We start from the raw sequence: 144179 nt of genomic DNA on the forward strand, positions 1-144179 counted from the left end.
TTGGGGATTCGCATCTCAGGGGGAAGCTGAAGTCTGACAGCCACAGGATTGATAATCTCCAAGATGGGAAATGGACCCACAAACTTCGGACCCAACTTGGGAGATGGCACCTTCAGACGAATGTTTCGGGAAGAAAGCCAAACTTTATCACCAACCTTGAAGAGAGGAGAGGACCTACGTCTCCGATCCACGAAGGTCTTGTGCACAAGAGCACTCTTCTCCAAATTAGACTTGGTTGCAGCCCAAATAGCGGACATATGGGCCGCATGGCCATCAGCGGCTGGGACATCAGTCAAAACAAAGTCTTGCGGAAAGGCTTGAGGATGTTGGCCATACACAGACATGAATGGAGATCTTCCAGTGGATGAATGACAGGCGTTGTTATGAGCAAAGTCCGCCCACGGGAGAAGGTCAGACCAATCATCTTGGCAGAGGGAGACATGATTTCTCAGGAATTGTTCTAAGGCTTCATTCACTCGCTCCGCTGCCCCATTCGTTTGGGGATGATAGGCAGAGGAGAATTGGAGAGCAATACCCAAGACCTTGCATAAGGAACGCCAAAACTTCGCCATGAACTGGGAACCTCTGTCAGAGACAATCTCTGCCGGGAAGCCATGCAGGCGGAAAATGAATTGAATAAACAACTGTGACAACTCCACTGCAGATGGAAGCTTCCGTAAAGGGATGAAGTGGGCCATCTTGCTAAAACGATCTATGACGACCCAGATCACGGTGTTCCCACTGGAGGGAGGAAGTTCGACTATGAAGTCCATTGCCAAATGCGTCCAAGGACGAGAGGGGACAGGCAAAGGCTGTAGTAACCCGCTACGGCGAGAATGGCTAGGCTTGGAAGTGGCACAAACGGTACAAGCAGCAACAAAGTCTTTGACATCTTTACGAATAGTCGGCCACCAGACTAGACACCGTAAAAGTTCTAGAGTCTTAGCAGGACCAGGGTGTCCCGCTTGCTTGGAGCTATGAGTCTGTTGCAGGATAGGCAGACGAAGTTCAGGAGGTACGAATGCCATTCCGATGGGAGTATCAGGAGGAGCAGAAGATTGACCAGCCAGAATTTGATCAGCAAATTGAGGGTATAAAGAAGCAATGATCTTGACAGGAGGAATAATTGGCTCTTGTCTTTCAGGAGTACGATCCACCGGAGTGAAACTTCGAGACAGAGCATCGGCTTTCCGATTCTTGGAGCCAGGGCGATAAGTCAAGACAAAGTTAAATCGAGAGAAGAAGAGAGCCCACCTTGCTTGTCTGGGATTCAGCCTCTTGAGAGATTGAATGAACTCAAGATTCTTATGATCTGTGTAGATCGTGACTGGGATCAAGGAACCTTCAAGGAGGTGACGCCACTCTTCTAAGGCAAGCTTGACAGCCAGGAGTTCTCGATTTCCTACATCATAATTATGTTCGGCAGGAGAGAACTTCTTAGAGAAATATGCACATGGGTGCAACTTTCCATCAGAGGGATGTCTTTGGGACAAGATAGCTCCAGCTCCAACTTCAGAAGCATCCACCTCGATGAAGAAAGGTAACTCCGGATCAGGATGGCGGAGAACCAAAGCGGAAGTGAAGGCATCCTTCAGGGATTGAAAGGCTTCAATAGCAGACGGGGGCCACAAGCTGGGTTTACCCCCTTTTCGGATGAGGGCCAGGATAGGAGCAATGCGAGAAGAGAACCCCTTAATGAATTGCCGGTAGTAATTGGCAAAACCAATGAATCTCTGGATTGCCTTAGTGCTCAGCGGTAGGGGCCACTCTTGGATTGCAGACACTTTCACAGGATCCATCTCGAAACCCTCTGGGGAGATGATATAGCCCAGAAAAGGAATCTTGGACACTTCAAACACACATTTCTCCAGTTTGGCAAAGAGAGAGTTCTTCCTCAAACGAGAGAGTACTTCCTTCACCTGGGAGCGATGGCTTGCAAGGTCCTTGGAGAAAATCAGGATGTCATCTAGGTACACGACCACAAATTTTCCCAAGAGATCCCGGAAAATGTCGTTCACGAATTCTTGAAAGACAGCGGGGGCATTGCAGAGACCAAAGGGCATTACGAGGTACTCATAGTGCCCATCACGAGTGTTGAATGCTGTCTTCCATTCGTCACCTTCACGGATGCGGATGAGGTTATACGCCCCACGGAGATCCAACTTAGTGAAGATTTAGCCCCCTTCAGTTGGTCAAAAAGTTCTGTGATCAGAGGCAAGGGATACCGGTTCTTAACGGTGATTTTATTAAGACCCCGGTAGTCAATACAAGGACGTAGGCCTCCATCCTTCTTCTCCACGAAGAAGAATCCAGCCCCTGCAGGAGAAGTAGAAGGGCGAATAAACCCCCGCTGGAGATTTTCTTGGATATATTCCTTCATGGCAGCGGTCTCTGCTGGGGAGAGAGGATAAGTGCCACCTCTAGGAGGCATGGTTCCGGGCAGGAGATCAACTGGACAATCGTAGTGACGATGAGGAGGGAGAAATTCTGCAGACTTTTTACAGAAGACATCAGAGAATTCCTTGTAGAAGGAGGGAAGCGTCTTCAAATCTGACGTAGAAATATTCACCCTCTGGATGGGTTCAGCAGGAAGGCAATGCTGTTGGCAGTATGGACTCCAACGGAAAACCTGCCCGAGGACCAATCAATGATAGGGTTATGCAGGCGTAACCAGGGAAGCCCCAAGATGACTGGAACAGAAGGACAGGAAATAATCAGGAACGATAACTTTTCTTTGTGTAAAGTCCCAACCTGCACAGGCAATTCCCCAGTCGTCATAGAGATAAACTCGAATTCAAGGGGTCGGTCATCAATGGCGGTTACTCGAAGTGGAGGAGTCAATGGAAACAGGGGAACATTCATATGCTTGGCAAAGAGAGCGTCCATGAAATTTCCGGCAGCTCCAGAGTCAATAAAAGCTGAGCCAACAATGGTCTTAGTGGACAGACGGATCTGTAAAGGCAGAAGAAACCTGTGAGAGTTCTCTTGTGACTTGGGAGTAACGCCCCCTACATGAGTCTTTCCAAGGTTACCTTGAAGAGAGGAACTCTGAGGCTTCACAGGACAGGAGTTGGCAAAGTGAGATTGACCCCCACAGTAGAGACAAAGTCCAGCCGTATGTCTCCGGAGTTTCTCCTGTTCAGAGAGACGAGCTCTTCCGACTTGCATAGGTTCCTCCGGAGGAATAACAGAAGGCTGCTGGGGGGTAGGAGGTAATAGAGGTCTTTGAAAGCGAGGAGCCAACATGGGTTGAAATTTCTTGACTCGGTCCCTATCAGCTTGATGTTCTCTCTGACGGGTGTCCACCTTGACAGACAAAGCAATGAGGTCTTCAACCTGCGTGGGTAATTCACGAGAGACCAGGTCATCTTTGAGGCGGATAGAGAGACCATTGTAGAAGGCAGCATGATAGGCATCATTTTTCCAACAAGTCTCTGCAGCGAGAGTACGGAATTCAATGGCATATTCTGCAACACTGCGATTTCCTTGGCGGATCTGGAACAGACGAGAAGCAGCGGTCGCCACCCGACCGGGAGCATCGAAAACAGTCCGGAATTCTTGAAGGAAGGCTTTGGAATCATCAATTAAAGGAGACTCCTTCTCCCAGTGCGGAGATGCCCATTCGAGCGCTTTCCCTGCCAGACGAGTGATCACGAAACCAACCTTTGCTCGCTCAGAGTTAAATTCTGCAGGTTGCAGGGCGAACCGAATCTGGCACTGATTCACAAAACCACGACAGGCTTGAGGGTCGCCACTGTAGAGAGGCGGTGCAGGAATAAGTGGAGGACTGTGTAGCCATGTCGGCAGCAACTAGCGTGGGCGTTGGAGTAGTCGGCGTCAGCATAGATACATTTTCCAAAATCGCCTCCAGCGTGCGTCCAATATAATTTTGCCGAGCTTCGTACGCCTCCATGCGAGTATGCAGACCTCGAAAGGCCCTGCCGAAATCTGGCTGAGCTTCCTCAGTGGGATCCATGGCCCAAGAATAATGTCAGGGAGCCGGGAGCTCCCTCCAGGGAGGTAGTCTGGATCAAGGAGGAAGCCCTCTTCAGGGAGCAAGGTCGCGGTATCCAAAGGGTTAAGCAGAATCAAGGTCAAAGTCCAGGCAAGAGTTCAATGGCAGGCAGATCAGGATCAAATAACAAGAGTCCAGGCAGGGGGTCAAAACCAAGGCAGGAGCAGGAATCAGGATACAGGAAACACAAACAGGAACCCAGGATTAATGGCAGCAAATCCTATTCTTGGGCGCCGTCACAGTGTTTTGGGCGCCCTTTTATGATGAGATCCCGGCACCAGAGATGACATCATCATACAGCGACGCTGCAGCCATGTGTTCAGCATGGGCGCCGCCATCTTGGATCTTCACTGTGACCGCCGGGAATGTAAACAGCGCCGTCGGATACTTCTGGGTCGGGTACGTCTGGCAGTCCTGACAGTATCGAGGTAACTAGATTCCTCTGATGTCAAGGTGGGGAAATCAATAGAGTTCAGAAAGGCACTAAGCTGTTCCCCATCATAGGAGACTTTAGACCTATACAGGGTTTCATAATAAGAGGCAAAACAGGCCAGGACATCTCGGGGGTCAGTAACCAGGGCACCACCTGCATCCCTGATCCTGGGGATAAGCGTTTGAGTGGTTCTGGTGTTAGCCAATCTGGCCAGGAGTTTCCCAGCCTTGACTCCCTGGTCAAACACCCTTTGGGAAGTATATAGCAACCGTTTCCTGGTTATTTTGGTCTGCTCCAGCTCAAGATTCCTCTGGGCTTGGGTTAATCTAGATTGATTCGGGACAGACTGGACATTCTTATAGTCCTCCTCTGCCTCCTCTAGGGCAACCTGTGCTGCTTTAACATCCAATTTACTCTGCTTTCTGGCCGCTGAGATTTCACTAATTAACACCCCCCTAGCTACCACTTTGGATGCCTCCCAAAGAATTTCAGGGGATGCTGAATCCTTGTTAAGAGCCCAATAATTGAGGATTTCTGCTTGTGCCCGTTCCCTAACTACGGGGTGACTGAGCCACAGAGGACTTAGTCTCCAGGTAGAGTGACCACTATCTGGAGTAGAGAGCAGTGTCACCATAAGTGGGGCATGGTCTGAAAACGCCCTTGGTAAGTACTCAGCAGAAGCGACTAGTTGGGCAAAGTCCACAGACGCCAAGGCCATATCCAGACGTGAAAGGGACCCGTAGCTAGCAGAGTAGCAGGAATATTTCCGTTCTAACGGATGTTTCCAACGCCACAGCTCCAGTAGTGCTAATGATTCAACAGTTACATAAACCGGCACTGGAGCCGGATGTGGTACCCAGTCTATCTAGCGAAGGATCCAAAGTGGTATTAAAGTCGCCAAAGATACACAGCGGCGCTGCCGGTAATGCGGCAAGGATATTATAGATATGTTCCAGTAGAGTAAGCGAGAAGGGGGGTGGACAATATAGATTCACTAGAGTCAAGGACCTATTGTCTAGTCTGCAGTGCAACACAATGTACCTCCCATAAAAATCTGAGCGAATGCCTAGGAATTCAAAGAGTACCCCCTTCCAAACTAGTAGCGAGACACCCCTGGAATGGCTTGAGAAAGGTGAGTGGTAAGCATGTGCTACCCATTGCTTTTTAAGCGAGAGCAATTTCTGACCAGTGAGGTGCGTCTCTTGCAGCATCAAGATATCTGGCCGATACTTTTTAATGTAATCAAAGAGGAGAGCTCTCTTAAATTTACTGTTCAGACCCCTGACATTCCAGGAGACTATAGTTCTATTCTGCATTTAGGGTCGGGGCAACATACCAGAAGCATAAAACCAGAGCATAGCAATAAGATACTAGAACATACATCAAATCCTGAATCAGCAATTCTAACATTATCATACATGTGTCTTACAGCAAATAAAAGAAAAAGAAAGTAAAAAAGAAAAGACCAGAAAAAAGAAGAGAGTGTAAAGTAACAATACCCAGGAAAACCCATTCCCACCCCTGCCCAGCCTCAAAAACTTAGGAGGGCCTTGACCCCGAACCTTAGGAACTTCCTCGGGGGAGGAGAGGCAGCAGGAAACGCCTGCTGGTGTAGTCACAATCCAAGCAGTCCGTACCATAATGGAATGGCCTTGTGTAGAAAAAACCACAACATGGAAACTCGAACATCCATAGTGTTCCCGACCCGCATGGGGCACACCAAACTAGCCCCCACCTGCTTCCACAGTTGGACAGAGCGGGCATCCCACGTAGCATAGGAAGGTCATAGTTCCCAGATGAGCGGGTGGAGCAGGGTTAGTGGTAGTTGAGTAAGCAGGGGGACCATCAACAGGAGCACAACTAAATAGCGAAGTAAGTAGGGCTCAAAATCACAACATAACCAAGGGCCATGCTCAGGGGCAGATGCCCAGCAATTTGTAAAGTTCCATCACCTTCCGAGACATAGAGACACATAGGGTAGCAGGAAGATCCGCTGAACAAACCGGTATCCCACAAACCGGCAATCTAATGGAGAATGATGTAGGGATCCAGCCGAGTGTGATATGGACCCATATCAGCCAAATATGGCAACTAAGCAAAGCCCAGCTGCAGATAAGAACATGGACAAGAAGGACAAGACAGACAGGACAAGAAGGTGCAAAGCTGCGCCCAATAAAATAAAATGGCGGACCTCTTGGAACAACAGCCACAGTTAAACAAGTTATGGGACAACTCAAGCAGGGCCCAACGCAGGTTAACACTCACCAAGCAGAAAGAGCAGTTCCAGGCCCGCTACTCACGGGGGGCGTTGTGAGGGGGATCTCGTTGTCGTCGCCCATCGAGCCATTTATCTGCTTCTCCCGGAGTGTTGAAAAAGTGAGAAGATACGCCATCTATCACTCGAAGCTTGGCAGGGAACAGTATTGAGTAGGTATAGCCGAGGGAGCGTAGTCGCCGTTTCACCCCGACAAATGATGCACGCTGCTTTTGCACAATGGTGGAGTAGTCCGGGAACAGGGAGACCGGCGATCCGTTATATACAAGAGGACCTGAAAAGAAAGATGAGTTGAAAAAAAAGCAGTAATAATTATACATGTGTAGCTTTACAGAGCATTTGTTTTTAGATGGGGTCAGTGACCCCCATTTCAAAGCTGGGACAAATCAGAAGAAGAAGGAAAATATTTTAAAAATTATAAAAAATAAATAATGAAGACTAATTGAAAAGTAACTTAGAACTGGCAATTCTATAAAATACAAAAAGTAAACTTATAAGTGAACCACCCCTTTAACTGATCTTTGCATTCAGATCAGGGTATATTAATGCTAGGCCAATGAAAACTGAGAACAAGATCATTCTCGTTGGTAGTCCTAGTTATCTTTCAGCACCTTTGTTTTCAAACTCCACCTGAAATGTTCAGATGAACTGATACCAACTGGAGCAGCCCACCTTTCTGAAGAGGAGAAGTACATAAGTTACCTCTTGCCTGTGCTTATACAGCGCTGCAATATAAGTTGGCGCTATATTATGTTAATAATAATAAATTCATGTTATTAATAATAATAATAATAATATTGTGGCAGTAAGGGAACTGAACCTATACACCTAGGGGCCGATTCACTAAGGGTCGAATATCGAGGGTTAATTAACCCTCGATATTCGACTGGGAATTAAAATCCTTCGACTTCGAATATCGAAGTCGAAGGATTTTAGCGCAAATAGTGCGATCAAACGATCGAAGGATTATTCCGTCGATCGAACGATAAAATCCTTTGATTCAAAGGATTTTAATCCAACGATCGAAGGAATATCCTTCGATCAAAAAAAGTTAGCCAAGCCTATGGGGACCTTCCCCATAGGCTAACATTGAGTTCGGTAGCTTTTAGATGGCGAACTAGGGGGTTAAAGTTTTTTCTTAAAGAGACAGTACTTCGACTATCGAATGGTCGAACGATTTTTAGTTCGAATCCTTCGATTCGAAGTCGTAGTCGAAGGTCGTAGTAGCCCATTCGATGGTCGAAGTAGCCCAAAAAATACTTCGAAATTCGAAGTTTTTTTACTTCAAATCCTTCACTCGAAGTTAGTGAATTGGCCCCTTTGTGTGGGAGTTTATTTCAGGTTAAAGCCATTCCGAATTCTCAGAGCATACTTATTGTTATTACAACTGGCAAGAAAATGTAGAATCCAAGCTTTGATTGATTTTTGGGCTGCTGGAAATTTAATGGTTGTGTTTGTGCTCTCTTTTCTGGCTTAATAATTTTATCTCTGATAAAATATCCTGTTCAGGGCCACCATCAGAGGGAACAGGGCAGTGGCAAAAACATTACCACCCAATTTCCTTTTTATTATTTTGATTCAGCCTTGGAGTCAGTTATATTTTTCAACCCCTCAATAGCAAACTGCAGTCACTGTGTAAGATTAGTATAACATTCACAAAACCATAATTGCAATTGGCAATAAGCAACAGTTAAAATGTAACAAGTCCAAATGCTGTATAAGAAGCTACTCTATTGAGAGTTGTTTCAATATCCTCACGTAGAGAGTAAAGGCAGTGAGCTGATCTGTAAATAAAATCCAGACTCACCCCCCCCCTTGTTTATCTCACTGTGTTGAGCTGAGCAGGTTTGATGATGGTTGCAAGAAGGGGTTGATGACCTATTCCTTAGATTGTTTAGCAGAGCACCAGCAACTACACCCAAATGTATAGCAGTTAATACTTGCAGAGATGTGCCAGCTTTTATGAATAAATGACTTCCATAAAATCTGCAGCCCTGTTATAGGAGAGAACAGTTTTACCATCTGTACGGAACGCATTTTAGGACATCCTGCAGTAAAATACTTGTCCTTCATGCAATATCCTATGCCTTTGCAATGGCGCATCGGTCGATTTTACCGTCACTCATCGTCCAAATCTGCAATCACACCTCCGTCCTCCTTCTCAGCCATCAGTAATACGAACGCCACCCTCAGCCCTCCATCCTCAGTCCCCTGCCTTCTGCCCTTAGTCCTCTTCCTTTTAGTCCTCCTCCTTCTGCCCTCTTCCCTCCACCCTCCCTGCTCAGTCCTCCACTCTCTTTCCTCAGCACTCCCCGTCAAATATCTCTTTTCAGCCGACAGTCTTATCCATAAGTTTCTAAAGTGGTGAGCGAGGACGGAAGGAAGAGGACTAAAGGAAGAGGACTGAGAGCGGAAGGTAGAGGAATGAGGGCGGAAGGCAGATGACTGAGGGAGGAGGATGGTGGGATGAGGGCGGAAGACTGAGGGCAGAGGATGGAGGGCTGAGGGCGGAAGACTGAGGGCGGAGTTCGTATGACTGACAGCTGAGAAGGGAGGGTAGGTGTGACTGCAGGTGTGACTGCAGAGTTGGACGATGAGTGACGGTAAAAGCAACCGATGCGCCATTCCGAAGGCATAGGACATCGCATGAAGGACAGCTATTTTGCTGCAGGATGTCCTAAAATGTGTTCCGTACATCTGCTGTACCAAAAGCTACCTAAACATTTCTTAAGTATCTTACTCCATAAATGTTGTACCGTTACAACCAGGGCCCCTAATGGAAGATGTGCTCATTCTTACCATCAGGCCTATTTGTAGCATGCTCGGTGAGTCAGATGCATGGTGACTTGAGCAGGCCCTACTTGTGGAGGACAGGCCCAGGTGCCGTCACACCTGCTGCTCCCCCATTAGTTATACTACTGGAACAGGGGATACTCCATTAAGGGTCCCTGTGGCAGAGGGAGCCCCAGGCTTGCAAAGGGGATTAGGATTATGGGAATGGGTGGAGTTTGTGTGTATTAAGGGCATACTGCGTTGTGGTTGGGTTGAATCGGAGGAACTGCCAAGTGTGCAAAGGGCCCCATAATAATTGTTGGCAGGGCCTACCACCAATGTGTCCCAGGTGACAGCGGTCTGATAATTGGGGCCTTCTGTTGGAGGGTCCTGCTAGTTTAGTAGTATGGGGCCTACCCTACTCTTATTACCCATGTTATTGGAGGACTTGAAGCTAGGAAAATTTCACTGTAGCTGCTCCAGTTACTTAATTTGGAGACCCAATAATAGTTCAATAGCTTGTCCACTGAGATTACATTTTGGGGATCTACAAGTTACTTTACCTGCCTACATTTGCCTCAGCTTCCAGTTCTCTTTCTCATTTCTGAAATGGCTTTTTTCCTTTCTATATAGAATCTTTTTTTATTTATAAGTAACAAGCCATATGGCTGTGTTAATGAGCGTCTGTGTGGCACCCTCCCTCCTCAAGGCATAACTTATGCTCTGTGGCAAAGTGAATTCCAGGCAGTGAAACAGTACATATAAGAAAATTTGTCCAGAGGCCTGGTTCATTAATCTAATTCTCCTGCAGGCTTCTATGTCTTTGGGAAAGGACAATTCTCTAAATGCTGCTATTATTAGGTCCTTAATATGATCACAGCAGATTAAAGATACTCCCTGCCCCTCTTCTCAGAATGTTTGCTTAGAAGGGTCCACAGATTTTATCAAACTGGATTTGATAGTGGTTTACAATATTTTTATATGTGAGGGAGGGCAAAGGGAAATGGTATTTAACCCTTTAGATACCATATCCACACTAGCACACTAATTAAAGTTGACAGCTCTGCAGACGTTTTTTTGAACATTTTATACTCTCTCACTTTAGAGGCATTTTCTGGGGGCACCTATAGTTTACCTAGGGAAACTATACATGTTTTTTCAGGACAACCTGCCTCTTCTGAAATAAGGGTTAAAAAAAAGACTGCTATTTTTCATGATATTGGGTTTTATACCTGAAAAATATGTAATTTTATGCATGCAACTCCAAATGATCTGGAAAGCCCTAGTCTCTTGAATGTGCCAATACCAAATATGTGTTAGGGAGACTTCTGACTTCAATGGATAAAAAACTCCCATTAGTATATTACAGAATTTTTAAAGCACTGCAGTAAAAAACAGCATATGTTGAATTCCTAAGCCAAACAATCCAAACATTTTTGGAATGTACACATTGTGCCGAACAGAAAACCGTATATTTTCATAAATTACACATTCTGTTTAATCTAAAATGGTTAAATATGTGTTTTACTGCAAGGTACCAAACTGCAAAGCTATGCTAAACACAGCATTTTACCCCATTATATGCCCCACATTTCATAACATACCAACATAAAACAACCTAAATTTAAACAACGCGGGTCTACTGAGCAGTTTGATGCCGATTTGCATTGCTTTACCAAACTGTGTGGCATGCAGAGGCACCAAAATTTAAATATAGCGCGCACAATTTCCACAGCCAAAAACAAATAACCAAGAACAATGCAGAATAAAATTACTACAATCCTTATAAAACCTCTCAGATTAATGCAATTTTCTTTCACCGAATATACAACCGAAAAAGTAGTGCTGTACAATAGATGGGTGTAAAATACAGACAACATACAACCTGATACAGGAGGTAAAGAAGGCCCTGCTCAATAGAGGTTACAATCTAAAAATAGAAACTACACTGACCATAATGCTTTTGGGACTGTGTAATTCTCCAGCATCTTTTTAAGATTATCAATTATGTCTTTAAATGGGACATATCAACCTAAGAAATAATTAGAATTTTTTTCTATTGGGTTTGTCATGCACAAAAAGCTTTACTTACACTGTGCAATCTTGTGAACACATATTAAGGCAAGCTTTGTATTTTCCCAGAATCTTGTTTATGCACCAGAATGAGGGACCTGATGCACATTTCCATGCACTAGTTTTACAATTAGATGGTTAGGAGGGAGGGGGAATGTGAGGAGTGCAGTGACATCTAAGAAGTACAGAATGGAAAGTGAAAGTAATTGCCTGCCCCACCTCTATACGTAGGGCATAGAGGTGGGGCAGGCAATATATGATTGACGGCTGAGATTTTTAAATACCTTTATAACAGGTATGGATGTTTAAGTCTGACTGACAAGTCCACTTTAAGGACTATCTAGACCTTCCTCTATTAATATATCTGGATGATCCTCTTCTTCTCTTTCACCCTTTCTCTTCATCACCCCAATGTCATTCAAGATTTTATTACAGTCTATGTGCTAAATTTGAAAAAAAATGTTTTCAGTTAGAAAAGATTCTTCCTCTTTGGCTATGTATTCTCTTGAGATGCAATTGAAATGCATCCCTTGAAGGGTGATAATATCTGTGATTGGCATCCTCCGAATACTGTAAAAGCTGATAAACACTTGAGGCTTTCGATAAAGAATTTTACAAAATGTTCTCTTATCAGGAGTATGCAACCAAGCAGGAGATGCCAGCCGATGAAATATGTGGTAGGGCCACAATATGGGGTTTACCTTGATGTGGTATGGCAACTTGGCAACGTTACGATTCTAAACTTAAAGCTAAAAATCCTGTTTTTGAAAACATATGCGCTTGCACAGACTAACTTGCTAATAAACTATGGTGCCAGGGCATGTGCATTGACCAATCCCCTGTTTTTTTGTTTTCTGCAGCAAAATTGGCCTAGTTGCACTTATTTTCACATTACTATTACATCAATTAGCCTTGGAGGGCTTTGTGACAATGCACTTGACTGTTGACTCTCAGGTAAGTTTCACAGTAGACTGGTGTAAACATCTTCAGCCTCTTCCAGTGGGTCTTTTTCCAGATGGGTCACTTGAGATACATATTTAGAATATACTGAGGGTTTGATAAGCCCTCTTAACAAACAACTCAACACTTTTTAAGAAGATTACAACCATTTGTTTTTAGCCAGATATACATTGTGTGGACACCTGAGTGTGAATCAGTAGTAAACACAGTATTAAATCAGATGCTCAGCTGTGTATACACCACCGTCTTCATGTCAGATTCTTACCAGTCTGATTCTAATAAGGCATTTCAGGTGTGAAACCACTCAAAAGCTGTCCAGCCTGTTGACCAGAGGATCCAGGTAGTTCTGTAGAACAGATATTACACTTGATCTTAGCCAAAAGGAACTGTCTGTTACTTCGCTCATTGCGGGGATCTTGAATTTCGATTTTCTGTCTGAAATCCTCTTTGTGTAGTCATAGGCAGATCTCATTCATTCCTGTTGCTACACGCAAAGGATGGGGCTTTGTCAGCAAAAACACCATGCGTACCATTAGCCTTGGGCTCAATATATCTATTCAGTGGGATTTAACTGTTCCACTACTCCAGCTCAATACACCATAAGCAACAGAGATTTCTTACCCACTTGAACTTTATTACACAGCCAATGATTTTATGAGAAAAAAATAGAAAAGTAAAAAATCTCTCAGTGAATAATTAAAGCACTTGGAATATTATGTTCACTGATCTAAGAGATGGGAAGAATATGACAGGCACATTTAAAAACTTATAAATGACTCAGCATGATACAAGATACTGCAAGAAGATCATAAGTTGTGCTGAAGTGTAGTAGCTCGAGGGCAATGTTTGCTGATGCATATTCTTAAATGCTACCGGCTAAAGAGATGTGAAAAGAGAAAAGGGTGGGAACACTCTGTAGAAATGGGGAGGAACCAATAGTTTGAAAATAAATAAAAAGCATGGCAGTAAAAGTTTATTAAAAGTGTTATCAGTCAACAATTTAGGCATACCATAAATTCATGGTGCTGTGCTCATATCTTTGTTTAAGGCCAATGCCAGACGTGGCTGTTTTTTGGACTGCATTTTCGGTCTTCTCCCATTTGCCTTTCTTGGATTGAATGCTGCCTAAGACTGGCAGTGCTCGATTCAAAGGCAATAGTGTAGGTCTCTGTGCTATGAAAAGGTGTAAAGGTTGGATGCTTGCCACGATTACTATTTCATTTAATTCCAATATATTATTTCGTTGCTACAATTTTCATGTTTTGTATATAGTGTGGACCTCACCATCTTTAATAAATAATAGGCTCAACAATGGGCTCTTGACACTGAAGAGAGGACAACATTCCAAACATATTGTTCGTTAATGTGTTGTGCCTAAGAACAGAAGACTGGACACAATAGTCTAATTGGATGTTTATAGCAACAATTTGTAAAGAAAAAACCTTTGGAGCCCATTTGTCTTTTTTTTGTTCTTAACACTGAGCTCTCTATGACCTACCCAGTGCACTGGAAAATACTGCTACTGCATGTGTTCACACAGAGCAGAATTTGTTCATACTACTGTTTTTCTAGCATTATATATTGACTAATGTAAAATCATAACACAGACTGCGAATTTGAAAAAGTAACAACCAGAAGAATAAAGTTATAAATGCTATATATTATGTACTGAACGCACTACACAGTCAGGCAGGTAGCCTGAGTCCTCCATCAGACTGCCAGATGGTGAAGTGTGATTCATTACTCCAGAGAACGTGTTTCCACTGCTCAAGTTTAGTGTTGGTGTGCTTTACACCATTACAGCCTGTTCTTGGCATTGCACATGGACGTGACCTTAGGTTTGAACAGCTGCTTAGCCATATAGAACCAGTTCATGGAGCCCACTACTAAACGTTATCGTACTGATGTTGCTTTCTGGGGTAGTTTGGACTTTTTTTACAACTTTGTTAAATTAAAATGGAATTTCAGTTTCGTATGCTGCAGGGCTTACATTCAAGTGCTTCAGGGCTAATTAGTAATTGGGTTGGATGTGCATTGCATGCCTGTATAGAATTTACAGATATCAGTAAAATGCATGAAAAATTATACCTGATGCTTTTAAATTGATGATCAGATAAGTTATTTAGACTAAATGTTAGGTTTCATTGATGTATCCCCCTTGTGCTTTCTTGATCCTTAAAGGAGAACTAAACAATAAAATAGAATATGGCTATAGGATTCTATTCTCTCTATAGTAGTAATGATTCAGGCCTTAAAAGTTTTCACAGGAGCTTGCTGTTAGGTCCCCCGGGAGACTGGCACGCATTCCTACCTTCAGGAGCGCCGGTCCCCGAGTGCCGCTGGCCTCAAGTAAGGTTAGACGCGCATGTGCAATGGCAGCATTGACGCGCATGCGCAATGGAGTGCGTCATGACGTCCAAGGATACGGTGATGTCATGCATGGATTTTTGGCTTGTATTGAGTGCCCAAGCTGGCTCTCAGTTTCCTGACTGCAGCTAAAGTATGTGTGTCTTCAGAGGTACAGATCTTCAGTCCTAAAAGGCAGTGCTAGCCTTGGGTAGTTACAGAACCCCAAAATATAATGTGCAGCATTTCTACTCTACTTTTTTGTTAAGCTTTAGTTCTCCTGATCAACTGACAGTATGCTAGCAGGAGATTGAGGATGTTTTTGCCTTAGCAGAAAAGAAGCACAGCTATTAGGACATTATTTTTAACTAATACTGGGCTAGAGAACCCCATGCCTAAACAGTAACCCCAAATGAAAAGTGCCAGAGTCATTAAAAGAAAGAAAAACTTGTCCTCACTGTCATTTAACCCTAGTCAACAAGCCCTTCTGTCAGTCGTTTTCATATTTTAATGTCCTAACAGCGATTGATAACAATCCTATCGGGGTTGGAAACATGGCCTGTTGGGAGGCACCATGACCTTACATTGATGTGAATAAGATGTAATATTATAGAGCAAACACAAGACAACAATGCAAATGCCCTTAGTTTAATTATAACCTGTACAGATACACAGTTTATAAGCATAGGCAGGATTTTGTACATGGCAAAATTATTCAAAAACATTTTCTGAGGTTAGTGTGGATTTAAAGTTTAATATTGTTATTCTCTTTCTTGCAGCCTAGCTTTCATCTCTGGTGTCACTCTATCCTCGCTTGACTCCTATGATCATTTCTGTCTCATCCCTCCTCTTGCATGTTTATGCCATTTGCATTTCTCATACCCGATTCCCTAGTCAGAATCCTCCAGTTTCTTATAATTGGTATACATGAAAATTGGCAGATGAGGAATGTTCTGTGCACAAAATAAGCTAATTCCCTTTAATTAAACTCTGCTTAAATGAAAATACACGGAAGATAATATATATTTATACATGTAGTGTATTTTTACCTGGAAATCGATGGATTAGAAATAAAGGTATGGGATATATTATCCGGAAACACATTATCCAGAAACCTCCAAATTATGGAAAGGCCATCTCCCATAGACTCCATGTTATCCAATTAATCCAAAATTTTTAAAAAAGATTTCCTTTTTCTAATAAAACAGTACCTTGTACTTGGTCCAAATTACAATGTAATTCCTCATTGGAAGCAAAACCAGCTTATTGTGTTTATTTATTGTTTACATAATTTTCTAGTAGACTTAAGGTATGAAGATCCAAATTACAGAAAGATCTGTTATCAGGAAAACCCCAGGTCCTAGCATACTGGATAACAGGTCCCATGCCTGTATTAGGAAGTACCTATTAGAGATCATTTACCATTAGGAAGGCAAGGTTTACAAAAAACCCACCATGTTTTTCAACTTTGCACCCTGCCTTCCAGACTCGTTGAGTTGTTGCAGGTCCCTACAATTTATCTTGGAGCACAGAGACCTGGTACTGCACCCAATGAATTTGGCAGCACTGTATTCATGATGGGGGAGGGGCAGCAAACTAATTGTCCTTTAACACACGTCATTCAAGAGTCCTGGTGGCCGCAGGTCACCAGTAAGGACAGGGCTGCCTTGCCCCTGCCGACACTTCACTCTACATCTTGTGCTGGATACTTGCCTGTGCCTTACATTGGAAGTGAATAAGCCCTAAGGGACAGTAATAAATGAGTCACCTTGTCTCTCTAGAAGAGCTACTAAAGCGTTTCATAGTATGTAGTAGGCAGAGATTACGCATAAGATAATATCATTTACCCAGACACACACTAGATCTGTAAGGATTACTGCCTCTGAAGTTGTCCACCTTAGCTAGAAAGTTCTATGATTGTAGTCAGCCATCCTGCTGGTATCTGTGCCACCGCACATGATCAGGATTGCTGAAGATGTTTACTATGTATATTACTTCCCAATCGGTACAATCATTGCCAAAATATGGAGACCATTTTGTGAGAGGGTTCCTGAAGTTCTTACTTCGAAGTGAAAGTATGAGATCTTTTCAATCACTGTAGAAGAGGAAGCCAGTGCGACTGATTTTAATTTTGGATGTTGGCCATTTGCTAGACTACTTGAAAAGAAACAGAGAGCTGCTATGTGTATAAGATCAGCCCTGGATAGCATTCTTAAGAAAAAGGGATATGTTTAGCAGGGATGAATTTACAGGCTTCACGGGTTATAGACAAGTGTAAAAGCTGAGCAGGTTCAGATACGTTTTATTGGAATAAGATAAAAGCAAGGGCTTCCTTCAAAGGTGGCATGTTTGCATTGAAGATGAGTTCTTCGTGGTCTGTAAACCACATGGACTGCAAAATCTTTTTATCTTGGTCCAGTAAATGCAAATGAAATACTGCCATGTATTGGAAAGAATATGGTCATTTGAGTGGACAACTGTGAAAGCAATGTTAACAGTATAATAATAAATGTCTTTAGTCTGCATACAAACCTGTTATATGCTTCCTGTTTAACTGTAGGACCTAGTTGGATGGTATCCAACTTTGAAATATATAACATACCGTTACATAATAGTGGACAGATAACCAGTTTCATTGTGATGGAAAGACTACCTGGTTGATCCAACATGGCACTTATCTGGATAACTGTAACTTGGTAGCACCTTTGTGGTCTGTTTTTTTTTTTTTATAGAAACCCAAAATATAAGACGGCTCATTCAAAGCCTTAGCAAAAATATACACCTCAATGCATCTTGCTACTATTGCTTTAATCATAGCAGGTCATATGAGCTTTGTGTGTCTTTTCAACTTACAAGCTAGTCATCAGACATCCTTTTTAGCCTAAATAATGCCTCCATTGTTTTAATAGGTTATGGAGTGAGTTTATTTCACTATATTGGTTAAAGGTTATATTCAATTTTGATAATATCCGGCAATATCTTCCCTACATCAGTGCTGACTTATACCATTGCTGCCATTCATTTTTGAATTGAGAAGTGTTACTGTTACCATGTGAAATCCCCCCATCTTAAAAACAAATGCTCTGTAAGGCTGCTAATCTATTGTTATTGCTACTTTTTATTACACCATCTTCTATTTGTGCCCTCTCCTATTCATATTCCAGTCTCTTATTCAAATCAATGTAATTTGTACCCTGGCAATCAGATTGCTGTAACTGCAAACTGGAAAGCTGCTGAATAAAAAGCTGAATTATTCAAAAGCCACAAATAGGGGGCGTGGCGTTATGCGTGGCTGAGCAGACGTGTTGGCGGATAGCTCCCGGTCTGCACTTTGATTTCTAGCTTTTAGCAGCCATCCAACCGTGCACATGATGGGCAAAAGCACCAAGAAACAACCACCGACTACCCCAGCTAACATTTCACAAGGCCAGGGCGATCTGGCGAGATTTTTAGACAAGAAGTCTAAGAAGGCGAGTACGTCGGACGATTCCAAGATGGCGGACGCCATGCAGCGTAGCCCCAGCCCGGCAGGCTCCACGGCTTCGGGCTACAGCACGGCCTCCTTGCCGCAGGACCTCCGCTCGCTCTTTGCGAACTTGCCGACTAAGGCGGATCTCAATGCGGTGGCACAAACGATTCAGGAGGCGCATAAGGCTGATATTGCGGACCTCCGAAAAGATTTGCAGGCCATTGGTGACTCTCAGGCCCAACTTGAGGGGCGGCTGGAGAAGGCCGAAACCGCCTGCAACACAGTTATAGACCGGGTTAATGATCACCACAGATACTTATACCTCATTAAGAAGCACATGGAAGATCTTGATAACAGAGGTAGGAGAAATAATCTGCGAATACGGGGAATACCAGAATCGGTCCCACAAGCTGAACTGCGCACCACGGTATGTGCCATATTTAATACTATATTGGGGAAAGCCATTACGGAGCCCCTTGAATTGGACAGAGTCCATAGGACGCTGGGCCCCCAACGCGTGAGAGCTGAGCAACCGAGGGACACTGTCTGCTGTGTACACCACTTTCTTGTCAAAGAGGACATTGTCCGCAAAGTGCGCAACCAGCAAACTATCCGTTATGATACTTATGATGTCGCTATATTTCCAGATTTGGCATGGCTGACGTTACAACAACGGCGTGCGCTGAAACCTCTCACCACGGCACTTCGTGAGAAGGAAATAGCTTACCGCTGGAGCTTTCCCTTTGCCTTAATCGCATCCAAAAACAATAGACAGTTTTCTCTGAAGGAACCGGCTGAACTCGAATCTTTTTGCAAAGCTTTGGATTTGCCTGACCTTAAGCTCCCTGACTGGTCCGATCTGGCTTACAATGGGGATCTCTTGGATCAGCTACGTACAGATCACTGGGTCCCGGCTCATCAGAGGCCCTCTTGTGGCCCTAGAAGCCAAACAGCCACCCCTCGATCGACCTCTGAGTGAAGACCCACTTTTGGGCTGCAGATGCTGCAGTGATGGACGGTAAACGTATTGGTGGACGTTAAGTTTTCCGGATGGCATTTGCTTTATTCGGATCATTTCTCAGGATATATTGGACGACGCTGCTAGTTAGACTTTCCATTGAGATGCTACAAGATTTGCTGCGCCTGACCATTCAGTTTCGTTGCTACACTTGACAATTCTTTGTTTCTATTTTTCTTGTTGGCCCTAGGGGTCTGTTAAGTTATGTTCCCTTCTCTCCATTTCCCTCTCCCCCCCCCCTTTTTTTTTTTTTCTCTCCCCTGGTGTGTAGGTGTGACGCAGGCTACGGGACTGAACTCACAAGTGCTCGAGGCGGCTGACCCGGCAGGCTCCAATTATTACTCATAAGCTTGGCACTGTTGTTTGGACTTTTCTTATTGTTTTGGATTATGCTGGTTATATTATGTATGGCATGTCTGGGCTATTTTCAGATTTTTTACGGTGTTTGCTCCTAGTCTCCCAGTTTTGCGTATATCCTGTGCATGTTAGCATTTTCCTGCCTTTGACGATGTGGGGGGCCTCCTTCGGGGGTTGATTTTATTTTGGTTCTCCCTCATTTATGATCGCCCCTTCCCCCCCCCCTTTTTTTTTTTTTTTCTCCCACATACTTAACGGCCTATTTTATTTTACTGGCTGCTACATGTTCCGCTCTGTTATTTTGTGTGTAGACCGGGAGCCTGTCTTCCGTTGAGGCTACTCATTACCCTCACCCCCTATCTGAGGGGACCCGGTGGGATACGACCGTGGGGTTACGACCTCCCGGGAATTGGTTCTTGTTCTTTGACATTGTATTTGATTATGTCTTACTCTTTCTTATTCTATCTCTGCTTTTCTATCTCTTCTAGCACCTGTATTGTTGATCTCGAACCTTGCTTGGGTCGCCTGCTGGACGGAAGAGGCCGGCTCTCATCTCCACTACATCGTTATGGCTAAGGTGAAGGTAGGTACTTTAAATGTTAAAGGTTTAAATATCCCTTTCAAGCGACATAGGCTGAATCAGGAAATGAAACGTTTGGGTGTTCAAATTATGCTTATACAGGAGACGCATTTTAAACTAGGTAGTATCCCGAAATTATGATTCAAAGGGTTCTCCACGATCCATACTAGCAAGCCGTTCCACTCTAAACGGCGGGGTACGGCGGTGCTCATTGCAGATACCCTGGGCTTCTCCACTATCGATGTGAGAACCGACTCCTTGGGGCGATATAACTTGGTCAAGGGGACTATAAACAATTCCATGTTCACTATTGCCTCGGTGTATTTACCGCCGACTGAGCAGTTGGGTGCGCTAAAGGATTTTTTACAAGATCTTGGTGACTTTGGTGATGGGACTTATATAGTGGGGGGTGACCTTAATACGGCTATTGACCCGAGACTGGATACCTCTTCCGGTTCCTCGAACCTTTCTCGTAAGACTCTTACTGCCATCAAGGATCTTTTGCGCACCAATATTTTAATTGACGCGTGGAGATTGTTGAATCCAGCCACTAGAGACTATTCCTTCTTTTCGCACCCACATAATGTATACAGTAGATTGGACTATATTTTTGTTAAACATAGTGATATTGGGTTGCTGGAGACGGCCAACATTGATGTGATCACCTGGTCAGATCATGCACCGGTCACATGCATACTTAGTGTTCCCTCTCTCACCAGATCGCAGCCGACTTGGAGACTTAATGATTCCATCATTAGAGACCCGGTTTTCAAACTAGAATTAGTCACTCTTTTAAAAAATTTTTTTGCAGAAAATAAAACTGCGGAGATGGACCCATGGATGATTTGGCTTGCACATAAATGTGTCTTGAGAGGGGAACTTATTAAATTGGGAGCCAGAAAGAAAAGAGAAAAAATGGGTGCCATGAATAAATTGTTAGCTAAACTCCATAGTTTAGAGAGACAACATAAACAAACTGGGAGACCCTCTTATTTGGCGGAACTAACGCAGACTAGACAACAATTACGGGATATATATACCTCTTACACTGAAAAAGCGATCGATTACAATAGAAAGTTATTTTTTGAGCACGGGAACAAATGTGGGAGATTGTTAGCGTCAGCCTTGCGGCAACGACAGACGCGTAATCATATTTTGGCGCTTAAAGATAACAAGGGGCTTACAACGCATCGAACCTCTGAGATAGCCGAAATTTTCCGAGGGTACTACTCTAAATTATACCAACTTCCTACCTCTGACTTACAGCATTCTCAAACCACTCACAAATTGGATAGTATACGGGCATACCTAGCGGAGGCTGGTTTAAATAAAATCACGGATGATCATGTCCAGGCTTTGGACTTACCTCTTACTTTGGGAGAATTGCTGCGGGTTATCAAGGATGCAAAAACGGGAAAGGCGCCGGGCCCCGACGGGTTCACGGTTGCATATTATAAAGAGTTTGGTTCTCTCTTAATGCCACATTTGCTAGATGCGGTGAACTCAATCTCGTCCGAGAAACCCATACCCAGAGAAGCTTTAGAAGCTCATATTGCCCTTATACATAAGAATGGTAAGGACCCCCAGGACCCGGGGAGTTACCGCCCAATTTCCCTTCTCAATGTGGATCTGAAATTATACTCTAAAGTTCTAGCTCAACGCCTCCAGAAATTGCTTCCGTCCCTCATTAATGAGGAACAAGTAGGCTTTGTTCAGGGTCGTGAAGCTAGAGATAATACTAATAAATTATTTTCCCTTATGCATTTTAGTCAGAAACAAGAGATTCCGTTTATGATTCTCTCTACAGACGCCGAAAAAGCGTTTGATCGTGTGGATTGGTCCTTTCTGACTGAATCCTTACAGTCGGTTGGGATAGGTCCTCGAATGCGGTCATGGATTATGACACTATACACATCCCCATACGCTAGACTCAAAGTTAATGGCACCCTTTCCGACCCCTTTTTAATTCGTAATGGGACCCGTCAGGGATGCCCTCTTTCGCCCCTTTTGTTTGCTTTGTCGATTGAGGGATTCTTGAATCATATCAGGGCGAACCCCAATATCTCAGGGATAGTAGTGAAGGACACCACCCATAAAATTGCTGCGTATGCAGATGATCTTTTATTCTTTCTCCGCAATCCCCGTATATCTTTACCCAATTTATTGAGAGAATTTGACCGGTTTACTAAACTTAGCAATTTTAAAATAAACTTGACCAAATCAGAGGCGTTAAACATCTCTTTGCCCAAACAAGAATACTACGATCTTATGTCTAATTTCCCCTTTAAATACACCCAAACACATATTACTTACCTGGGGTTAGCCATATTCTCTTCTATTGCTCATACTGTGAAAACGAACTATGAGACTTTGTTAGAAAAGGTGAGAATGGATTTGAAAGCATGGGACAAGCCCCCTTTGTCCTGGTTTGGTAGGATAAATGTGACTAAAATGAACATATTGCCGAGATTTCTATACTTGTTTCAGACCATCCCTTACCCACCCCCAAAACACATTCTAAGGATATTGAAAAGCCTGATTATCAGCTATATCTGGAATCATAAAAATCCCAGGATAGCTGCCTCTAAATTATCGGCTCTAAAGCGGAACGGAGGCGTTGGACTTCCAGATTGGGATGCTTATTTGAGGGCTGCACAAATTAATAGGTGTTTTGATTGGGCTTTCCATCACACTGGTAAACTTTGGGTGGGTATAGAACAAGAATCTTCACTGACTCCACTGATGGCTCTACCTTGGTTGACGTCGACTGAGAGACGCATACTTGACAAAACTGACTATAAGCTACTTTATACCCTTCGAGTTTGGGATAGATTAGTCATGACAGGAAAGTGGACACGTACACCCTCTAGATACACGCCTATCTTCGGCAACCCTACTTTCCCCCCGGGATTGAATCCGCGCCCATACGTTGGATGGACCTTGAGGAGACATATGGGGATTCAATCTTTTCTTTTCGGCAATACAGTCCCACAATGGGAGGTTCTGTTTCCGGATGTCCCCCCGACTCCTCTGGATGTGTTCCGGCTGGAGCAGGTGAGACATTTTATATTTTCCAGACGCTTGCATTTACTGACTACTGAACCTCCTACGCAAGTAGAACTTCTTTGGGAATCTAAAGAGGCTCCTACTAGAACGATCTCCTATCTGTATCAATGCATTCTAAATATCACAGAAACACCGAAGGGTATCTTTAAGCATAAATGGGAGGCTGAATTGGGGGTTCGCCTGGAGGAGAGGGATTGGGATAAGATTGTCTGTTTAGCGCACTCAACTTCGACTTGCTGTAAAATTCAGGAACTCAATTATAAATTGTTGAGTCAATGGTATAGGACTCCGGCTAAATTGGCCAAGATATATCGCACACTCTCTCCTTCATGTTGGAGATGCGTTGGAGGAGATGGGACTCTGTCTCACATCTTCTGGGGATGCCCGGGTTTGACGAATTATTGGTCTCAGATTAGAGAGGTCGTTAAGGAACTCACAGATGTGGATGTTCCTAATGAACCCTTGGGGATACTTCTCCACCACACCTCCACTCCAATTAAGGCTTATCGCAAATCTCTGGTACCAATCTTGTTGGATATGGCTAAACTTCTTGTTCCCATGAACTGGAAACAACAAGCTCCCCCCAGGATACGGGATTGGTTACGGAAGATTTCTGAGATTGAAAGGTTCGAAGGGTATAAGGCATCCTCCACACAAGATATTGAGAAATACACTCAGAAATGGTTTTATTGGGTACAGTTTAAACATTCAGCTAAATACGAGCTGCTGCTGCAGACTTAGGTTGCCTTGACTTTGATGTTATATTGGTAAAGGGGATGTGTTTCCTGATTTGGCCTGACGCTCCCTGGGTAGTGATAGCCCTGGATCTTTTATCCAGCCTGCTTTTTGAACATTAGCATACACACTGTAGGCCCTGCGTGTGGATGTTGTCCGGTGGGAGCTGGCCTCTTCCGTTTGGTGGATCCTTATCTACTTCTCCTTATAACTAGGTAGGTGCATCGTTGCTTTTGCTTACTTTATGTAGACATGACAGTTTATGTGAATGATAACATGCTAGTATCTAATTTCTAGATTCGAAGACTCCTATCTAGTTATGCCGCGCCCTGTGCGAGAGACATTCAGATTCGCTAGAAGATTCCTTTTCTTTCTATCTTTCCCCCTTTTTCTTTTCTTTTTTCTCTTCCTTTTCCTGCCCTTCTTCTCTCCCCTATACGACAATTGTTTCATGTTGATATCAGCGGTTCTTATTATACTCAGGGACGTCAGGTCGCTCCCTCGATATCATTGTGATTCTATGTGATGTTTGACTAAATGGATGCCTTCTCCTGTTTTTTTTTTTTTTTCTGTGGCTTCCCTGTGTGTATTACCCCCCTTTTCTTCTTTCTGTACCCTATTGAAAATTTTCAATAAATCAGAATTTAAAAAAAAAAAAAGCCACAAATAATAAAAAAGAATGAAAACCAAATTGCAAATTATCTCAGAATATCACCCTCTACGTGATACTAAGAGTTAACTCAAAACTGAACAGCCCCTTGAAGAATCAGAGTTACAGTGTGCTCTTACATATATTCTAAGCCTGCATGTACTAGAAAGGCCTGTACCAAATGTAAGAGGAGATCATTGTACCTTATGCCTTGCCTGAATAGTCAGGGTATACTATACTGAGCATTTATAGATAAGCAGACATGAAAATGTAATCACAATTAGGAGAGCATTTATGTAGTTAAAGGGATAGTGACACTTCTCGGGTCTTATCAGAATTGTGTTCTTCACCAAAATGTGTTTATATGTCCTTTAGACCAGCTTCCTTAATCCAACTCTTTCCTTTTAAATTGGACATAGGTCTCTTCTGCTTTGAAAGCATGCCAGAGTCGTATATATTCTTATGATCCCATGGGGCTTGTCAATGAGGGTTTGCAAGGTGGAATTTATAAGCTTGACTGACAAGAAGAATTTGCAGCTTATAGTGACACCCCCACATGATCACGCAGGGTCAGAATCAGGCCCGGACTGGCAATCTGTGGGTTCTGGCAAATGCCAGAGGGGCTGCTATAAGGTGCCATAGAAATTCAGTATTTAGTGGGCTGGTGGGGGCTGTTTGGGCCTCTATGTGGGCTGATTGGGCCTCTGTGTACCTGAAATGCCAGGGCCTATTTTAATTCTCAGTCCGGACCTGGTCAGAATTCACCACTTGCTTATCACACCACTGCTGCTTCCCTACCGCATTACAAAACTCCTCTTCTTTACTGCTCTGTACTGCTTTTTTTTATTTATGCTTGTCCCTTGCCTATCTGCTTACCATTCCTTCACAAACGAAAAGATCTGTGCTACCACTGCTTGCAAGATTAAACTTTCAACCCCTAGAGAAGATTGTTAATACAGGAAAAGCAAGCAGATAGGCAGGAAAGGGACAGGTATAAATAATCAAATGAGAGGAAATTAGTTAAAAACACTATTAAAAATACAAAAACACAACAGTACAGGAGAGGAGTTTTCCTATGTGAGAAGTCCTATCTGTCATAACCATCTCAAATCAAAATCAGCTACAGATTATAGTTAAAAAAAGTCAGATGACTGTTAAAGGGCATAGTCATATTTTTCCCTTACCGAAGCCAAAGTGGGCGTGAGATGAGAAATGCACAAAGAAAAAATAAAGAATAAAGCAGTAGTACTTGCCCCCTGTAGGAAGTAACTACCCCCTCCATATGAGGAAATAGAGTGCTTTTTGTACAACAATGTCGTTTTTAGTTTTTTTTACTAATTCTGTGGTTTTAGTCAGTGATTTTCTGATTAATAGTTATTATTGTTAGTAAAGACAAAGATTTCACTATCGTTTAAAATGAGAAAATAACAAGCAAGCTAGTATGGCAGTCTCATGTAGAGATCTCTACATGTGCTGAAGACGTGTTCTGTGCACACACTGCGTTATGCTACTTTATATTTACAAGATTGCATAAAAACCAAAGGTTGGGATGCACTCAAACATGGCACTCAGCACCTGCATAATCAAAAGTCATGTACACCATATTGCTTAACTTTCTTCTCAGTTTGTACATAATTGGTCCCATTCTTCCCTGCTGCCGGTACCCATGGGGATTTGGAGAAACAATGAACACAGAAAAAAAACTTGACCGATCTTTTTTCTGCATTCAGCATTCATCACTGTCCATGTGGGCACAGACCTGTAGGGATGAATGGCATGAATTGATACATATCCCAGGATACTGGGAATTTTCTCACTTTATTAGCACTTCTGCTGGCGATCCCTATTGTTTTTTTATCTTTATGTGCATTCATCTTTATTATGTAAGTAAAGGTAATTATTTCATGTTTCTTTTTTTTATTTCTTTTTTTGAATTTATTTATTTTGTTATTTTATTTTTTATTTCTTGTTTCTTTTTATACAGATTTGCAACAAATATTGTTCTTCCCATTATTTTTTCCTCTTCAATACTCTTTTACAAAAACAATTCTGTTTATGATGAGGTTAATGTGCAATGCTTGCTGTACATAAAAAATTCCTTCCTGGCGAGCCACTTGAATAGACTCCACAATTGATTGTCAGAATTATATGGGATAGCAACACTAGTCTTTTATTTTCCATGCGGCTGAAAGGTAGACAAGAAGGTGGGTTATTGAACTTAAGGCTCTGAAAATTCCACTGTGACAGCAGAATACAAGAAAAAAAGCAATAATACTGAAGCAACAAGAAAACTGAAGGGCAACTAAAAAACTCTTTGAATGAATGATTTATTTTCACCCATTATTGCTGACCTTGGATGGGCCAGTGGAAACTCTAATAGGCTGTGTTCCTTATATAGTTACAAGTTTGAGGTGGTTTTAAATACACCTTCTTAACAATTTGATATTTGGCCATATAACAGGAAGCATCTAAAAGAAGAAAATCTGAAGCGATATCTATTTGTGTGCTGAGCACTGTGTTAGTGTACATATAATAACTTTCCAGTACAGTGAATCGATAGATTAATTAAAGAGATATGAAACTCTTAAGCCTGGATTTATTCTTCTGCAAACCAAAGCTTCATCCAACTGGATAAAGGTCTTGAGGTCAAAATCCTCCGTATGCGCCATATATTGAACAATATATAAGCTTGTAATATTTGACTTCCTACCTGTCATAGGATATTCACCTTTTGCCAATTTTTACACTTTTCCAAATACAATAGTGTAGAGAAAACTGATCATTTTAATACTATTAATAAAGTAGCCGCTCTCCCTTAGGCACCTAAGGACTTACCCCTCTGAAGAAGGGGGTCACCAACCCGTGCTCCACCATGTAAACACAAAGATCAGCAGCGGTAGAATGTTTTAGTGAGGAGAGCCTGGTCTCTAACTCACTGCCCAGCAATTAATCAGATCAACACTATAAAGATAAATATGTGCAACCTGGGCATCTATAGTAGTGTTGAAAGCCATAGCTATTCCCTCTAAAGCTTGGGATAAGCACAATCTTTACATTTTCATTTAAGGGGAATGATCAATTTTTGTCAAAGTTTAGTTGCAAAGTCCACATTGGTAGCACATTGTTGATTTTTTTTGTCTGCTCTTCTTTCTGTATTAATTAAGAAGAGCATCTTCCTCCTATATACTTTTGACACACTTGGCTGCCCTTGCTGGTAACCCACACTAGTCCTGCACGTTCCCTTACATTTGGATGTGTTGAAGTCCTTGCAGGAGTATGTGCTCATGCATTCCCTCTGACCTTGTCTATACCTTGTAACCCCTGATCTCTAAAAGCTAATAGGTCTCCAGTTAGAACCACGACAAGAAGTTCCAGGGTCTGAAAAGGGGATTGATAAAGACTGGAATTAGTTGGGCATACTGAGGAGTCAGAACTAACTCCTGGTTCCTAACTGGTATGTAACATACGTGAGAACACATTCTAGAAGTGGAGAAGTTATAGACAGAAGGCCATACCAAGCTTGGGTTTCTTCAGTGCCTCCTGTGTTTTCGTTACCTCACATTATAGTAGCTTATATAAAGAAAAACAATTATTATTTATTATTATTGTATTTATTAAGCACCAACATATTCTGCAGCACTGTACAATAAACGAGAGAGAATACAAACAGATTACATATAGAAATACGACCAATAACTTGCTTCCTCAGTAGTATGCGCAGCAGTACCAGCTGGACAAACCTGCCTCAACGCGCACCATGCAAATGGCTGACATCACTAACCAACGTACACGCGCCTAGTCCGACCCACTAAATAACGCTCTAGTTGCTCGGCTACCCAACGGTCCATTCTTCACCAATCAAAGCGAGGCAGCCTGCCGCCTTTGGCCAATCAGCGCTCCGAGTGGGATAAAGTTGTGTATTGCGGGAAGTGGAGGCTTGCCTTGCTCCCAACTGAGAGTTGCTCGAGACCCGGGCCTGCTCACTCCCCTGCCAGGTGCGTGAATGGGCTCATCCTACATCTGTATTGCATGTTCATAAGTGTGGCCCTTTGTGTTACTAGAACTAAGTTTTACACTTTGGGTCCCCAGAAGCAATGCTAGTTAGCAAAGCTGCATCCAATTGGCTTTGTGTATTTAGTTTCTCTTGGAGCTGCAGATCCCACTGTTACAGGCTCATGTGGGGTCCATAGAGATCTATACCATGACACCCTGAGCAGGCTGCACCCCCTAGATCACTCCCAAGCTTTAGCACTAACCCCCAGTCATTCCAGTATGTCATTTCCCATGTGTTTTTTATCTGGGTCACAGGAACTGATGGCTCTCTAACTGCTGCTGAACTATAATTCCCAGCATTCTGTTTCAATATGCGACTAAGAAACTGGTGGCTTGTGGGACTTTGGATTTAGACCATTAGTTTCATGGTGATTGTTGGCACCCATGATCCTCTCACCTCAGCTGGGCATTATAAATGTGATTGCATCAGTGGCTTTTTTTTTTCAGAACAATGAGATTTATAGGAAGAGGATTAGAAGAAGAGCTAAAATAGATGCATAGCTATCTCTATATTCAAAGTGGGCATGGTCTAACTTCTGCAGTAAAAGCTCATAAGTTTGCTCATAGCCTTTACAGAGAGATATGTGAAATTGACACTTTGTCATCCTTCTTTAGTTCTGGGTTATTTGTATGTGAAAATGACACATAACCATCCTTCTATAATTCAAGGGTATTTATATGTGAAATTGCTACTGTGCCATCCTTCTATGAATTCTGGGGATATTATACATGAAATTCTCCCACTATTTTGTGCAGAGGGGGCCCTGGCATCCGAAGTTACGCCACTGCTTACAACCTAAAAGTAGAAAGGGGTACGAGATAAATGGTGTGGGTATTGGCAAGCTCTGTAATCAGCAAGGTGAGAAATGTGGCACTCAGCTTGGCATTTAGCAGTATATAGTGTACAGTGAAGCTGTGATAGAGGCCAGATGAGAATAAACTTCTCAAAAGAAATGTTAAACATATTTACTATACCTCCTTGCTATTCTGTTACCTTTTTCATATAAAAAAATACTAAAATAGAATTGTACAATCAAGCATCCAATGACTCCACCCTAGGCTTTTATGGATGTTTAAATGGATGTTTAAGTAACATTATTTTCTTTTTTTAAAGTTCTTTTCTTTTTTTACTGCCTGTGGTCTCTCAATTTCTGATGTGTGCTGCTGATCAAAACATTCAGGCATGCAAAGTTCCTACCCTGTAGGCTAATAGCACGTGGCTGGCAAAAACCCTGATTCAGATATATACTGCTCAATGTGTGTGCATTGGCAGGAAGGGAATCCCTGAGGTTGATTTGTGCCAGGAAGTGCAAACTGGAGCATTGTCTGATTAAATTCATGTGCAAAGTGAAATATGGGGCTGGTATGTATTCTTAGCATTTGCAATTGAAGTTTAGTCTGTGAATTTAAAGCAGATTATATAACTTGCTAAAGGCCACATGATATTGACAAAGAATTAAGACACAAATGAGGAGAGAAAATAAAATGCAGGGTGCCATGCTGCTTAGTCTTTTGTGTTGCTTTAATATTCTTGGAGAAGTACTTTAATAGCTTTTCTGGCTAACTGTTAAGTGTTATATAGTCAATGGTTCAATCAATATTGTGTTATTCAATATCATTTTCTTAATTGTATTGTCTCCAGGGGTGGATAAGTGCATTCCAGATGACGTATAATAATACAGTATGTTAACACCAGCAGAGTAGGAAGTGGCCTGTGGACTTTTGTGCAGTGGAAAACAAAATATAAACTCTAAAAGTGGCTATCATTTTTTAATTTCAACTACATTTTTTCCAGGACTTCACTACTATATACAATATTAGACAATGGTGAAACAAGACTGCACTAGTCCACCTACTGAATTTTTTATGGAGGGGCCCGGTGTGCGTCATCTTACCTGCTCTGTTAGTTACGTCCCCCACCCCCTATAACAGCTTACCCCGGTGGTCTAGTGGGAGGTGGTCTGCAGGGACGCCTGCAGCCTCCTCGGCGGGGACGCCCGCCACGCTGCCGCTCCTATAAGCCTTAGGGGTCCGTTTACTAAAGTGCGGTAAAAATATTCGCACAAAATATAGACTAATTTGTCGCCAAATATGTTTTCACCAGTTTACTAACCTGCGGTAAATATAAATTTGCGAATTTTCTTGCGCAAAAATATGTTTTCGCCAGTTATCGCATTTGCTGAAAAGAACGCTACGTACACATTAACGCATGGTTTACTAAACAGCGAAATGTGCAAAAGACAAAATTTACGCAAGAATATTCGCAAAATTTTACCGCCATCTATGTAGTGGTGTAAAAGTATTTTTTCGCCAGAAAATTCTCAAGGGGCAGGAAATATCCCATAGTACTTTTTTTTTTACCCATCATTCTTTGCTGACAGGAGAGAGATCTGTAGCTATTGCTGACATGATGTTTTGGCTTCTGCTTCTATCTGTTGCAACAGCAGCAGTTTCAGCTCAGAGTTGTATTATTGGCTGCGGCATCACAGTCCACAGATTGGTTGGCCTCTACGCTTTTGTGGTTTCATTGTGATTGGCTACATTAAACTGTGCATTTCTATAAAGCAAAGAGATTGACTGGTATGATTTCTTGTTCATATGCTTCTATAAGTGTTTATATCATGCAGACATGTTTGATTGGTGTTACTCTGGTAATGTTGTTGGATGGTATAATCATCAGTCAATAAAGTTTATGAGTTTTGAAGATGCATTTCTGGCCATAAATGTCACAGTAAAAATTGCCATAATAACCGCCATAAAACAAGACTATTTTATAGCATAAATATTCGCAAAAACTTAATTTGTCGCCAGAAAATTCGCAACTCACTAAAATTACCGCTAACGTAAGCTGGTTCCTTAACGTAGTTACCGCAAGTGATCGCAATGACTTCTGAGCGCTTCACTGTTTAGTAAACTTGTCGCTGCGAATATTCTGGCGTAAAAATATTCTCAACGATAACATGCGGAAACTTAAAGTCAGATTTACCGCACTTTAGTAAATGGACCCCTTAGTTTCTTAGAGTGCGTGTCGCGCACAACTTCCTTATTTATTGGTGCATAAAATAAGTCATACGCCAGCACGCAGTGGCGCTAAGTTTAAAAGTAGTTAAAGCCACAGAGTGTATTTCTCCTTGCCCGTTATAGGTTCAAACTTTGAGAATTCCTGGTGCTTCTGTGCTGTTATCTTGTCTGATATCTGATTCCTGTTGTGACCCCTGCCTGTTTTTGACTATTCTGACTTCTGTATCCTGACCCCTGCCTGGTAACCGACTCTGCTGTATCCGTATCCCTTCTGATTGATCTACTGGTTTGACCCTTGCCTGCCTGACTCCGCTTGTACTCTGCCTGCCCCGAACCGGCCTGATTTGACTACGCTTTCTGTCTACGCCCTGTACTGTGACTTTATGCAAAAGACTTTGCCTTACGGTCGTGCCCCTTTGCTCGTTCAGAGCCCTTCGCTTGGCACCTCTCTTCATAAGACCTGGCAGCATACTATTAGCCGAGGGCTCCTCCGAGGTGAAAAGTGGCTGTTAAACAGGGTATTTAGCATTGGTTCTGAATTTAGGGTGCCGACCGTGACACCCCCACAGCATGCTCCCAAAGGCAATTTAAGGTGGGGAGAGGGGATTTTAATACTATAGAGGAAGCTTCATTTGTCTGTTACGCCACTGATATTAGATACTTTTTACAGATAAAATACTTTTGATGACAGTGTTCCTTTAAGGGTTGGGGTTTTTTTTCAATAAAATTTATACTTCTATAAAGATATACTTAAAAAAAAAGATTTCTGATGCAAAAGCTGGCTATTAATAAGTGTTTATTTACTGAATATTCAAGGCATATTTGACAAACTACATTTAGGGTGATGGCACACATGGAGATTAGTCTCCCACCATAAATCTGAGCTGCTGCGGGTGACTAATCTCCTGAAAATTTACCCCCTCGGTTTGGACTTCTTAAAGGGATTCTGTCATGTTGGTTCTAAATTACACTGTTTAAACTACATATAATTCACGCTACAATATAAAATTTAATTTCTGTTCCAACACAACAAGTGTATTTTTTTTTAGTTGTAATATTAGAGTGTAGGCAGCCATCTCAGGTCATTTTGCCTGGTCATGTGCTTTTAGAAAGAGCCAGCACATTAAGATGAAACTGCTTTCTGCAGGCTGTTGTTTCACCTACTCATTGTAACTGAATATGTCTCAGTGGGACCTGGATTTTTACTATTGAGTGTTGTTTTAGATCTACCAGGCAGCCGTTATCATGTGTTAGGGAGCTACTACCTTGTTATCTTGTGTTAGGGAGCTGCTACCTGGTTATCTTCCCACTGTTCTGCTGATCGGCTGCTGGGGGGGGGAGGGGAGGGGGTGATATCACTCCAACTTGCAGTACAGCAGTTGGAGTGGCTGAAGTTTATTAGAGCACAAGTCACATGACTGGGGGGAGCTGGGAAACTGAAAATATGTCTAGCTCCATGTCAGATTTAAAAATTAAATATAAAGCTTTGTCTGTCTGTTACGCCACTGATATTAGATACTTTTTACAGATAAAATACTTTTGATGACAGTGTTCCTTTAAGGGTTGGGGGTTTTTTCCAATAAAATTTATACTTCTAAAAAGAAAAACTTAAAAAAAAAAGTTGTCAGATTTAAAAATTAAATATAAAAAAAAATTGTTTGCTCTTTTGAGAAACGTATTTCAGTGCAGATATCTGCTGGAGCAGCACTATCAACTAATGCATTTTGGGAAAAAAACATGTTTTCCCATGACAGTATGCCTTTCAGTAGCTACATGTTTCCTCATGAAGCAACTCATACGTTTCACCAGCAGTAATTATACATTATTGCCAGTGGATACAAGGGACATTTTGTCACCCACAAAAGCTCAGATTTAAAACATCCCATGTACCAGAGCCCTAATCTTATGAGTAAAAATGGCTCAGCACCAGACATTCATAGTAATAAAAGAGTCCATCTGTTTTCTTAGGGCTTTAGCACATGGGCAGATTCGGGGAGAATCTGCCTTAAACCTGCCTTCTGCCTGCTAAAATGAAAAATCGTCTGCGGCAATGCACTCGTCGGGCTTCGATTTCCGAAGTCGCCCAAAGTTTCCTTGTGAGGCACCTATATACACATTTTATCAACATGAGCAAAAGAAATAGAGCATATGCTAAAAAAAATCATAAAAAATGCATCTTTCTTGTTATCTGTCCATTAATTAGCTGAGTAAAGGTGGCAATACACGATAAGATCCGCTTGTTTGGCAAGGTCGCCAAATGAGCAGATCTTAACCTGATAAGCCCACCAAAGGCAGAGCGTTATTGGGTTAATTACAACTAAGGAAATGGGCGAAGGATGAGGACCACATCAATTAGACGAAGTGGTCCTCGATCGCCAAAAAAATCAAACCTGCACAAACGATATCTTGACGATTTTTGGCCTGATATCGATCAGGGAGACCCATCGAAGAGCCCCCTACAAGTCTAAAGGACTGATCTTGGCAGCTTTAATCTGCCCGTCTATGACAAGCCTTAGTTTAAAGGAAAACTATAGCCCCAAAACAATGTAGGTCTCAATATAAATAAATATCATAAAACAGCTCATATGTAAACTCCTGATTTATGTAAATAAACCATTTTCATAATAATATACCTTTTTAGTAGTATGTGCCATTGGGTTATTATAAATAGAAAATGCCCATTTTAAAAAATAAGGGCACCCACCTGGGATCGTATGTTTCACAGTGCACACAAATAAACCATACTTGTTAGGTCACATGATCCAATTAACAGACAGAGTTCTGTCTTTTGCTTCCACACTTCTTCCTGTTACAGTAATGGTGGCCATAGATGTTGAGATTTTTAAAAGATCAGATCCTGATCGTGAGACCACGATCTTCTCAGAACGATTGTACTATCGTACGAATTTACCATCAACTAAAAAGACCAATTTGCCAGGAAAACAAAGGGGAGCTGCCTGCTTGGCCCTGCAAACATAGATAGATTGCACTGGGGCCGACAAAGATTTTTTGACCTGGCCGATCAATTTCCTGATAGATGTCGGCCAAAAAATCGTAAGATGTACGATCGTTCGAATACCACTAACCGCACGATAATTTCGAAGAATTGGTCGGACTTCCCTAAAATCGGTTGTTCGGCAAGAAGAATCGTCGCGTCTATGGGGAGCTTTAGAGTTGTAGTATTTCTGGTCAGGTGATCTCTGAGGCAGCACACAGACCATCACAAAATGGTGGTTCAAGGCAAGAGATGTAAAAGGGCAATATTTACTTAAATATATATTCCAATTTGATAAGATTATTTAATATGCCACTTAATTTGATATAAACTATCTGTTGCTGAAGTATTCATTTTGGGGGTATAGTTTTCCTTTAACTCAGGGATCCCCAACCTTTTTTACCTGTGAGCAATCAAATGTAAAACCAGTTGGGGAGCAACGGAAGCATGAAGAAAGTCCAGGAGGGATGCTAAAAAAGGGCCCATGTGGACTAACAGCCTACAGGAGGCGCTGTTTGGCAGTACACCTGGTTTTATGCAATTAAAACTTGCCTCCAAGCTAGGAATTAAAATAAGCACCTGCTTTGATCCCACTGGGAGCAACATCCAAAAGGTTGATGAGCACTGGTTGGGGACCACTGGTTTAAGAGATCTTGAGCTCTGAATAAACTACCCCCTTCCTCTACACATTCTTGGCTTTTGGCTTACAGATAAGCCAAGCCATTATGCAGGTTGTTTATAGGTCCACTGGTATAATATCTAATTATCATTTTGCAAGAACCAAAAATTGAGTAGCTCCAGATTCCCTGTTTGCCATGTTTAGTTCAAGAAATTACAAAAACCATAGGATTTTATTTCCCCCTTGTCTTTAACCACTTTCTAATTCATGATGACAAACTTTTTAAATCTTCTAAAGCCTTTCAGAGGTGTCAAAATGACCCTTCAATTAGCAACTGGGTCTTGGTTATGTGACCACTCACATGCCTGGACTGGGATTCCAAACAGGCCCTGGCATTTAAAGTACACAGAGGCCCAAACAGCCCCCCTCTTAATAAATAGTGACTGTCTATGGCAACTTATAGCAGCCACTCTGGCAATTGCCAGAATCCACAGTCCAGGCAGGTCCAACTACCAGAAATGCAATTGTACAGGCAAAGATGCAGCAAAAAATACCCCAAAATTTGTTCTTAAATACCTTAATATTATACTAGAACTGGTATTTCTTGTATTAAGCACAATATTGCAGGACAGGAGCATGTGTTGGGTGTCCCATTAAAGGGATGTAAGTAAGCAGCACCAAGTAATTACACCATCATATTAAAGGGGTTGACAGATTTTGTTTTAATCATCTCACAGCGTTGCAGCTTTGGGGTATAAATAAATTAATATAAAAGTAAAAAAATCTAAATATGCTAAAAGGAAAATGCAAATAAAGATAGTTTTAATATCTCAGCAAAAGTCAGTAATTAAACATGACCCTGATGGTCTTCAAGATAACACTTTAAAATATGACAGATTTATTTACATTTTACATATAACACAAAGTTATAGATATTTGCGGAATAGGGAAAGTATCTCAACATCTGATAATATAAGGAGCAATAAGAGTAGCTAAAGCAATGTTTTTTTCTTAGGATTCATCAGGGGCTTTACTGATATAACTTTATATTTAAAACTCTAGTAGTGCATGCAGCACAGTACATTTTGTAAAGGTAATTCTAAAGGTTGAAAACAAATACATAATACATTACAGTATCATATACAGTCCAAGAACTAGCACACATTTCTATCTGACTGGAATTCGTAGGCAACACTCTAAATCATCCTCGCCAGGTCACCTAAATGTCTCACATTTGTCGACAGCTTGTTAATGTATATTTCTGGTGGAGTGAAGTAATTTGCTGTGAACTGAAGATTGGCAGAGAGAAGCGAGAGAGACTGAAAGGAGGACAAGCTGCACAGTGACCTCTGTAAAGATACAAGCTTCTAACAATGAGTCATGCTTCTCTAGTTCCCCAGCTACAGTGTCAGTCTCAGTCAGGTACTGAGAGAAGATGTCACTTTGGCCTGACTGCTTGGCGTCTTTTTACTGCAGGGCAAAATATTATTAAGGATTCTGATATCAAACCATTTGAAGGGTTCCGACATATAAAGTGTTCCTAGAAAGACCAAGTGTCTATATGTAAAATTAAATGACCGTTAGATTCTGCGGAAAGTCTTACAATGCAAAGTTTCCAATCACATAATTTACGACATATGACCTCTTTACAGTTTCCAGAAACTGAATGGTAGGCGTTTTCCCTGAATTTCCTGAACTGGACAAGTTTCATGGAGTTCATGGTGAATAAGATCATTAAAATTTCACTAGCCCAAGGGGTAATGTCAATCATGCAAGTCAGCATGAGTTTAAGTGTGAGTCTGAGATTATGAGATGTTATTCCTGATGAGCCAGTTGATTCCTTAGAGACGTCTAGTGGGTTTTTTTAGCAAGTTAGGTGTCAACCTAGAAGAGTGGGAAATATGATGGACAATAAGTGTACCAGATCTTGGCAAGTGCAAGCCAGATCCTAGTGTCCATGTTCAAACCTAAATCAATATAAAGTAATATATATAGTAAACTGACTTAAAATATTAAAATGCATGTACACATTTATGATGAAAGTCTATATTATTCATATTAACAGCATTAATCATTCTCCAAAGTTTTGTGAGCCACAGCCAAATGTAAGAAGTATTGAGGAGCCCAAAGATAACCAATACAAGAGTAACAGAAACAAATGTGCTAGGATATTTATTTATTTAGGAGAGCCAGAAGATGGCTTACTTAACCTATATACCATGTATTTCTGTCTTTCTTTCCTTATAATAAAATTGATATAATCCATTGTTTTTACCTGCAAGGCCAAGTGGGGCAAGGGGCAAGTGCTGTAGCCCTAAAATATGCAAAACTATTCCACAAAGGGATTGTTGCAGTTTGCAGCAGATTAATAATTCCGGAGGTGTTGCAGTTGGGATCAGGGGAGCAACGTACTAGTAATAGTTATAACTTCATCTGAATGACATGTGAGCTAGGGAATATCCAGTTATGCCCACCTACAACCCTCTTTGGATGCAACACTTCTTTTATTCTTGGCATGCAAAGAGCAGAACTTAAAGGGGTGGTTCACCTTTAAGTAAAACTTTTTGTATGTTATAGAATGGCTAATTCAAAGCAACTTTTCAAATGACCTTCATTTTTCCTTTTTTATAGTTTTTGAAGGATTTGCCTTCTCTGACACTTTCCAGCTTTCAAATGGGGGTCATTGGCCCCATCTAAACAAACAAATGCTCTGCAAGGCTGCAAATGTGTTATTATTGCCAATTGTATTGCTTGTCTTTCTATTCAAACCCTCTATTCATTTATATATATACAGTATATTCATATATATTCATATTCCAGTCTCCCATTCAAATCAATGTATGGTTGCTAGGGTAATTAGGACCCTAGCAACCAGATTGCTGAAACTGCACACTGCACAGCTGCTGAAAAAAAAGCTAAATAACCTAAAAACCACAAATAATTAAAAATGAAAAACAATTGCAAGTTCTCTCGGAATTTTACTTTCTACATTATACTAAAGCTAAATTTAAAGGTTAACAACCCCTTTAAAGGAGAAGGAAAGGCAACAATCCGAGGGGATTTCAAAAGTTAGGCATCCCCAAATGATTGTATTTACTTACCTAATACCTTGGACCGTAGTTCCTATCAGCAGAAAACTGACCCAGCCCAGGGTTCTTCCAGTGAGCCCCTCGGAGTGATCCTCTTCCTGCTTCTTCTTTCTTCACAAAGGTGTGCATGTGCAGTTCAAAGAAAAGCCAGACTTTTACAAAAAAACCAACTCTGCACGTGTTGGCCTGGGGATCTTGAAGAAAGAAGAAATGGAAGAAGAGGATTGCACCATGGTGCTCACCGAGAAGAACCCTGGGTCGGGGCAGTTTTCTGCTAACAGGAACACCAGCAGTGGGTATTAGGTATGTTATTACAATCACTTTGGGATGCTTAACCTTTAGCACCCCCAAGTGATTGTGACTTTCCTTCTACTTTAAGGACTTAAGAAATTGGGCCTGTGCATATTTTATTTTTTTGTGGTTTGTAACTTATTTCACTTTGTGTTCTGACTCTCTAACTACAGCCAGGCAGTTGTTAGATACATTTGTGTGTTCTTATATTACACTGTTAATTATAAAGTGCACAATTTAATATTATAAAGACAATGCTATATATTATGTTTAGGTTTATATTATATCCTTTTATATAAAATACACAACTATTAATTGAGGCTTATGGTATAATTTAAAAATCACAGAAATATATGTTATGCATTAGTACTTGACTGGGTCACATAGCTTCTTTTCTGTGACTCAAGAAATTTGAATTCCTTTATCCTTATGCTATGTAATAACTGTAATTTGCAAATGCTAACTGCATTGTACTTGCACTGCTATAGTGCTCAGACATGCAGCAATTATCAGGTTAATGAACTCTGTGCAGTTATTAGCAATATTAATGCGCACCGTGGAACAAGACTTGCAGGGTTAATTGTGCATCAAACTGAGGGGTTTAGGGCAAAATAAATAACAGTAAATATTAGCCAATAATCCAACAATAAAATTCAATTCATTTATTGCCCTTTACAATCAATGATAATTTTAAGTGACATGAAAAACTGGCCGGCCAGACACTAAATAATAAGAATTAGATTCTAGAAGGGAACAGAACAATTTATATACAAATCAAATTCATATATGAATAAAATCAGCCGAGAAAATCTAAAAATCTTAAAAATCATCATAAAGTCAGCAATAGCTGCTCCCAATCAATCAAAGTCGTTCAGTTTGAAAGTTCCAGATACCTCAAATGGGTCAATATAAACTCTCTAGTCCACTATGGGGACTGTACCCTCAGGAGCACATATAAATGCAGAACACAGATAACTTTTTTTGCTTGTCCAATTTCATGTGTGTTCAGTGTTTACATACTGTCCCCATAGTTTTGGGACAATCAATCCTGCAAAAAATTCAGACAAGTATGTGTAAGAGCCCATAGTCTTAAACACATGGGCCAGATGCAGAATTCATGACCACCAGTTTCATAATCCAACACACTCTATCCACCCAAATTCCCAGACTTAACATCTGGGACCACTGTAAGTATAGGTATTGGACCTGTTATCCAGCTCATGACCTGGGGTTTTCTGGATGGCGGATCTTTCTATAATTTGGGTCTTCATATTAAGTCTCCATAGCTTGAGTTTAGAGGGCTGGAAATCCAAAGAGGCATGATTAACATTACATTTGCAAGTTGCCTAGAGGCTGCATGGAGTCCAGATACCATATAGTTCAATAGGAAAGAGCTCTTTGCTATGGAATTTAGATTAGACAAGGACATTTGGTACCAGGAGCAATGGGAGTAAAATTAAAGCTCCTCCTTCATTTAAGAGCCTGCAGCTGTCCACGGTTGGTGCTTGCAACTGGTGGGACGGCAGGTCTCTGAGTAAAGAATCCTACAGTCATTCACATAATTATTGTTATTATTATTGAAGGTATGGGATCTGTTATCTGCCTAAACATTTAATAAACCCAATAGGATTGCTTTGGCACTAATATGGATTCATGCATCTATGTTACCCTCAAATACAATGTATTGTTTATTTGTTTAAAATGAAGTATATGGTAGATGGTCTTCCTATAATTCAGATCTTTCTGTATATTTAGCGTTGGGATGTCATATCTGTACAATGTGGTTTAAAAGTACCAGCATGTTCTTTAGTTCTGTACAATAGATTGGAGGGTACAAGTCAAATACAGGCATGGGATCTGCTATCCAGAATGCTGGGCCTAGGACAGCTCCCAAGTGCTCCAGTTCAGGCGCGCATGCACGCTCATAGGGAAGGGTGTGTGTGGGCGGGCACTAGGACCACGCGACCGGGCGAAAAGACTGTTAGGCCTTGGGGCGCCCGCCCACAAAATCAGGCGCTGTATGTAAAAAGCAACTTTGTTAATGTGTGGTGTAAAATAAATGGTATACAGGTACAGGACCTGTTATCCAGAATGCTCGGGACCTGGGGTTTTCCAGATAAGGGATCTTTCTGTAATTTGGATCTTCATACTTAGTCTACTAGAAAATCATTAAACATTAAATAAACCCAATAGTTATGTTTTGCCTCTCATAAGGATGTATAATATCTTAGTTTATATCAAGTACAAGGTACTGTTTTATTATTATTATTATATTATTATTATTACAGAGAAAAAGGAAAAAAAATTGGGTTAATTGGATAAAATGGAGTCTATGCGAGACGAAATTTCCATCATTTAGAACTTTCTGGATAACCGGTTTCCGAATAATGGATCCCTTAACTGTATATAGAAATAAAGCATGTGAATTAGAATCCTAACATTGTGATCACACAGATAATCCACTGCACAGGGTTAATCTCAGTATTTAAAGGTATGTATTAACACCTCACATCAAAAATTATTTTATACTACCATAGACCTGATTTTAACCATTAAAACAAGCTGGACAAATTTGGGCAGAAAGATTTCCTACTATGAAAGGTGTGAAAAAAAAGAGGAAGCAACCCAACTCTGGTTTGTACAACTTTTTTAAAGACACCATTTTACACAGCACAGAACTGCAATAAAGTAGTGCTGTGTCATGTATTGCAAAGCCATTTTCACACCTTAATAAATCCCTGTAGAGTCAGCTCAGATAACCTAAATGGGTTGGAATCTGCCGTAAGCTAAAATCCTAAATTGTCATATATCATTGCAAAGGCATTACTAGCTGCAAAGTCTTCTTGACATCCCGTTGTATTTAATAGATGTCAAAGGAACAGTAGCTGCATATTATTCCAGTACTAGCCTCCTCTCCAATAAGCACCATCTTTCTTCCACTGGAATGAGAGAATATCAGTGGATAGAAGTGGCTGTCTTTGCAATTCCAACACTGCATACACTTTATGGTAATGACAGTGCTTTACTTTCTATCATAAGCAGTGCCTTTGAAACTTTGGCATACATACACTTTGTATTAAAAAAGTATGGGGCCCTTGCATGCAATTGCCCAGCACATTTAGAGCCGTGCCTCATTTTGTTGCATTTGGACACATAATGCAACAAAAATTCCCAGGAACATTTCTCTTATTCACAAAGTCATAAATATTCTGGTTACAAAACATTGGGCCTCCACATGCATTGGCTCTGCATATATCAGAATTCGACCCTGCGTTATTTTAGGTTGCCAAAATCATTAATTTGGACATGGAATGCAACAAAGCTCTTCCGGGATCAAATTCACATTCAGGATAATAACAACTCAGATTGCATTATTCCATAGTATAGAAAAAACACTGCAGAAAAAATGAGCACCTAGATTGTGCCATACCATGGCAAAGGACAAATCATGCTCCTTGGGGAAATCAAAGGTGCTGCCATCTGTTTACTACAAAGTCACATATCTGTCATCTGAAGAGTTCCAAGCTCAGTCGTATACCACTGATGCTTACAAGCAACCTACATATCCCACCAATGACATTGTAACAATTCAATAGCATTGAATAAATTCTAACCAGTGTAAATGTTTTGCAAGGCAGCGTGTGATTTTTTAAAAAAAAATATTCTACTGTGTTAAATATGTATTTATTTCCCAGGCAATTCTGGGTACATCAGCCAGTAGAGTAATATAAAATATGAGTGAACAGCTACAAAGTCATAGTAATCTGTGGTGCGGACCTCGGTTTTACTGTTCATTTTAACTCTTTACAGATTAGAAACTGGGCTGATGTACTCCATATGGTATTTTTATTTTCCGAATCCATTCTAAGGCTGGGTTGTCAAGAGCTCAGGGAACTGTGTTTTGTTTTATACGTCCAGCAATTAATTAGAGGACTCTAGAGCCAACACTGCTGTGTTGCGGGAGCAGTGAAATGAATGAATAAATGTACAGTCAACAACATAGTTCTCTTGGGGCAGTCAGCACAGCAGAGTCTGAGCTTTAAAATAGGAGCATTGCTTTGACACATCACTGTAATTAACACAATATAATGCACGTTTGTTGTACTTGCAGATAGTATAAATATTCTGCTCTACTGTACGTTGTGCAGTATATTTTGAGCTCTCCCCCACTGTGTATTTGACACACAATTTTAAAGTTTTATGTGCAGTTACTGGCTGATTTGATAAGCGTAAATTAAACTAAGATCCAATGAGATGCCTCAAGCCAATGTTAGTTACAGTACAATTTTTGTGCTCATGCTGGATTCTCTTGAGCCATTTTGCTAGCACACTCTCTGCCTATGTCATTGAGAATTCACCCAGCGATGTAGTAGACTGTTTGATGTGCTAAATCAAGACGGATGTAGGAACTCACTTGAGAGTACAGAGGCAGTCTCAGCACAGAATACAGTGAAAAATGAAGCAGTATCACACAGAACGGAAAGGATCAAAACAGAAGCAGGAAAACAGATGCAGGGGAGCCAGCACGAGAACAAATGTATTGATCACGTATAATAGGAGCAGTGATAGCAGATTTCTCTTATTGTGCTGGATTCTGCTGCAAGAGTTATCGACGCAGAATCTTTTGAACCAGAATAGAATACATTTTTTTTGTATTGTACTGTTATATACAGATATGAATTCTATTGACCCTGTTATACAGTACTTCAGATCAGAGAAGATGTTTATATAGTTAATAAAGTAACCCCTCTTGTAAAATATAAGGATATTATAAGTTACCGAGGAGTTTCATGACCATATGTAAACACGAGGCCGAAGGCATAATAGTGTTTTTATACAGGTCATGGAACTCCGAGGTAACTTCTAATATCTTCATATTTTGCAACTGGGGGTACTTAATTTATTATAATACACAAGTTTCAGTGAGTCATGTGACAGAGATGACATCAGAACTCACCGTTTATAACTGATGACATCACTAGACACCACTTATAAGGATATTATTTACAAGATATTCATGGCTTTTATTTATTATAATGAGGTTGTACACCAATCAGGTTATTCTTTTGATTAAGTCAAATACATTTGAACTTTAAACAAAGTGAACAGATGGTGGTGCAACACCCTCACAATAATTTTAGATGACTACAAGATATATATGAAGGGAAGTTAATAGCCATTATCAGCTTGTTAACTAATAAGCATACACTGTGCAGTTCTAAACATATTTTGAAATTTTACACGGTCCATGTTTCCATCTTAAGGGCAAGAAATACAGTTGATATTTCCTCTTTACTTTATAATCTTTGCCCTTTTTATATAAAGGATTTAAAATGACCATACATGAATAAATTTTATTGGCCAGTTTCAGCCATACCATTGAAACATCTGAGCACCTTATTGAGCAGTTCTGATTTGTGGTTCAGTCATTTATGCCACTGCTTGGTTGATAAATGCAACTAATGAAACATGATGAACCATAGTTCTATCTCAATTGCATTCAGATCAGCAAAAATGAACACTATATGCAATCCCTCCAAGGGGAGGGCTCACCAGTCTGCAATACAGTCTGCACATGTGCCAATTAATTCGAATATTTTAATATTTATTTATATAAGCCATCCTAAGCCCTCATGTGCCTGTATAGAAAATGCAGTCCTGTCTACAGGATTAAACACAGAGGGGTATATTTATCAAAGAGTAAAGTTAGAGATGGTGACAGTCATCTAGAGTGAAATTCCACCACTCTCCATTCATTTCTATGGGATTTTTAAAAGAGTATCAATGGGAATGAGTTTGGCGGAATTTCACTCTAGAGGACTGTGGTATCTCTAACTTCACTCTTTGATAAATATGCCCCAAAGTGGCCCATTTATGTCTTACAGTCCTGTTTTGTATAAATATTGAGAATAGCATATTAGGGCCTGAGCCCAATTTATTACAAGCACATGATATTACATTTATGGTTCAACTTGTGCAATTCGCAATTGCAATAAGAATTTTAAAAAATTTGGGATGTCTTAATTAGATTGGTGCATGAGTCTTTAGGTGCAAGTGTGCTGCACATTGACACATAGAGCGGTGGGACCCATTGCACTAGTGCAACCAGGTGGTGGAGGTCCTCTTCTTCTGCTTCAATAGGCGGACTGAGCATGATTCATCCAAACAGATTGGTGGGACATATTGGTGCCTCCAGTAAAAGCAAGCAAGTGCAAGTGGCAAGCAAGTACCTTTAATAAATGGCGTTGTCATTTTAAAAAATTGCAAATGGTGCACAACCACAACTGGATGCACTTAATAAATGAGCCATATTGCTTTATGCTCTGCCTAAAAAGCTTTACTTTACATGGTCATTCATAAGAGTGAAAGCTGCTTTACTGAACTTTGTTAGCACTACAGGTATGGGACCTGTTATCCAGAATGTAAAATTTAATTGCAGTTGAAAGCAATATTACTTTATACTTTTCTGTTCCTTGATTCTGACTCTTGAAATGAGTTCTCAGTTCTCCTCCGGCATTCACACTATTGGTTCTGACTCCTGAAACAATGAAACTCCTGAAATAAAACAGCCAGCCAAGTACAGCTTTCAATAGCAAGTACATTTAAAAGCATGAGCAGCCAATCATTTTCCTCTCTCAGGAATTGATAAGAAAGGGAGATAAAGCAGGGGTGACCATCCTCTACTGCTGCAGCTGTACACTCCCAGTAGTTCAGCATCAGCACAAAATTCCAGTTTACAGTAGTGATGTAGAATTTCTCGACCCGCACCGACCCTAACCCGCCCACTCCCTTCCCGCACCCGACCCGGGCCCGCTGCTCCCCTTTATTTATAGACAAGCACCCACCAGCCCCGCAGTGACATCACAAAAGGGGTGGGGCAGGCGGAAGTCTATAAATTCCGGCGCCGGAAGCCGGCAGTATTAGGCCGCACCTGCCCGTGACCCGCGCATTTTGTCCAGGGGTCGGCCCGAACCGCCTGACCCGCGGGCACTAGTTTACAGATCCTTGATCTAAGGGAAATCTAATGTATAACTGGTCAGTGTCATTTAGGCTGTATGTTGAAGAACAGACAATACTGTCACTGGCTACTTAGTTTCACATGGAAATGTATAGTTTGGTTGCAGATATCACACCCCCTTGATGCATTTAGCCCCATTCTTTTTTTCAGACTCATTCTGCCCAAAGGAGTGCACTCTGCCTATACCAGGCACTTATCAATTTAGTGCTGCTGATTTATGGCTGAGGTAAAGAACTTGGTTATTTATAGGCATCCGGGGGCTGCACAATGCAATCCCAAGAGAAACAGTTGAAGTATGTGGTATGGAGTCTGGCGCTCTGCCCATTATCAGATTTCTAATTTACACAGCAGTATGAAGCATGCCATTGATTTTGCTGTAAAATGACATTATAAATTATTACCGGACTGTCGATTAAGGACAGAAAGTGAAATTTAACTATGTAAAATAAAATTACTATGCATAGCAAATTAGTTATAAGTCACTCAAGAAGAGTGAAAGATAAAACTATACTGTAGTGTAAAAATAGGGTAAAATCCTATTTAGTCTGTGTTAGTTTATATGACAAAAGATTTTGCAAAGAGGCGGTCAATGGAGAATTGCTATGCAATTTGATTGATGAACAGCAAATTCCAAGAGCTTTACACTGGCAATTGCCAATTTTAAGCCTGTATTAACCCATAAAGCATTTTGCAGAAGATTTCAGAAATGTTTTCACATATGTTTCATCAGTGACACTTTTTTCAAAATTTCAAAACTTTTTAAAAGAAAAGCTAAAATCTACAAAAATGTATTTGTTTCAGTAGATTACAGCCCTTTGTTTGCATAATGTCCTTCTGACACAAAAACATATTCCATTAGGGTATTTTTGGTAAATGTGTTGAACACATGAAAAAATATGTGATTTCTTACAGAATTCCCTGCCTGGAAAGGTACAACAGATCTGGCCTCTGCGTGAAATGCAGCATGTAGGCTTCTCCGCAGCTGCTGAATTAATCAAATGCTTCTTTTAGCTTTGGAGAAGGACTGGTTTGGCCAAGGTCACCACTGCACGGTCAGCTGGAACACAGAGGAGGAGGCCCAGAGCAGTGCTGCTGCCAAACACACGCAGCACCTGGTAGCCTGTGCCTGAGTCTCCCATTCCTCTGAAAGTAAAACAAAATTTAAAGAAAAACAATGATTTGTCTTTTAAAACAAGTAGGCAGGTATTTTTAGTCCACATTCCTGACTAACAATGCAACTGCTGATGCCAATTCTGAAATTAATGTAGCAGTTTATCAGAACAAACAAAATTCTTAAATACGATGTACCAGATGTAGCACCTCACAACTTCCCTCTAAGGCAAAATGGACAAAATGCCTCTTCGGCTCTCAGAATATTATTAACATTAGCTGCTCATGTTGTAGAGGCTTATTACTGTAGTGTTGTAGCATACTGTGAGCATATCATTCTTATCTGGTTAAATACAAGGTTCTAAGAGCAGTATATCCTCAGGCAGAAAGTCACACTAGGCTTATGGCAACAGGCGGCATTTTGACTGGCACTGTGCTCAGACAGAAAACAGCAGCAATCAAAATGCCCAAAATTGCTTGTTATCACTTGCAATAGCAGAGATTGTCAAATGCTCTACTTATGCCACGTGCTTTTGCTGATAAGCAGCCATTGTTAAATAATGATTGCGTTGGCATTTTTAAGTGGTTGACACATAGTAGCTGTGGCAGTTAAAACTTCCTCTGTGCCATGGGTCTAAATTGCATACTGTTCCCTAAGACATCAATGGTATTTTACAAGTGCAGAGAAGTCCATTTACACACGGCACCACTATACTGTATCGATGGTACATAGAGACCTGTACAATTATGAAAAGCCATCACTGTAGTGCATATTGGCACACTGATTTTCTGGATACAGAGACCGAACTAGGGGTAGACAGAAGATGTATGTGCCTAGGCCACAATGGTCAGGGGGGGGGCTGGACACTTTCCCTGTTTGCCTGCCTACCCCAATTCCAGGCCCTGGGTAAGAGGGAAGGAAGGTCCAGTCCTGCTCATCACTCTGCCTGCCCCGCACCCTGATTAATTACCGTGCTAGTGTGTGCTGGGGGGGGGCATGATCCATGGTTGCTCTGTCTAGGACGCCCTTAAAGATTAGCCCAGCTCTGTCTAAATGACCTGGAACATTTACTTACACCAACTCATAACAAGCAAATATTGATTTCTATAAAAAGTCATGGAGGTCACTTACTGAGTCATTTTAATGCAATTAAGGTACTTGTGTCCATACATGCCTGCAGTGCATCCATTCTGTTTCTTCTGATGAATGTGGCACAACTGTGCTTGTAGACATTTGGGGAACCTGAAGCTATCACCACCATGGACCTGGGGGTAGCACCAGGGTTCCAACAACAGGTTGTATCAATAACAGCACCAGATTGGCACCCAATGAATCAAATGCAAACACCATTCTGAACGCACACTCAGAATCTATGTAAACGGCAAGCAGACAAAGGGCTGTAATCTATTGAAGTGAATACATTTTTATTGTATTGTATTTGTAGAATTAAAACATCATTGCATTGCTAACAACCTACTAGTAGACACACAGAAAGATTATTCCCAAGCAGCTATAATTTGCTGTATGCAATGTTGCTTCTGAGCTGTAACACTTATTAAATTCATCCTAGTGATTGATGAGTGAGTGCCTGACACTTGTGGGCTTTACACTATAGGGAGTTTTTGTCATATTTAGGAGAACATTACTCATTGTTTAATTGCTGTTGTAAGCCATGACATAAAAGAAGCAAAGAAGGAAAAAGGGGAGCATAAAGAAAACATCATCTATTAAGTGCTAGATACAAATGCAGATGCACTATGGGCTGCAAAATCACAGAACCATACACAAAACACTTGGCACTAACCTTTTCACTGCATTGTGGGCTTTGCACAGTATTGAACCCAGTGTAAGGCACACAGAACAAGCATTGACAGGCATACCTTAACACCTGCCATAAGCAGACAGTAACTGCAGTGCATCCACGTCCATGGAAATGTCCATATTCTACCATTATATTCAGAGCTGCTTACAGCAAAGACAGTGGTGCATACAAAGAAACAGCATTTTGCACACATATGGTCCTACAGCAAATCCTGAGGGGAAAGGTGATCATATTTACTGAAAAATGAAAAAAATAGCTTTTGTCTTCACAGTTTGAATATGATTGTGAACAGCAGGTATTTTATGGTTTGCAACTTTTCTGCTAGTTTGGCTATAAAGTTCATGTTCCACAATCAATGCATGTTCCTATTCACCCAATGCTTTGTTCAGGTATGGGATCTGTTATCCAGAATGCTTGGGACCTGGGGTTTTCCAGATAAGTGATTTTTCTGTAAATTTGGATCTAACCTAAAGTCTATTAGAAAATAAACTCAGTAGGCTGGTTTTGCTTCCAATTGGGATTAATTATATCTAAGTTTGGCTCAAGTACAATGTATTGTTTTATTATTACAGAAAAAAAGAAATCATTTTTAAAAAATTGGATTATTTGGACAAAATGAAGTCTATTGGAGACAGCCTTCCTGTAATTCGAAGCGTTCTGGATAATGGGTTTCCAGATAACGAATCCTCTATACTTGTATGATTTCCAGTTATGCATTGTACCAAAGTTGAAGCAGCAGATCATACCAACATAATTATGTCATACAAAGAAATCAATGAAAATGCTGGCCAAGCTGGGGGCCCTATGGGTCACATCCCTACAATGTTCATTAAGTTGGACATCACTGTTTTAGACCATTCACTAGAGTTAATATGCTTATAAGCAGAACAACAGCTTATGATTTCATATTATGCATGCAAGAAGAACATCAAGGACAATTTTAAGATGCTTTCAAAATACCAAATGTGCAGTGCTGCCATATACACCCTAATGTTTAATGGTGTACAGCAGCAATGCTGGTGCAGAACTATTAGCACTTGTAAACTACCACCACAGGGTTTGGTATTGCAATGCATTTTATGAAACATAACATAACTAATTTTCTAGGGGGCTCTTTTTACTCTTTTCTATCCTCTCTATTTCTGTACAGAAACCTTTTGTTATTGTTTACCCCTGTAAATCAGACATTCTTGTTATTACTATCATTTCAGCCACATTTATCTCTGAGAACACATGGTTAATGATGCAATAACTTAACATTTCCAAATTACATTAAGAGACTGCACCTTAGTGATCAAAATGTGTAGTCCTAACAATCTCATAATTGTTTTGGAGGCAAGTAACCTAATCTATAATATGAAAATAAATGACCATTGCCAATAAGGCAAAATCTTTGATAAACAACAATCAAGATGTTCTGCTATATCGATTGGTTGAGATTTATCCATGAGCAGCTTGTTTGAATTGTAAATAAGAACCAAAAGAAAAAGAAAGGCTTTTATGATGATTTGCTCTCTGGTCTAATGTTTTCAAAATATGTTAGCATCATGTGTTAAACTACTCACAGAAAGGTGGTCATAACAAGATGCCAACCAATAATATATTAAAAAATAAGTTTTTAACAGGAAGATAATGTTTATAATGGGAATGTACAGAAACAATGGAGTTACTTTGCAGGCCTGGTTGTGATGGTACATCTTCTTCAAATATATAAGAACTTGTGCGTTTTAAAAGTCAGTTTGAGTGTAAGTTTAGTTTCCCTGGAAAGTAGCAAGATACCTTAAGGGTTACTGACATAAAAATGATTTTTGAACTCAAGCACAAGAATAAAGAGAAAAACTGAGTGCATTTTAAACACAATTCACAAAGGTACCTGTACTTGCATCTTTTTATGGTCCTCTGTACTTGTCCTGTGCAAAATACATGGTGCACATACACAATAGAGAAATATATCTTAACAGTGATGTACTGGGGGCCCAGGACAACTGGAGCTGCACATCGGTTGCAAGTCAGCTCCCCCAGGCCTCCGACACCCCCCCCAGCCACAACCTACCTCTGCCCCCTTCACCTCGCCAATGCGTACCTACTTCTTTCTTCAGGTGGATGGGACGGTCAAGGAGTCACTCGAGCAGTGGGGCCATCTGTTTTCTTTCTAGCGTCCCACCGGTCCAGTTTGACCCTGTGCCTTAAAAACGGCACACATTTTTTAATTAAAGTATATTGGAGATATGTTTCTTTTTCATTAAAGAAAGTAAAAATGTGATTTTATTTTTTGCCTTTACATGCCCTTTAAGAGCATGGGAATTACCGGTAGCAATTTAAATGCCAAACGAGTAGTTCTATGTTCCTGGAAGTGATGAAAACACTCTGAGGTGTCAGGGTGCCATGTCAGTGACCCAGTGTCTTCACTTGGACTTTGGACACACGGATAAAATCAAAAATAAAACTAAACATCTCTAAGAAAATAAAAATTCTATATTCAACATATAGTAAAACTTGATATACAATATTTTTTTATTCCCTAATGCCTTCTCTTAGAATGCAAAAAATATAGACCAGAATCTGCAGTAATGGAAACTTAAAGGGTTTTTTCACCTTTAAATTAACTTTTGGTATGGTATAGCGTGTGATATTTTGAGACAATTCTCAATTGGTTTTCATTTTTTATTATTTGTGGTCTTTGAGTAATTTCGATTTTTATGCAGCAGCTCTCCAGTTTGCAATGTCAGCTATCTGGTGGCTAGGATCCAATTTTTCCTAGCATTGACTTGAATAAGAGACTGGAATATGAATAGGAGAGGCCTGAATAGAAAGATGAGTAATAAAAAGCAGCAATAACAATACATTTGTAGCCTTACAGAGCATTTGTTTTTATATGGGCTCAGTGACCCCCTTTTGAAAGCTGGAAAGAGTCAGAAGAACAAATAATTCAAAAACTATAAAAAAAATAAATAATGAAGGCCAATTGAAATGTTACTTAGAATTAGCCATTCTATAACATACTAAAAGTTAACTGAAAGGTGAGTCACCCCTTTACGTGGTAAAAAAAACACGCTGGGGGGCGTGGCTATGTAGGGCGAGCGGGAAGACGTGTTCGGCTAGAGCTCCGTGTGGAAACCATCCTGATTGCTTACCCTGACACATCCTAGAGCCGCATCTTACCCTCCAGACCCTGGGGGATACTATCAAGACAGTCATATGAGTGCCCGCAGCCGCAACCGCCGCTCAAGGTCCCTCCATACTGCCCCTAAACAACACCGCCGGGGTGAGGGCAACGCCATCTTGTCGAGACCCGCGGCCTGCACCAGCACAGACACGTGCACAGGTATGTCTGATCCCGCCGGCACAGACCTGGACCGGCCGGCCGATATCTCGCCTGAATCCGGCATGCTGCTGGGGGCCATTAAAGAATCCCAGACAGCGATATCGGCCAAGATGGATGATCTGCGTATTGAGATCCAAACGGAGATCGCTCTGTTCCGGGCCGACATGGCCAAAATTCGCAGCCGGGTGACGGAGACTGAACATCGCATCAGTGAGGCTGAGGACACCCTGGGCCAACAACAGCCGGCCATCGCGGAGCTGCAGCGTCAAGTCAAGCTGCTATCGCAGAGAGCAGAGGACGCTGAAAATAGAACGCGTCGCAACAACGTGCGCATCATAGGCCTGCCAGAAGGCACCGAAGGCCTAAGCCCGGTTGACTTTATTGAACAACTGCTTAAAGACCTCCTGGCACCGATTGCCCTGTCTACGGCCTACACGGTGGAACGGGCCCATAGGATCCCGACGAGGCAAGTTCCAGGGGCTCCGCCCAGGCCTTTCATCCTTCGCCTACTGAATTACCGCGACAGGGACGCCATCCTGTTGGCAGCGCGGAAGAAAGGGGAAGTTAAATACCTCAACGCAACTTTACAATTTTATCCTGACTTCTCTGCAGAAGTCCAACGGCAACGCCGCACGTTCCAGGATGTCAAGAAGCGGCTCCGTGACAAAGGCATCAAATACGGTATGTTGTACCCTAGCAGGCTCCGGGTTGTTGATGGCCAGCAGGTCCGATTCTTCACGGACCCTGAGGAAGCGGGGCTGTGGCTTGACAAGCGCTAAGACAGTCACCATGATGTGGCACGGCAAAGTCCCTAGATGCAGGCATCACAAGGCAATCCGGGCGCCAACGACACTTCTTTCCAGAAGGGTAAAATTGCTTATTTGGCTCTAGCCGTTCACTGTTACTAAGTTACGAACTAACTTTCCAGATAGTTACGGGGTGCCTCCCGCTTAGGCAGTTAGTTTAGGGCAGGGGTGTCCAAACTTTTAGCTTGCCGGGCCACATTGGAAAAAGAAAAATTGTCTGGGGCCACACGTGAAATACACTTTTAATTGTAAAAGTAAAGGAAATACACAGAAAAGAACTACAATGCCAGTTGGATAACCAGATAGAGCTATACACTGGAATATGGGACACCTGGATAATAAATAGACGTATTATTATATTATTATTACTAACTGGGCAATGGGCAGAGACCCCCCTCCTCCTATTTCCTCGGGAACCAAGAGTTTCAAGCTGGGCCACATTCATATGCATCCTGGGCCGCATGTGGCCCTCGGGCCGCAGTTTGGACACCCCTGGTTTAGGGTATCGGGACTCTTCGTGTTCCAGAAGGGTCAGGGTGGGGGGATTCTTGGAAGCAGCCAAGGAGACTGGGACTCACAGGACACGGGATAATCTCGACTGTTTCGATACGTGTCCCTGTAATATTTTATGTACTTTGAAATGTCTATCACTACATGTTTCTTCTTCTACTCTTTTTCCCTTCTTTTTCAACTCTTTTCTTTCTACCCACTCTTGAGGGGGGGACCGGACTCCGGGCAGGGGAATGGGACTGAGCGGCTCTAACCATATATTCACCACACACATGGCGGACCTAAAGATCATTAGCTGGAACGTTAGGGGGTTAGGTGACAAATTGAAACGTACCCTTGTTTTTGATTTTGTCAAGAGGTATAAACCTGATGTACTCCTCTTGCAGGAGACCCATTTAACTGGACAGAAAATTTTGGCACTGAAACGGGCATGGGTAGGCAGAACTTTTCAATCCACATACTCGTCCTACTCAAGGGGGGTGGCTATCCTAGTCCACAAAAAACTGAACTTCCAGGTAATGCAAGTCAAACAGGACCCCAACGGACGCTATGTCATAGTGCAAGCACAGATTAATGGGCTCCTCCTTACGTTAGCCTCCATCTATCTTCCCCCTGCAGCCGATGACCAGCTACTGACACAAATCACTACTTCCTTAGCGAGCTTCACCCCTGCTCCAACTCTGCTCTTTGGGGACTTCAATGCGGTGCTGCAACCGGCCACTGATACACTGACGGGTACTCACTATAGCAAGCTTCCCTTAGGCACCTGGGCCTGCACTAACAGCCTCACGGAGCTTTGGAGGTGGAAACACCCCCTAAAAAGAGAGTTTTCATGTTACTCGGCCTCTCATAAAACCCACTCCCGCATTGATTTGGTCTTTGCCCTCCCTGAGTCTTTGCCCCTCATACAAGAGATAGAATACCTGCCGAGAGGCATATCGGACCATGCCCCGCTTACGCTAACACTTAGATTGCACCCTGATCCGCCCGATAGGATATGGAGGCTTCCCCCTCACTGGGTGGGACACACAACAGTGGAAGCCATAGTACACCCCGCAGTCTCTCACTACTGGCAAATAAACCCTGACACAGCAGATCTTTTCACGGTATGGGTTGCCTTCAAGGCTACAACACGGGGAGCCTATATTTCAGGGATCAGCAAGGCCAAACAATCTCTTGCTCAAAAGATTGACTCACTAGAGGCGGAGACCGCCGAAAAACAGCAGGCCTACCTTGGGGACCCCACTGATGAGATGAGGAATGAGTGGCTCCAGGCAGCCCGTCTACTTGCATTAGCCTTCATAGAACGTGCTCAGGCACACATACTTAGACAGCAATACACGATTTTTGAGTCTGGGGACAAGGCGGGGAAACTCCTAGCAATGCTAGCCAGGGAAGACAGACCCACGGCCACGATCCCCCTTATCAGAGATGCCACTGACACCCTGGTCACGCACCCCCGCCGTGTCTTAGATGCCTTCAAACAGTTTTACCAAGACTTATATTCTGCCAAATCAGTGCAAACTGAGGCGGACATTCTCACATATTTGGGAGCCGCTCAGCTGCCATACCTCTCTGACAACAGCCAGATACTCTTGGAAGCGCCCATAACAATTGAGGAGGTGGAAGAGGCGGTGAAAGCTTCCCCCACAGGCAAGGCCCCGGGCCCAGACGGGCTCCCAGCCGAGTTCTACAAACACCACTTACAATTGCTGGGACCCCACCTAACTGATTTACTGAACGAAATAGCCAGCAGGGGTACCACGCCTCTGTCGATGTCGCAGGCCTTCATATCCTTAATACCCAAAAAAAGGGAAAGACGCACTTCAGTGCTCCGCTTATCGCCCGATTTCCCTTATAAATTTTGACGCCAAATTGCTAGCTAAGATCCTGGCAAACAGGCTCAAGCCTTTTATGAAAGATCTAGTACACTCTGATCAGACTGGGTTCATACCCACTAGAGCTACTGATGTGAACATCAGGAGGCTCTTTACTCACCTCCAACTGCAACATGATAACGTGGGTACTCGGGCGATAGCGGCTCTGGACGCGGAGAAGGCCTTCAACTCGGTCGAATGGCCCTTCCTTTGGCAGACCTTAAAGCGTTTTGGCTTTGGTCCCCGGTACCTCTGCTGGCTTCAGGCACTGTATAACTCTCCCACGGCCCAAATTAGAGCGAACAATATGCTATCCCCCACCTTTGCACTACAGAGGGGCACCAGGCAAGGCTGCCCGCTTTCACCCTTCCTGTTTTGCCTAGCTATGGAACCATTGGCCGAGATAATCAGAAATAAGCCGGACATTGGCGGCTTGATTAGGGGTAACCTAGTAGAAAAAATTGCCCTTTACGCAGACGACCTCCTTCTCTTCCTAGACAACCCCAACCGCTCCTTGACCAACCTCCTTAGTGTTATTGACGAGAACGGTATGTTCTCGGGCTTGAAAGTGAACTGGGGAAAATCCACCCTATTCGCGATAGATGTTGAGGCAAAAAATCACCTACCCCCTGACTCCCCACTCCAATGGGTGGACAAATTCACATATCTTGGGATTCAGGTTACACGAGATGTCACCCAGTATAGGAAACTTAATATTGACCCTATCATCACTGACATGAAAACTAAATTCTCACTTTGGGCTTCGCTTCCTCTCTCGCTGTATGGCAGACTCAACCTGGTTAAAATGAAATTTCTCCCTAAATTCTTGTATGTCTTCAGAAATACGCCGATCTGCTTGCCTAAATATTTTTTTTCTCATGTGGACTCACAACTCCGCTCTTTCATTTGGGGCAATAAAAGCCCGAGGATAAGCTTCTCTACTTTACAACGCTCAACCCAGGCAGGTGGCCTGGCAGTGCCCAACCTATACCACTATTACTTGGCGGCAATTCTGGTGACAAGTAGATGGTGGTTTGAGTCAGACTGCTCGAACTCGGCAGTGACACTGGAAGCTGCCGTTTTGGGGTCGAGGGAGGCCCTGCGGCTCTTGGTATACAGGGGAAGGGAGGCACACCCAATGGTAACTAGGTCCATGATCACCACTATCACAGCCTGGAAGGTAACACAATCTATTTTCACCCCCAAGGGTCTGACTGTGTACTCCCCTCATGCTCCACTGTGGCGCAATATGAATTTCCCTCTTATGCTAGACATCCCCGACTATCATATTTGGGCCACAGCCGGCCTGAGATTTGTGAAGGATTTGTTCCCTCAGGACCAATTCCTCAATAGAGACCAATTACAAACCTCGTTTCCAGTTCGCCAGGCGGCATATTTCTGGAGCTGCCTACTCCACCATGCAGCAAAAAAGCAATTCGTTGGTCCTCTGACACTTATCCAAGCTTCCGAATTGGAAACCAAACTACAACTGCAGGATGTACCCAAACCTCTCTCCACTATCTACCAAACCATTCAATCATGGCAAGATAGACAGCAGCTCCGCACTTATGTCAAATGGCTTCTAGACATAGTGGACTTAGACCCCGATAAGTGGTCGGAAATTCTCCGGTTACTGACTCAACCCTTGATTGCCAGCAGAGACAAGCTGATCCAGGTGAAATTCCTACATCGCTCCTACTTAACTCCTGAGCGCCTCCACCACATTACTCCCACCAGAGACGCCAATTGTACTCGAGGGTGCGGCCACCCGGGGACTTGGATACATATGATATGGGCTTGCCCCAAACTAGTGACCTACTGGACACAATTAACCGCCTTTATATCTAAAATAATGGTCCTCGAGATACCTCTGGACCCAGCACTGGCGCTGTTGGGTTTGACTAAGGGATTTGTTGACAAGGGTTCTGACAGAACATTGCTTCAATTGTTAATGTACTATGCACGTAAACAGATAATTTTGAAATGGAACAGGCCTGATCCTCCAACACTTGCAACCTGGAAAGAATTAGTTAACAAGGCACTGCCATGCTACAAAGCTGCCTACTTTGCTAGAGGCTGTATGGACAAGTTCATAGACATCTGGATGATCTGGGTGCTCAACCCTGCAACTAACAGCCCACATGTTTTTTAAGGTCTAGACTGTAGGCATTGTGTTATTGTGTATGATCACTCTGTATGTTCGACCCCCCCCTCCGCTCTCCTCTACCTTACTTTCCTTTTCTTCTACCTTTCCTTTCCTTTTTTTTCTTTTCTTGTGATATGTATCTCTTTGTGTGGATACGCTGTTGTTAAACTCAATAAAAAGAAGTTTAAAAAAAAAAAAAACACGCTACATAACAATACACTTCGAGGCACATTTATTAACGTTGGAGACAAACATCACTGGTGATGTTGCACATAGCAACCAATAGAATTTGAACAGTCATCTACAAGTATGTGATTGGTTGCTATGGGCAACATCATCAGTAATGTTTTCTCCAATGTTAATAATTATGCCTCTACATGTAATCAAAGAAATACTATGTTCCAAGATATTCCTAAACAATTTATATTACTTAACTGTGCTTATTGATCAGACTAAGCATAAAAGTGCTTTCTGTGACTTAATCCTAAAGCAATTACTTGTATTTCTTAATTACTGAAAGCTTTAAAAAAGACTTTTTCTTCTCTTCGCCCATGGGGAGGCAGATATTATCAAACCGCTAAATTGATTGTTGGGATAAAGACATACTTGTGTTCAAGTGGCAAGCATATCTCTAAGACAGGAGTTATGGTCTAAGCAATCAAAATGCATTTCTTAGTGATCTATTAAATGATAGTGTAAAATAAATGAACTGCAACATTATCCAATAAATATCCCATATCTTTTACAAAACTATTAAAAAGGGTAAATATTAAAATAACTTTCACTGATCTTCAAATCAAATAACTGCATGACTATGCCCATCTCTCCATATCCAGAATAAAAAAAATCAATGGCTGAATAATATTTCTTACCTTCTTCTTACAAAGCAAATGATGTATCCAACGCTAATGAACTATTTTGTCATGGCAGGAATATATTATATGTGCATTAATTATTAATTGTACAACCTTGAATTACATCCTAAGATCTGCCAATGGCAACTGCAAAAATGTACAAAAGTGACATTTGGTTTTGTCTTTGAGTTAAGGGACACCTGGATATTCAGGCCGCAGGCACAGTGCTTTTGTGCAGGGCACAGAACTCCGCAGTGACTGTGAATATGCTGGTCAATTCAAGTACAATGTACATTATCCTTATACCATCCCTACTGCTTATGAAACACTGATCATCAATGAGTGAGAATGATGATTCAAGGTAATGAATGATGAATCTTTCAGTGCATCCATATCTCTAAATACCCCATAATTCACTAAGAGAAAAGGTTACCAGATCATTTGAAATATCAGGAACACTTGTAATAAGTGCACACTGCTGGTCTGTAGTGATTGCAAACAGATTGCATTTAAATTAAATTAACACGATTAGTGAATATTCTAAATATCCCTAATTTTCCATGATCTGATAACCTTACTGTGAGGCTCACATTAGGACAGGAGTGGTTACCAGAACTTACAGTAAGCTTTTTTGCTGCCCTTACATAAGAATTCTTATGTTCTATTCTTTAATTACTGGTATGGGACCTGTTATGCAGAATGCTTGGGGGGGCTTTCCGGATAACGGATCTTACCAAAATTTGGATCACCATACCTTAAGTATACTAAAAAATCATTTAAACATAACATAAAACCAATAGGCTTGTTTTGCCTCCAGTAAATTTACTTACCTCCAAAATTGCGCCATCAACGTCTTCGCTGACATTGCAACACTGCGCCAGGTGTAGATTCGCCAGTACAATGCTAATTCACTAAAATACGAAGTTTCGTCCAGGGCCACGAATGCTGGCGAAGTTGCACTGGCGTTACTGTGGCAAGCAAAGCGAAGTTGCGCTAGCATTGCCTAATTTGCATACGGCAGGAAGTTAAAGTTGAATGGACGTATATGTTGCAGCCAATACATTACACTACAGAAGCCCAGGGAACCTTAATAAAATAAACTAGAGTTGTTATATTGCCCTAAACATGTGCCCAGTGTATAGTTTATGTGCCATATGTTAGGAAATGTAGGGGGGGAAGCCGGGTACCCCAAAAAAAATTACGATCTTTTGCAGCCTATCACCCAGTCGCCAGCGTTTTTGGGACTAAAAAATTTTTTTGACCAAGTCCTATCTACTCTATTGCACTTCACCTGGTCCGAGGTAGCGAAGGCAAGTCTGGCGCAAGAGGTAACGTTCAGTCAAATCGCGTTAGGGTGCAATCTCCTTCACTAGCAAAGTTACATTAGTAAATCGGTGAAGTTCCAAAATTACTTCACGCTGGCGAATTTTCGCCAGCGTTTCTCACTTCGCCCTTTAGTAAATTTGCCCCATTATATCTTAGCTTGGCTCAAGTACAAGAAATTGTTTTTAAAAATTAGAATTATTTGGATAAAATGGAGTCTATGGGAGACAGCCTTTCTGCAATTCATAACAGATCCCATACTTGTACAAAAAATGTATTCATTTATGGGATTCCTTATTCAGAAGCCCATTATCCAGAAAAATCAGTTATGGGAAGGTTATCTCATATAGAGTTCATTTTAAGCAAATACGCCAAATTTTTTTAATGCTTTAATTTTCTCTGTAATAATAAAACAGTAAATTTTTATGCCAAAATGATGGCAAGTGGATGGAGGAGTAGGAGTCTACAGTGCCTGTCTGGATATCACTGGTAAGTAAAGCTCTCCACATGATTAAACTATCTAACAAAGCCCAAGACTGTCCAGGGAAATTTGATAAAATTTGGGCCCATTGACTAAACACCAACCCGGACGCCCTTTATGAAAAAGTAGGAGGAAGGCAGTGCCCATGGTAATACTACATTCCATCAGTATATATATTTTATTGTTTTATTTTTTTTGTAAAAGGCCAACAGTTGAATCATTCCTTTACTAGAAATATACAAGGTTATAATACACAACAAGAAAATGTAATGTAGTAATCATTTAGGGTGACAAAATTGCAATAGAATACAGTTTTAAACAATTCGCATGATGCCAACTGCCAACTGAGGAAATGAGCTCTTTATTAATGGATTTTTTTTCTATATTTCTCTTTTTTTTTTTTTTTTTGCTTTATTTGTGGCACATGCATGAGATGGAAATGCACAGATACTCTCAAAGAGAAGTAAATTCAATACTCTGTAGGTAACTGTAAAGTGTATTGTTATAAATTGCCCTTATACAATATAATAAATTGAAAATCCCTTTGTAGGAGAGGAGTCTCATTTGATTACAGTTATTTCCTCATACAAACAAAACAAACAATTCTAGTTTCAGTAGCAAGTAATTGTTAATATACATTTCCTAAACACATGAGGACAACTGTTCAGTATTCTTGAGACTCGATTTCTGACAAAATTACTGTTTGCAGAACATGCATTTAGTACGATTTACATGTTTGTGTATTTATATATTTAGATCACTGGGAACCTGATATACAGTAAGTTGGTTTCTAATAGTGTAAAATTGTCCTAGACCATTTTTGGGGTTTTGATGGAATGAACTGAGTTTTAATATTTTTACTCATTGTATTTTTAACTGCTGAACTGATTGCAAATGTAAGATGACACAAGAAGCACATGGGCCATCTATATATGTAAATGTATGAGTTATATATCTGTATTTGTTTTACATGTGTATACATAGTAACATAACATAGTAACATAGTAAGTAAGGTTGAAAAAAGACACATGTCCATCAAGTTCAACCTTTTTTTTTTTTATTAACTACCTATCTGCCAGTTGATCCAGAGGAAGGCAAAAAACCCATCTGAAGCCTCTCCAATTTGCCTTAGAGGGGGAAAAATTCCTTCCTGACTCCAAAATGGCAATCGGACTAGTCCCTGGATCAACTTGGACCATGAGCTATTTCCCATAACCCTGTATTCCCTTACTTGCTAAAAAGCTATCCAACCCCTTCTTAAAGCTATCTAATGTATCAGCCTGTACAATTGATTCAGGGAGAGAATTCCACATCTTCACAGCTCTCACTGTAAAAAACCCCTTCCGAATATTTAGGCGGAACCTCTTTTCTTTCTGGGTGACCTCGTGTCAGCTGGAAAGACCTACTGGTAAATAAAGCATTAGAGAGATTATTATATGATCCCCTTATATATTTATACATAGTCATCATATCACCCCTTAAGCGCCTCTTCTCCAGCGTGAACATCCCCAATTTGGCCAGTCTTTCCTCATAGCTAAGATTTTCAATACCTTTTACCAGCTTAGTTGCCCTTCTCTGTACCCTCTCTAATACAATAGTGTCCTGTTTGAGTGATGGAGACCAAAACTGTACGGCATATTCTAGATGGGGCCTTACAAGTGCTCTATACAGTGGAAGAATGACCCCCTCCTCCCTTGACTCTATGCCCCTTTTAATACAGCTCAAGACCTTATTTGCCCTTGATGCTGCTGACTGGCATTGTTTGCTACAGCCAAGTTTATCATCTACAAGGACTCCAAGGTCCTTTTCCAAAATGATTTGCATTAAGGGTATAAGTGGCTTGGATATTTTTACATACCAGGTTCATGACTTTACATTTATCAACATTGAATCTCATTTGCCACTTAGCTGCCCAGATTGTCAGTTTGTCAAGATCATGTTGCAAGGATGCCACATCCTGGATGGAATTAATTGGGCTGGATAATTTTGTGTCATCTGCAAACACTGATACATTACTTACAACACCCTCCCCTAAGTCATTAATGAACAGTATATTTTTGTTTTTTGCACCAGACATTAAAAGATATAACATTATGGTCACTATTACCCAGGGGTTCAATGACATGCATATTTGTTATAAGTTCTGGGTCATTTGAGATCACTAAATCAAGAATAGCATTTTTTCTGGTAGGCTCCTCAACAACCTGTGCTAAAAAATTGTCGTGCAATAAGTTTATAAACTTGTTCCCATTAACTGATCTGGCAGTACCTTTGCTCCAGTCAATATCTGGGTAATTAAAATCCCCCATTATCATTACTTTACCTAAACTAGCAGCCTTTTCTATTTGCATTAGGAGCTTTGTCTCTTCCTCCTCACTTACATATACTGGTATTGGACCTGTTATCCAGAATGCTTGGGACCTGGGGTTTTCCAGATAGATCTTTCATTAATTTGGATCTTCATACCTTTAGTCTTCAAGATAATCATGTCAACATTGAATAAACCCAATAGGCTGTGTTTGCTTCCAATAAGGATTAATTCCAGTCATATGAAAAATTATGGGAGCCCCTCTCAGCCTGCATAATTATTTACTCCACTTTCAACAAAAAAGATAACAGATGTATGTATTTAGTTTCCCAGGAACATCTGAGTACTGAGGTGTTTTCTGAACAAAGATTTTTAGTGAAGCAGTATTCAGTTGAATGAAATTAAATCAGATGTGAAAAATTGGCTGTGCAAAAATTTGGGTACCCTTGTAATTTTGCTAATTTGAATCCATATGAATGATCAATACTGATTACTGGCAACACCAAATTGGTTGGATTAGCTTGTTTAGCCTTGAACTTCATGCAGGCGGGTGTGTCCAATCATGAGAAAAGGTATTTAAGGTGGCCAATTGCAAGTTGTGCTTCTGTTTGACTCTCCTCTGAAGAGTTATAGCATGGGATCCTCAAAGCAACTCTCAAAAGATCTGAAAACAAAGATTGTTCAGTATCATGGTTTAGGGGAAAGCTACAAAAAGCTATCTCAGATGTTCAAACTGTCAGTTTCAACTGTAAGGAATGTAATCAGGAAATGGAAGGCCACAGACCAAGAAAAATACATAAGCAGCATATGCGAAGGATTGTGAGAATGGTTACAGACAATAAAAAGATCACCTCCAAAGACCTGCAAGAACATCTTGCTGCAGATGGTGTATCTGTACACTGTTTTACAATTCAGCGCAATTTGCACAAAGAACATCTGTATGGCAGGGTGATGAGAAAGAAGCCCTTTCTGCACACATGCCATAAACAGTGTCACTTGTTGTATGCAAAAGCTTATTTAGACAAGCCACAGTCATTTTGGAACCAAGTGCTTTGGACTGATGAGATAAAAATTGAGCTACTTGGTCATAGCAAAAAGCGGTTTGCATGGCGGAAGAAAAACACTGCATTCCATGAAAAACACCTGCTACTTACTGTCAAATTTGGTGGAGGTTCCATCATGATGTGGGTCTGTGTCTAATTCAGGGACTGGGGCCCTTGTTAAAGTCGAGGGTCGGAAGAATTCAACCCAATGTCCACAAATTCTTCAAGATAATGTTCAAGCATCAGTGACAAAGTTGAAGTTGAAGACAATGACCCAAAACACACTTCGAAATATACAAAGGCATTTATGCAGAGGGAGAAGTACAATATTCTGGAATGGCCGTCAAAGTCCCCTGACTTGAATAGCATGGAATATCTATAGGATAATTTGAAGCAGGCTGTCCATGCTCGGCAGCCATCAAATTTAACCCGAACTGGAGAGATTTTGTATGGACGAATGGTCAAAAGTACCACCATCCAGAATCCAGACAGTCATCAAAGGCTATAGGAGGCATCTAGCAGCAAAAGGAGGCTCAAGTAAGTATTGTGTTGGGGTGGCCAAATGTATGCACCTGTCTAATTTTGTTATTATGCATATTGCATACAGTATTTCCTGTTAATCCAATAAACTTTATGTCACAGCTGAAATACTACTGTTTCCATAAGGCATGTGATATACTAAAAGGAAGTTGCTACTTTGAAAGCTCAGCCAATGATAAAAAAAAACCCCCAAAGAGACCAACCCATCTAAGATTTTCCCCCTCTTCTGCCAACCACCAAAATGGTAAAGACAATAATAAAATTCAAGATAAAACATTTTGTAGGTCCATCAACCAAATATGTATTGTTATATTATGTATGCATAATATTATATGTATACATTGTAAAATAGCAAAAGTGCCTGCACAAAATAGTGGCTCACCTCTCAGAAACATCTGTCAGGTCCACGGCCATCCTCGGGGGAATATAGGTGGTACTACATCTAGGGGATCCATAGCAAAAGGGGGCCCTAAAATGGGAAAAGCATGATTCACACAATGCTGTGGGAAATAGGGTGTAGCTGGGATGGATAGGGGAGTGCCCTCTTTTACTTGGTGGCAGGGCTCACCAACTAGGAGGCTCCCGTAACCTATGGGCTAATATTTATGGAATTAGGGACCCCTGGGGAACCCTGGTATCTTGATTCTATGGGCCCCATGATTATTGATGCCCTTTGTCAGGTCAGTAATTATTTACGAGGTTGAGAAACAATGAGAAACAATGGATACTTAATGCTTTATTTTATCGAGTACATGGTTATGCTTAGTTTTCATCCAGTTCACATTGAATTAATCGGCTGTATCAAATTAATATCTGGAGCGTAATATTTAAGTCTTTAGGTGAATATTTTATTTTGCCCAAAAGTCACCAACCTAACAGAAAAAAAACTCCCATTGCACTAATGAGGATTTTTGTCTGATGTTGAGTGAACTGATGGATTGAAATTTGTACAAGAGACTTTAAAATTGATCTGAAAGCCTTCTGCATGGATACTCGGAGAGCTTTTTGGAGAAGATTGTAACGTAATACAGTATAGATCTCGAGTAGAAAAGTTAAAATACAGTATTTTGCTGCTAACTTTCAATGTGTAAGAATGCCGAAAAAGCTTTCAACTCTGGTCAATTATGAACTGACTTACTTCTGTTAATCCTCAGAATAGTCAAGTGTCCAGACATTTTTCCTTTCCAATGTAGGAAACAGGTAATTATGATGCAATTTTTCACACCAGGGGAGCATCTTTCATTTGGAAAATATTCCATTAAGAGAAATGCTTCACAGATATGGCTTATAGATCTTTAAGAACAGAAAAAGGGAGTAAAAATGTAATGGCTCTACATTTTGTAGAGGAAATTAATTAATAATAATTACACTATACTTAAGTATCTTTTGGTCGTCTTCTGGCTTTTCTAGGACCGTTTTATGCAAAATATTTTATTGACTGACAATTGAAATGTGACGTGAAATTGTATTATGGATTTTTGGCATGTATCTGTCAGCCTGAAGCTGGATCAAAAATGTTTTGCCATTACATATCTTATTTCATACAAAGTCTATTGAAAAATACTCCTACAAAATAATTTGCTGCTGAACACAAAGCAAAAATTGATCTCTATATTTCAACTCAGTTGTATGTACTTTTAAGACCGAGTACAAAACTTAAAGGGGAACTATCGCAAAAATGAAAATTTGATATAAGCTTCAACATACTGAAATAATAAACTTTCTAAATACAATCAATTAAATATTCTGTACCGTTTCCAAAATAATCATGTTTATCTTCACTATCCCTCTCAGCATCTATTTCTCTTCATTCTGTCTTCATGCAGCAGTTGGGTGTCAGATATTCATTGACAGTTAGATCCAATATATCTTAGGGGGGCTCCTTTTGCCTACAAGTTGTGCTAGAGCTCACTCTATATAAATTACATAATGTCTCTCTACATCAGGGATCCCCAACCTTTTGAACCCTTGAGCAACATTCAGAAGTAAAAGTAGTTCGGGAGCAAGGCATGCATGAAAATGTTCCTGGGCTGCCAAATAAGTGCTGTTATTGGTCATTTAGTAGCCCCTATGTAAATTGTCAACCTACATTGAGGCTCTGGCAGGACATCTGTTTTTATACAACCAAAACTTTCCTCCAAGCCTTAAATTTCAAAATAAGCACCTGCTTTGAGGCCACTGGGAGCAACATCGAAGGAGTTGGAGAGCAACATGTTGCTCACGAGCTACTGGTTGGGGATCACTGCTCTACATGCAGGATTTGTGCAAAAGGCAGTTATTTTGTTAGATTCTGTTTGTATAGGAATCAGTTATTTGAGTGAGCTCTAATGCATCTGCTTGGATAGGAGACCGCCTATAAGATATATTGGATCTTACTATCAGCGACATCTGACACCCAACTGCTGCATGAAGACAGAATGAAGCAGATGCTGAGAGAGGGATAGTGAAGATAAACTTGATTATTTCAGAAATGCTGCAGAATTTTTAATTGTTTGTATTTGGAAAGTTTCTTATTTCAGTATGATGAAGCTTACATTTTCACGTTATTTCCCCTTTAAGTATTATTTCCTTTCTTTTGTATGGTTTTCAACAAATACACTCTATGCCATATAGGACAGCATAAGCCTACCAGAAAAATTAAGATTTGTTATGGTTACAGCTGACTTACATAGCAACTGGAACACAAACTATAGGCATCCAAAATACCAAAAAGACAAATAATTCAGTTACAGATTATTTCCTGTAATTTATTATTAAAACATTTCTGCAGATTATACATCATTCCCTGCCCCAGTAAAACTTACAGTCTAAGGTTCCTATCACACACAGTAGGGCTAATTTTATCAGGAGCCAGTTAAAGGGGTTGTTTACCTTTGAGTTAATATTTAGTATGATATCGAGATTGATATTTGGAGACAAAATTTTTTTTACTTGTTTTTTTTTACTTATTTAGCTTTATATTCTGTAACACTCCAGTTTGGAATGTAAGCTACGGTACAAATTACCCTAGCAACCATGCAGTGATTTGAATGAGAGACTGGAATTTGAATAGGAGAGGGTCTGAAAAGACAGATGAGTAATAAAAAGTAGCAATAATAGTACATTTGTAGCCATAAGAGCATTTGTTCTATAGATGGGTTCAGTAAAAGCCGGAAAGTCAGAAGAAGAAGGCAAATAATTAAATAACTATAAAAAAATAAATACCGTATATACTCGAGTATAACTTGATCCGAGTATAAGCCGAGGTACCTAATTTTACCTACGAAAACTGGGAAAACTTATTGACTCTAGTATAAGCCTAGACACAACTACAGCCTTGTCTCCCAGCAGCGCACATTCCGCCAAAGAGACCCCCCCAGCGATCAACCGGACTTCTTTGCAAAGTTGATGGTGACAGAGAATTGCCAAACGGATTACTGTGTGCATTGTCCCACTGTCCCACTACCATGTGCAGAGGGTGCTGTTTGATATTGCCATCACTGTTAATCTTTCGTATAACCAACAGAGGGTGCTGTGTGATATTGCAGTCACTGTTAATCTTTCATATAACCAACAGATGGCGCTGTGTGATATTGCAGTCACTGTTATTCTTTCATATAACCAACAGAGGGCGCACTGTTATTCTTTGACATAACCAACAGAGGGTTCTGTGTAATATTGCAGTCACTGTTATTCTTTGATATAACCAACAGATGGTGCTGTGTGATATTGCAGTCACTGTTATTCTTTCATATAATCAACAGAGGGCGCACTGTTATTCTTTGATATAACCAACAGATGGCGCTGTGTGATATTGCAGTCACTGTTATTCTTTCATATAACCAACAGAGGGCGCCTCATATAACCAACAGAGGGCGCACTGTTATTCTTTCATATAACCAACAGATGGGATATTGCAGTCTCTCCCCAAGTGAACTGTTGGTATAGGAATGATTAAAAGTGACTGCAATCTCAGCTACTCGGTTCGGGTACCGCTGACCCGAGTATAAGCCGAGGTAGACTTTTTCAGCACATTTTGGATGCTGAAAAACTCGGCTTATACTTGGGTATATACGGTAATGAAGACCAAATAAAAAGTTGCTTATAATGGGCCATTCTGTTACATACCTAAAGTTAACTTACAGGTGAATCACTCCATTTAACCTGCCTCTATGCTTTTGGAGTGTGCAAGGAAAGCAAAGAGAACATAAAAATTAATTTGCAGATCATACCCTGGCTAGAATTTAACTTAGAACCCCAATGCTGCAAGGTGCTAACCACTGACCCACTTTACTACCCCAATTAGCATCAATATTAAAATTGCAACTGTGGCCAACATGGAGAACCCATTGTAGTGTACCAGTAGTGCAAAAGCAGAACCCATACTGTTGTGTCAGCAAAACAGGAGAAGATCCCATTCTGGTGGGATAACAATACAAAGACTACCAACATTGAGGGGCACATTTACTTAACTCGAGTGAAGGATTAGAATAAAAAAAACTTAGCATTTCAATGTATTTTTTTGGCTACTTCGACCATCGAATTTGCTACTTCGACCTTCGACTATGACTTCGAATCGAACGATTCTAACTAAAAATCGTTCGACTATTCGAACATTCGATAATCGAAGTACTGTCTCTTTAAAAAAAACTTGGACCACCTACTTTGCCACCTAAAACCTACCGAGCACCAAGGTCCCCATAGGCTTTCTAAGTAATTTGGGATCGAAGGAAAATCGTTCGATCTATGGATTAAAATCCGTTGAATAGTTCGATTCGATTGCGCTAAATCCTTCGACTTCGATATTCGAATTCGAAGAATTTAACTTCGAGGGTCGTATATCGAGGGTTAATTAACCCTTGACTACTAGAAGTAAAAATCACACTCAGTATTACATGTACATGTACAATCATTAAGGGGGTTTATTAAGGATTGTGTTGTGTTTTCCTCAGAGAAGGAAAGTTTTGGGACTGATAGAAAGGCTATTTCAGTGCCCTGCCCCAAGGAAGATCCTTCACTCCGCTGAGTGTTGTTAAGTGATTCGGGGCCTTGTGGGGATTTGACTGTCACCATTTATACCGCCCTTGCTGTTCCCACTCCAACTCCAGTCATAGGCCATGATGTCGATTGGAGTAAGTTTTCTTTTAACCGATTGGGACCAATAGCACCCATAGCCCCAACTATTCGTGACCCTCGAATATTGGAGGATGATGAGGATCTGCTGGAGAAGTTGATTGCCTCCAGTGTGACTAGCACTGATGAATCTATACTGGAAGTTCCTGCACAGATTCGGTGCCAAAGCAAAAGGTCTGTGGTGAGTGAGCCAGCCAAGCCTGTATGCCCCAAAGTGATGGTGCCTCAAACTCCTAGTGAACCAGGAGAAAGCACTTGTGTTGCGGAACTATACCACTATGAGTGGGGGAAAGATATCCCTGGAGAGGGAGAAGAATTTGTTTGCGGCTATTCCTAAGCCTAAAGAAGATAATCCCTTAGGACCAGTTCCAGAATGGGAAGAGTACGAGGAGAATACCCCCACAGCTGAACCTGAGTGGGATCCTTCTACCGAAGTGCCTCGCAGCTTTATTGCCCCTCCCATCATAGGCCCCGAGGAGGAAAAAGATTTCTGGGTGCTGCCAGGATGGGCAGATCCCAATGTTTTCACATCTGTGTCCCGAGTACAGAGAGTGATAAATTTCCATGTGCACAGAACTTGGGGTTACTTTATGCCCTATGCTCCTCTGTGGGTATACGAAAAGGTGGCTGCATCTTACGAGAACTGGCTGATCGATGAGATCTTATGAAAGGAAAAGATGCACCACAGTTGCCTCACAAACCCAGACAAGGTGTGGCGTTGAAAAAGAGTGGTGGTATGGTGACACCATTCTCAAAAATGCTGTAAAAAGTTGTGGCAAGTATAATCCCACCAAGTATTTCCATTTAGAGGTTTATTTGGGAGATGGACAATGGGAGGACAAACCTCATCCCAAATACTACATCCCCTATGAAGATACCAAGGCCAGGTTTCTTCACATGATCTGAGTCTACTGGTGGGTGGTGGTTTCTTGTTTGAAGGACATTGAGTTCCCACTGATGATACTCCATTGGGAGTTTGTTTACAGCTGTTTTTGAGCTACCTGTTTTCATCTCCCTCCAAAGTGACTGAACTTTCTACAGGGAAGGATTTTTCTTCTTTTACTCTACTTGGAGTTAGGTCCAAGGACTGTTTTTGTTAACACCTGTTGGTAGGTTCCTCCAATTTTTCCCTTTACCCACCTAAGTGCATTTAAAAAGTACTGTGGGTTCGACTATTTGATGGACTAGAATACTGATGTGTTTGAAATGCAGAATGTCTAACTTGTACCTTTCTTTGAAGGTGTTTACTGATAAAGTTTACCTGCCCAGGAATGAAACTGTTGCTATTGATATGTTTCCTTTCAGCTATGCCATTGTACCTGGGTTACTCAGGAGAGTTTCCCCGAAGAGGTTATAAGGTAATGGTATAGAAATGCAATACATATAGCTAAGTGCAATGTATTTTGGTATCTGAAAAGGTTTCTTGCATGATGTGCCTTAACTGCTATATTTTCAGTATTGACTCTTGAAAGGTTCCTTGCCGGGACAGAAGGAATTCACCAAGGGGAGAATGTAGGGATGTGAAAATCTTAGACACCCTTACACATTACAGACAGGCACATCCCTAGTTATATGGACGCCTAAAAGGTCCTTATGGGGACCTTGTGCTTATGTAACCCCTGTAGTTCTCACAGTGTACACCAGATGGCACTGTGCCAGAGTATAAAAGGTTTAGGAACCATGAGGTCTGGGTCCATTGCTTTAGCCCAACCAAGCAGGCTGGAAGGGAATGGGTAGTGTCGACCCTAGGCGCCTTGGCCCTAGTAATTAGACAGCTATACTCAATTATAGATCACTCTAGGAGTGATAGAGAGGCTAAATAGTTGAGCAGTTCAAGGCTCCGCCGAGGAGATTAGAGGGATTAAGATCCCAGGGTATTACTGACCCGGAGTAAGGACTAAAGTGTTGAGATTAGGGATGATAGGAATTCCCCTAGTCTGCCACTGGAAGATATCCTGAAAACTGGGCAATACCCCTCACACACTGCCAACTTACTCTCTGCTGTGTATTCCCTAGCCTGTAGGGATTCAGCCTATACGTGCTGTGAGTATATGCTTCCTTTATGCTGCTGTGTTATTCTATGCTCCATTGTGGATCAATGTGCTGAATGATCTATATGCTATTGTTTAATAAATACAGTTCTATGTTGAACCGTTAAAGAACTACTGGCGCCCATCATTGAGCTATTGCATATAGTTACAGTTACACTACACCCTACCTCCACCTCGCTGCGAGGGCTTGCCCCTGAGAAAGCGAGCTCATCTGTGGTATCAGCCCACAAAGGAAAGTAGCTATAACTGCTAAATACAAAGCAGTTTACTATAGCGCTACACAATCAACTAAATATTCTGTACCGTTTCTGAAATAATCATGTTTATCTTCACCAGGGCCGGAACTAGGGGTAGGCAGAGTAGGCACGTACCTGCTCTGTCGCCTACCCCGTGTCCGGTCCCGTATCTCCCAGACTGAATAGTGTAACTTTAACGAAAATGCACCACGCATGCGCGCTGGAGCGTAATTTCGCGCATGCGCAGTTTCGCGCACACCAAGTCGGCGCCGTGCCCGCCAGGTTGCCTAGGGCGCCTTGCCTGGTTGGCCCGGCTCTGATCTTCACTATCCCTCTCAGCATCTATTTCTCTTCATTCTGTCTTCATGCAGCAGTTGGGAGTCAGATATTCATTGACAGTTAGATCCAATATATCTTAGGGGGGCTCCTTTTGCCTACAAGTTGTACTAGAGCTCACTCTATATAAATTACATAACGTCTCTCTACATGAAGGATTTTTGCAAAAGGCAGTTATTTTGTTAGATTCTGTTTGTATTGGAATCAGTTATTTGAGTGAGCTCTAATACATCTGCTTGGAAAGGAAGCCCCCTATAAGAGTGTTAAGGGCCTACATTAAGATTTGTTATTGCTACAGCTGACTTACATAGCAACTGGAACACGAACTATAGGCATCAAAAATACCAAAAAGACAAATAATTCATTTACAGGTTATTTCCTGTAATTTATTATTAAAACATTTCTGCAGATTATACATCATTCCCTGCCCCAGTAAAACTTACAGTCTAAGGTCCCTATCACACACAGTAGGGCTAGTTTTATCAGGAGCCAGTTAAAGGGGTTGTTTACTTTGAGTTAATGTTTAGTATGATATCGAGATTGATTTTTGGAGACAATTTTCATTTTTTTTACTTGTTTTTTTAGTTATTTAGCTTTATATTCTGTAACCCTCCAGTTTGGAATGTAAACTACGGTACAAATTACCCTAGCAACCCTGCAGTGATTTGAATGAGAGACTGGAATTTGATTAGGAGAGGGTCTGAAAAGACAGATGAGTAATAAAAAGTAGCAATAATAGTACATTTGTAGCCATAAGAGCATTTGTTCTTTAGATGGGGTCAGTGACCCCCATTTAAAAGCTGGAAAGTCAGAAGAAGAAGGTAAATAATTAAATAACTATAAAAAAATAAATAATGAAAACCAAATTAAAAGTTGCTTATAATGGGCCATTCTGTTACATACCTAAAGTTAACTTACAGGTGAATCACTCCATTTAACCTGCCTCTGTGCTTTTGGTGTGTGCAAGGAAAGCAAAGAGAACATAAAAATTAATTTGCATATCATACCCTGGCTGGAATTTAACTTAGAACCACAATGCTGCAAGGTGCTAACCACTGACCCACTGTACTACCCCAATTAACATCAATATTAAAATTGCAACAGTCCGTGGCCAACATGGAGAACCCATTGTAGTGTACCAGTAGTGCAAAAGCAGAACCCATACTGTTGTGACAGCAAAACAAGAGAAGATCTCATTCTGGTGAGATAACAATACAAAGGCAGTGACTACCAACATTGAGGGGCACATTTACTTGAGTGAACGATTAGAATAAAAAATACTTCGAATTTCGTAGTATTTTTTTGGCTACTTCGACCATCGAATTGGCTACTTCGACCTTCGACTACGACTTCGACTTCGAATGATTCTAACTAAAAATCGTTCCACTATTCGAACTTTCGATAATCGAAGTTCTGTCTCTTTAAAAAAAACTTCGACCACCTACTTTGCCACCTAAAACCTACCGAGCACCAAGGTCTACATAGGCTTTCTAAGTAATTTGGGATCGAAGGAAAATCGTTCGATCGATGGATTAAAATCCTTTGAATCGTTCGTTTCGAAGGATTTAATCATTTGAAAACGATTTTCCTTCGATCGTTCGATCAAACGAATTGCGCTAAATCCTTCGACTTTGATATTCGAAGTCGAAGGATTTAACTTCGAGGGTCGTATATCGAGGGTAAATAAACCCTTGATATTCGACCAATAGTAAATGTGTGTCTAATTGTACAGTGACAACTAGAAGTAAAAATCACACTCAGTATTACATGTCCATGTACAATCATTAAGGGGGTTTATTTATTAAGGATTGTGTTGTGTTTTCCATGAAAATTCGAGTTTTCGACTTTTTTTCTAACCCCACAAAACTCTTTATCTCCAGGTAGATGTAAATTTGTGGTTAAGCTGTCAAGTATAGTGAACTGTCAAAACTCGATAATGCGTTAATATGGCAGTGGTTAATTGGTTAAATCATAGTTTCAAAGAAACAAATTACTTAGATATGATAGATAAAGCGAATAGATTGGTCTATGCTCATTTACAAATAAACCCTAAGAATTAGGCGGTATTCCTGTGATCCCCAACTAATGGCTCTTGAGCAATATGTTGCTCTCTGACCCCTTGGATGTTGCTCCTAGTGGCCTCAAAGCAGGTGATATTTTTCAATTCCAGGCTTGGAGCCAAGTTTTAGTTGCAAACAGGAAATCTTCCTGTACCCACTGGTAGTACCATATTGGTAGACCTTTTAAGGCACTGAATGGTTTCCCTCAATGTCACACATTGGCTACTGTACAGAAATGTCTGTCTAAGCCTGACCAACACACACGGATCATCTTTAAACATCATGTATTGACATACAATAAAAACAGTTAAAGAAAACCCCACACAGACATGGGGAAACATAAGAATTCCAGATATTGCCTGGGTCAGAATGAAACCAAGATCCCTGCTATGCAAGGCAACAATGCCAACCACCATGCCACCCACAGCACTTGTGGTCATTTATAAACACCTTTACACAATAGTTCAATAGTATTTGAATTGGTAATGAAATTGTTGGGCCAAGAAGACAATCATACTATAGTTATGAAGCACTGCACTCTATAAGGTTAGTCAGATGTATGTGACCAAATTATATCCTGGCACAATTTCCTTTAAATAAACAGAAAACAATCTTGTAACCATCAGCATGCTTACATTATGTAAGATAATTAGCAATGTATTGTTTGAATATAAAAAAAACCCTCTTGTAAAAGCACTTTGTCAGTGTTGAAAGAGTCCATCAGCCTTTTCTGTTACCAAGTAAATAGCAGCAGCAGAGGAATTACCCAGGCAGAATGATTGTCATGTCCCATTGTAACATCTAACAAGGTAGCTCTTAGCCAGGCAGAGGCAATACAGAGGAATTAAAGAGGCTTTGTGATTGTCATGTCTTCTAATAAATATAATAATAATCAGTGGGATACGGAATATAAAAGCTTTTTTTTGCTAAATAATATGTTATTTATTATATTAACTGGTATTATTACTTTATGCTTGTTGCCAATTTACCAGTGCCATGAGATAGTAAGTTGTTCTGTGTTGATGCACTGCAAATGTCAGAGATCTTCATATTAGTTTAAGTGTGCAATGTTGGTTGGCCCAGTAATACACCTAATTTACCTAATAAAATTCAATCAACTTCTGCCATGTTTTCTACAGTGAAACCGTTTGCTCTGTGAATATTTGTTTCAGGCTTGTCTGCCCATCATTATCTGTTTCCTTCTCACTGTGATTTTCAACCTACCTCTGAATCTAATGACATCTACGATTAATTTACTTTAATAAATTATTTAATTAATTTACTTATTTTACTTTAGCATGTGCTACCATCTAGGAAATGACAGTCAGGACTCATGTCAGGCCGGTACAAATTTGCTCCTTGATAGCCTTACCAGGCATAAACATCATCAGTTTTAATTTCTGCAACTGTACTGCTGGTGGGCTGATGAAAGTAAGTGTAAATAGTACCTGCTTTACTAGTCTTGCAAAGGCATCTGCACTTCAATACATAATCATATATACAGTATACATAAAATATATTATTTATGCTGGTAAACATCTAATGCAACAATATGAGCAAACATCTAGAAAGCAATATGACTATGAAGATTTTCATTCAGGTCATGGTATATCTGATATAAGTACAACTGGACTTGCTGAGTAATCATTGAAGATGTTTCACTACTCATCCGAGTAGCTTCTCCAGTACAGACTGGTGTGGGAAGTCCTTGGCATATAAACTCTTCCACTAATCCAATCACCATGGCACATTGTAACTATTCAGAAAGGTGACATCTGAAATTCACAGAGGTGTTGATTCTGTGTAGTTACTGTGATAGGCTTACCAAATGTGTCATACAACTCCTAGAAACTGATGCCCCACTAAGGCCCATTGCCAGCACCATAAATTCAGTGACATACATTTCTTGGCTAACATCGTAGACCTGTTGGTAGGCAATACAGTGCATCATATCCATAATGCCAATGAGTTTATAACCAAGATTCTAGAGGCATAAGAAACAATTGTATCATATGATGTCACTTCATTGTTCACATGTATACCTACGACAGAGGCAATTGAGATTGTAAGAAATTGACTGCAACAAGATACCCTCGGAAGCAAAACGAAGCTCAGTTATAACTAAATATGTTTGTTGCTAGATTTGTGCTTTAACACCTCATACTTCAAATACAAGGACCTTTTTTATAGACAGAAACATGGCTGTTCAATGGGTTCTCCAGTCTTGTACATGGAGGAAGTGGAAAGGAGGGCCTTACTTACATTCCAGGGAACTACACTGGTTCAGATATGTGGATGACACTTGGGTTAAAATTAGATCCAATGAAGTGGCGGCCTTTACAGAACACATTAACTCAGTGGACAATAACATAAAGTTCACAAGGGAAGATGTCCACGGGAACAAACTTGCCTTTTTGGACTGTTCGATATGCATCCCAGAGGGGGGTAACTTGAAGACGGAAGTATACAGGAAACCCACTCATATGGATCAATATCTGTTGTTCGATTCCCAACATCTGCGGGAACACAAACTGGGTGTCATTAGAGCTCTGCACCACAGGGTGGAATGTGTGGCAACTGATACAGGGTCCAAGGACAAGGAGCATAAACATCTCAGAGGAGCTTTGAAAGCATGTGGCTACCCAGACTGGGCCTTTGTCAAAACAGCAGCAACCAAGCCCAACAGGAACACCAAAAAAAATAACCATCCAGAGACACATAGTAGGCAAACATAGTCATCCCATATGTAGCTGGAGTGTCTGAGAAACTCAGGAGGATTTTCAACAAACACCACATCCCTGTGTTTTTCAAACCTAGCAACACACTGAGACAAAAACTGGTCCACTGATCTATACATTGGGGAGACAAAATAACTGCTCACCAAGCAAATAGCTCAGCAAGCTACAGGTTAAGTCTACAGGCGAAGTCTACAGGTTAAGACTCGGCTGTCTTTCTACACCTAAAAGACAAGGGACACTCCTTTGACGATAGCAATGTCCAAATCTTGAATAAAGAAGACAGCTGGTTTGAAAGAGTCGTGAAAGAGGCGATTCATGTCAAGGTTGAGAGACCATCCCTGAACAGATTCGGGGGCCTTCGACACCACCTGTCTGCTACATACAATGCTGTTCTCACATCTGTACCCCGGCAGTTTTCAGAACACTTCACACATCCGTTCATTAGGGATATAGCGAACTGTTCGCCCGCGAACCGTTCGCGTCCGCCGAATGTTCGCGAACGTTTGGGAACGTTCGCATTTTGAGTTCGCGTTCGATCGTTCGACCATTCGACCATTCGAATTCCTTCGACCGAATTGTTAAAGTTCAGATAGGACAGGCGATTGTAAGTTAAAGTAGAAGGAAACCATGTGAAAAAAACCTGTACCCCCACCCCAAGTAGACACCCCTCCCTCCTCCCCCCAGGCTAACTGCCCCCGGGGAAATGCCCTATACTATATACTTACCCTTCATCGCAGATTCTGGCAGCGGACTTCACGGCATCCATTTTCCGGGTCCTCAGTAAGCAGACTGGGAGATCTGTATGTCGGCACATGATCCAAAATTGACGGAGATTGCCGATTTCCCAATCAGCTTACCAAGGACCTGAAGATAGGCATGTGGAACTTCGCTGCCAGAATCTGCGACGAGGGGTACGTATAAAGTATGGGGCATTTCCTCGGGGGGAGGGGTACAGGTTTTTTTTTACAGGGTTTCCTTTTCCTTTTAAATGTGTTTTCACCTATGGGATATGTTCACTCCAGACCTCTAAAAAGGAAGAGTACCATGATTTTGGCTAGGAACCAACTTGATATATCTCAAGCATTTGCCACTGTTTTAAAAGTAACTAGAAGCTTCTTAGCCTCTCTGTATTTCCAGCTACTCTACCCTGGCCTGGATTTCTCTTGCCCTCTACCCACTTGCCATTTCTTTCCCTTCTGTTCTTCAGTCTGTTTTCCATATGGAAAAAGTGCCTGTTAAGGCATATGACATAGTTATCATGAGCTTTGACTATGCATTCAAAGTTTTTGGTGGTTAAGAAGCATTAGATCTTATTTCTAAAACTATTCAGTTTAGACTTTCACTCTGAAAAGCAAGCCATTTCCTCAGTAAAATAATGTATTATAGAACAGAGCTAGGGAAAAAGACACAATACAATCTAATGTTATGACCATTATATTGAATTTCATGCACATGATGGCCTTTTCTTTTTTATTTTGTTTAAACTATAGTTTCTGACAGCAAATTTAATTTAAACCACATTTTTATTCTCTTCATAAACATAGCCGTTAATAAAACTGAAGACATTGCTTGTTTTTCTTGACATCTACTGGCAGTGAATACTAGAGGGACAGTTGCCTCTTTCAAATAAAGGAGAGAACAGGAATAAAACTCCTCTAAGAACACCATTTTATTCCACAATAAGAGACCAGTTCCTTAGATTTAATAAAACTACTAAATGTCATTTATTTTAGAAAAAAACAAACAAGGAAGTAAGAAATAAAGGTTAACTATATGTGAACAAATCTCCCTAAATTACAGCCAAAGTATTTGTTATAGCTGAAGTTAAAATAATGAAATCCTAAAGATGCCAAATGCATAGGGCCCCAGCAAAAATCTTTATTGGATGGAGTAGATTTAATCCATTGTTATTGCCCAGGGCAAAAATTTCCTTTAGTTCTGTTAATGATTGTTGGAAAAAATGTAGCAAATTTATTTATTTAACAGTCATAGCAATAGGCAGTTTTGGCCCCCCACCCCAGATGCGAGACTCCCCCTGGCCCCCTCCTCGATCCGTAACTCAGCCACCCGCCCCAATCCACAATCAGGCCCCCTCCGTGAGGTGCGACCGACACTCCCTCCCCGAGCCACAATCCGCCCCCCCCTCACCGAGTCGCAACCCGGCCCCTCTGGCCCCCTGAGCCTACCTTCCTTTTCTTTCAGATGCCTCTGGGCCAGGGAGGGTGGATTTGGCTTTCGCACAAGGACAGATCTGGGCCGGCAGGGCCCACTGGGTTTTTTCCCCGCTGGCCCAGTCTGATACTGGCAATAGGCCTGAGGCTGGCCCATGGGGGGGGGCCTGGAGGAGGTGCTAAACAGGTGTGATCCTCTACCAGGAGCCACCTGAGGAAGCTCCTCCCCCAATGCTTATCCTTCCTGCATTGAAGGGGGTCTGGGAAGGGGCTGCATCACTAGTGCAGAGACCACAATATCTCTCAAGAAATTCGGCTCTTAAAATTACCTGAAGCCGTCCTTTTCTGTCCGTGGGAACTTGTTTGGAGCTGCAGCCTGAGGCAAGTTGCTGAACTCGCCTCATAGGTGCATTGCCCCTGATGCCAAGGGAACATGTCTGAAAATTGGTTTGGGCAAACTCTGGGGAAAATGCATCTTTTTCTCTTGTAGTTATTCCTGGAAGCCCAGCATGAAGGTCAGTTAAGGGGGAACGTAAGTAAAATCTCAAGCGTTGTTTAAAATGGCGTTTTTGTGAATGTGCAGTGTTGCACGCAATGTAAAATCATTCACACATTATCGCTAAGCAAAGGTTAGCTTTAAAAAGTGCTCTGGAGTTTAGTTAAATATTCTGTCTCAAAAAACTTGCAACTGTGAAATTTTATAACACACACTGTGCATGTTTGCAGACTTAGCGAGGATGAGGTTTTGAATTGGTTGATTATCGACCAATTTTGAATTGGTCGACTATTCGAATAGTCGAACGATTTTTAGTTCGAATCGTTCGATTCGAAGTCGAAGTCGTAGTTGACGGTCGAAGTAGCCAATTCGATGGTCGAAGTAGCCAAAAAAAACATTCGAAATTCAAAGTTTTTTTTATTCTATTCCTTCACTCCAGCTAAGTAAATGGGCCCTATGTAATTCTTGTACACCAAAAATAATGAAAATTGCAATAATGAAAAAATTCTTGACCCCTAACCAATACATATGGGAGAAGAAGCAGGTCTTTGCACTGCAGAGTACAGAAACCTGCAGCTACAGATATGGGATCCGTTATCCAGAAAGCTCTGAATTACTGGGAAGGTTGTCTCCCACAGACTCCATTTTATCCAAATAACTTAGATATTCTGTAATTAGTCCTTACTGAAGGCAAAAACAGCCTATTGGATTTATTTAATGTTTAAATCATCCAAATTATGGAAATATCCTTATCTGGAATACCCCAGGTCCCGAGCATTCTGTCTGGTCCCATACCTGTATAATTAAAGAGCAAGAATGCAGTGTGTTAAGAGCAAAAATGGCTAGTTGTGGGCTTCCTCTGCATTTTGCACATTACTGTTCTGTTATGTAAAGGGTTTAAAGGGGTTGTTCACCTTTAAATTAACTTTTAGTATGATGTAGAGAGTGAAATTCTAAAACAATTTGCATTTGGTTTTGATTTTTTTATTATTTGTGGTTTTGAGTTATTTTGTTTTTTTATTCAGAAACTCTCTAGTTTGTAATTTCAGCAATACGGTTGCTAAGGTCCAAATTACACTAGCAACCATGCATTGATTTGAATAAGAGACTGGAATATGAATAGGAGAGGGCCTCAATAGTAAGATGAGTAATATAAAGTAGCAATAACAATACATGTTACAAATACCTTTGTTTTTAGGTTGGGTCAGTGACCCCCATTTGAAAGCTGGAAAGAGTGAGAAGAAAATAGGCAAATAATTCAAAAACTATAAAAAAGAAAGAATGAAGGCCAGTTGAAAAGTTGCTTTGAATTAGCCATCCTGTAAGATTCTGAAAGTTAACTTAAAGGTGGACCTCCCCTTTAGGAATCATAGATGTAAGCATAAATTATATAGTTTATTAAAAAAACTACAGACATAAATGTTTGCATTTGATAAATATGTTGGCGACTGGTGCTACTTTTTGTTGCCTGGACCCTACCTGCTGCTTCTATATGAAGGAACAAAATAATATGCCTTGGTCTTATCTTAGAGAATACTCTCCTTTTCCTTCTTGAATATGATGTCTGTTTAATTTGTATTCATATTTCATTGCTGCATAATATTGCCTACTAAAAGCATTTGATTTGTGACAGGATTCAAACACAGAAGTTTGGAAAGTGAGCTACTGTATATGTAAATTATTCTTTTTCTTCCTGCAAAGGGCTCCATTAATTAGACCTTTCTGTGTGAAGCGCTTTCGTGCCTCCTGGACTACAGAGGGATTCATCATAGTGTTTTGATCTATTTAGAAGGATCCTTAGACTGGAGTTTTGAGCTGTTGAGATGGAGTCAATGCAAATTTTTCATCCCAAATTTTAAAAGTTGGCGTTCAGGTCAATATTTAGAACTGCATATTTATTCAGTGCTGGAACTTATAATTAACTTAACCAAAATTATTTACATGTTCAAAAATGATTCATTTATTTCTATAAATTAGAGAAACCATGTTGAAAAGGGGTTAGTAAAAAATGTTGGTAAAACTATCTTTCACAGTCACTAAAGTAGGCCAAACCAGTAATGATCAGACCCCACAATCATTTCTATAGCTCCAAATTAAGGACACCCAATCAATCATTTTAAATTGTCACCACTGCACCAGAGTGGATTAGTTTAACACATAAAACCAAACTTTAGCATGATCAGTATCAGCCCTTGCACAAGGCCAATTACATTTCAAAAATAAAGTATTCCAATCCTATATAGTTTAACTCAGTCTCAGGATTTCTAAACCACACAATTTTCATACCTTTATCTTTGATTTATGTTCTGGGCTTTTATCCACAGTCGTGTGATCCTAATTGGGTGACAGATGCTTTCTCTTTACATGCAATCTCTATATTGACGAAATGTATATCCCATTTAAGGGTTTTGGCACATAGGCATGTGTTCTGCACTTGGGTATCTTTTAGATTAACACAGATTAACATTGCAATGCTATTTCTGGGCAACAACCAGCTTCAGTAAGTCTACTTGCATTTTCAAGCAACTATCTGATGTAGCACACCCATAGGTGGGCCTGAGATATATGTTTTAATAGTGGGACTTGCTGCCAGTGTAACCCGGATACCCTTAAACTGTGGGCAACTCCCAGCAGTGTGTGATGGCACTTTACCCTCTGGTGAATCCTGCTTGTTTCCTGGTGCACAGATTAACCATGCTGAAATGAAGTACAGATGTATTATAGTGAACTGGTTTCCTAAACACTGCAGTAAATCTTGGTCACAGCATTCAGACATTATAGATCTTTAGATACATTCAAGATAATCAGTGGAAATCCTTTATACTTTATCATATTACACGTAGGGGTTGTTCATCCTGTCTTGGTGATTTTCCCCAGCACAAGAGATCTCATGTTACTTGGAACTTTCCCTGCTCCTGAGCTCACTCACTCGTATACCTGTCTGGCGGCTTAATCACTGTGAGGGTGCTAACCCCAACTACTCTCCTTTTTGGAGCCAGAAAACTGCACACTAGCTAAACTGCCACTACCTTTGCGCTCCTAGAGCAACTATATTACAACACTTCAGACACTAAAGGGCTGATTTATTAAGGGTTGAATTGAAAATCAGAATTTTTTAATTTTTTATGGTCAAAACTCTCAAAATCGAATTGTGCATTATCCAAACTCGATTCAAATTTTAATTTTCATTTCGAGATTTATTAAACCTTGGCCTATTAAAAATTCGATTTGACTATTTGCCACCGAAAACCTGCACTGTTCAGGTATCAATGGGAGAGGTCCAGTAACCATTTTTAAACTGTTAGTAGCCTTCCTGACATTTGAATTTTTTTCAGAAACTCAATTCCAGTTTAGTCTAACTCAATTCGAATTCGATTCGAGGTTTCGGGTGGGGAATATTCGTCCGAGTTTTACATATAAATTTTTTTTTTTAGATAATATGACCCCCGAGTCTAATTTTGTGTAAATTCAAATTTAATAGAGTTGCAAAACATGAATTCAAAATTGGACCTTTGAAAAATATGCCTCTAAATAAAACTGTCCCTAACCAGGTCCTGTCACCGGCTCAGACCCAGTCCTGTACCCACCTCCCTGCAAGGTGGGATCCAGGAAAAGAGCCCTGAGCACACGTGGGCTCTCCCATTTAAACACCACCTACTGGGCACCACAAAACCATATCAGATTACTAATAACATTCAGGAAAAGGCTTTTCCCCCAGGGCTCACTAAGAACCACCTTAGGTGTCCAAACTACAGGGGGAAACTGCTTGTGGAATGCACTGTTTTAGTGGACTGTTTTGGAAGAATGAAAAACACATGTTTGAGATACATTTAAACATGGTGTCAAAAAAATGGCAAACAGCTGCCATTTCCATAAGTGTAACATACCTGATATGTTCTCAGAAAAGTGTTGGAAAAACTGTATGCATTTCTGTGCCATGACAAATGGCAGGGAGTGTGTAAAGAAACAAGCCCCCATATGTAATAAAAGGCACTAAGTTTGCCCAGGAGCATTAACCAAAAGCAACCAATAAGATGTTTGCTTTTGAACAGGTGACAAGTAAATGCTTCCTGCTGATTGGTTGCTATGAGTTACTGCTCCTGAGTTACTGCTCCTGGGCAAAAGTGCCTTTTTTTACTGGTGTTCTAACTGATGGACATGTATGAAAAATAATTAGAGGCAGTTTTACCCTTCTCTTTTTAATACCTAGGAAATCACTGATTGACTTAAGTTTCTTCGCACTGTAAATCCAGAAGTTTTATGCTAACATTGTACTTGTAATTAAATTGTAGGCAGACAATTAATAGTCCGTTCATAGTCATAATCTTTTCTACATAAAATACATTTCAGAGATTTTTTTTATAACAGTTCATGTTTGAATATTGTTTTCACCAATACATACTACATTGCTTTCATTACATTATATATACACTGTATTTGATTTGCATTACACTTGGGAGGGGGTTTTGGGAGCATTTCCTTGTCTTTTAAATACAGCATGAAGCATACACAGTGCAAATGACACATTGATACATGCAATCTGAGAACCTGTATTACACCAAAGTAAGAAGTTTTTAGCTGAAGCAATATGTTGGAATTGCACCAATATACTGTATGAGAAATGAAAGCTGCTTGCTATAGCTATTATGCCTTATTCTTTTTCTGGTTATGGCATAATTGATTAATATAGGTATGGGATCTGTTATCCAGAATTCTCAGGACCTGGGGTTTTCCGGATAATGGATCTTTCCATAATTTGGAACTTCATACCATAAGTCTACGATAAAATTATGTAAACATTAAATAAACCCAATAGGCTGGTTTTGCTTCCAATAAGGATTAATTATATCTTAGTTTTGATCAAGTACAAGGTACTGTTTTATTATTACAAATGAAAAGGAAATAATTTTTATTTATTATGTTATAATGGAGCCTATGGGAGACAGCCTCTCCGTAATTCAGAAAAATCTGGATAATTGGTTTCCAGATAACAGATCCCATACCTGTAATAAAACTGTACCTGGTACTTTATCCCATCTAAGATATATTTAATCCTTGCTAGAGGCAAAATCCTATTGAGTTTAATGAAAGTTTAAATAATTTTTTATTAGAGTTAAGGTGTAACAATGCAAATTACGGGAAAACAATTTATGCAGAATACCCCAGCTCTTAAAAATCCGTGATAACAGGTCCTATACCTGTATAATAAAGGTATTTAATTTTATATATCAATGTCGAATTACACCCTGGCACCATTCTGTTGCCAGATCTGGTAGCTGAGCTTTCCTTAGGTAAGTTGAACATATTTTACCCAAATGAGCCCTACACCCACAATAGTCCCCATGCGTAGGATTATCACCTACAGGATTGAAAAATAAGAAACAACCTAGGGAGGAGGCTAGGGATGGGGGCAGAAGCAGACAGTAAAAAGTTTTAAAAAATAACATCAATGTTCTACTCTCTGCCAACAAGAAAATTAAACCTGTTTTTTGATCTAGGTTTTTAAGGGGAAAAGTAGAATATTTAGGGATTAATCATACCCAAATGCTGCTAAAAATCCAGATCCGAAAATATGCCATTTTAAACCTGTTAAGGTCATGTAGAAGTCAATGGCAGATGTCCCTGAAGTTCTTTCTTGACATTATGATCTGCACTGGATAATCCGAAAAAGAGTTTTGTCAGCGAAAAGTCGTCAAAAATTAGCTTTCGGACCAATTTATCGAGACAATTTGTCGCTCCGATTTTTTTGTGAAAAATTATTAATAAATGAGTTCAATTTTTTGAAGGGAGTTTGGTCAACTTTGTTTTCATAAAAAACTGAGATTAAATAGTGTTTTAGCAAATCAGCCCCTAAAATCACTTATTGTTCATGGCTTTGACTGGATTAAAACTTAGAGGGGTAGAGCTTGTTACCAGTTGCTAGAGAATATTATTGTTATTATTATTGCTTGTACATCACAATTACAAAATAAAGCATGCTAAAGTGAATCTAGAGATAGATAGATGATAGATAGATAGATAGATAGATAGATAGATAGATAGATAGATAGATAGTGAGATAGTTACTGTTGGCTGCCTTGTTGGGGAAACCTCCACAAGACTCAGTATGTTTCAGTCATCTAAAGCAGATTAGGCGTGGAAGATTAATTTCCTCCTGTCGGTTCCCTAAAGGGCTTAATATTCTCTGGAGCAGTTTCCCCTCTCCCAGTGACTGAAATCTAGGAATAAAAAGCAAAGTATTCTTTTGATCACTTGAAATATAGGGATGTAGCGAACTGTTCGCCGGCGAACTTGTTCGCGCGAACTTCGACCGTTCGCGTCCGCCGAATGTTCGTGAACGTCGCGCGACGTTCGCATTTTGAGTTCGCGTTCGTTTCGAATACAAATCGTTCGACCATTCGACCATTCGAATTCCTTCGACCGCTAAAAATCGAACGATTTCCATTCGTTCGAACGATTTCCATTCGTTCGAACGATTTCCATTCGTTCGAACGATTGTAAGCATTCGATCGAATGAAAAGCATTCGATCGAATGCTTCGATCGTTCGATTCGAATGAAAATCGTTCGATCGAACGATTTTAGCGGGTGTTCGAAGTACGCGAACTGTTCGCGAACATTCGCATTTTTTGCCGGTGTTCGCGAACGGCGTTCGCGAACACCAAATCGGCAGTTCGCTACATCCCCATTGAAATACACTGAAAAAAACATTTAGAAGATCCACAAGAGTACCTGAATAGATTCACTGCTAACACATAAAAAATTAGCATCACCAGGAGATCAGGCTTGGCATTCACTTAAATATATCAAAAACAGAACTTTTCAGCCAGACGTACAGTAATTCAGAGCTCTGACCAAGAAAAAGAACTTGGCTTTTCAACAACATGCCTGATTCTTTTCATGTTTGCTACTTAATTAAAGACTAATTGGTCTCTTGAGACATAAGGATGAAATTACCAATGGCCAAGGTTAAACTGGAAATGACAGTAAAATAAACCCAGGGGGTAAATAACAGTTTTGGTAATGAGGGAAATGGCAGGGAGGGAAAAGGAGAGCAGTTTGCTGTGTGTCATTGACATTTTGCTGACATTTTTAACCCTATTACTATTACGCCCTATAGTCATTGTGGCGTCTTTAACACCATGGGTTACCTAGCAATGTATTTTCCATTTCATCATCATTGGTATGCTGCAACCTCTTTTTCCAGAGACAAAGATACTATGATATTCTCATTCAAATATCAATACACTAGTAAACCCTCAAAGTAATGCAGCTCTGAGTCCTCTGTCAAAAGAAACAGCATTTCTTCCTTATATTGTGTACACATGGACTTCTGTATCAGACTTCCTGTTTTCAGCATAAATCTCCAGGGCTTGGGTTTGAGCATGCTCAGTTTGCTCCTATCTCCCCCTCCCTTCTCCCCTCCATGCTGTAATCTGAGCACAGTGCTAAAAGTGAGTAGGGAGAGACTTAGGCAGGAAGTGATGTCATAGCAAGCTAATATGGCAGCTGCTATCCTAAATTCAGGTATTGTAAAGCATTCTGCAGAATAAATATAGCGTTATAGTTTATGCTATTGTGACTAAGCTATTGGCAATACGCTGCTACAGTAGCTTTCCTTCTCCTTTAAAGGGAAACCAGCACATTTTAGAAAATGTCATCCCAAGGACCCAGCATCCGGTGGATGACTTTACTTTTCAGAACAGCAGAACCTGAAATTACTGGCATGTCTTAGTAAGGAAAGCTTAGGATGTAGAGTTGCTGTGCTCTTCTATCAGGAGAATGCATGCAACTACCCAACTTCCAGCAGCCCTTAGTCCATGAGGGAAGAAATTTCAGACAAATATACTGCAGCACTGAAAACAGAAATTTCTTTCATATATATATATATATTGTCTTATTATTTTTTTCCAAACCACAGGATTCCGAATATTAAGATAAATACAAATATTCAGCACAACAGTATTACAAATATAGTCTCAAGAAAGTTTATGGTTCGTGTAGGACTTATAGTTCTGGTTACATAACACATTTATTATATCAATGTTAATAGTGCAAGAGCAGGGCCGCCATTAGGGGGACACAGGAAGTTGGTTGTCCCGGGACCCGCAGGGTTGTGTGTCTAAGGGGCCAGCCATGCTTCACTTACTTTATTAGCCGAGACCCCCTGCTTTCATCATGCTGCCAGCTTCAGGAAATAGAACAGTAGCTCCTGCACACAAGATTTTCTCCTATTCAGATTTTCTGTACCCTCATTGGTTCTTTAACGATAAGTCCCGGTAAAGCTTTACAGGGATTGGATAGGGAAAGTAGCAACTTCCCCTTCAGCCTATCCAATCCCAATGCAGCTATACCGGGACTTATCCTTAAAGAACCAATGAGGGTACAGAAAATCTGAATAGGAGAAAATCTTGCATGCAGGAGCTGCTGTCCTATTTCCTGAAGCTGGCAGTACGCTGAAAGCAGGGGGGCCAGCTAATCAAGTAAGTGAAACATGGCTGGGCCCCCTTAGACACAAAACCCTGGCAAGCAATTTTTTTAAAGTTTTGGGGGGCCTGGCCACCTAGTTTGTTTTTAACTTAAAGGAGGCCACCAATGGCTTTTTATAACTTCTGGGTGGGGGGGTCTAGGCCATAAATTTTATTTTTACTTCCAGTGGGGCCCCTGATCATTAATGGCTTTTTATAACATGTGGGGGGGGGGCTGGCCACCAGTGGCTTTTAATAGCTTAGGGGGATTTAATGTTTTAGCTCTGTGAGGCCTTTTTACTGTGGGGTGGTTGAGATATGGGGTGGGGCCTGAGGGTGGGCGGGGACCAGAAAATGTTGCCGTTCAGGGCCCCGTGATTTCTGAAGGTGTTCCTGTCCAGGAGCAATTGGGCAATAGAAATGTGCAGTAAGGTAGCTGGTACACGTACTTGTCAGAGTGCATTGTGCTACCGTATGAAAGTTGAAGGAATCCTGTATTACAACATAAGTCAAACAAAGGGATAATATAGAAAAATTAACGTTACATAAATAAAATAAAATCAGTGCAGACCATTCATACTCATGGGTGGTTAAATAGGTACCTGGTGGCTATGGTACGGTGGATCCTGGGAGGCAGATGTTACTATGCTCCATTTAGAGATCCTGGGAGGCAGATGTTACTATGCTCCATTTAGAGATACTGGAGCAAATAAAAGGGGGTTAGTGCCCCGAAGGCATTCTAGGTCATACCAGGTTGTGTGTTGAAATGTATTGGCTGTCATTTGTGTGATGTCTGGGGGAAAGATGTAGGATATAGGTGGACCAGATATCGAAGAATTTACGTGTTTGGATTGTTTTATTGGCAGACACCTCCAACCAGTCCATATGGAATAGGAAGTGTAGTTTATATCTGATTAGTTGTATTGATGGTGCAGTAGTGGAGAGCCATTCTTGTAGTATGGCTTTCCTAGTTGCTGCAGTCTTTCTGCTATATCTAAGTTGACTAGGATGCCATGTTTGTGTTTTACTATGTTGTGGAGGTGAATGGAGGCTAAGATTTGTCTTGTGGCTTTATGGCGAACCTTTGTGAAGCCCCGTTGGCAAGGGGATAATATCCTGGGTAATATTGTTTGTAGCCTATCTGCCATAATTTTAGATAAAATGTTAAGCCCTTTGTGAAGCCCAGTTGGCAAGGGGATAATATCATGGGTAATATTGTTTGTATAATTGTTGATAAAATGTTAAGATCTTGGTTAAGCAGGGAGATGGGTGGTAAGATTGTGGATTGGTTAAATCTCTATCTTTTTTGGGGAGTACAATTATTCTTGCTTCATTAGCCTCTGGCTATAATGGGCAACCCTGCAATGTGTTGTTGTATAAGCGAAGGAGTACCGGATTCAATTCTGGTGTGAGGATTTTGTATAGTTCTGCACTGAGGCCATCTGGACCCAGAGACTTGCCAGGTTTCAGTGGTTTAATGTTTTTTTGGATGTCTAATTCAGTGATTGGGGTATCAAGTAAGTATGTTTCTTTCTTCTGCAGTTAATTTAGGTAAATGTGCTTCTTGTAGAAATTTGATTCCATCAGTATGATTATCCAGTTCCTCTGCATTAAATTTGAGGTATTCTGTCATTTCTGCTGTAATGTGTTTATTATTTGTGATCCAGCTTCCCTTTTCTTGTAGTTCATGAATATATGTCTTTGGGGTTTGTTTTCTAACTATGTTTGCTAACAGCCTGTCTGCATTATTACCTCATTAGAAGTATTTATTGCTTTTATAATCTAGACTTAGCTGTGCCCTTTCAGTTATCAAGGTGTCAAAAAGTTTCACTTTCTTTGTAGTTTTCTTGGGATTCTTTTGTGTTATGAGTTTTAAACAATGTTTACGCTTGAGATAATTTTCTTTTGGGTTGCATATTTTACATTGTATTGTTTTTTAAGGAGTGCCAAATATGCGGAGATGTGTCCTCTAAGAACTGGTTTTGCGGCAGCCCAGATGAGACTCTGGTCTTCCCAATGGGTAAGGTTATGATCTACATCAGGGCTGTCCAACTGGCGGCCCTTTGTGTGGCCCTCCACAGGAAAGTCTACCTGCTGTGTCTGCTTACCATGTGTAATCTTTAAAAGGTATCACTACAGAGATAAACTGGCCCTTGCATTGTTTAAACCTCAAATTCAGACTGTAATCCCCTGTATTGTTCACACCTGTGATCCCCCTGCATTGTTCACACTTCTGACACTTCTATTGTTCACATACTAAAGACCTGTACTGTTCATGCCTGAGACCCAGACTGAAATGGAACACATTGTTCACCTGTTCACATCTTATTCAAAATGCTAATGGGCACCAGTATTGTGTTACTGTATGTAGTACATTTTAGAGTGGTCCTGATGGGTTTCTCTGTCTCCTGCTCTTTTCTGCTTTCCCTACGCTTCATGTGTGTGTGTGTCATACTTTGCCTGCTCTTTGCACCCTGTGTGTGCCATACTCTGCCTGAACATATGGAACATAAGCCTGGTATTTGTTCTGGGGGTTTGTCAGCATTTGAAAATTGTTAGGGGGCCCTAAGGTGTTTAATCATACTTTGTGGGTACTGTTTTATACACAGGGGGAAGGAGGCATATGTTTTTAAGGGTATGTCTTAATATGACTTTTTTCACATGAGTGATTCCCTGTCAGGGCCGGGCCAATGTAGTTCGGCACCCTAGGCAAGAGCTTCAATCAGCGCCCCCCATGTCCTGCCTTACCACTTCCCTCCATACCATGACGGTTTTTAAAGCAAGAAAGTGTACAATACATTAATGAATGAAACTTTTCATTTATATTACTGCCCCCCGTACCTGTGCCAGCAAGCCCAGCAGCCATCCATTATAAGCCCACCTGTACCTGTGCCAGCAAGCCCAGCAGCCATCATATTGCCCCCAATCTTAACCTGTGTCAGTAGCAGCCAAAAAGAAATCTGATCACATCATATTGCCCCCAAGTATTTATGTACCTGTGCCAGTTCCTAGCCCAGCAGCAACAGCAAACATATGGCCCCCAAATATGTACCTGGCTGTGCCAGCAGGAAGCTTCACACTTTCACAGTAATAGAAAGAATGTCTTCAGTTCAGTGCAACTGTGCAAGGCTGAGAGCAGCAAGCGTGAGCCACACCGCCAGCTCTCCCAACCGCATCATGACTATCATCGACACGTGTACACACGTTGTGCTGCACTACCACACCGCACACCACACAAAAGGAGCTATTACTTTCCAGCAAGACGGAGAAGGTGAGGGAGGTAGATTCCACCCGACTGAGTGACAATCATTACTAAACAAATTATTGAATAAACACTTGAAAAAAACCAAAAAATTAAAAAACGAAAAACAAATCCCCTTAAAAGTGCTCCCCTCAATGATGGTGCCCTAGGCAGCAGCCTAATCTGCCTACCCCTAGTTCTGGCCCTGATCCCTGCAGTGAGCACCAACCATTTGGTTTTTTGGTGTGCTATTAATGTGGACATGGTCTTGTGATAACATGGGTGTGGTTTAAAGTGGATGTGGTCTAAAAAGTGAGAGTGGCTAACACTGGCTTCTGTTATCGGCCCTCCACCATGTAGACCAGAAAAATTCCCTCTGTACCATTGAAGTTGGACAGCACTGGTCTACATAGTTGGCCCAAGTGGTCTTGATGTACTGTAATTGTATGTATTAAAATCCTCATTATAGGAGAGATATGATGGTAATCGCCAGTTAAATGATCTGCGTTGTGGTTGAGGGTTCTGTGTGTGTAATGAAATTGGGGCATTATCAGAAATGATTATGTCCCTTATCTTGGTTTGTTGCATGTAGGGTAGGAGGGATTGAGAGACAAACATGTAGTCTATGTGAGAGAAGGTTCTATGGGATCCAGAATAGAAGGTGTAATCTCTGGATGTTGGATACATATATCGAAATGAGTCATGTAATCCCAGGTGTGTGCATAATGTCTTTGGCTCTGTCTGGCTCTGGCTGTAGGTAGTGTGGCAGGGGTACCTGAGTTGTCCAAAAACCTGACCCACATTACATTCGTATCACCTGCAAAGATTATGTGAGCTGCCTCCCAGGAATCCAGCCGTTGCAGAAGATCTGTGAAAAAAGATTGGTTAGTATCATTTGGGGCATAGATATTTGTGATAATGTATTGGACGTTTGATATTTCTATTAATAGCAAAAGATATTTATTGCTAGGTGACCTCTGTTTGGTTATCAGGGAGAGGAATCCGGGCTACTGTTTACACCATCTCCTTTCACGGATAATCGGAAATGTGTCATTGCTTTCAGTGGTTCTTCGAAGAATAGTGTTTTCCCATTTTCCAGTACTCTGAGTTTAGCCAGGTAGGGGAGAGAAACTTTATTCTCTGTGTGTCCTCCGTTTGGATGTAACCAGGGCAGAAAAGTCTTGAAACAGAAATAAGCAGTGTTTCTAAAATTTGAGTTCTATGACTCTTCTGTATGCCTCTAATATTCTTTGTTTATCCGCATAGTTAAGTAGTCTAAAGATTACTTGTCTTGGTTTGGATGTGTCCTCTCGTAAAGGAGGATCTATCCTGTGGAATCTCACAATGTGGTAGTGACTGTAATTTGGATTCATTTGTAGGCTGTTGGTAGCCATTTTAATAGAAGGTCTTTGAGTTGTTTGCCTTTTATAGTTTATGGTATTCCCTCCAACCGGAGGTTGTTCCTTCTGCTTCTATTCTCCAAATCATCCATTTTGTCAGTAAGAATTATAAAGTGGCATTGCTGGAGATCAATTTGGTTTTGTGCCTTTGTTAGGTCATCTTCCAAGGTAGATATCATATGCTCTGTCTCCTGGATGCATTGTGATTGGCTGGAGGATTGTTGTAGGAGTTTATCCAATGTTTCCTTTATGCTTGCCAGTTTTTGGGAATTGAAATGAATTGAAATGAGTCTTTGGCAGTAACATGTGGCAGTGGGTCGTGTGGGCTTAGGCGCTTTGTAATGCACTTGGTGATATAGGAAGGGTCTGGAGTCACCACCTTCAGGGTGTTATATTAGTGTCCTGCTGAGAGAATCAGTGGTCCGCTTTTAAGCACTGAAGTTGCATTGCAGTTGTTATGTTGGGGGTGAGAGATTGTCTCAATGGCTGTTGTGTTTTAGCTGGACTACTCACAGGCAAAGGTGTGGGTTCTCCACAAGTCCCCTGTGGTGCTCCGTTGCCACAGCCCAGCTCTGGTGCCCTGCCCTGCTGTGCCTCCTTTATGTCTGGGGAGTCTTATACACAATGCAACGCTGTGGAGCGCATCCCAAGATGCCCGCCGTCGGCAGGGAAAGTTTGCTTCGGATATCGAGCAAGGGACCTCCGGGGAGAAGAGAGTGTCAAGATCGCCAAAACACCCTGCTGCTAAGGAGTTGGTAAGATTACCAAATTATATGCAGCAGATTCCTGTTTAGGATAGGGCGGATGGTTGGTGAATTTGCTCTCTGGTTGTGGAGCTCCGTAAAAATGCAGCTGCTGTTTTGGCCCGCCTCCCGGAAGTCAAGACAGGGTGTTTTAAAAAAAATAATGGTTTGGTATCCCTTTGCAATGTTTTTCAGGTGGTATATATTGATGGCAAAAATGCGTTAAAGTGGACCTGTCATCCTGACACAAAAATAATAAAAGTCCTTTCCAAATTAGAAATGAAACCCAAGTTCTTTTTTTAATTAAAACATCCATACTTGTTATAAATGTATTTAAAGATTTCAGCTGTCAATCATACAGTATAATGCCCGCCCCTCATCAGCAATTACTTTCCATTCTGCATTTCCTACATATTGCTGCACTCCCCACATTCCCCCTCCCTGTTCACAGGCTATAATTGTGTAGCCAATGCAAAGGCATGGGCATCAGGTCCCCCATTTTGGTGCATAAACAAGATTTTGAGGTGTTACAATGCTTGTCTTAATAACAGTGTCCACAAAATGGCTGCTGCCTGCTTGCTGTGGTGGTGAATTCCAAGACTGACTGCAACCAAGATTTAAATAATTCATATAGTGTGAGTAAAGTTTATTTTGCATAACAAACACAATTATTGGAATTATTTCTTAGGGTGACAGATCCCCTTTAAAAAGTAATTTTTGGAAATAAGAGGGTCCAGCACATACCAAAATTTAAAGTTTTTATCCTACACCAGGAAAACACACATTTCAGGGGTACACACCCCAGAACATTGTAGGGGTCATTTGCAAATGGAAAAACAGTCCCTACAGTTAGTTAAGTACAAAACCCTATTTATTACAGGTACCTGCATCAAAATGTGCTCTTTGCACTCGGCTTCACTCTCTCCCATTTTGAATTGAATGCAGTTGCATTCAACTGCAGTTGCGAGTGCAGCAATTTTGGAATTCTGGGGGGAAGTGTTGTGTTATGGGGTAAAAACCTGCCGATTTGCATTTGCAGTGGTAAATAACCGCTCATGTCTCTGCCAAAGGAAGGTGATTTTTTTAATGTGATATAGTACATTAATGACTTGGGTGTGTGCTAGGCCCCCGTGTTTCCAAAAATTGTTTGTTTGATGTAGCTATAGGTGTGGGAGTTGCATCTGGCAGTGCCTCTGAATTATGTTTTCTAAAAATAAAAAAATCCCCAGCATTATCCATAAAATAGATTGATGTTCTTCCCTAATCTAGTGTCTACTATAGCTATCTGTAAGGAATGCTTTACTGAGAGATTAATATTAAGATCAGCAAAATATTCAGCAGGGATTGCAGTGGGTTCCCACAGAGATCATGGTTCATTAACTAATTTAATGTAAAACGCAATTCAGAGTATCTCTCTGCAATAATACCAAAGCTTTCCAGAAATTGAAGTAAAAAAAACTGTTATTAATAAAATAATGCTATTTAAGAAAATATAAAACAGAATAATGCATCATCATACTTTGCTGGGCCTAAAGTGAATTTGGGGCTAAGGGTGAAATGAATTGATAAGAGAACAGAGATTAGGGCGGGATTAAAATAAAGAAAAGGGCAGGGAGAAATCTGGGGACTGTTAAGGAATGCTGTATAGAGATGTCGCGAACTGTTCGCCGGCGAACTTGTTCGCGCGAACATCGGGTGTTCGCGCTCGCCGGAAGTTCGCGAACGTCGCGCGACGTTCGCCATTTTGGGTTCGCCATTGTTGGCGCTTTTTTTTGCCCTCTCACCCCAGACCAGCAGGTACATGGCAGCCAATCAGGAAGCTCTCCCCTGGACCACTCCCCTTCCCTATAAAAACCGAAGCCCTGCAGCGTTTTTTCACACTGCCTGTGTGTGCTGAAGAGATAGTGTAGGGAGAGAGCTGCTGCCTGTTAGTGATTTCAGGGACAGTTGAAAGTTTGCTGGCTAGTAATCGTTTTGATACTGCTCTGTTATTGGAGGGACAGAAGTCTGCAGGGGTTTGAGGGACATTTAAGCTTAGGTAGCTTTGCTGGCTAGTAATCTACCTTCTACTGCAGTGCTCTGTATGTAGCTGCAGTGGGCAGCTGTCCTGCTTCTGATCTCATCTGCTGACTGCTGCAATAACAGTAGTCCTTGTAAGGACTGCTTTTATTTATTTTTTTGTTGTTTTACTACTACTACTACTACTACTATAAGAGCCCAGTGCTATTAGTCTAGCAGTGTTGGGGAGTGGGACTGGTGTGCTAATCTGCTGCTCCTAGTAGTTCAGCAGCACCAACTTTAATTTTTTTTTTTTAATATTCATTTTTTTTTTTATTTTACTTTTTTTTATTTTACTACCGCTGTAGTAGTGTATAAGTTGACCTTTTAGGCATTATTTGCCCTGTAGGCATTATTTGCACACTGTTTTCTTCAACCCGCCATCTAGCTGTGTGACCTTGTTCACATTCTGTCTAAATATCCATAATATTACCGTCTCCAGAAAAAACACCGGAGTGACTTTTTTCAAGCAGCCATAATATATTTTACGTAATCCGTATCCACCGCTGTAGTAGTGTATACGTTGACCTTGTAGGCATTATTTGCACAGTGTTTTCTTCAACCCGCCATCTAGCTGTGTGAGCTTGTTCACATTTTGTCTAAATATTGATAATATTATCGTCTCTAGAAAAACCACTTGAGTTACTTTTTTTCAAGCAGCATTCATATATTTTACGTAATCCGTATCCACCGCTGTAGTAGTGTATACGTTGACCTTGTAGGCATTATTTGCACACTGTTTTCTTCAACCCGCCATCTAGCTGTGTGACCTTGTTCACATTCTGTCTAAATATCCATAATATTACCGTCTCCAGAAAAAACACCGGAGTGACTTTTTTCAAGCAGCATTCATATATTTTACGTAATCCGTATCCACCGCTGTAGTAGTGTATACGTTGACCTTGTAGGCATTATTTGCACACTGGTTTCTTCAACCCGCCATCTAGCTGTGTGACCTTGTTCACATTCTGTCTAAATATCCATAATATTACCGTCTCCAGAAAAAACACCGGAGTGACTTTTTTCAAGCAGCCATAATATATTTTACGTAATCCGTATCCACCGCTGTAGTAGTGTATACGTTGACCTTGTAGGCATTATTTGCACACTGTTTTCTTCAACCCGCCATCTAGCTGTGTGAGCTTGTTCACATTTTGTCTAAATATTGATAATATTATCGTCTCTAGAAAAACCACTTGAGTTACTTTTTTTCAAGCAGCATTCATATATTTTACGTAATCCGTATCCACCGCTGTAGTAGTGTATACGTTGACCTTGTAGGCATTATTTGCACACTGTTTTCTTCAACCCGCCATCTAGCTGTGTGACCTTGTTCACATTCTGTCTAAATATCCATAATATTACCGTCTCCAGAAAAAACACCGGAGTGACTTTTTTCAAGCAGCCATAATATATTTTACGTAATCCGTATCCACCGCTGTAGTAGTGTATACGTTGACCTTGTAGGCATTATTTGCACAGTGTTTTCTTCAACCCGCCATCTAGCTGTGTGAGCTTGTTCACATTTTGTCTAAATATTGATAATATTATCGTCTCTAGAAAAACCACTTGAGTTACTTTTTTTCAAGCAGCATTCATATATTTTACGTAATCCGTATCCACCGCTGTAGTAGTGTATACGTTGACCTTGTAGGCATTATTTGCACACTGTTTTCTTCAACCCGCCATCTAGCTGTGTGACCTTGTTCACATTCTGTCTAAATATCCATAATATTACCGTCTCCAGAAAAAACACCGGAGTGACTTTTTTCAAGCAGCATTCATATATTTTACGTAATCCGTATCCACCGCTGTAGTAGTGTATACGTTGACCTTGTAGGCATTATTTGCACACTGTTTTCTTCAACCCGCCATCTAGCTGTGTGACCTTGTTCACATTCTGTCTAAATATCCATAATATTACCGTCTCCAGAAAAAACACCGGAGTGACTTTTTTCAAGCAGCCATAATATATTTACGTAATCCGTATCCACCGCTGTAGTAGTGTATACGTTGACCTTGTAGGCATTATTTGCACACTGTTTTCTTCAACCCGCCATCTAGCTGTGTGACCTTGTTCACATTCTGTCTAAATATCCATAATATTACCGTCTCCAGAAAAAACACCGGAGTGACTTTTTTCAAGCAGCCATAATATATTTTACGTAATCCGTATCCACCGCTGTAGTAGTGTATACGTTGACCTTGTAGGCATTATTTGCACACTGTTTTCTTCAACCCGCCATCTAGCTGTGTGACCTTGTTCACATTCTGTCTAAATATCCATAATATTACCGTCTCCAGAAAAAACACCGGAGTGACTTTTTTCAAGCAGCCATAATATATTTTACGTAATCCGTATCCACCGCTGTAGTAGTGTATACGTTGACCTTGTAGGCATTATTTGCACACTGTTTTCTTCAACCCGCCATCTAGCTGTGTGACCTTGTTCACATTCTGTCTAAATATCCATAATATTACCGTCTCCAGAAAAAACACCGGAGTGACTTTTTTCAAGCAGCCATAAAATATTTTACGTAATCCGTATCCACCGCTGTAGTAGTGTATACGTTGACCTTGTAGGCATTATTTGCACACTGTTTTCTTCAACCCGCCATCTAGCTGTGTGAGCTTGTTCACATTTTGTCTAAATATTGATAATATTATCGTCTCTAGAAAAACCACTTGAGTTGCTTTTTTTCAAGCAGCATTCATATATTTTACGTAATCCGTATCCACCACTGTAGTAGTGTATACGTTGACCTTGTAGGCATTATTTGCACACTGTTTTCTTCAACCCGCCATCTAGCTGTGTGAGCTTGTTCACATTTTGTCTAAATATTGATAATATTATCGTCTCTAGAAAAACCACTTGAGTTACTTTTTTTCAAGCAGCATTCATATATTTTACGTAATCCGTATCCACCGCTGTAGTAGTGTATACGTTGACCTTGTAGGCATTATTTGCACACTGTTTTCTTCAACCCGCCATCTAGCTGTGTGAGCTTGTTCACATTTTGTCTAAATATTGATAATATTATCGTCTCTAGAAAAACCACTTGAGTTACTTTTTTTCAAGCAGCATTCATATATTTTACGTAATCCGTATCCACCGCTGTAGTAGTGTATACGTTGACCTTGTAGGCATTATTTGCACACTGTTTTCTTCAACCCGCCATCTAGCTGTGTGAGCTTGTTCACATTTTGTCTAAATATTGATAATATTATCGTCTCTAGAAAAACCACTTGAGTTACTTTTTTTCAAGCAGCATTCATATATTTTACGTAATCCGTATCCACCGCTGTAGTAGTGTATACGTTGACCTTGTAGGCATTATTTGCACACTGTTTTCTTCAACCCGCCATCTAGCTGTGTGAGCTTGTTCACATTTTGTCTAAATATTGATAATATTATCGTCTCTAGAAAAACCACTTGAGTTACTTTTTTTCAAGCAGCATTCATATATTTTACGTAATCCGTATCCACCACTGTAGTAGTGTATACGTTGACCTTGTAGGCATTATTTGCACACTGTTTTCTTCAACCCGCCATCTAGCTGTGTGAGCTTGTTCACATTTTGTCTAAATATTGATAATATTATCGTCTCTAGAAAAACCACTTGAGTTACTTTTTTTCAAGCAGCATTCATATATTTTACGTAATCCGTATCCACCGCTGTAGTAGTGTATACGTTGACCTTGTAGGCATTATTTGCACACTGTTTTCTTCAACCCGCCATCTAGCTGTGTGAGCTTGTTCACATTTTGTCTAAATATTGATAATATTATCGTCTCTAGAAAAACCACTTGAGTTACTTTTTTTCAAGCAGCCATAATATATTTTACGTAATCCGTATCCACCGCTGTAGTAGTGTATACGTTGACCTTGTAGGCATTATTTGCACACTGTTTTCTTCAACCCGCCATCTAGCTGTGTGTATTATCGTTTCCAGAAAAACCAACTGAGTTTTTGTTGTTGTTGTTGTTTTTTTAAAAATAATGCCAGGCAAAGGCAGGCCGCCACGCAGAGGCCGTGCTAGGGGCCGTGCTGCTATGCAATCCTGTGGCCCTAGCAAATTGCCCAGTTTTAAAAAGCCAATGACCCTGAACTCCCAAAATGCTGAAGAGGTAGTTGACTGGCTTACACAGCACACCCCATCCTCTACCGTTTCTAACTTTACCACAACATCCTCCTCATCCTCCACTGCTATGGCCACCCCACGTAACACTTCCTCCACCACCGGTGCCCCTTCTTCACTGGGGTCAGAGGAGTTATTTTCCCATGAGTTTCTTGAACTGAGTAATGCGCAACCATTATTGCCAGAAGAAGATGAAGGAGATGAGGACCTTACACCAGATTTAATTCTGGCAGAGAACACGATAGAGATGGACATAATGAGTGATGAGGAGGAGGTCCCCGCTGCTGCTTCCTTCTGTGATGTGTCAGAAGAAATTGAATCTGAGGAGAATGCATCTGCATCTGAGGAGAATGATGATGAGGAGATTGATGTTTTGTGGGTGCCTAGTAGAAGAGAGCAAGAGGAGGGTAGTTCAGATGGAGAGACGGAGAGTCAGAGAGGCAGTAGGAGAATAAGACTTAGAAGAAGCAGGGAGGACAGCCCGCAGGGATCAGTAGGGCAACAACATGTATCGGCACCTGTGTTCAGCCGGCCAACGCACCCGCCATTGCCGCCAATGCCGCCAACTTCTACTGTTACCGCCAGATCGCACACTTCCAAAAAGTCAGCAGTGTGGGATTTTTTTAATGTGTGTGCCTCTGACAAAAGCATTGTAATTTGCAATGAGTGCAGTCAGAAACTGAGCCTTGGTAAGCCCAACAGCCACATAGGTACAACTTCTATGCGAAGGCACATGAGCGGCAAGCACAAAGCACTTTGGGAGCAACACCTCAAAGGCAACAGGCAAACTAAAAGCCACACTCCTTCTGGTCCAGCATCTTACTGCTCTACCTCTGCTCTCCTTGACCCGTCTGAACCACCCTCCACTCCGCCTTCCACCTTGACCACCTGTTCCCATTCCCAGTCATCTGCCACCAGCCAAGTTTCTGTGAAGGCCATGTTTGAGCGTAAGAAGCCAATGTCTGACTGTCACCCCCTTGCCCGGCGTCTGACAGCTGGCTTGTCTGCACTCTTAGCCCGCCAGCTTTTACCATACCAGCTGGTGGACTCTGAGGCCTTCCGCAAATTTGTAGCAATTGGGACACCGCAGTGGAAGGTACCCAGCCGCAATTTTTTTTCTAAAAAGGGAATACCACACCTGTACCAACATGTGCAGAGCCAAGTTACCGCATCTCTGTCACTTAGTGTTGGGCCAAAGGTCCATATGACTACTGACGCATGGTCCTCCAAACATGGTCAGGGCAGGTATGTCACCTACACTGCCCACTGGGTGAACTTGGTAATGGCTGGGAAGCAGGGAATGGGTAGCTCAACAACAACAGTGGAGTTGGTGTCACCGCCACGGATTGCACGCGGTTCTGCCACCACCTCTACTCCTCCATCGCTCTCTACCTCGTCTTCTTCCTCTTCTTCTTCTTACTCTGCTGCTGGGTCCTCCTTCTCCTCCTCCACACCTGTGCACCCCCAGCTCCCCCTAGGCTATTCGACGTGCCAGGTACGCCGTTGTCACGCTGTCTTGGGGATGACGTGCCTGGAAAGCAAAAACCATACCGGATCTGTACTCCTGTCATCTCTGCAGTCACAGGCCGATCGGTGGCTGACCCCACACCAACTGCAGATCGGAAAAGTGGTGTGTGACAATGGAAGCAATCTGTTGGCAGCGTTGAGACTAGGCAATTTAACACATGTGCCCTGCATGGCACATGTGTTAAATTTAATAGTCCAACGTTTTGTCTCCAAGTACCCAGGATTCCAGGACGTTCTCACCCAGTCCAGAAAGGTGTCGGCCCATTTCAGACGTTCCTACACAGCCATGGCACGCCTTGCTGACATTCAGCAGCGCTACAACATGCCAGTCAGGCGTTTGATTTCTGACAGCCAGACTCGCTGGAATTCAACGCTCCTTATGTTGGAACGTCTGCTGCAACAACAAAGGGCCGTCAACGAGTACCTTTTTGAACTGGGTGGTAGGACTGGATCTGCACAGCTGGGGATTTTTTTCCCCCGTTACTGGGTGCTTATGCGCGATGCCTGCAGGCTCATGCGACCTTTTGAAGAGGTGACAAATATGGTCAGTCGCACCGAAGGCACCATCAGCGACCTAATACCCTTCGCTTTCTTCCTGGAGCGTGCCGTGCGACGAGTGACAGATGAGGCTGTAGACCAGCGTGACGAGGAGCTGGAAGCGCACGATTTCTGGTCGGAATCACCAGAACGAACCCAGGCACCTGCTGCAACGCAGGGAGAGGTGCCAGAAGTGGAGTCAGAGGAGGAAGGTGGCTTTGTGGAGGAGGAGGAGGAGGACCAACAGGAGCAGGCTTCCCAGGGGGCTAGTGGTGACCTTTTGGGGACCCCTGGTCTTGTACGTGGCTGGGGGGAGGAGACCGTGGATGATGCAGTCCTTGATAATGAGGAAGCGGAGATGGATAGCTCTGCATCCAACCTTGTGAGAATGGGGTCTTTCATGCTGTCATGCCTGTTGAAGGACCCCCGTATCAAGAGGCTTAAGGAGAAGGACCTGTACTGGGTCGCAACGCTACTAGACCCTCGGTACAAGCATAAAGTGTCAGAAATGTTACCAACATACCACAAGTCCGAAAAGATGCGGCATTTACAAACCAGCCTGCAAAACATGTTGTACAATGCTTTTAAGGGTGATGTCACTTCAGGAACTCATCAACATTCCAGGGGCAGAGGTGCCAGTAATCCTGCCACGAGCACACCTGCAAGGACAAAGCCCTTTGGCCAGTCTGTAACGTCAGACATGCAAATGTTTTTCTGTCCAAGGCAGCGCCACAACCCTTCTGGATCCACCCTCAAAGAACGCCTCGACCGGCAGGTAGCGGACTACCTGGCATTAACTGCAGATATCGACACTCTGAGGAGCGATGAACCCCTGGACTACTGGGTGCGCAGGCTTGATCTGTGGCCAGAGCTGTCACAATTTGCCATGAACCTCTTGTCTTGCCCAGCCTCAAGTGTGCTCTCAGAAAGGACCTTCAGTGCAGCAGGAGGGATTGTAACTGAGAAGAGAACTCGCCTAGGTCACAAAAGTGTTGATTACCTGACCTTTATTAAAATGAATGAGGGGTGGATCTCGGAGGGTTACTGCACGCCGGAAGACTTGTTCTGACTTCTATGCAGCTGTCCTTCTCTTCAAGCCTCATGACTCCACACACAGCTGTCCTTTAGCGTCCTCCTCCTCCCTCCGCCACCGTTACAAACTAGGGTGCAAACCCTACTGGTTTAATTTTTTCTGGCCTCTGTGCTTCAGTGGCTGCAACCAAAAAAAACTGGGCAAACAATGTCTACAAGGTCAACGTATGGCAAAAAATGACTATTTTCAGCATTTATATGGCATATTTTTTCTGGCAACTGTGCTTCAGTGGCTGCGTCCAAAAAAATGCATATTTTCAGCATTTATATGGCATAATTTTTCTGGCCTCTGTGCTTCAGTGGCTGCAACCAAAAAAATTTATATTTTCAGCATTTATATGGCATAATTTTTCTGGCAACTGTGCTTCAGTGGCTGCGACCAAAAAAATGCATATTTTCTGCATTTATATGGCATAATTTTTCTGGCCTCTGTGCTTCAGTGGCTGCAACCAAAAAAATTTATATTTTCAGCATTTATATGGCATAATTTTTCTGGCCTCTGTGCTTCAGTGGCTGCAACCAAAAAAATGCATATTTTCAGCATTTATATGGCATAATTTTTCTGGCAACTGTGCTTCAGTGGCTGCGACCAAAAAAATGCATATTTTCAGCATTTATATGGCATAATTTTTCTGGCCTCTGTGCTTCAGTGGCTGCAACCAAAAAAATGCATATTTTCAGCATTTATATGGCATAATTTTTCTGGCCTCTGTGCTTCAGTGGCTGCAACCAAAAAAATGCATATTTTCAGCATTTATATGGCATAATTTTTCTGGCAACTGTGCTTCAGTGGCTGCGACCAAAAAAATGACTATTTTCAGCATTTATATGGCATATTTTTTCTGGCCTCTGTGCTTCAGTGGCTGCGGCCAAAAAAACTGGGCAAACAATGCCTACAAGGTCAACGACGTTGACCTTGTAGGCATTGTTTGCCCAGTTTTTTTGGCCGCAGCCACTGAAGCACAGAGGCCAGAAAAAATATGCCATATAAATGCTGAAAATAGTCATTTTTTGCCATACGTTGACTCAACGTATATGGCAAAAAATTACTATTTTCAGCATTTATATGGCATATTTTTTCTGGCAACTGTGCTTCAGTGGCTGCGACCAAAAAAACTGGGCAAACAATGCCTACAAGGTCAACGTATGGCAAAAAATGACTATTTTCAGCATTTATATGGCATATTTTTTCTGGCAACTGTGCTTCAGTGGCTGCAACCAAAAAAACTGGGCAAACAATGTCTACAAGGTCAACGTATGGCGAAAAATTACTATTTTCAGCATTTATATGGCATATTTTTTATGGCAACTGTGCTTCAGTGGCTGCGTCCAAAAAAACTGGGCAAACAATGCCTACAATGCATATTTTCTGCATTTATATGGCATAATTTTTCTGGCCTCTGTGCTTCAGTGGCTGCAACCAAAAAAATTTATATTTTCAGCATTTATATGGCATAATTTTTCTGGCCTCTGTGCTTCAGTGGCTGCAACCAAAAAAATGCATATTTTCAGCATTTATATGGCATAATTTTTCTGGCAACTGTGCTTCAGTGGCTGCGACCAAAAAAATGCATATTTTCAGCATTTATATGGCATAATTTTTCTGGCCTCTGTGCTTCAGTGGCTGCAACCAAAAAAATGCATATTTTCAGCATTTATATGGCATAATTTTTCTGGCCTCTGTGCTTCAGTGGCTGCAACCAAAAAAATGCATATTTTCAGCATTTATATGGCATAATTTTTCTGGCAACTGTGCTTCAGTGGCTGCGACCAAAAAAATGACTATTTTCAGCATTTATATGGCATATTTTTTCTGGCCTCTGTGCTTCAGTGGCTGCGGCCAAAAAAACTGGGCAAACAATGCCTACAAGGTCAACGACGTTGACCTTGTAGGCATTGTTTGCCCAGTTTTTTTGGCCGCAGCCACTGAAGCACAGAGGCCAGAAAAAATATGCCATATAAATGCTGAAAATAGTCATTTTTTGCCATACGTTGACTCAACGTATATGGCAAAAAATTACTATTTTCAGCATTTATATGGCATATTTTTTCTGGCAACTGTGCTTCAGTGGCTGCGACCAAAAAACCTGGGCAAACAATGCCTACAAGGTCAACGTATGGCAAAAAATGACTATTTTCAGCATTTATATGGCATATTTTTTCTGGCAACTGTGCTTCAGTGGCTGCAACCAAAAAAACTGGGCAAACAATGTCTACAAGGTCAACGTATGGCGAAAAATTACTATTTTCAGCATTTATATGGCATATTTTTTATGGCAACTGTGCTTCAGTGGCTGCGTCCAAAAAAACTGGGCAAACAATGCCTACAAGGTCAACGTATGGCAGTTGTTTAAAGAGAACAGTAGATTACTAGCCAGCAAAGCTACCTAAGCTAAAATGTCCCTCAAATCCCTGCAGACTTCTGTCCCTCCAATACAGAGCAGTATCAAGCAGATTACTAGCCAGCAAACTTACTATCATCTGTCCCTGAAATCACTAACAGCTCTCCCCCTACACTATCTCTTCCAAGCACACACAGGCAGATTTTTCAGATACATTTTTGCCCTTGATCCCCCTCTGGCATGCCACTGTCCAGGTCGTTGCACCCTTTAAACAACTTTAAAATCATTTTTCTGGCCAGAAATGTCTTTTCTAGATGTTAAAGTTCGCCTTCCCATTGAAGTCTATGGGGTTCGCGAACCGTTCGCGAACCGCTCGCATTTTTGCGCAAGTTCGCGAATATGTTCGCGAACTTTTTTTCCGACGTTCGCTACATCCCTAATGCTGTAGTATTCACTTATTTATAAAATTAACTTTTAGGGGCAGATTTATCAAGGGTCGAATTTCGAGGGTTAAAAAACTCTCGAATTCGACCCTTGAAGTAAAATCCTTCGAATTCCAATATTGAATTGAAAGGATTTTAGTGCAAAGCTTTGATCGACCGATCGAATAAAAATCATTCGATCGAACGATAAAATCATTGGAATCGAACAATACAAACAATTTTATTCTTACGATTTTAAATGATAGAACAATTTTTTTTTAAGAGACAGTATTTCGATTATCAAATGGTCGAACTATTTTTACTTCGAATCATTCGAATTTGACCAATTCGATGGTCTAAGTATCCTAAAAAATACTTTTTTTTCCCCCCTTATTAGTATTTAGATGATATGGAGTGATACTCAACTGTATCACGCTATTTGAACTGTTCTTTATTTTTATTTATATTTTTATTTTGTTTTTTACGGACCTTTCCAATTCATGCCTGCTACTACAAAACTAGGGGCAGCAATTATACCTTTATTTTATTTTTATGCTATTTTTTTAATCATAAGTGATCATCACAACTTCTGTCCAGCAATTCAGACCACAAGGAATAGGTGGAGTGCAGTAAACACGAAAGAGAAAACCTACATTTAAAAAGATTGGGAGCTAATGTGGACAGAATAGGAAGCATAGTTGCTATCATAAGACGCTTGTCCCTTTGGTCTGTTGCAGTAAATTTAAAACTTTTCATACTTTATCAATACTTTAAAGGGATTCTGTCATGATTTTTATGGTGTAGTTTTTATTTCTAAATTGCACAGTTTACTATAATTCAATATAGAATTTCATTCGTGAACCAACAACTGTATTTTTTTGTTGTTGTAATATTGATGTGTAGGCAGCCATCTCAGGTCTTGTGCTTTCAGAATAAGCCAGCACTTCCGGATGGAACTGCTTTCAGACAGGCTATTGTTTCTCCTACTCAATGTAACTGAAGTCACATTGGGACATGGATTTTTACTGCTGAGTGCTTTTCTTATATCTACCAGGGAGCTGTAATCTGGTTACCTTCCCATTGTTCTGGTGATGGGCTGCTGAGGGAGGGGGTGATTTCACTCCAACTTGCAGTGTAGCAGTAAAGAGTTACTAAAGTTTATCAGAGCACAAGTCACATGACTGGGGCACCTGGGAAACTGACAATATGTCTAGCCCCATGTCATATTTCAAAATTAAATATAAAAAAATCAGTTTGCTCTTTTGAAAACTGATTTTAGTGCAGAAATCTGCTGGAGCAGCACTATTAACTGATGCATTTTGAAAAAAACATGGTTTTCCATGACAGTATCCCTTTAAAAAAACCAAAAAGTTTAAAGGCCTTTTTAAAGGACCAGTAACACCATAAAGTAATTGATATAACCTTTGTTCAACAAGAGTTCAATGAAAAAGACCTGTGCTGTATGTAAAACTGTATGTTTTTTTATCTCTTGATCAAAATATGGATAAACAGGAAAATTGATGGTCTGGATGTTTGGTCCTTTCAAGGTGAATAAGAGAAGCTTTTTTTCATACTTACCAAAGTTTTCTTTTTCTTCATGTCAGCAATACATAAAGGGCAGGTTCATTGCCACCCACTGTCAGATGAGAACTGTCCCTCCTGTTTATCAACTTTTAAAAGAAGGAATCTTCCCCCAGCCAACAGTCAACAATTTGGTTTTACGGAGATATGGTGACGCTGAAATGAAGAGCGGGCAAAAAATTTCAGCTGAAATGGAAAGAATTTTCCCTCTTCCAGCCTACTCCATGTCAGCAATACATATGGAGTACCACAGCAATATACTGTGTTAGGGAGGGAATGAAATAACATATATGGGCTGAGGGAATATACTTTAATCATACGAAGAAGAGAAGTAAAATGAACACAAAAACATTTTTGAGCATATCAAAAAGCCTAACATTCAGACCGGAGACAGGAGTGAGCTTAATCTTAATAATCAATGGGAAAAAATAAAACAGATAATATTTTGAGAGGGGACCCAGATTTGTGAGGAACATTACTAACTAATCCGATGATCATAGTAAGAAAACCCAAATCACTCAGGGATATATATTAGTACATAGTCACTATGCTAAAAAGATTGAACCAAAAAAATACAGTATTTGTTTCGCCAACAAAAGGGTTATATAAATGCCAAAAATTTTAGTATATGACACCCTTTAAAGGAGAAGGAACGGCTAAAATTAAGTAAGCTTTATCAGAAAGGTCTATATAAATACACCAGTAATGCTGCTCTGAGTCCTCTGTCAAAAAAACACAGCATTTCTTTCCTTCTATTGTGTATACATGGGCTTCTATATTAGATTTCCTGTTTTCATCTTAAACCTCCAGGGCTAGGGCTTGAGCATGCTCAGTTTGCTCCTCTCCCCCTCCCTGCTGTAATCTGAGCCCAGAGCTATGAGTGAGCAGGGAGAGACTCAGGCAGGAAGTGATGTCACACCAAGTGAATATGGCAGCTGCTATCCTAAACAAACAGAGAGCTACTAGCGCTGTTAACTCAGGTATGGTAAAGCATTCTACAGAATAAATAGTGTTATAGCTTGCACTATTGGGTACTAATCTATTGGCAATAAACTGCTTCGGTACCTTTCCTTCTCCTTTAAGGAATTTAGATATCCTGTGACAGAGGAAACAGTATTGATTTTATTAACAACTTCATAGAATGAAAAGTGTGATAACTATTGTTTATGGAACGAAGACTCCAGTGGCAACGCATATGCAGTAAGAAATTACAAATTAATTCCAGTTATGAAAGAGGCATTTCTTTGGTATTGAGAAGTTACATTGGGCAGTAGAAATGGTGAGTTAGACAATCGACTTCTTAAAAAAGAGTATATATCTATTTATTTAGAACTAGGGGGCAGATTTTCTAAAGGGTGATGTAGCCCTCGCTATTTAAATTTGACAGAAAACCAATCCACAGGAACATCACCAATTTACTAACAGGCATAGAGGACAATTTGCTAATGCAGTTTTGAGCTCTATAGCCAGGAGCATTTTTGCTCAGATGAACGCTCGTTATTCCGCAAATTCACTAGTGTGAATTTTACAGAACATTTTCACCAGTTTCCTTTGTGACCTTAGACCTGTCGAACTAATAAGATGAAGCTACATCCTCCTCAATCGTATGTCAGTGACATCATATCCTGTATGCCAAAAATGTATTAAAATGAGGGGAAAAAAATGCTGGGTGGCATGCCACATTTGTTGTAGGGTCGGCTCCTGTCTGGGGCATTAGAGTTTACATAGTTACATAGTTAAATCGGGTTGAAAAAAGACAAAGTCCATCGAGTTCAACACCTCCAAATGAAAACCCAGCATAGATACATACACCCCTCCAAACTTTATATACCCATATTTAAACTAAATATAGAGTTTAGTATCACAATAGCCTTTGATATTATGTCTGTCCAAGAAATCATCCAAGCCACACTTAAAAGCATTAACAGAATCAGCCATCACAACATCACCCAGCAGTAAATTCCACAACCTCACTGTCCTGACTGTGAACAACCACCTACGTTGCTTCAAATGAAAGTTCTTTTCTTCTAGTCTGAAGGGGTGGCCTCTGGTACGGTGATCTTCTTTATTATATCTTGAGTTAGTATTATTCTGTTTTCCTTGTAACAGAGGGACCTCCTTAGCTGGTAAACTGAATGCCCCCCTCACTCCTCCCCCATGACCCTAACTAATTCCACTGCCCCATCTACCCTAGCTTCCCCTTAATTTTATATCTCTTTGTCTGCTTGCTCAAAATAACTGTAACCCTAGTAGGAGGGGTGAATCCAAGATTATTAATATTATGTATATGTCACATGACTGGGGCAGCTGGGAAACTAACATTATGTCTAGCCCCATGTCAGATTTCAAAATTAAATATACAAAAATCTGTTTGCTCTTTTGAGAAACGGATTTCAGTGCAGAATTCTGCTGGAGAATAACTATTAAATTATTTGTTTTGTCATTTTCTATGACAGTATCTCTTTAAGCTCTAAACTCGCATTTTGATAAATCTGCCCCTTATTGGTGTGGATTCTTTGTCTGCTTGCTCAAAAGAACTGTAACCCTAGTAAGAGGGGTGAATACAAGATTATTAATATTATGTATATTTAAATCTTACACGTGTTTTGTAAATAAGTGCCAAAAATAATTTAATGGAGGCTGCATAGACCAGGAAATGCAGCATTGGCAGGACACTAGAGCCCATGTCTTCAACAGCATAAATAAGTCAGCTATTAAAAGTACTTTCAGTTATTTGAAGAAGCAATAAATCTGCCAAACTTTTAGGTTTTTTTTATAGACTGCACAGGGCTATGTTTTAAAAAAATTAATTAATTAACTGCAGGACCAATAATCTTTTGGCCTGGACCACTTAGCACAAAGTACAGTTTTTCTATTATATTTGGCAAACTTTTTTAAAAAGAATCCTGGAATACATGTTATACTGCCCCTGTAAGCACCATGTTCATATTAGAATATGGGTGGCTTCCGTTGTTAAAAATAAAAATATTGGTCAGTTATATATATTATTTGAACCAGCTCTTGTTACAGACCCCAAATAACACTGACTTTATTCTGCTTTAGTCCTTGGCAGAAATACAAAAATTCCTTGGAAGCAATAAACCTAAACACTGCTCTCTAATTCAGAAGCTCTGGAACTCTAAAGCTTCATTTAGAATAAGCAAATGGCCACACACAGGGCCAAATTGGCCTGTAAATCTACATATCCATTTATTTGGAATTTGGCTGAACAACTGCATTGCTGTAAGTCTATACAGAATAGTAGGCCAATGGCCAAATGCACTAGTCAGAAGGTTCAGTCCGATTTTTAAAAATTCTGTCTATTTGACTCTGGATAGATTGTGCTGTGCAGTGCTATGCTTTGAAAGGAGTTGTTCACTTTTAAATTAATTTTAGCATGATGTAGAGAGTGCTGCTTACAATTAGCATTTAGTCTTTACTTTTTACTATTCGTGGTTTTTTAATTATTTGGCTTTTGATCCAGCAGCTCTGCAGCTGGGAATTCTGGCAAATATCTGTTTGATAAGGTCCAAATTATCCTAGCTACCAGGCAGTGGTTTGGATGAGAGACTGGAATATGAAAATGAGAGGGCCTGAATAGAAAGATAAAAGTAATACTAACAACAAGATAAGAGCCTCACAGAGCAATAGTGTTTAGCTGCTGGGGTCAGTGAAAACTGTAAAGAGCTTAAACAATTCAAAAACAATAAAAAAAAATGAAAACCAATTGAAAAGTTGCTTAGAACTAAAAGTAAACTTAAAAGTGAACGACCCCTTTAAGGTTTTATTGTTCACACAGTTTGACATGTTTAGATGTGGAACATATTTTGGCTCCCTCATACTCATGGTAAATGTGGTGAGGGTGTTGCTGGGGGTGTCACATGTTAGTGACCTTCACCAAGAGAACAAAATGTACTTGTAGTCTTTAATGCAGCTTCTGCTGTTCTGTTCTGTTTTTTTTAATTTCCATTCAGTGTCCAACTCCCAGAAAACACAAAATTCCTCCACCAATAGTAAGGAGGCACCCTGGTTGAGTCTAGTCTTTACTGCTTAAATATGTGGACATGCAAAATTGTATTTGCCACCCATGCAGGAATCTTTCATATAGGATAGGGTTGCCAGCTGTCCATTTTTGACCAACACCAATTGTTTTTTGACAGGTCTATCCAGGTAAAAACCGCCTATCCAGGTTTCCAATTTAGGAAATTTGGCCAGGAATTTGAAGTGAAAGTCAAAATGATTGCCACATGATAGACCCACTTCTGAAATGTCAACTGCCTCCAACATCCCATTGTATAGTACAGAGCTTATCTGTTATCTGCTGTGTATCCTGGGCCTTTCCTCCTTTTTCAGCTATGAATGGCTGCCCCATGGCTACACAGCAGCATGTTTATATAAACTATAGTGGAGTTCCTGAAGCAAACACATCAGTTGTACCAGAGCAGTGCAACAGAACATTATATTTTCATTACTTTAAAACATTTTTGTATTTACTGTTCCTTTAAAATAAAACAGAGTTTTAAACCAATCTGCGGTTCAAACTTTTCTCTGACAATCAGTGGCTAGTGATGGGCAAAAAATGGACGCCGCATCAAAAAACGAGATACTGGGACCGTTTCGCAAATATTTTGCCGTTTCACGAATTTCGCGGGAAAGTCGCAAATTTTTTAGTGAAGCAAAATGCCCCAAATTCACCCATCACTATCAGTGGCTTAACTAGATATTACTGGGCCCCAAAGCAAATTTAATTTAGGGCCCCTAAACGTCGGTAAGTTGACCAATAGCTGCTAAGCGAGTGTTGCATGTGATCTAAGTGTTGCATGTGAAATAAGTGTTAAGCAGCATTAAAAACCTTAATGGGTTGGTGTTTGCTGTGCATCCTGGGAGTGCTGGGTGCAAAGCGGGACTAAGTGCAAATAACTGACTGCTGTGTGTTCTGAGTGTGATCTGACTGAGACAAACAGCTTTTCCTTTTCTCTTTTGAGGTAGATACATTTAGTGCATTTATTTTCTTTTTGTGTTTTTGTCTGAAATATAGTGGGTTTGCTGGTATTACTCAGTGTGTGTCTTGTCACATATATACGGTGTTGGAGCAGCAGTTCCATGTAGTATTTATATGTGAGAGATGTCTGTGGGTTTTCATCTTTGAATCTGAACTGCAGACTCTAAGGGGGAACTTGCAGCACTGAGGGCAGTGGTAAACATGGGGAAGGAAAGGAGGCTCACATAACAATCACTGGCATGGGTCAGTGTAGTGGGGGGGGTGGAGAAGGGGCAGTGGAGGCTAATGAGGGAGGCAGGTTTGTGACAGTCAATGTTGGTCCACAGCTCGTTCAAAGCAACAGATTCGCCAATTAGGTTGATGATGCTGGGGAGGACAGCTCTGAACTGGCATGTATGGAGCAGGCTGACTTTCAGAGCACCCTTGGAAGCAGTATCTCCAATATGGATGGGGAGGAGTGCAAAGAAGGATTGGCAGGTTTTAGTTATAGGGGATTCAGTTATTAAAGAGGTGCATAGGGTAATCTGCAGCAAGGACCCTACATGCCGAACAGTCTGCTGCTTGCCTGGTGCTAGGGTTCGGCTTGTGGTGGAACAAGTGGACAGATTATTGGGAGGGCCTGTGGAAGACCCTACAGTCTTTGTACACATAGGTACCAATGAAAAAATTAGAGGAGGTGGTGAAGTCCTCAAAAAGTATTTTAAAAAACAAGGTGTAAATTTGAGGGCAAGGAATTCCAAGTTAATTTTCTCAGTAAAATTACCAGTGCCACAAGCGACGTTAAGAAGACAGCGGGAGCTTAATGCTTGGCTGAGAGATTAGTGAAGGGTTTTTAGAGAACTGAGCTGATTTGATGGGCTGCACCTCAATGATGATGGTGAAGCTGTTTTGTGGGAGAAGATAGCTAGAGGGTTGGATGACATTTTAAACTAGGTGTGGGGGGAAAGGTTCAGTAAAGGATTCTGTGGAAAACAGGTTAGATGAGGTAGTGGGCAAAGGAAGGGAAAATGGGGAGATTTGGTTGGGGATACTGTTAAGGATAGGGAGGACCACATGTAATATGTTCAATATGGTACCAGTATTAAATGTATGTTTGCAAATGCAAGGAGTCTGACTGGTAAAATGGGAGAGCTGGAGGTGTGGGATTTGGATTTCGTTATATATACTGTATTTGGACAGAGACAACTTTTTTTTTCTAATTTTGGTTCTGTACATTACAATGAATTTTAAATGAAACAACTCAGATGCAGTTGAACTGCAGACTTTCAGCTTTAATTCAGTGGATTGAACACAAAGATTGCATAAAAATGTGAGGAACTAAAGCCTTTATTTAACACAATCACTTCATTTCAGGGGATCAAAATGAATTGGACAAATTAAAAAACTGAAACTAAAATGTTAATTTCTAATACTTGGTTGAAAACCCTTTGCTAACAATGACAGCCTGAAGTCTTGAACTCATGGACATCACCAGATTCTGGGTTTCCTTCTTTTTAATGCTCTGCCAGGCCTTTACTGCAGTGGCTTTCAGTTGCTGTTTGTTTGTGGGCCTTTCTGTCCGAAGTTTAGTCTTCAGCAAGTGAAATGCAGCTCAATTGGGTTCAGATCAGGTGACTGACTTGGCCATTCAAGAATATTCCACTTCTTTGCTTTAATAAACTCCTGAGTTGCTTTGGCTGTATGTTTTGGGTCATTGTCCATCTGTTTTATGAAACACCTCCCAAGCAATTTGACTGCATTTTGCTGGATTTGAGCATACAGTATGTCTCTGAAAACCTCAGAATTCATTCGGCTGCTTCTGTCCTGTGTCACATCATGGATAAACACTAGTGTCCCAGTAAGAAAGGGCCTTGGTGCCTGAAACATGTTGTGTGGATACTTAATAAATCCTAAATGCAGTTATTCTGCCTACAGCGTGTGATTCCCATACAAAACCGTGATTTAAAAGAGGAGGCCAGGGATGGAACTTCCAGGGAAACACATAGTCTGGCTATACTAAAAGTGCGGCTAATGTGTATAAACTTACTATAGAGACTAGTGTCCCAGTGCCACTGGCAGCCAAGCCATCCATGTTTTATAGATGATGTGGTATGCTTTGGATCATGTGCTGTTCTACTCTCCATACATTTCTTGCCATCATTCTGGTAGAAGTTGATCTTGGTTTCATCTGTCCAAAGAATGTTTTCCCAGAACTGTGCTGGCTTTTTTAGATTTTTTTTAGCAAATTCCAATCTAGCCTTTCTATTCTTGATGCTTATGAGCCTCTGTATTTACTTTCAGGCAGTCTTCTCTTCATGGTAGACTTGGTTATCGACACGCCTACCTCCTGGAGAGTGTTGTTCACTTGTTTGGCTGTTGTGAAGGGGTTTCTCTTCACTATGGAAATGATTCTGCGATCATCCACCACAGTTGTCTTCCATGGATGTCCAGGTCTTTTTGCGTTGCTGAGTTCACCAGTGCTCCTAAAATTGTAGCAATTTCTCGGATGGGTTTTTTTTGTTCTTGCAGCTTAAAGGAAAACTATACCCATCAAACAATGTAGGTCTATATTAAAAGATACTGAGTAAAACAGCTCATGTGTAAAACCCTGCTTCATGTAAATGAACCATTATCATAATAATATACTTTTTTAGTAGTATGTGCCATTGGGTAATCCTAAATAGAAAATTGCCATTTTAAAAAATAAGGGCCGCCCCCTGAGATCGTAAGATTCACTGTGCACACATACAAACCACATGTTAGGTCACATGAGCCAATTAACAGACAGAGTTCTGCCTTTTGCTTCCTCACTTCTTCCTGTTACAGTTAGTGTTGTAGTATTTCTGGTCAGGTGATGTCTGAAGCAGACATAGAGTCACGAAATGGTAGCTCAAGGCAAGAGATGTAAAAGGGCAATATTTATGTAAATATATATTCCAGTTTGGTAAGATTCTTTAATATGTCATTCAATTTGATATAAACTATCTGTTGCTTAAGTGTTCATTTTGGGGGTATAGTTTTCCTTTAGGCGCCCATACAAAACTGTCGCCTGCGCCGGTCGCGGCGACTGTCGCAGCGCTTTGTCGCCGCGACCGCAAACGCGTCGCTATCTCCCCGTGTGGAATAGCCCTTAAGGATGGCTTGTTTCACCTGCATGGAGAGCTCCTTTGCCCGCATGTTGTCTGTTCACAACAAAATCTTCCACATACAAGCACCCCCTCTCAAATCAACTCCAGGGCTTTTATCTGCTTCATTGATAATGACATAACAAAGGAATTGCCCACACTGCCCATGAAATAGCCTTTGAGTCAATTGTCCAATTACTTTTGAGCCCCTGAAATTAAGTGATTGTATTAAAAAAAAAAGGCTTTAGTTCCTCATATTTTTATGCAATCTTTGAGAGTACTTTGAGAAAGGCTCTGGAGCCGAAATGTCAGTCCATAGCTCTTTAATAAATCTTTTTTTATCCTTTTAAGACCTGTGAGTGCTGATCCCTTTTTTGGTTTGTATGATTTATCTATTGATCGCGCACCCAGGCATTCGTGAGTGCTGGCATCCCTCGGAATTTATATACAGTATATATATATATATATATATATCTATATATATATATATCTATATATATATATATATCTATATATATATATATATATATATATATATATATATACTCCACCAGATGAAAGCACTCACGGGTCAGTCATATGAGTACAAGTAGCAAAACTTTATTCCAACAACCACATATCTACGCGTTTCGATCCCACTGGATCGTCATCATATATATATATATATAGATAGATAGATATATATATATATATATATATATAGATAGATAGATAGATAGATACTCGAAATCTTGCTTGAAGCCGGCACAGCACATATAAAGGTTAAGTGTGCCTGGGTGCAAAATGCAAACAATAAGATAAGATAACTTATAGGTCTTATCCAAGGTGAAAAAATGGTGTTTATTCAGCAAAAAACTGCTAACGTTTTGGCATATCACAATCAATTACCAACATTTAAACACAAAATGGCGGGAAAATGAGGGTCATGACATCAGCGTCGTTGTAGGTTGCAACAGAGCAAAAGGAAAAAAAGGAAAAAAAACACAGGAAAAAAACAACAAAAATACAATGGAAAAACAACAAAAAACAATAATCAGAGAACCAAGAAATACATCTTAAAAAGTGTAATCCATAGTGACATAATCAATTACCAATGTAATATAAAAAGGGAAAGAAACAAATCAATACAACTAAATGCTCTATACTGCATATAGTATTGCAGAATCTGCCCACATTTATGGGTGTTGCTCTATCTGGGAACCTTGCTGCGATCCTTGGTATCCGTAATCCATATACTCATAGAAAATCAGATGGCACACACAGAAGCATTCGTGCTAAATGGTTGAAGTTTTATTGAGATCCCCACAAGTACCCAATCGTTCGTACGAAGCATCCATGACCACTGGACCATTATTCAGAAAGATAGATCTCTACCACCTCTATTCAAGTCTCCTCCCTGAATTGTGTACAGAAGGGGCCGGAATCTCATAGATCAACTGGTAAAACCGATCCCCAACATTGGTACCAGAATTCCACAACATCTACTTGGCTTCCCACCACCAAGACAGGGTGCTATCAATGTACGGATTGTACCACCTGCGGGCAGCTCTTGACAGGACCTTCATTTGCCCATCTACACTCAGGTAAACAAATTACAATCAAGCATAGAGTAACATGCACATCCAAGTACAGTACATCATTTACATCTTGAAGTGTCCCTGCGGCTTAGTATATGTCAGCAAGACTATTAACTCCTTTAGAGACAGAATGGCTAACCATAGGTCAGCGATCCGTGCTGCCCTGAGCAAGGGCTCGGGTGATGCACCAGTCTGACAACATTTTGTTAAACACAAACACCCTCTAGCCTCATTAAGGAGCATGATTATAGACTTCATTCCAGCGCCGATATCTGGTGGTGACCGTGAAAGACTGTTGTTACAGACTGAGTTAAAGTGGATCCACCGTCTGGACTACCTCAGACCCAGGGGATTCAATTAATTGATCTCTTATGCTCCTTTCTACTAAGATGATGGGAGGGGTAATATCTCTTCATGCAGCCAAGCCCAGCACTACTGTACATAGGGACTGTTTTATCTATTACAGCACATGTCCTATGTAACTGTCCCTTGCATTAATGCTCACACTGTTCCTTGCGGATTCACCTTACCATATCCTAATCTTGTCCCACCCCCCCTTCTTTTCCCTTACTGTTTATGCCCCTTTTCTCTTTATCACTAACAAGGTCCTCCAGAAGTTGAGTCGGAACAAGTATGTTCCTTGTCTATCCTATAATTTCATACTTGACAATAATTATGAAATCCCCCCACAGTGCACCTACTTCAGAATTTCATGTGGTGATACACCATGCCCACTCTGGAACAAATTATTTATGATGGGCAAGTATTCTGTCATTCTAGATGATCTATTAGTGGCTCCTTAGTGCACTTATTCTGGAATGGGCATGTGTATCTGTACCCGGGACCAAACAACGATGGTTTACCAAGCCCTCTCTCCAGTGCACTGAATATTATCCACTATGAGCACCAAACCACTACAAACTCCTATAGATGAATTTAAATGGAGGCCACTGTGGACACACATCTTGGAAGGGTTAATGTGGCATACCCCCAGGCAATAGGTGGTTCACTTAACCTAGTATCCTGTGTGTCTGATATATTTACATACACGGATTTATGCCCGTGATCGCTTCCTACTATATGGGTCCAACAAGGGTATAAGTCGGTACACTAAGGACACTGACATTTTGGATGGTCTCCTCGCCTTGATCTCTCCCTTCTGCCCTTTAACACAGTTCCTTTTTTTTTCTACCCTTTGCTTTTCTACCTCTTCCCTGCTCGTTTCTCACAGCCGCCTAGTAATTAATTTTGTAATAACACTCTAAGCTAAAGTGAGCATATTTCCAGTTCCATGAACTGCACAGGGTTGCCATGGACTGATACCCTGACAACAGCATGATTGAGGCACACATGTAACGTGAGACATGCCCCTCCTCCAGCAACCCCCGACACCATCCTTTGCAGGTGTATGCACTATGGGATGTTGCAGTCCACAAGCTTACTAATGGAGACGCATTGCAATTGACTTTACTGTAACTCATCGATACACGGACTTACAGACATTACATGCCCACAAACTCTACACTGATTAACTGTAAGTTGACTCTGCAAACTTAGTGTATTCATTGGTGGTTCTAGCGACATAATGTTTATAGAATCTTAATTGAAGGTGCCTATTTGCAGCAATACACAACTGTGCTAGGCTCTTATGGACTTATTATATTGAAACATTTATATCCACCCGGTGCCAGAGGGAAACCAGCACTATTTGCTACAATGTTATTTATCAAGTTAAATGAATACTTCCATGACTATTTGCTTTGCTCAGTATTAATGACATAGGTTGTTTCCTGACAGTACAGAGCATTTAGTTGTATTGATTTGTTTCTTTCCCTTTTTATATTACATTGGTAATTGATTATGTCACTATTGATTACACTATTTAAGATGTATTTCTTGGTTCTCTGATTATTGTTTTTTATTGTTTTTTCCATTGTATTTTTTGTTGTTTTTTTCCTTTTGCTCTGTTGCAACTTTATTAACACTCTAACCTACAATGACGCTGTGGGTCGTCATGCCCCTCATATATAAAGTCACCTGCCATGTTTAATGCCATTTTAATTTCTTTTATAAAGATCTTAACATCTTCAGTAAGCTTTATCTGTTTATGTGTGGAATGGCTACACCAGCCCAGCCTTAAGAGAGTGGCAATGAAAGCATGTAAATAATGATTAGAATCCTAGCTCACTCATAATACCCTATAAACCCACACTGCCAATACAATGATATGTGTCCTTTAAAGTAACATAAAAGTAACACCAAATTTTAATTTTAATTACTTTTGCAATGAAGGTTTAGTAAAAAACACTTCACTTATAATAGTAAAATAATGATGTAGTAGAGCTTATCAGATGCTCTTGGCCAGTGTTGCAGTTTGATCCAGTGCCACTCCAGGCACTAGACCTCAGCATGCCCCATTGGAGCATGCACAGTACAAAAATGACATAACGTGCAAAAGTGATGTACTTCAGGTGAATATCACATCGCTTTTGTCTGAAAAAGATCAGCCTGGTACCCCCTACCCCTCGTCCCATCTCCTCCATGCCAGGTTTAGTCTTATTTAGGAAAATGTTTTATTGACCATATAGGCATTCAAGGGCCACCGCTAAAGCTGCCACCCTACGCACAGGCCATCAAGTGCCTATACAGCCCTGCTCTTGACACTGACTGATTTCCAGTCAATCCAAATGATCTTTTACTAAATAAAATAGTTAGTGGGGCTTCAAAAATTCAAACTGCGTTTTTAGATCCAAGTTTTTAAATTTTTTGTTTTTAAAGTTTACATAAAATTCCCTCAAGCAGAATATACATGGGTTTCCCCTCCACAAGGTGGAGCCAGCATCAAGAGGGCAAATAACATTTTGGGCGACCCTGTATACTCTGCTTCACACTCCTGTGCAGCTTCAGACTCCTGGAGCTGTGTCACTGGGATGTGCTTTATATAAAGATGGGCTTCATTTTACTAGCCATTTAAATGCAGAGGCGGAACTACTTAGGGTACGGAGGGTGCAATAGCACCTGGGCCTGCACCCCCTTGGGGTCCATGTTAAGCCACCATGAAGATCATGTCAGGAGTGGGGTGGGGCCCAGCTGCACGACCTGCACCCAGGCCAGACGATGTATACTTATGTTACTGTTTAAATGGTAATCCATTGGAAGCTATGCAATCAGCTGGTAGCATTTACTGGTCACCTGTTTAAAAGAAAAAATCTTTTTGTTTTGACTTGGGCAACTGTGTCCCTTTAATCACATATGGGATAACATTTTTAGGGCTATCATATATTAATACATACTGTATATGTAGGGTTAGAATCTATATTAAATTAATTAGAACCTGGCATCATAACATGACACATTTTTAACACATTGCATTTGAAGAGAATGCTTCATTCACACATGTATATTGCATTTGTTTAGAGTGCTTCCTGGGAGAATATATTGGTGCATTTATAGATCACAGGAGCAGCAGGGGCTTTTTCCTGTTTAAGCACCTCTGAAGCTTACGTATACTACAAATAAATTAAAGAAATTTGTGACTGTTGTCGAAGGCAAATAGAATTAAACCTTTAATCTATTTTGCTTCACACTGGAGAATCTTCCACTTAATTTCACATCTAATATTGCCAATGTAAGGCAAAAACCAATATATTTGGTTTCAATAAAAGCATGAGAAACTAATGAACCAGTATGTGCCTTCCAGTTCTATACTTTATACTATAGCTATTTCTTTGTGTTTCTTATCACAACCTGGAGATCAGGCCCAGGTAAATTTGCCACAAGGGCAAGTAAGCATGTTGGTGTTGCATGTTTTAATTTCTCAAGCAGACCTCTTTCTATATTGCATTTATATTAAAGAATAATGGCAAGTCTGGCACATCTTCTTCCAAATGGAACACTTTCAACAACCCAGACTAGCTATGTGTGTCAATGGATACATGGTAGCAGGCCCGGACTGGCCATCTGTCAGTTTGGGCAAATGCCTAAGGGGCCACTCTCTATGCACTGTAAATGGGCCACTGGGGCTCCTACCATTGCTCCTGAACTGTAACACAGCCAAGGTTAACACAGCCTTCCCCCAGCACCACTCTCCTACATGGAGCAGCTTCCTGAATGATAAAATGCTTGGGTACTGTTTACCTTTCTCCTACAACTTTAATTACATTAAGGTGCAGATTTATCAAGGGTCAAATTGAAAATTGAATTAGAATTTTTGAATTATTTTATGGTCAAAACTATCAAATTCGATTAGGGAGTTATTCAAATTCAATTTGAGTTTGTAAAAAATATTAGAATTTGATTTTCAAGATTTATCATACTCTGGCCATTTAAGAACTCAAATTCGGCTATTCTCCACCTACAACCTGCCGAATTGCTGTTTAAGTCAATGGGAGAGGTCCAAGGATCAATTTGGAGTTGTTTGCAGCCTTCCTAACATTCAATTTTTTTGGGAGAAAACACACTAATCAAGTTTTTTAAATCCAAATCGAATCGAATTAGATTTGAGTTTTCAGGTCTATTCAATTCATCAGTGTTTTATAAATTCGATTTTATTAATAAATTTCAATTGGTCGAATTTCAAATTTATGATTTTGGAGGAGTTTTTAAAAATTCACAATTGATAAATGTGCCTCCCACAGTACACATACATTAACGTTTGCCAAGGCTGCTTTTATTTCCCAGTCCAGCCCTGCATGGTAGGTCAACATGAGTTGGACAGTATGGTTTCTTAAAGGGGTACTATCGTAAAAATGAAAATTTAATATTAGCTTCATCTCACTGAAATAAGAATCTTTCTAAATATAATCAATGAAAGATATTGTCCCATTTTTAAAAATATTCAAGTTACTCTTCACTATATGCTCTGAACAATGTGTCTTTCTTCATTCTCATTTTATGCAGAAGTCAGGGTCAGATTTTGGTGTAGGTAGGTCTAATAAACCTATTAGAGAGGCTCCCTTTCCTAGCAAATGTGTAGGAGCTAACTCAAATAATTGATTCCAGTACAAACAATAATTAAGGTTATTTTGAAAAATTGAGCTCAAATTCATGTTCTAAGCAAAGGGGCCCCCCCAAGGATGCATTACAACTGGTGATCAAAACTTGACTCCAACTCCTGCATGAAGAGAGAATGAAGAAAGACACATTGCTGAGAAACATATACTGAAAAGTAACTTGGATATTATTGAGCTAATATTACATTTTTATTTTAACCCCTTTAATATAGGTCATCACCTGACTAGTGTAGTTGCTCATAGCAGCCTATACTTTGCTCTTATTCTAATGTTTCATACTGATCAAAACAGGTTGCTGATTGGTTGCTATTGGCAATAAGGAGAACCACAGAATAGATATTCCTGACACTGCTTTATGCCACCGCAATTATACCTTAAGTATAATCCAGTTCCATTATATATGGTTTACTATTAAAGCAAATACTTTTTATAGTGACTACAGTGACCCTCCTGAATTGTTATGGTAATTTTATCAACTCTTTCAGAAGGGAAACCAAGGCTCAAAATCTTGTGCTAATGCCTTCATTTATGGTGGTAATAATCACAGTTGGTGGGATCCTAATGTAGGTGACAATGTATTCATATTTGCACTTTTAATTACTTTGTGTATGGTATATGAATGTAGTTTTTTATGTATTTTGTATTTGTCATTCTGTTATTCAGCTTTGCTTAATATTTTGTTATTAATAATAATAGAAAAATAGGCATTTACTATATGGGTATGTGTGTGTGGATTGTTGTTTGTGATTTGGATTAGCCTTATTTGTTCACATCTGTGTTTTATCACATATTTCATGTTTTATTGTAGCAATGCCCGTTTGATGGCTTTTTTTTTATTTGAATTTAGAGACGATAAAGGCATTGATTCACATCATATAATTAATCATGATAATAAAAGTAAATTAGATGGCTTTGGGAATAATTTAGATTGCATCATATAACTAAATAATTACATAATGAATGGAAAATAAAATGGGAAATAGCCTTGCTATTATATGAAATACTAATATGCCATAACTTTCTAATAAAAACCTTAAGTTCCCCATTTATGTAGAGGACAGTATGCAATTTACTGTTCAGGGCAGCAAGCATTTTTGAGGAAAGGTTACAGGTTACAAAATGCAATTCAAGGTTTCAAAGTGCAAACAATGGTTGCAAACTTTATTGTACTTTATGCACTTTTGCAACCTGTACTTATTGAAGCAATGCCCCTGCTATGAGTCCAATATGAAGAACCAAGGGGCATGATTATGTACCCTTAATGCTCTTATAGTAGCAACAGGGGCAGAGGTAAATGACCCATCAGGTGGCTTAATATATTTAAATTGTTAATATAGTTGTAGTTAATTACACAAATTACAACAAAAACAACTGAAATCAAGATGCAGAAATGGATTTAACGATTTAACGAAGCATAGCTCCTGAGAATGGACTACATCTAAATTCTAAATCTAGGATGGATTAATCTAAAACCTTATTGTTCAACCATAATAAATGTAAATTGTTTTAAAGTGATCAACAACTGATAGTATGCAATTTTTTTTATATTTGCCTAAGCAAGTGGACCTGGTAGGAGAATATTTACCATGATCGCAATCCACTTGTGAATCTGCAGCCTTTGTTGACAATTAAGCTTTTTAGTGCACCAAAAGCAATCCGTGAACAGTATGAGCAATTTTGCTTCCCTTAGCAATCTAGTAATTGGTTGATCATACACTAGTGGTAAAATTATTTTAAATAACTGCAGTGTGGTGATGGGTAATACATTTTTTTATGTTTTTTTTTAATTTCATGTCATTAGTGTACCTATTATCCTGCACTATAGGGGTATGATCTCCACAGCTTTGTACATGGCTACCAACTTGGTAAGTGCGACTTCCAGCTGAAAATTGTGTTATCTTTACTTCTAGACCACTCAACTACCAATACACATGTGCCAGGACTGATTGGCTTCAAACATGCATCGCTGGATCACTGATTTAAGCAATCATCTCAGGTTGCCATTAATTGGTGTGGTGCTTTCCATGTGAAAAGCTGTGAAGGTCTACTATCCAGCTTGTGACACAGTGGGACAATATTGGGACCATTTACACGAAGAAAAGCAGTGTCCAGAGGGAAAAAACTGGCACAATCTGCCATTTTTTTGGCACTTCACTCAATGCCTTCCTCCCTTCCTATATTGCTGCAAATCTATGCTCCTCTATTCATGGGGGAGGTACAGAGGCTTTACCCTCTTGCCCACTATCTGCACCCTAACCTAAGTTATGGAGCAGTAGAGAATGCAGGCTAAAAATGGTGCCCTGTGTACCATCTGCCCTATGGTAAGGTAAGTAAATGGTTGGTCTGTGCCCCTGATGCTGCTCTGGGCATAAGTGCTGCCTGAATGAGCACTAAGGTATGTGATATTGAGCCCTTTGGTGTTCTAGCATGTAAATGACCCCTTAAGTCTATTGCACATATAATAATGTGGTTAAAGATGGGCCATCAGTTTAATATAATGACATAAAATTAAAAAAAACATTAAAGATTCATTAACATATCTATATATTTGTTAAACTAACAACCATAGCATATGACAGTATGCTGCGGATATTCTTCAATAGCATTTCAGACAAAAACAATTTAAAAGTATGTACCCACAGGCAAGATCGTTTGCCTTGAACTGTGGTACTATGTTTTCCACAACATAGCAACCCATGACTGACCTCATTGTTGCCTGCTGGTATGTACTCATAGGAATTGAGATCAGCTTTGAATTTTTAGTAGAGTAGTGGATTTTCATCAAAAACTACAGGTTTGACTTATCAAAATAAGGTTTTTTTTATCTGTAACTCCAAATGGATAGTTTACTTACTTCAATGTAAATGTTGCATGAAACAATATGTGGGCTGATCCATCCATGCCTAAAGGATAGAATAAGAGAACACATTAGGGCCATAGAGATTAAAGATGATAAATCCCCCATTGGTAAACACTTCTCATTATGCTCCTCTAGAGGCATCCAAGATCTTGGTGTGAGAGTCACTGAGCAGGTAAGAAGTCCCTTAAGAGGAGGCGATACTTTGCTCCCACTAAACTTAAGGGAGGCATTCTGGATCTTGGAACTGGATACCAGATTAGCGAAGGGATTAAATACAAGACATGACCTTATGTACCTATATTGATCCAGATGCCATGTTTTGAATACAGATGCAACTTTAGAACACCACACAGATAATAATATAGCCAGCACAGGATGGCCCATATATATATATATATATATAGATATAGATATATATATATATATATATATATTTCTTTTTCTTTTTTTTTACTGCATATATATTAGTGCTGATTGTATTTCTCCTTACTAAAAGGTATTTAACATCTCTTTTCCTCCTACTAACGCTGAATAATTTACAGTCCCATATTATGGCCCAAAAGCACATTCTTAGTTTAACACAGCAGAAAATGTTCTTTGAACCTCTGTGGTTGTTTTAACTATTCTATGTGCATTAATAAAGAGTATTTTTATTCTTGGGGATCTATACATAAGAGTAGTGCATATTTATGAACATTGCAATTTTATGTAGTTCCTGAAGGGGCCACTGTTAAAAGGCCTATTTAAGGAAGTGACATGTATGAATCTGTAAGCCTATGATTAAGGGAGGTGTTCATGAAACGCGTCAGGTGATTTTTGGTCTGTGACCTGTTGCAATAAACCACCTTTTTTTTACCGGAGTGCCGCCTTCTCCCGTTCAAGTACAGCCTGTTACAGTGGGAACGCTGTCGGCAGAGCATCCTGGTTTGAAAGTGGAGCTGCACTAAGGAGAACATAGGAGGTGTAAGTCTGGAACGGCCTTATTTTTCTTATTGTATATGTTTTAAAGCTATAAAAGTTAAGAAGTTGTCTTTTAGTTACATTTAGTTAAATTAACTACAAAGTAGCAAAAAGGTCATTCAAGTTTCATTAAGGCATAGATAACCTATGCCAAATACAAAGGTACTGGAAATAAGGATGGGTCAAGAAGTATTCCATGGCTCTGTACACACTTATAAGATAAAACAGGACTGTCCAACTGGCGGCCCGCAATTACCCCTTGTGTGGCCCTCACATGAAAGTCTGCCTGCTGTGCCTGTTTAGCATGTGTAAAATTTAAAAGGTATGAGTACTGAGATTAACTGGTCCCTGTATTGTTTACACAACTAATTCAGACAATAAGAACCCGCATTGTTCACACTATTAATCCACCTGCATTATTCACATCTGTGACACCTCTATTGTTCACACCCCTAAAGCCCTCTACTGATCACACCTGAGACCCAGACTGAAAGTGTCTACATTGTTCTCCTGTTTACACTTCAGACAAACTGCTGAAGGGTCATAAGGTCCTGATAAATTTCCTGCTGTACTCTGCCAACCCTATGTTCCCTGTGTGTGCCACACTCTTCCTCCACTATGTTCCCTGTGTATGCCATACATTGCCGGCCCTATACTCTCTGTGTGTGCCATACTCTGCCTGCCCTTTTCTCCATGTGTGTGCCATACTCTGCCTGCTGTATGTACCTTGTGTGTGCCATACTCTGCTTGCCCTCTGCTCCCTGTGTGTGCAATACTCTGCCTGGCTGTATCCAGATCATTGCCAAATGTGCTTAATAAAGGCTTTTTATTTTTAAACATAAACCGGTGCTGTGCTTCAAGTCTTTTATATGCAATACTCTGCCTGTCCTATGCTCCCTGTGTGTGCCATGCTATGCCTTCCCTGTGCTCCTTGTATATGCCATACTCTACCTGCCCTATACTTCCTGTGTGTGCCATACTTTGCCTGCTCTATGCTCCCTCTATGTGCCATTTCTCCTTTGTGTGCCATACCCTGCCTGCCCTATTTTGCCTATGTGTACCATACTCTGCCTGCCCTATGCTGCCTATGTGTGTGCCATATTCTGCCTGCCCTATGCTCCTATGTGTGCCATAGTCTGCCTGCACCACTCTCCGTGTGTGTGCCATACGCTGCCTGCCCTATGTTCCTTGTGTGTGTCATACTCTGCCTGCCCTATGTCTGTAATTTCAGCTACTGCTAACAATGATAACGTTATGGGTAAACAGGCAGGTTCACTATTCCGATCTAACTTTAATTTCAGTGATGAATGTGCATTGGCTGATTTAGAGGATTTGAATAATGAGAATGAGAATTTTTGTTCTGAGCATTTGAGGAGTGCAGAAGGGATTGGTCTACCGACAGCCTGCGGACAGAACCATCTCCATCTGAGTCGTCAGCATCATCTTTGTCTTTGTCTTCTTTAAACGTGGGCCACAGGAAACACACAAAGCAAAGAGAAGAGGGGGCAGACTCCAAAAACGGAACATGGGATCAACACAGACACCGGAGCGACGGGCACAGACTGCTCAGAGACATTAGTGGTAAATATCTCTTCAATTGAAGTAATGCTGAAGTAACACTATTTAGCAAAGGCATCTCATTTTGCCCAACCAATAGATGTGACCCTTTCCAATTAGACATTGAAATGGAACTTTTTTTCCGCAATTTGAGGTTAAAATCCTTTTTTTCTGGACCACAGGTAACTGATACAGCTAGGAGTTTTTCTAATGAGACTAATAAGACACAACTTATATTAAAAGAAGTGGGGCTGCAGAACAGGAACTCCTTTACTCCACTTACCACGGATGTGGTTGTGGAATCTTATATCAAACTTGTCAAAAATTATATTAACAAATTGAAATCTAGACTAAAGATTAAACCCTTTTTGGGCGTAAGACCCAATTTGAACAAAAAAGACAGGATGCAATTAGAAATGCTGCTGACACACAAAGATCTTATTTTTAAAGCAGCAGATAAAGGGGGAGCCCTTGTGGTGTTAGATAAGGGATATGATGTCACTGACATTTTGACAGAACTTATGGATACAAATGTATCTCTTAAACTGACCTCAGACCCCCTTAAAAATATATAAAAATTCGAAACATTGTAGACAAGGGATAAGAATGCAGAATAAGGACCGTACAAGTTTTACCTATGATTAAAGGATAACTCCCGAAACGCGTCAGGTGTTACCAGCAGGTAAACCCCATTTTCAGAAGTGCCGTCTGCTTCCTTGAATCTTTATTGTAGACAAGGCAGCAGAGGAGGGACTGATAGACAACAATGCCTTTTACAGAAACATCCAGTGACATCCAGTGACCCCTGTATTTTACACCCTTCCCAAAATTCACAAGAATTTAGAACATCCTCCAGGGCGTCCCATAGTAGCAAGCAGTGATTCTGTTTTTGCCCCACTTTCGATATATGTCTGAAACAAAATGAAAAAATAAAAAAATGAAAGACAACACATTTATTAAAGACCTTAGATAATCTCATGGTGACAGATGATACAGTACTGGTGACTATGGAAATCCAAAGTTTATATACATCGATAATGCATGACAGAGGTACACAGGCCATAGAGGAATTAATGATAATTACTCACAAGAAGCACAAAATTTCTTTCTCGCTATGTTGAACATTGTTTTGAGAGAAAACTATTTCTTATTCCAAGATAATTTTTACCAACAGCAACAGGGCACAACCATGGGTAGCAATGTTGTCCCAACATATGCAAATCTATACATGGATCATTTTGCACATATATACATATATATATATATATATATATATATATATATATATATATATATATATATATACACAGATCCCAAATATACGCAGTACTGTCAGTTATATCTAAGATATATCGACGACAGGCACAGTTGAGAGCCTATTGGCCTTTTGTGATCAGCTTAATACAGCTGTACCCACTATAACATATGATTTCTATGAGGATCCATTTTCTAGATGTATGGATTGAAAAAGATAATACTTGGTTCAAGACTGATCTATACAAAAAAGAGACTGACCTCACTAGTTTATTACACTACAATAGTTTCCATCCTTCCACATTGAGAAACACCTTACCCAAAACACAATTCATGAGAATAAAACGGATAGTTTCCGACACATACACTGAAACTGAGAGATTAGAAGAGATGAAATATAGATTTCTACAGAGAGGTTACCCAAAGACCCTCTTCAACTCTCGTATACAAGAAGTAAAGGAGATTCCAAAAAAACAACTGAGAGAAAAGACACAAATAGACTTGAGTCAATTTTCTGTAGCCAGTAATAATTTACCTAAGATCATTCAGAAACACTGGTACATTCTACAGACATGTGCCCCACATGTACCAAACTTTGTGGAAGTACCCCTGATGGCATACCAAAGAGGAAGGAACTGATACACTGATAAAAGCAGATATAGGACCCACAACAAAAGGGGCACAATGATTTTTGGGAACTCCCAAAATGCGGACTTTTCCTTGTCTCAAATGTGCCAACTGTAATAACATTACAAAGGGACAAACATTCACACACCCACATACGGGACAGAGGATTAACATAAAAAAAAAAAATTCACGTGCAATTCAACTTATGTGATATATCTAATTAAATGCCCATGTGGATTGGCATACGTTGGCGAGACAACACAGAAAGTGAAGGATCGAATCAAACAACATAATTCCAATATTCGTTGCAATTATACACACCTACCAATACCTGCACATTTTGCAGAAGCAAGACACACAGTGAGCCAATTGAGATATCAAGTCATTGACAGCATAGGTCCGTTAAGATGTGGAGGAGTGCAATTGCTCAAAAAATTGGAAATGAAATGGATATTGAAATCAGGTACTTTAGAGTCAGTGATTCCAAAGAATTGTGCTTTATGTGTAAGAATTACTGTTTCAATCTGAATTATTCTATTATACCTAGTGATATGAATTTAATATTTATATTTTTAACATTACCTTTTAGAATTCTATCCTGGGATTTGCTGGTGTCCAGACAGCTGTAGATATCTAGTATCCCAGACATTTGTGAGTGATTTACAAAAATAGAAACAGAATTTGATATTTTTAAATGTTTTTATAACACTATTTATACACAATATTTGCACACAATGTAACACAATCACGAAACATATGGGCTATCGGTCGACTACCTAATCCCAAGAAATTATGTAGAATTATACACAATGTTCTAAACATGTTTTAATCTTTTCACTTTGATGTATTTTTCACCATAATTAATTTTACACAGTTGCTATCACTGGGGATGCTGGGAATTGAGTCCCAATTGGGAGAGGGGAGTGTGTTGTAACCCCTCCCCCTAAATCACACATTTAAGCTTGTTTGTTACACTGTTCACTTGGCTTGATAAAGGGCTGGAATAGCCCAAAACGTCGCTTGGCTAGTGGCACGAATAAATATTTGATTCACTTATCAGAGTGCTGCTGGATTTTATGTTATACTATGGTTAACAATGGTTAACAATGACCAGAATTTTTCCACAAGTACAAAACTAATTCATATTAGAAGTAATTGACTTTTTATTACATTCTAATGTTTTTTTTTCAATGGGCAATTTTATTTACAGCAACGGGGAGCTGCAATGGGGGCTTCATTCGCACCAACCTATGCCAATTTGTTTATAAATTGCTGGGAGAGGCTTTTCATTTTCGGTGACCATAATCCTTTCAGACATAGAATAATACGATGATACATCGATGATTGAATAGGAATAGGAGTGTGGGAAGATGTCAAATCATCGTTGTCGTATTTCATAAAGTATTGCAACCATACAGTGAAGAGCATCGTATTTACATATGAGACTAATTAATTTGAACTGTGGTTTTTGGATGTGTTTTTTTAGGTACAGGAAGATAAAATTTAGACTACCCTATTTCGTAAGGCTATTACCCGCAATACATTGCTTCATGCCCAGAGCAGCCACCCCACATCTTGCTTGAGGGGCATCCCAGTGGGGCAATTCTTACGTCTTCGATGTATATGCTCCTCTTCAGATTTTATTGTGGGATCATTTTGCAGAAAGAGGTTATAGGCTTCAAGATTTAAAAATGGCATATGAAAAAGCTGTAAGGGCTGCGTGTAAGAAATTGCTATACTATAAAGCCAAGATTGAGCCTGGGAGTGAACAGAGAGAGAATAACAGGGTACAGCCCAGTGTACAGTTTTGTACTACCTACAGGCGTGATATCTACTCCATTCGGAGAAGTGTTTGTAAGAAATGGGGGGTACTCCTTCAGGACTCCCTCCCTTTTGTACTCAGGAGAGGTAAATATCTGGTGGCACATATCTCTAAGAGCATGTACTCCTCCAACGAGAGGGGTAAGGAAAGTCCCTGGCTGAAATATAAAGGAACATATACATGTGGACGTACCAGGTGTAAAACTTGCTTGATTTTTATTTTGTCTAAAGTATTTCAAAGTTCAGTCACTGGTATGACATATAATATTAACCAATATTTTAACTGCATGTCTAAAGGGGTCATATACCTGACAACATGTGACTGCAGTGCCCAATATGTAGGTGAAACTATCCGAATGGCCAGTACCCGTATTTTAGAACAAATGTCTGCAGTGGATCGTAAAGATCTTAAGTCTGCCATAGCTAAACATTTAGTAGAAAAGCATCATAGTAATGTGTGTGTAACCTTCCAAATTATTGACAAACCCCCAAGGGATGTTAGAAGGGGGGATCTAGACAAAAAAATTATGTAGACTTGAGGTGCTTTGGGTCTATCAATTAAAAACTGCAGAGAAATTATGGTGGGCTTAATAGAGAGTGGGAGATTGGTTGCTATAGTAACTATTGCATGTTTCCAGGTTCTAATGTATGATTTATACTACATGTTCTTACACTCTATATAATGTTAAATACATGTTTTATATTTGGTTTAAGTAAATCCACCTGCCTTAACAAGTCATGTAATTTTTGTAATTTATAGATGTATAATGCTGAATTTATGGCTCATGTGTATGTATGTTATATCTTTATACTCTGACCTTGTCGTGATGTTTGCTAAATATTAATACTTTTGGTTTTAGCTGAGGCAACTTCTTGTAAACTAATATATAGGGTAAATATATAGGGCACACACTTGGTGGATCATAGATCATGTGGTGTGATTACCTTGTGTTTCTGGGGTGAAAATGTTTATAGGGTGTGGTTTGCTTTTGCTTATTAACCAGAGTTTGGGGGTGGATACCTTGTGCTTCTGAGGAAGTGGCGAGACTCCACGAAACACGTCAAGCATGGGGTATTATTCATCACTGCGGATGTTATATATGTTTTTAATCAGACTGAAATAAATGAAGATTTTATGAATTAAGCTTCTGATGCTCCGTACAAATTGCAGTGTTGTCGTACAAAGTCCGTCCAGATCCGGGGGCGTTACTACAAGTCAGTACAGGGAGCTGGCTAGGCCTGTTAGGAGCTGGTTTCACATATGAGTGATATCCCTGTAGTGAGCACCAACCATTTGGCTTTATGGTGTGCTACCACCATTAATGTGGATGTAGTCTTAAAAAATTCTTTGGTTTAAACTGGGCATGGCTTAAAACAGGCTTAAATTATTGGCCCTCCACCATGTAGGCCAGAAAAATTCCGGCCATCTGTACCACAGAAGTTGGACAGCACTGAGATAAAGCATTTATAACAGAAGATGGGTGCTTCTAAGAAATATTTTATCTGTTGGCCTGGACAAAGAGATATAAGCTATGAATGTAATTGAAATATTTTTGCCTTAATGTGTACTGGCCCATTAAGTGACATGCAATAAGCTATGACAGCCTTATCATTAAGAGTAATGGTATATTGACAGACAAGGAGATTATTTGCCCCCACAATTAGGGTAAGGCCAGACGAGGAGATTCGGGGAGGTTTTGTCGCCTGGCGACTAATCGCCACATCTTTTGCACGACTATCTCCCCGAACTGCCTCAGCCTTTTTTCCCCATAGGCTACAGCGCAAAATCGCCTGCGCCAATGCACACGCGCCGATGCGTTTTCATTAGTCACCCAAAGTGGCCTCACTGCGCTGTAGCCTACGGGGAAAAAACGCTGAGGCAGTTCGGGGAGATAGTTGCGACAAAACCTCCCCGAATCTCCTCGTCTGGCCTTACCCTTAATCTCCTCCAGTGCAGGCAACTAATCTCCTCTGAATACATTCCCTCCAGCAATAATGTGAAAGAAACCCCAGTGGGAAAACATACAAGTTGCTTTAGCTTTCTGTAGTTACCCGAAGTTGCCTTGCAAGGAAACTTAAGGCAAGTTCGGAAAGCCACCGGCAATTCACATTATTGCCCGTGGTAAAGCATTTGGAGGAGATAACACCTATCCCATGTTACTTGAGGTAACGGTGAAATAAATGGACTGTACTATGAGAAAAAAAATTAGAAAACGGCGCAGTATAGTATGTGAATTGTATAATACTGTATTGTGTTGACATAGTGTGTCACATAGGTGAAGTAGGTCCAAGTGAGAAAAAAAAGGGGTGGGAGATTATGGGTAAGGGGACATGTAGTGAATACTTTTAACATATCACCAGGGCCAGGGCGCACTTATCAGGGGTAAAAAAAAATTTTTTTTCAAGTTTTAAATGTGTCCCATGGCAGGCCTTTAGTATTTAAGTATTATTTAAAAAATGCATTCCCCAAGCGCCCCAAACCCTGGGCAGCGCTCCCCCACCCTGGGATCGCTGTGATGTCAGCAGCAGGCCAGCACCAGCAGCACCGCTCCCCTATCCTGGGCTTGGGTGTTGGGGCATTGACACATAGGTACAGATGGGGGGCTGCCTTGGGGCCTACATAAAATATCAAGATATATATAAAGTTTTATAATAGGTTTACCATTCAGGTGTTTTATTGTGATGCATTAACTGGTGATCTTGGGGTGGATATTACTTCATTCAATAATGAGTTTTCTTATATTAAAAAAAACATAATGGTAAGGTGGGAAATGCTAATATTTGAGGGGATTGGAACCCTTGCCTAGGGTGCCAAACTACCTTGGCCCAGCACTGCATATCCCTGCAAGATTGTTTGGTAATTGGATTTGAGAAATAAAGTAAAGCGCACAATGAAATGTGACTCCAAGGCAACAAAACTGTGTGCTAGATACTAATTGTAAGATTATGATATATTATTAATAGTAATATTCCCCTCTCTTGCTAGGGTTACGGTTCTTTTGAGTAAGCATACAAAGAATCCACACCAATAAGTGTATAGTAAAGTGATTATACTGAATAATAAATCATTTGACTTTTACACTAAAACCATTACAACTGAACAAAAACAATATTTACAGTATTTACACTTACTGGTTATTTATAGAGTCTACATTGTTACCACCAGAGGAATGGTATAGAGGTTAGCTTCATTATGGCTTCCCTGTGGTCTGCTGTCCTCGCATGCTGTCTTGTAACAGGCTCCTCAGTCTCTTCACCGAGGCTGCTCTCTTCTCCAGGCTGCCCTGGCTACTCCTCAGACTCCCCCTTCTACAGGCTGCCCACCTTTATACAGGTTTTTTTTGCATACAAAATCATTTTAACTGCTCCAGTAGCAAGCATACAGCCAAAGTACCATTCCCAGGAAACCCTTTAAAAGGGATAATTTGGGTTTGGTGTGACATGGAATGTAACCTACCTGTAAAGATTGACCTTGTAATCTATATACTGTAAATCCTCCATACATGATGTATAACACATAAATATGCATAAGGCCACAAACACCTACTGTACATATGTAATATAAATAAATAGATGGCATATTCAAGATGGTTATTTCTTAAATAATGATACTGCTGGACACCTATTTTATGACACAAAGGGAAAGATCAAGCAATAAAAATAGATTTTATTTTTGTTGCACCAAAAACATTAAAAAAAGTTTAAAAGCTTGCTGAGAAATGCAGAGATGACAAGTGTACAGACTAACGAAAGAAACTTAAGGGGCACAAATACTTCAAATGGAAAGATACTTAATTCTGAAAAAAGACAGAGAAAGACTGGTTAGGTAGGTATGACCTTGAGAGTGCTGCAAAAAACAGTATGAAGGGGATAGAATAAAGGTTTGGTAGACAGATACTAGGTCAAGGATATGAAGAAAACATATTTTAAAAGTGTGAAGAAGTACAAAAGGTGATGTTAGGAAAGATTTTAGGAGAGCAAGTCAAAGCTATGTTTTTTAGAGTTGAAAGAAGGAAAATACCCCACCCCCGTTTGTTATAAGCTCATTAAGTAGGGTATATGAAAAAAGGCTGTGTATGCACTCTCTAAACTTCCAACACTAAATATAAATGTACTTTTTACACAACGATAAATAATTCCACCGGTTGAAGGGAAGCCATCAATAGTCTACCTTGCTTAGAAACCCTTAGGTACACAGAGTCATTCAACCACTACTTCTGCTTTTTACATTGTGAAGAAATGGATTTTGGGACTTGAAACCCCTCTACTTTCAATGGAATCTGTGCAACACCCACTATGGAAAGAAGAGGGGCTTCAATTGATTTCCCGGTTTGGGAGGAACTTAATGTAAAATGTATAACTGTATAAGCCCACATAGCTTCTCTTTATTTTTATGTAAAACTATCCTCGGAACCCCAAAATATGTAGCGGATCATCTGAAGTGTTTAATTTACTAGAAATGAATTGCTTGGACAACCTCAAGATAGACTGTACCGTTTTTTGAGGGTTGTAGATCTACAACTGAAATCTATTTGGGATGTACGTTTTCAAAAGCAATCAATGGTAGATATCCCTTGTTTCTCCAGTAGACAGCATATTTCTCTATTTAATATTTTTATGGGACACATGTCATGCTGAGAACACACCACATTAGTCAAAGCACAGAAAACCAAAACCACCTACATTATGAAACAGAGAGAGCTTTTAGTGTTATGTTATATACTATCTCAAACTATTTTTGGTTGCATAAACACTAATTAGTTATATGGTTGCAAGGAAATTGATATATAAAGGTCTTTGGCTGTAGATTTTAGGAGTATAGAAAAGTGTGCTCATGTCAGTTTAAGCTGAATTTATTTATGACACACCAACCAATTAAGGATTATTCAAGTGATGCCTTTCTATTGAGGTCCAGCCAGAGGAGAACAGGAGAAACTGATGGCCTTTTCTATTCGCTTTACCTTGTCACCCACCAGTGTTTAGTTAATGAGGATTTTTTATGTTGACATACAGTCCCTTTAATTGCTCTTCATCTAGTTGGACTTCAATTCCCTGCATGACTGACCAGTGCACATAAGCTTTACAAGTGTTTAAATCTTTAATTGCTCAAGTTTCAGAAAAGCAATACTTGTGCTTTTTATAAATATGAATTTAATACACAGTATTACTTTCCTGGAAGGGGTGAGATCCAACTACTTGTGATTACCCCTCTGAATACTTAAATTATTGATTAAATGTACAGGTATGGAACCTGTTCTCCAGAATGCTCGGGACCTGGGGTTTTCTGGATGTTTCCGTAATTTGGATCTTCATACCTTAAAGGGGTTGTTCACCTTTAAATTAACTTTTAGTATGATGTAGAAGAGAGTGATAGTCTGAGACAATTTGCAATTGGTATTCATTTTTTATTATTTGTGGTTTTGAGTTATTTAGCTTTTTATTCAGCAGCTCTCCAGTTTTCAATTTCTGCAGTCTGGTTGCTAAGGTCCAAATTACTCTAGCAACCTTGCATTGATTTTAATAAGATACTGGAATATGAATAGGAGATGGCCTGAACAGAAAGACTAGCAATAAAAAGTAGTGAAAACAATACATTTATAGCCTTACATAGCATTTGTTTTTTGATTGGGTCAGTGACCCCCATGTGAAATCTAGAAAAAATCAGAAGAAGAAGGCAAATAATTCAAAACCTAAAAAAATAAATAATGATGACCAGTTGAAAAGTTGCTTGGAATTGGTCATTCTTCAACTAAAAGTTAAAGGTAAACCACCCCTTTAAGTCTACAAGAAAATCATGTAAATGTTAAAAAAACCCAATAGGCTTTGCTTAAAGGGAATCTGTCGTCATTTTAAAAAAAATTTTTTTTTTGCATTTTTATAAAAAACACACATCCATAAACACTGTCTGGCAAATAAAATGTTAATCCACAAATCCAAGCATAAGTTATTTTAGTTTGTATTTTGTCATGGGGGCTTCCATTTCTGCTCATTACACATTCATCCTGTGCTGCTCTAACAGCAGGCACAGCATTACCTGTGTGCTTGGAGGCAGCCACTCTGTAATGAAAAGCCAGGTCGCAATACGACATGAGAATCTAGCTGTACACTCCCCCTCCCCTCTCTGCCCATGCGTGTGATGTTTGGAGGAGAGAGGTCACATGGTTTGCAGGGAAGCAATTACGGAACGCATTTTAGGACATCATGCGCATAATTACCTTTGACGCATGCGTTGTCCTCTGCCTTCTCCATAGCGCATCGTTGCCGGTTGTAGTCACGCCTGCTCCAAATGCGCCGTCACTCCTCCGCTCTGCAGCCTCCCTCCTCAGACGTCATTCATCACAGCTCCGCCCTCAGACTTCCTCCTTCGGCTGTCAGGTATCGGGTCTCCGGCATCAGGCGTCTTCCATCAGGCGTCTTCCATCAGGCATCAGGCGTCTTCCATCAGGCATCAGGCGTCTTCCATCAGGCATCAGGCATCAGGCATCAGGCATCAGGCATCAGGCATCAGGCATCAGGCGACCGTATTCTGTCCTGGGCTGCTTTATTCACTTTTTTTTACACATTTTTTTAACTTCCGGTTTTCTATTTGGCGCATTTTTTCCCCAGCCAATAGGAGTCTTAGGTTTTGACCAATCAAGTTAAAGCTGCCACTTGTAGGCGTCGCCATTTCTTCCCACAGACACAGGCACGGCCGGCTTCATTCATTTATCCCCGCATTTGTGCTGGTAATTAGATAAATAATTAACTGAAATGTGGCATATACTTTAATTAATTCGTGTTTATGTTGTTTTTTTTATATAATTTAGCTTGCTGCTTGCAAATAATTTACACTGCACAAGAGAGAGCATGTTTCTCTGTACTTTAATAACCTTCGATGGCTTTGTGTTTTAGTTTAATATTTTATAATATATAATATTTTTCTGGTTTTATTGCCTTCATTTTATTTATTTATTTATTTTATACGGTTTTAATTTTTTTAATAGAATTTTTTTTATTTTATATTTTATCTATTTTATTTATTGCCATTATTGTCATTACAGGTATTTACCATAGCTTTGCAGCTTGCTCGTTTGTTTTATAAACAAGTTTTTACCCATGTTTGATTTACTTGTCCTTTAGCTTCTATTTTTTTGCTCTATTCTAACTTTATACTGACCACATCTAAAAAAACAATGCATTGTTGCTATGGGTATTTGTACCCTAGCAACCAGATGGTTGCAATAGCAAACGAGAGAACCAAAAAAAAAAAAAAAAAACAAAATCTAAACAAATGGCAAATTGTCCCAGAACATAACACCCTACATTATACAGGTATAGGATCCCTTATCCGGAAACCCGATATCCAGAAAGCAACTAATTACGGAATGGCTGTCTCCCATAGACTCCATTTTATCCAAATAATCCAATTTTTTAAAAATGATTTTTTTTTCTCTGTAATAATAAAACAGTAGCTTGTACTTGATCCCAACTAAGATATAATTAATCCTTATTGGAAGCAAAACCAGCCTATTGGGTTTATTTCATGTTTAAATTAATTTCTAGTAGACATAAGGCACGAAGACCCAAATTACGGAAAGATTCATTATCCGGAAAACCCCAGGTCCCGAGCATTCTGGATAACAGGTCCCATACCTGTACTAAAATTTAAATCAAAGGTGAACAATCCATTTAAGATATTGTAGTATCCAGGCCCTGACTGGCAATCTGTGGGTTCTTGCAAATGCCAGAGGGGCTGCTATAAGGTGCCATGGAAAGTCAGTATTTGGTGGCCTGGTGGGGGCTCTTTGTGCTTCTGTGTGGGCTGAATTGGTCTCTGCATACCGGAAATGCCAGGGCCTATTTTAACCCTTCAACTGCCAAGCACGTACAGCGTACGTGCTGGCGGTTCAGGGCTCAGACCTGCTAGTGTGCTTTTAATGTGTGCTGAATTGTTCGAACTTGGTTTTGAAATTAAAGTTATTACATTATGTTCATCAACTGTTTGTGCTGTGTGCTCATATTTCTGTCTCTTCTTTTCGAATTAGGTCTCTACGTCTAGGAGAGGAAGTTTGCTGCTATCAATAAAACCAGTCTTATAAGAGTACGGAAACCATTTAAAGGACCAGTAACATCAGAAATTTTTACAAAAAAAATCGTTACAATACAACGAAAAAAAACATCAAGACCAATTAAAATTTAAAATAGCAAATCCTTTATTAAGATATAACTTACAAAAACTCCACTTCCTGTCTTCTACAGAAACGGCGAAAGGGCGACCATCCATCCTGTTGTGCTTGATTGCTCTTCCCTGACAGCGTCTCGGTCTCCTCCAGCTCTTCAGAAGACCGCAGCGGTGTTCTTATGCCTGTCCCCACTGTAACATAGCAGACCGTCAGCATAAAAGGGTAACCCAGAACCCCCTGCCCCTGCATTATTTTAACCCTCCTGGCACCGAGAATATTCCTTCTGCCTGCTGCTGTGGGCTGCTGGGGAGACGCACAATCAATGTATGGATCAGTAAAGAGAGCAGCGTTTCTTCAGAGCCTGCCTTCGGAAGGTGAACCAGCTGGCCGGCATGTTTGTGAATGGCAGGCCCCTGCCCAATGCTGTCCGGCTCTCTCCGCACATCCCCAAGGTGAACTGCTGCCTTCACAATGGCTCCAATCACCTAGCAGCGCCAAGACTCCCGCCGCTCGTTTCCCCATTCCTCCAGAGCGGAGGTTATACAATCCTCAGCCTTTTGCTCCGCTCGGGCTTCCTTATTGTGTGCAAGGCTCTCCTTTTGGTGCCGGAATCACTCCGGTTTTGTTACTGATGTAACCGCTCTGGAGGAATCCGGAAACGAGAGGCGGGAGCTGCAGAGTCTCGGCACAGGGAACTAGGCTGCTAGGTGATTGCCATCGCAAAGGCAGCAGTTTGCCTTGGGGATGTGCGGAGAGAGCCTGACAGCATTGGGCAGGGGCCTGCCATTCACAAACATGCTGGCCATCTGGTTCACCTTCCGAAGGCAGGCTCTAAAGAAACGCTGCTGCCTTTACTGATCCATACATTAATTGCGCGTCTCCCCAGCAGCCCACAGCAGCAGGCAGAAGGAATATTCTCGGTGCCAGGAGGGTTAAAATAATGCAGGGGCAGGGGGTTCTGGGTTACCCTTTTATGCTGACGGTCTGCTATGTTACAGTGGGGACAGGCATAAGAACACCGCTGCGGTCTTCTGAAGAGCTGGAGGAGATCGAGACGCTGTCAGGGAAGAGCAATCAAGCACAACAGGATGGATGGTCGCCCTTTCGCCGTTTCTGTAGAAGACAGGAAGTGGAGTTTCTGTAAGTTATATCTTAATAAAGGATTTGCTATTTTAAATTTCAATTGGTCTTGATGTTTTTTTTTCGTTGTATTGTTACAAACTTTTTTGTAAAAATTTTTGATGTTACTGGTCCTTTAAGTACATCCTCGAGAGAAATCTCCAATATGCGCTTTTCTAAGTTACCTCCCACTCCTCTGTTATCGTGCTATGTGTAGACCATCAGGGGGGAAAAGGGGGGGTCAGTCGCCCCAGGCCCAACAGGTTTTAGGCTTCCCCTCTCTCTGTCACTCTGTCCCTCTCTCTTCCCCTCACTCTGTCTCTCTTTGTCAGTCTGTCCCTCTCTCTTTCCCTCTCTTCCTCTATCTCTGTCACTCTTTCCCTCTCTCTTCCCCTCTCTCTGTCACTCTCTCTTCCCCTCACTCTGTCTCTCTTTGTCAGTCTGTCCCTCTCTCTGTCACTCTCAGTCCCTCTCTTCCTCTATCTCTGTCACTCTTTCTCTCTCTTCCCCTCTCTCTGTCACTCTGTCCCTCTCTCTTTCCCTCTCTTCCTCTATCTCTGTCACTCTTTCCCTCTCTCTTCCCCTCTCTCTGTCACTCTGTCCCTCTCTCTTCCCCTCACTCTGTCTCTCTTTGTCAGTCTGTCCCTCTCTCTTCCCCTCTCTCTGTCACTCTCAGTCCCTCTCTTCCTCTATCTCTGTCACTCTTTCTCTCTCTTCCCCTCTCTCTGTCACTCTGTCCCTCTCTCTTCCCCTCACTCTGTCTCTCTCTGTCACTCTGTCCCTCTCTCTTCCCCTCTCTCTGTCTCTCTCTATCACTCTGTCTCTCTCTATCACTCTCTCTCTCTGTCTCTCTCTCTCTCTGTCACTCTGTCTCTCTCTGTCACTCTCAGTCCCTCTCTCTGTCTCTCTCTTTCACTCTGTCCCTCTCTCTTCCCTCTCTCTGTCACTCTGTCTCTGTCACTCTGTCTCTCTCTCTCTCTGTCTCTCTCTGTCACTCTGTCTCTCTCTCTCTCTGTCACTCTCTTCCCCTCTCTCTTGTCACTCTGTTCCCCTCCTTCTGTCACTCTGTCCCTCTCTCTTCCCCTCTCTCTGTCACCCTGTCCCTCTCTCTGTCACTCTGTCTCTCTCTTCCGTCACTCTGTCTCTGTCACTCTGTCTCTCTCTGACCCTCTCTCTGTCACTCTGTCCCTCTCTCTGTCACTCTGTCCCTCTCTCTGTCACTCTGTCTCTCTCAGTCCCTCTGTCTCTCTCTCAGTCCCTCTGTTTCTCTCTCTTTGTCCCTCTCTCTTCCCCTCTCTCTGTCCCTCTCTCTGTCACTCTCTTCCCCTCTCTCTCTGTCCCTCTCTTTTCCCCTCTCTCTCTGTCCCTCTCTTTCTGTCTCTCTGTCACTCTGTCCCTCTCTCGGTCACTCTGTCTGTCCCTCTCTCGGTCCCTCTCTCTGTCACTCTCTCTTCCCGACTCTCTCGGTCACTCTGTCCCTCTCTCTGTCACTCTCTCTTCCCGTCCCTCTCTGTCACTCTGTCCCTCTCTGTCACTCTGTCTCTCTCTCTGTCACTCTCTTCCCCTCTCTGTCACTCTCTTCCCCTCTCTGTCTCTCTCTCTCTCTTCCCCTCTCTCTGTCACTCTGTCTCTCTCTCTGTCACTCTGTCCCTCTGTCTCTCTCTCTGTCACTCTGTCTCTATCACTCTGTCTCTCTCTCGGTCCCTCTCTCGGTCCCTCTCTCTGTCACTCTCTCTTCCCGTCTCTCTTTGTCAGTCTGTCCCTCTCTCTTTCCCTCTCTTCCTCTATCTCTGTCACTCTTTCCCTCTCTCTTCCCCTCTCTCTGTCACTCCGTCACTCTCTCTTCCCCTCACTCTGTCTCTCTTTGTCAGTCTGTCCCTCTCTCTTCCCCTCTCTCTGTCACTCTCAGTCCCTCTCTTCCTCTATCTCTGTCACTCTTTCTCTCTCTTCCCCTCTCTCTGTCACTCTGTCCCTCTCTCTTTCCCTCTCTTCCTCTATCTCTGTCACTCTTTCCCTCTCTCTTCCCCTCTCTCTGTCACTCTGTCCCTCTCTCTTCCCCTCACTCTGTCTCTCTTTGTCAGTCTGTCCCTCTCTCTTCCCCTCTCTCTGTCACTCTCAGTCCCTCTCTTCCTCTATCTCTGTCACTCTTTCTCTCTCTTCCCCTCTCTCTGTCACTCTGTCCCTCTCTCTTTCCCTCTCTTCCTCTATCTCTGTCACTCTTCCCCTCTCTCTGTCACTCTGTCCCTCTCTCTTCCCCTCTCTCTGTCACTCTCAGTCCCTCTCTTCCTCTATCTCTGTCACTCTTTCTCTCTCTTCCCCTCTCTCTGTCACTCTGTCCCTCTCTCTTTCCCTCTCTTCCTCTATCTCTGTCACTCTTTCCCTCTCTCTTCCCCTCTCTCTGTCACTCTGTCCCTCTCTCTTCCCCTCACTCTCTCTCTTTGTCAGTCTGTCCCTCTCTCTTCCCCTCTCTCTGTCACTCTCAGTCCCTCTCTTCCTCTATCTCTGTCACTCTTTCTCTCTCTTCCCCTCTCTCTGTCACTCTGTCCCTCTCTCTCCCTCTCTTCCTCTATCTCTGTCACTCTTTCCCTCTCTCTTCCCCTCTCTCTGTCACTCTGTCCCTCTCTCTTCCCCTCTCTCTGTCTCTCTCTTCCTTCTCTCTGTCACTCTGTCTCTCTCTTCCCTCTCTCTGTCACTCTGTCACTCTATCCCTCTCTCTGTCACTCTGTCTCTCTCTCTTCCCCTCTCTCTGTCACTCTGTCCCTCACTCTCTCTTCCCCTTTCTCTGTCACTCTGTCCCTCTCTCTGTCACTGTCCCTCTCTCTGTCACTCTGTCACTCTCTCTTCCCTCTCTCTGTCACTCTATCCCTCTCTTTGTCAGTCTGTCTCTCTCTCTTCCCCTCTCTCTGTCACTCTGTCCCTCACTCTCTCTTCCCCTTTCTCTGTCACTCTGTCCCTCTCTTCCCTCTCTCTGTCACTCTGTCCCTCTCTCTGTCACCCTGTCCCTCTCTCTGTCACTCTCCCTCTCTTTTCCCTCTCTCTGTCACTCTGTCCCTCTCTCTGTCACTCTGTCTCTCTCTCTCTGTCCCTCTTTCTGTCACTGTCCCTCTCTGTCACTCTGTCCCTCTCTCTTCCCCTCTCTCTGTCTCTCTCTTCCTTCTCTCTGTCACTCTGTCTCTCTCTTCCCTCTCTCTGTCACTCTGTCCCTCTCTCTTCCCCTCACTCTGTCCCTCTCTCTTCCCCTCACTCTGTCCCTCTCTCTTCCCCTCACTATGTCCCTCTCTCTTCCCCTCACTCTGTCCCTCTGTCTGTCCCTCTCTCGGTCCCTCTGTCCCTCTCTCTCTGTCCCTCTGTCCCTCTCTCTCGGTCCCTCTGTCCCTCTCTCTCGGTCCCTCTGTCCCTCTCTCTCGGTCCCTCTCTCTCGGTCCCTCTCTTCCCCTCTCTCGGTCCCTCTCTTCCCCTCTCTCGGTCCCTCTCTTCCCCTCTCTCTGTCACTCTGTCCCTCTCTGTCACTCTGTCCCTCTCTCGGTCACTCTGTCTGTCCCTCACTCTGTCATTCTCTCTTCCCGTCTCTCTCGGTCACTCTGTCCCAATCTGTCACTCTCTCTTCCCCTCTCTCTGTCACTCTGTCTTCCCCACTCTGTCTCTCTCTCTTCCCCTCTGTCTGTCCGTCTCTCGGTCCCTCTGTCCCTCTCTTCCCCTCTCTCTGTCACTCTCTCTTCCCCTCTCTGTCACTCTGTCCCTCACTCTGTCTCTCTCGGTCCCTCTGTCCCTCTCTCGGTCCCTCTGTCCCTCTCTCGGTCCCTCTGTCGGTCCCTCTTCCCCTCTCTCTGTCACTCTGTTCCCCTCACTCTGTCTTTCTCTCTTACCCTCTCTGTCACTCTGTCTCTGTCCCTCTCTCTTCCCCTCTCTCTGTCACTCTGTCTCTCTGTCCCCCTCTCTCTCTCTCTGTCCCTCTCTCGGTCCCTCAGTCTGTCACTCTCTGTCCCTCTGTCTGTCACTCTCTCTCTGACACTCTGTTCCCCTCTCTCTGTCACTCTGTCCCTCTCTTACCCTCTCTGTCACTCTGTCCCTCTCTCTTCCCCTCTGTCCCTCTCTCTTCCCCTCTGTCCCTCTCTCTGTCACTCTATCTCTCTCTTCCCTCTCTTGGTCCCTCTGTCCCCCTCTCTCGGTCCCTCTGTCCCCCTCTCTCGGTCCCTCTGTCCCCCTCTCTCGGTCCCTCTGTCCCCTCTCTCGGTCCCTCTGTCCCCCTCTCTCGGTCCCTCTGTCCCCCTCTCTCGGTCCCTCTGTCCCCCTCTCTCGGTCCCTCTGTCCCCCTCTCTCGGTCCCTCTGTCTCTCTCGGTCACTCTCTTTCTCTCTGTCACTCTGTTCCCCTCTCTCTGTCACTCTGTCCCTCTC

This window comes from Xenopus laevis, chromosome 2L, assembly GCF_017654675.1.
Source record: "Xenopus laevis strain J_2021 chromosome 2L, Xenopus_laevis_v10.1, whole genome shotgun sequence".
Classification (NCBI taxonomy): Eukaryota; Metazoa; Chordata; class Amphibia; order Anura; family Pipidae; genus Xenopus; species Xenopus laevis.